Source organism: Carcharhinus amblyrhynchos, chromosome 15 (assembly GCF_965287045.1).
Source record: "Carcharhinus amblyrhynchos chromosome 15, sCarAmb.v2.hapA, whole genome shotgun sequence".
Classification (NCBI taxonomy): Eukaryota; Metazoa; Chordata; class Chondrichthyes; order Carcharhiniformes; family Carcharhinidae; genus Carcharhinus; species Carcharhinus amblyrhynchos.
Window position 1 is genome coordinate 39,770,712 of NC_137338.1, and position 122,044 is coordinate 39,892,755.

The following is a 122,044-nucleotide window of genomic DNA, read 5'->3' on the forward strand; positions in this document are numbered from 1 at the left end:
TCTACGTTGCTATTCTTTGCTTTCAGTGTGACTCAGATGAGGGTGTCTCCATTCATTACCATAGCTGATAGCAAGCTGTTCAACTTGACAAGACTGCACACCACCACCAAAGTGCATGAAGTCCCAGTTTGTGAGTTGTTGTTTTCTGATGATGCCATGCTGGTACCTCATCCCACAGTTAGGGTGACCGACTCCATGGGGAAAAAAATTAAGGGGAAACTTCACCAGATGAGTTGGTGCAGTGGGGTGCACTGGACTGGGGTGTGTGCTGATGGTATCTGAGGAGTGGGACTATGGGGTGCTGATGAGACATGCGGAGCATGGGTGGGGGAGGGGGGTGTCCAATCCAGACTGGTGGAGCCATGATGTAGGGTAGGTGGGGAGCATGGGGGTTTCGTGATTGGGCAATGAGGCAGGGTGGTCTAGTTGCCAAAACCTGAAAGGTTGGGGTGAGTATGAATGAGAATGGCAGAGTCATCTGCTCAGCTCACCACACCACCCTGACTCCCCTTTCACCCTCAGGTCTTCCTGAAAACTCCATCCCAACCAAAGAGTCCAGATTTCACCCCCTCCGTCAGGACTCCCCAGGATTCTTCCCAGTTCGTCCTGAATCCCACTCTTCTCCTCAGGCGGCTGGACATCCACTTCTCCCTCAGAACTTGCCCAATAATTGGACAGCAACAAGAGAACTTGAGCAGTTACAGTCCAGAGAACTCTGGGACAAATGGCATCCCGGCAAGTCCATCCCTGGGCCACTGAACAGGAGGGTTCTCAATCTGACTGAAGTTCACTTGCAGCAACTTGTAGACCTGTTCTTCTTGGCCTGTGAGGAGTTTGGACCAATCTGTGTTAGGAACACCAAAGTTCAGGTTCAGAATGTAGAGGCTCACTGACAAACTCCTCTGGAGGTCATCAATAGCTTCGCATACCTTGGATCTACAATCACCAGCAACCTGTCCTTTCATGCTGAAACCAGGATTGATAAGGCTGCAATTGTTATTTTAAAGTTGAGAAGGCAAATGTGAATGGACAGCAAACTAACCAAAAATACAAAGCTTCTTGTATACCGAGCTTGTATTCTCAACATCTCGCTTTAAGTATCAAAGCAAGGTCAATTTATGCAAGCCATGAAAATGACTCAAAAGCCCCCTCCTTCTCTGCCCCGGCTGAATTTTGGGCATCTCCAGGGCAACTCAGAGTGCAGAACATGAAACCAACATGCAGGGATCCCCAGCATGCTTGCCCTGTTGGATCAGCAGCAGTTTCACTGGCTGGGTCATGTGAACCAATGACCGCATTCCCAAAGGCATGTTCTATGGTGCACTTGCTATCAGCACGAGACCAACAGGTCGCCCATGTGATTGATACAAGCAGGTCTGCAAGGTGACCGGGTTCAGAGCTGATGCATGGGAAAGTCCTTGCTGCTGACTGGAGTACCTGGCGACAAATGGTCAGGAAGGATGTGGGAAAAGAGGAGGACAAAAGAAATGACCAGATGGTGGAAAAGAGAGCCTGGCAGAAGAAAATATCACAGGTTGATCTTGGGCCAACTCTATTGATCTGTGGCAGCTGTGTAAGGGACCGCCATTCACGAGTCAGCTTCCACAGCCACAACAGATAATGTTCAATCCAGAAATTATAAACATCTCAGGAGCAGTCCATCATCTCCAGAGTGGATGGCTGCCTATTTATTAAGTTTTGTAGCATTGTAAAGACAAAAAAAATTACAATATTTATCAAATAAATATAAAGGAGAATTCAAAAACAAAGATACACAATTTGCATTGTTTTTGGAATAAACAACACACAAATAAAGACAATTCATGATTTCAAAAGTAGTTGAGTTAATAAAAGAACATTGGAGGAGCTTGTACTTTCAATAAAGTTGAACAAGACAGGGAGCATTTTAAGAAATCCAATTTGTAGCTATCTTCCGGATTTATACTATCCTCAGCATCGATCAGCAGCGCACCATCTGAACTTTAACAACTAGCTTTGTTGAATAGAATGCTGACATTTATCCTAAACCTTAATGAGCTGCTTCATAGTCTAAAATCTAAACAACATTAAAAGCAGAATTTTAGGATTCCCTACAGGCAGCTTTGCAGGTGGGTGGTGGGGTTATGGCCAAAATTTCTGAGGGTGCCTACAAGCCATCCCAGTCCTGGCCACAATTTAATAGGCAGAGTGCAAGACCACAGGCCACGCCCCCCCCCCCCTTCCTGGATGCAACTTTTCGACTGGAGGAAGTCAGCAAGGGCTGACCTAGAAGGTAAGCCTGCCTTGGGCCTCCAGTGATAAGAAGGGATGCCTTATTCATGTGCTCCCTTTTGCAATTAGAGCACCCGTCACCATCCCCCCTTCCAGGTTTCTTCTGCTGCCCCTCCCACCCCCACCAAACTCATTCCTGAGCATCCAGGCCCCAACTCCTCTGGTGCATCCCACCAAGATCCACCCTCAATTTATCTGTCACCCAGGTGGTGCCTCTCTTTCATCAAAGACTGGTTGTAGTTGCAGTAGTGGCCTTTGCTCTTAATGGCACTTGCTTGGATCAAGAGCTGCCAGTCAAGGATGACTTTTTCAATAGTGGAGCAGGAAACTTTACCACCTTTTGCCCCTAGTGTCCTATCCTCCTCTAGTGGGCCTAGATCACAACGTCATTAAAGATAGAAAAAAACTTGCCAAGTTTCTGCTAAGTAAGTGAAAGGATTTAGCATTCACTGCTTTAGCAAAAGGCATAATTAGCAGTGCTGATTATAAAGGCTGTCATATGATCATTTTATCCTTGGAAAAGAAACTAACAATTCAACAGTTTTCTCACAAAATCCTCCATTATTTGATGATGGTTTGGACATGAGCTTTTCAGATCATTTTAGCTCCTTGTTATCACAATTTTAATTAATGATCACAAATTCAATTGTATTTAATTGGAAATGAAAGTTTTCAGAGAGTGCCAGCCTTTACGAAGATACTGTGCATTTGTACAATTTGGCCAAGTGCAAAGTACACTGCCCATATAGAATAATAGCCTTTGGAAAAGGATAAGCAAATCAATCCTATAGATGGTTGTGCAGAATAAACAGTTATAAAGTGTAATGATACATGCGTCACATAAATCACAGAACAGTGACCCAAAAAAGAGATTGGAAACATCTGTAATTAACAGTCTTTATTAATACAGAATTCACGTAAGCTCACAATGTCACAGTCATGTTGGCATGCTGGCTGGTGGCTGTTCTAAAATGCATTAATTTTAACTACAGCTTATTTCTGAAATGTTCTTTAGACAGACCCATCTTGTTAAATTAACTATTGAGTGGGTTCACCAACTGCTGCATAAGGCAATAAAGAAAACAGGAAATTTAGTGGCTGAATCACAGCCTTCTACATAGATTACAATGTAAATGTTAACATACAATATTCAAACTGACGCAATATTATTTACTATATTCACAAAACAAATAGTACAATTATAACTACATTTTACGCAGGGCAGGGATGCTACATTTAGTGGCATAAGCAGCAATGTGTAATGACACTATAATTAGAAAAGTTGAATTGTAGTTTAGGTTCAGGGAAAACACTATTCCTTTTCCCTTCAAGCACTACTTTTATTTCCCCCCTCCAGCAGTCCACTTGTTTCACTTCTAAGCCCACGTGGCAGAACAATAACAGTGTATGAAACAAATTAAAAACTAGAATATCATATCTATATTAAATAGTTGTCAATACTTATCACTATAAATAAAAGATGTAAGAAATCCCAGTGACACTGCTAAATAGCCTCTACCCCCTTCCCCACCCCCAAAAAACCTCATACGTCACTACATGCAGAGCCACATCAATGCAGTTATGGTACCTGTTGTAATGCAATATGATACCCATTAAATTGACCAAGTAGAGAAATTACTGCAGTCATCAGCATCTTAAAAGCCTTGATGTTCAATGTGAAAAGAAGCTACCCCCTTATTGCACAACAGTATGACAAAAATGGTACACTACCAATAAACAGAAAGGGTAGTGTGTTTGGATTCCTAGGATGTTGGCCTGGTCTTCTACAAATCCTATATTAGAAAGTTTCCAATTGGATCATGCCCTGTAAAAGAAAACAAGCCATCACAAGATTGACCAAGCAAGAGATATTTTTTGAAGACTGTTTTTATAAATATATTGTGAAGACCCCTACCTGACCTTCTTCCCTTATCCATAATTTAAGATAGCCAGTACATAATTTGATGGACAGGAAAAGCACTGATACTTTACCTAGTTTATCATGTAAACCTGGACAGTGAATGTCAGTTTACAATTTCACCACAAGGTTATCATATAAAACACAATCCTGTACCTAACTTCCAGGAGTGTGAACAATCATAGAACAAATTCACTAAAGCCAATTTGCACTAGTTCCAGCTAAAGCTGAAAACCTGGCACAGGCCAAGGATCAAATCCGGCACCTTCCTGATCGTTGCATGAGATTTCATTGTCAAGTTGCATCCTCTCAACCCCGTGATTTTTAAAGAAAACGCGGTACAGCAGCAACAATTGTTGCACCATGTATCAGGACTTTAGAGTTGGGTTTCATAATTACAATTGCTCCCCTCCCGCCCCAGGCTTCCCACGTCACACCTAAGTCTTCACTTGATAGGTTCAGCAGCCCTACATAATATCACTTAAAATGTAACCACGACCAAAAACCACAAACCTGCAGATGCCCTGATTAAAAACAGCTTGATAGGATACCACTGGCTATCTCTCAGAAGACAATTAAGGGCAAGTTCCAGTAAACTGTAGAATTTGATCTGTTCAGAATGACATCTTGATGGAACAATTTCTAAAATGGCTCTTCTGATAATCTGAGCAGAGTTTTTCTCTCCTATTTTGAAATACATTTGGGGACATCCTCATCAGGATAGTTAGACAGTAATAAGGGAATTTTAAGCACTGCCAACTGGAGAAGCTATTTAGTTGGAATTGATCTAGAAAATCCAAATCCATTGTTTCTCCTCTAATACCAAATAAATGTACAGAAATTAATCTATTAAAATGAGAAACACGTTTTTGTCTTTGAGACAGCTCTAGATATGAACGCATGATTCTCTTTTGGTTAGACATCAACTGCTCAACCATAAACTTTTAGCCAATTCAGGAACTATCTTCTGAGAACTTTCTTACATAAATCTTCTGAAATTGGAGTTTGTTCTGTATTTAGTGAAACATCGAAAACAATTTTGTTCACAAGTAGAACCCACCTTCTTCTTTGTATTACACCATTTCATACTGGTTTGCAGTGATGAATCGGGACAAACAACAGGCCAATAGCATTCCAATTAACTATAAAAGTGAAAAAAAATACATATTTGATGAATCATTGTGACAGAGGTGATAGAATTCAGAGCTGGGGAGTAAACTTGTGTGCCATATCCATGTTGAGGACAGCCAGGTCAAATTAGCATGGCTCTGTTTTGAATCTTGTCCTATAGATTGACAATGGATGATACAATAATATTACTACAAGTCTCTATTGTGCTCCGTTCCCAGTTAATAACGCTATTCCCTATCCTGACAGAGGGCACTACTAAAGCAAGGCAGGTAACCAAGACAACAAAAAGTTCTGGCAAATGTTTTTACCACGAATAAAAGTGATGGAGAAGAATGACATTGCGACCATGCTGACTAACACCAAGAACCTGAGGATAATCAGGAAGGATAATGCACTGTGGTTCCATCAAAGAGGATATGAGAAACATAAGGTCAGAAAAGTAATTGAGTGATCAGGAGGAATTGTGTGCAAAGAGAACGTGGATTGGGCCCTTTTGAAGAGATTAAATTGAAGGTGGTAGGTGAAGCCGTGGAGAGAGAAACAGTAGAGGGATAGGGGATCCAACGCTGAATTTGGGGATATGGTGAGTGACACAGGATGCAGAAAAGAGCAAGTGGAGATGATGACAGACAGTTGTTTAAATGGTCCCAATTTTAAAGACAGAAATCCAATGGCTTGTAAAACACCATGATGAAGGGGGCAGTGAGAGAAGTTTGTGGTGCGGTTTGCCATGGAAAAAAGCCTAAATGAAGTAAAAGGCAGATATATCCAAAGAATGTGAGGCAAGGTAACATTTAACAAGGTGGTAGTGACCTGATAATGAAAGACTAAATCAATTATGCATTTGAATTTGCAACCCTGAAACTTAAGGTAATGATAAGAGAAATAGTACTGGAAAAGAGGAGCGAAGTGGAAGATAGTAATTTGGTGGGAACAATGGAGTAAATAAATAAATGTCAGGAAAAGGGCTGGGAGGATGACTGTAATGAAGATTGATCTGAATCTTCACAAAAGATTACACTGAAAGTAGATGATGTGATGTCCCAGTATGTTCTAGGTCAGAATCTGTGACAGTTATAGCGACTTATTTGATAACTCAAGTCTTTGATAAGGTATCACATAGGAGACTACTGGAGAAGATTAAAGTTTATGGAATTATTGGGAGAACAGCAAATTGATCTAAAATATGGTGAGAAGGGAGGGAAAACAGACTGGAGCTGAGGACAGATTCTCAGAGCTGTTAGAAGTGGGTTCTGCACTGGGACTGTAGCAATTCAGCCAAATGCCAGTTTCCTGTCAGCAACACCTTTAATGTGCACCAAAAGCAAGATCCACTCCCGTGGCTTACAGCCAGGTAATCTTCACCTTGGGACCTACATCAATGTTGCTTAAAAACCCCCACTGGCTGCCTCCCATTGGGTGAGCTTCTGCTCATTCAGTAAGGCAGCTCGTAGTCCACAAAGCCCACAACTAGATCTATTGATGATCCCCTGTGGCCCTCGTGGTCTTCATAACATGGATCACTTCAGTTTATTTTGTGTGTTGATGATTTGGATGTTGGGCTAGAGAAGGTGACATCCAAATTTGCAAATGGAACTAGACTAAGAGACGTAGTAAATCATTCTGAAAATCAAAATAGGTTGCAATGGGATATTGATAAGATGGTGGAATGGGCAACAAATGTGGCAGATGGAATTCATTAAGGCGTCAATAAATGTTAGATAGTGTGTTTTGGTGAAAATTTGGAATGGAGGAAGACTCAATAATTTCTAAGATCAGAAGGATTTGGGGTTCAGGTTCACAAAGCATTAAAAGCAGTATGTCAAACCGTAAAAAAGCTAATGGAATATTCAATTTGATGCCAAGATTAAGTGGTGATTTGATAGTAGTGTTTAAAGCTATGAAGGGGCTTAAGTAGATAGAAATTGGTTCATTTCAATGGTTGACATATCATTTCATTCTAGTCTTAAGATCAAATGTATGAAATTTAGGACAGAGAGCAAAATAAGCTTTCTCTTTTACAGAAGTTACAAAATAAATATAGCTTTTCTCGAGGCAAGGGAGAGAGAGAAAAACAAATACATTCTAAAATGAATTAATTAATTCAAATAAACTTTTTACACTTAAGAAAATAATTAATTTGATGTCTGTAAGGAATAAAATATTGAATTTACTTTCCTGGCTCATGCCAGAGTTTTCAAAATGAATCCCAGCAGACAAAGTTCAGTATCAGATCTGCAAAGTCAGAGAAGTATTCCTGTAATGATTGTACCTGTAGGAAGGCAATTCCAAATGCAACCCCAGCAATAATTCCCATGTTTGTCTCCATGAAGCTGGTCACCAATTCATAGCAGCCCTATAAATCAGATCATTGAACAAGTTAGTTACATTTTCTATTTAATTCTTATTAAAATGTTTTTATTCAGTCCTACTTGTCCATAATTACAGGAACTAACTGAATTCTGATCATCATTTTCATCCATGTGATTTTCCTTTCTTTCTAATATTTTCCCCACTAGATGCTGGCAGTTTGTGGAAGATGGTTGCAGTTGTCTTATATTTTGCCCAAGTGATCATACATACGTGAGTCTCAATAATGGAATACCATCAGACTGTAGAAGGTAGTTTGAACATAAACTTGCTGCCACTCAACATTTTCCTCAACTTTGCAAAAGGGCTCTGAGATCAAATGTACTGCTCCAACTGCTATTCATGCTAAGTTCAATCAATCTTGCATACATCAAGAATGGACTAGTACCTTCTGATCTGTGTGGTATACAGTTGCACCAGGATACACTTCTACACACTGGACTATTGAGGGAATTATGATCATTTGCACTCTAATACACTTTCGGTAAAGTCATTTTGAAGTCAAGAATGTGAACTGACTCTTACAATTCCTGAAACATAAAGCACTTCTGACCATTTTCTTCCTTCAAATTTTATAAATGGGCGAAGTGAATAGTAAGAATATATTTGCAGATATAGAGAAGTGCAGAACTGAGGGTAAACCTGACAATTTCATTCCTGACCTGTAAATGTCCCTTCAGATAGATCACTAATCACCAGATATACATTAGGATGCATTCTGTGATGCCACCTGCAGCTATTGCCTATTTGTTAATTGTAGGGGCACACCATGAATACTTCTCAAGAAAGGACTTAGCCTTCAACATAGAACAAAGAGATCCCTCACCCTTCACTGAATTTCATTTTTTCTAAAGACTGAAATAACTAGTGTTATGGCATCTAGCAGACTGTGTGATGGTTTTATACTCATTACAGTCTCAGCGTGATGTTCTTGGGGATTACAGAACATTAACAGGCATTATGACAAAAGGCAGGAAGTAAGAAATCATTGATAACGTTTGTTGCGTACTCTACATTGGGATCCAGTGGGAGCAGGAGGGAGGGCAGCAGTTGCAGCAGGCTTGGGGGAGGGGGTGGTTGGTATTGGTCTGCCTCCCATAGAGGTGGGGGGGGGGGAATGGTCAGGGGGTGTGGGGAATCATTACTGCAGAGGGGAAGAGTTGGAGATCAGGGCGCTCTGGGATGGGGAGAGTTGGGGCTGGCCCACGAATGGACAGGGGGCTGTGATCGGGCTGTGCAAGAGGGTGGAGGGGCAGCTCTGCGGGAGTCCTGGGCTGGCCAGCAAAGTGCAGGCTGACAGTTCAGGGCCACTGCGCATGTGCAGAGGCCCAGAACTATCAGACGCGAGCGTGAATAGTCCCTGTCCCGAGCTTTTAATGATATTTGCAATTGTGATCTCTGCAAAGCACAGAGTGTGGGAGATTCTTGTTTGAACTCCCACTGAAAAACAATCATGATTTACATCAGTTTTCCCGCGAATTCAGAACTTTTTTCGGGGAATCGCCCCTGCGATCTTTCAGAAAATTTAACAGAACTTTCAGGTGTACCGTTTGGTTATAAAGGATTGCCTGTGCATGTTGGATGGGGAAAAGATTGGTGGACAGGATCATTTATATGTATCAAAATTAATGGGTGAGAAAAGCATTGAGTTGACTGTTCAGCTGGCATTTCTCTGTGTCTTGCCCAGCACGATCTTTCTTTCTACCCAAGTACTTTAATAGAAAAAATTGTCTCAAAATGTTAAACTTAGTTTCCATCTGTCTGCTCAGTTCAATGATAATATTTCTGAGTTCAGGATAAGCAAGATGTCTCTCAGTATCTTAACTTTCTTTGCTCAAAAATCATCACCTAAACAGATTAATTTTTCCTTATTAACGTCTATTTGTAGGACAGTGTGTCAGATTGGTCATTGTGTTTGGCTGCATAACAACAGTGAAGACACCTCAAAAGCAATTCATTGGTTGATTTGGGATTTCTCCAGGTGATTGAGCACAATGTAATTCAAAGTTCTTTCTTTACTACTTTTCACATCGATGCATATTCAAAAATAAAGGTGAATTATGTACAAAATCATAATTATTGCTGCAGTAATAATGCTCAAGGTTCACATTTAAGTGGCGTGCCTTATACCTGTTGGTAGACTTTAGTGGCAGCAATAGTCATGTTGCGTAAATCAGCCGGGTTACAGTCACTGCTGTTTATACAGCAACTCTGAGGAAAGCCATGTTCAGGCCAATAGCTGCTGGTGCTCCAATTTGTGTAGTTCTGCACACCACAGCAGTGCAGCTGCAAAAGAAAGACATTTGATTTGCTTAGGTTTGTCATGCTGAAGGCAACAGATGCAGAAAGAAAGAAAAATCAAAGAGAGAGAGAAAGAGAAACAGGAAAAGGTGTAAGGGATGGAAATGAGAAAAATCTGGAAACACAGAACACCAGACTGAACGTTTACTGTTCTCGCAAATAGACTCACAAATGTTCTCTGAAAAGACTTGATTACCTGTTAAGACTCGCATTCCAACCATTATCTTGTAATTGAGTTTGTGTCTATATATGCCCTGTTTGTAAACTGAACTCTTCACTCACCTGATGAAGGAGCACTGCTCCGAAAGCTCGTGCTACCAAATAAGCCTGTTGGACTGTTGGTGTTGTGAGACTTCTTACTCGCAAATAAATATAGACCTCAGATGGAATTTTCACAAAAAGTGACCGAGGCCTGGAATCTCCGACCTTGTCCACAGCTGTGATTCTCCAGTCCCGCTGCAGCGAATGAAGATTTGGCTGAGCACCAAATTCTTTGTTCTCACTGGCAGCGTTGGTGGGGTGCGAACAACTGGAGAATTTTGGCCTAAGTGTCATTTTGGGAAAAAAAACGGAGTGTTTTGCATTGGCAGGCCCAGCACAAACAAGTCGCAATTTTTCCACACTTAGTCATTTTTTTGGAGAGTGGTGAGCTTTTCACCAGTTCTGAGGGGGCGGGGCCTAAATATGTCAGCCAGCCCGCCTTTACAGAGATCAGGTGCCCTTTTTAAATGACTCAGCATTCACCAGCAGTGATGTCATCAGCCAATTATTCTGAACAGTTTTTTTCTGGCATGGCCTTTCCTATCCCTAGCCTGACTGTAAACCTCCATTCTGCAGCCCCAATGCTGTCTCTTCCTCCTACCTCCACACCGCCAATGTGATGCTCAATCAACCTGTTTTCCGGCTGCCTGAGACTGATCCCAACCATCCCTGCTACACCTTCCCTTTTCCCTTTCAACCACAAGCCGCTCACTTGGGGTCTCTGGTTGCTTTTGGCATCTCCTAAGTTCTTCCTTCCTCTACATGTTATCAGCGTCATAACTCACACCGGAAGACATGTTAAAGTTGTTCTGAAAAGTCACACTCTTTGTAAACACAAGTTTTAACTTACCTGCTGAAGTTGACAAGCTGGGAAATAAGTATTGCAGAAAGGGCTGTGACATGACTGCAACAGCACTGGCTTCATGCAGGGAAAATATCTTTCTCCTTAATAAAGCTGCCAATTCAAGTGAGTGAGAAATAAAACTTCATCTACAGCCTTCAACTAACAGGAAGCACACTATGTGCATTATCTTATAATCTGAAGGTCACATTTGTGTTCAAAGAATTGTCCCTTCTCTAAATAAGCAAAATATTTTGGAGGCAGAAAACAGTCTAATGGACGTAAGTTAGTTTTTATTATCATTGAAAAAATTCTACTTGCCAACACGGGAGAGGTAACATCTTCTTTGTGCAGAGTGAATTTCTCTGCTGAATTAAGATAGTTAAAAAAAAACTCTGGGATTAATATAGTATGAGTAATTTTACAGATATTAAGAAAGTGATTTCCTACGCTGTTTGGATGAAGAGTCTCCTCTGGTGCCAAAGTAAATACACAAACTAAAATCTTTTTAAAACATTTATTTGTATTTCTTTCTCTGTAGCTTTTTAAAAAATGTTTTTTTTAAATCTTCCCCAAATTTATTGGTCAACTTTCCTTCCCTCCTTCTGATATTTTGCAGTGGATACCTGTAAGCTTTTGGTACCTTTCCCAAATATCACTACTGATGTGTGACTTTGGATAGTGAGTGTTGTGAAGTTACTTGACAGCAACACACCCCAGCCTGACATGAGAATATAGGCAGAATTTTCCACGTTCTGCAGGCTGAGGCAACAAAACCATCATACAGCTTGCCATCAACAAGGCTGGCTTTATCTCGCCACCTTGTGCAGCACTCTGTGCTGAAAAAATCCGTAGCCATTGCCCATGCTGTCACAGTGGTAGGGCAGTGCCAGGGTAGCCAGGGCAATGCCAGGAAGCAGTGCTGGGGCAGTGCCTGGGAGAAATGCCAAGGTACAGCCCAGCCAAGTTCCTCTCCCCCTGGGGGCTATATTTACCTTTGCACCCCCACAGGTTCTCTCTGCCTGGTTCTTGTTCTTAAAAATATTGTAAAACTTGTCGACATGACGGGGGAATATCGCAATATGGGAGCATGATACTGTGGAGAATCCCTTTAATTACATTATAATCTGTTTAAACAAGATTCCTGATGTATCTGGGAGTAATTTTGTAATTTCATCACATCACCAGCGGGTGGGTGGGGGGGGGGGGTGCGGTGGAGGGGCAAGGAAAATCTGAAAACGAAGTCTTGCCTAGGGCAGCACAGTGGTACAGTAATTAGCACTGCTGCCTCACAGCTTCAGGGACCTAGGTTCAATTCCTGGCTTGGGTCACTCACTGTCTGTGTGGAGTCTGAACATTCTCCCCATGTTTGCATGGATTTCCTCTGGGTGTTTTGGTGTCCTTCCACAGTCTAAAAGGTTAGGTGCATTGGCCATGCTAAATTGTCCCTTTGTGTCCAGGATGTACAGGTTAGAGGAATTAGTGGGGCAAATATGTGGGGTTACAGAGAAAAGGCCCAGTGCAGACTCGATGAGCTGAATGGCCTCCTTCTGCACTGCAGTGTTTCTATGGCAATCACATTCCCATTTTCTGACACTTGCAATATCTTATACCCATATTGCTCTTTGTGCTCACGGTGACTGTGGGTGCAAAAATCACAGTGTATGTATACTTCCAACGGGGGACACTAATAGCTGACGAAAGAGATGAACCCTGAACAACTTCCTTTGTCCAACTTGGGGTACCAACTGAATGCTCTCATTGTCACTTCAGCTGAGATATTTTAACATTTAGTTCTCTGTGACCTGTGTTGTATAAATACAACTTTTTACACCAACTCCTGGACATAGTGATTTATCTTGCATGATGTTTATGTACCAAAACGAATGAGCAATAATGGGCAATGCCAGTACAGAAGACGTAGTCATGTTTTTTAATCTGGTTGCAGTATTTATATGATGTTTGTTTATTGCAGCCAATTTCCTCCTAACGGTCCTCGACAAACCCATTAGAACAGAACTAACTACATTCAACACTGTTGTCATAAATGACTGATCTACTTACACTATTCTGTACATCATCCACTGCATTACTTTGCTCGTCTTTTCCATTGTAATTCTGAACCGCATCCGTGTAAGTCTTGAGAAAGATATCCTTGATCTGCAGTCAGATAAAATGGCATTTATTATTGAGACAAAGCACAAAGATTGTTGCTGATTTTACTGAATAACATGCAATTTTATAGCAGCTTTCACATAGCAAAATATCCCAATGAACTTTCGGGGTGGGTCAGCAGATTTAACAGAAAGGAAGATAGATTAGAAAACACAATCCATAGCCCAGTTAAAAAGGTTTCAAAAAGGATTTTGAATATGAGCAGAGACAGTAAAACAGAAGAATTGAGAGAAAATTCCACAATATAGGTGATGGGGGACGGAATGTAGGGACAGTGTTAGAAGAATGAAGGATCTGTGATTATACACAGTGATTTCACTTCATAAAGATTCCCTTTATAAACAATGGAAAACACAGTTCCCAGACAGTGCTGTTATTTAAACATTGACTACATTTTATTTTAACTAAATAAGTATTATATTTTGCAACGGTGTGCACTGCAGGTCTATTGGTAATTCTGTTGCAGAGCACAATGAAGTGAGAGGTAAGAAACTCACCAGTGCTGATATGATATCTATATTTTATACCTTTTAATGTTTGCCACCTTGCTGACCTTTTAAAATGATTAGTCAGCCAAAAATTAACCTCTCCCTTTACCTCCGTCACCCCCATCCCCCAATTAAAACACCAAGACTCCATGCACAACATGGCTCCACAGAATCCCTACAGTGCAGGAGGAGGTCATTCAGCCCATCGAATCTGCACTAACCACAATCCCACCCACACCTTATCCCCCTAACTACACGTATTTACCCCACGAATCAACCTGGCACCAAGGAACAATTTAGCATGGACAATGAACCTAACCTGCACATCTTTGAAGTTTGGGAGGAAACCCACACAGACACAGGGAGAATGTGCAAACTCCACACAGATAGTGACCCAAGCCTGGAATTGAACCCAGGTCCTTGGAACTGAACCCAGGTCCTTGGAACTATGAGGCAATAGTGCTAACTATTGTGCCACCACAACAACGTTGAGAGTGAAGAGAAGTTTTTGTCTAATAATGAATGAACTAAAACACATTTTGCTGCAATGCAATGGAAGTAATTGAATTGAGTCAATATTTGTATACTATAATCACTGGAGAATTAAACTGAAACACACCCTTTTCTAATTATTAGTTAATACCATTTCTCATGCTTGTTTGAAATAAATACATTGTAAGTAAAGCAAATAAAGTAGATAATATGAATTTTTGCAATATGGACAAAAAACGTAGATTGAAATAAAGGATTTTTTGGGGGACCTTGTGGTACCAATTCAAATAAAATTACATATATACTTACCTCATGTCGAAACACAAACCCAGAAATGCCAGCCACCAACTCTGCCAAGAATACCAGGGAGAGGAACATGGCATACTACAAACAGAGAAGCAATAGTCCAAATGTTAGTGATATTCAGGGTCACTGACCAGATAAACCCAAAGCATGTTGAATGAAATCTCAGTTTCTGCTAAATAACATAGCTGAAAAACCATACATATCATAACATCTCATCCTCGGCCTTTTGGCTAAGATCAAGAGTAGTTTTGTTGTCCTGTACTTCGATGAAGTCATGAGGTTACACTAAGACTTCATTTGAAAAGGCATCTAGGCCTTTTGGCTAAGATGCAATACAAATCATTGGAGGAGGTGTAATGCCTACTGCAATCAGCTTGGATCATGTAGATCAAGTCCAAGACAGGAAATGGTGAGTGTGTCTTGTCAACTTGGATCTGGAAAGTTTCATTTGCTGAGACTTTGAACTGGCCTTTGTTTGGATCAAACTGGATATAAACAAAAAAAATTCAGAGCAAAACAAATAACAGCATAAACACCAAGATTTTGATTTTCCACAGAACAGGTGGCTCTTCTCCTTGCTTTGGAGCTAGTTTACTCTGCGCTCCTTGATTAGCTAATAACTGTGTCTTTCTATATCCCACCCAAGTGGCGATCTAACAATAGCAAACAGCTGGCCATTTTGATGAGTGAATAAAGACTTATACTTATGGTGTGACCTGAGGAGTAGTGGGGTTAGAGAAACTATACACTCCTCCCATCCCAATCATAACAAATGTAAGAGCCTTCCTCAAAGCTCTACAGACATTGAATGACTTGCTTCTAACATTTATTTATTTTATTACAGATGCATTTGAATTTTTAGAAATCGTTTTTAAAAAGTAGTTTTGGATTTAAGTAGATGTTTCCTTTCTTTGCCTCTCCCACAAATAAAGTTCGTGTTCAATAAAACCAAATAATTGATTCTTCAGTATAATGATCCCATCACCTTCCAACCTTTCTGCAGGACTAACTACCAGCAAGAATGTGTGCAAGGCAGTCCGCCACAATTTGCCATTGTACCATGTGCCATCTGATTAACTAAAAAAGAATGCAATAAGGACACAACTCCAGTCTGAATGAACTTACACATATTAAATAAAACCAGGCCCCACCATTTGTCAAGATGCATTTGAATGATTTTACGTTGTTAAATTAGTCAGTTAACAAAATTGCAATATTATTATTAATTACAGCTCCAGTAACTATGAAGATGTTTTTAGATATGACAAATATCTGTGTTTAATGTGTTGAACAGTGCCACTCACTAGTTTCAGCATCCATGGGCTTCCACGACATGTTGCAAAGCAGCCAAAGAGACCGAAAACAACTATGGTGGTGCCAGTCCCAATGAGTACGTATGGGGCATTTGTGGAATTCTCAGCAACAAGTGAGATGTAGGTGCCTAAGGTGAGTTTACCCCATACTCCAACAGCCAATAGGACAACGCCTGTGATCTGCAAAAGAAGAAAACATTCTTCAACAAACATAGATTTTTTAAAAGAGAACTGCTATCCCACCAATGTTTATCATAACATTCAAGGAGATCAGACAAGTGCAGAAAAATGGGATCAGTGTGCCTTTAGTGGCAGTTATTGTTGGTACAGACTCGATGGGCTGAAGTGCCTTCTCTGTGCTGCATGGTTCGAGGACAATGACCTCTTAAGGATGTTAAAATTCCTGGGAGAAAACAGAAAGTCTTTTAAATTGAAACTCCCAATTATACCAGAATGGGACAGTCTTTAGGGAGAGATAAGCAATGATGAAACCCCAGTGCTCCAAGTTATATATCCCTTTGATGACACAATCTGCAGGATTAAACCTCAGCTTTAGAATAGCAAATCCATACAAACATACCTATCAAAGGCAGGATTTGCCTGGGACAACCTGATTAAAGCAGTGAAAAAAAACAGCTTGTATTTCTTGCACTAATAGGACTAACATTTAGTGTTCAGTCAGATGTGTCTCCCTTCTAATGGAAGAGTAGAAAATACTAATTGGAAGTGGGTTATTCCAGCATTCACATTGTAATTGAAAAAGCATTGTGAAACATATACCTTCTTAAAGGTGTTTGATTGCCAAAATGAATTTTAATGATAGGACAGAGCACTGATATTTTGGCTTTTTTCAATTATTACAATGTAAATAATGGGCCGCCAAAATTAGATTTTAACTCTAAAACAATTTTTTGTTGTGACCTTATGTATGGCTGCTTTTTGGATATCTGGAGGTCTTCCTAACAGTGTACAATTACATATTGCCTGTTTTATGTTGAATTTCTTATATTCTTCCCAAGCAAATACTGCAGTGATGTGAAATTTGCAGAATAAAATCAGCATAACTAATGACAAGAATCAGGTGCCTCATAGGAAATATTGCTTAAGGTGTGGGTTGCTATGATACACTGAGATGTACAAATGGATACTGAAGGCAGCTTCAAGGCCATTTACACAGTCAGAAACAAGTGAACCTGATAACAGTCATTCCTTTGTCCTTTTCGTTGATTGATTAGGCCCAAGGTAGAGAAGTGTGCAATCTGCCCTTGCCTCATTTGCCTTCCATGCAGCATTTTGCTTTGTTTACTGAATGAAAAAGTCAATTGCAAGTTGTATATAATATATATATTGACTGGATTCTTGATCAGATCTAATTCACTCTTTCTCTGTCTCACATTGAGCATGTTTTGCATCTATAATTTCAAATCAGCGACGGGAAACTATAGGATGAAAGCATACAGCAGATGATTGATGGTGAAAACACTTAATGGATTTGAGAAATACCAAGTAGCAACTGAACTACCTGAACTTTAGACAAAGAGAACACAAAGAAGTTGTGCCACTGGTGTTGATGTCACAATTGGTAATAATGATGTATCTTGGGACAGAAAGTGAATATTTCTATCTAAGGTAGAAGGACAAAGGCTTTGCTACAAATATTTAGGGAATTTTTTTTCCTGTATCCCCCCAACATGATATTTACCCAATGGTATAACATGTTAAATATTACAAAAAAGTTTAATGGAGACAGCTAATTTGTATATACTATATATACCTTTAAACATAAATAATGTATGTGTGTATGTATGTGTGTGATTTTCACAGAAGAAAAAACATCAAGGGTAGTGACATGGAATGATTATTTCCCTTAAGGGCTGTCAAGACAACTTATGTACCCTCATAATCACCCTGATAATAATGTGAGCCTTCCATCTCTCAAGAAAATGGCTTGCACTGTGGTGGTCAACCTTGTGTGAAGCATCACTTGGTGTGGATCAGTAGCTGCATTCTGGCACGGCAGAATCTGCCTTGTTTACTGAAGAAGACGGCAGTGGATCGAGAAGGTTCATAATTCTCTGGTTTCTGTTTTCTCTGGGTCCTCTTCCTAACCACCTGAACTTACTGTTCTGCTTGCCATTTCCAATGCCTCTCCAAACAATCAGCTTCCATCAGTAACTGTTTTCTAGTTATTAGTGTGAATGTCCACCATTTCACACCATGCTTGCAGATGTCCTTGTAGAAGAGGCATGAGTGCTCAGGAAGTCTTGACCCAGTGGCCAGTTCACTGTATAGTCTTAGATATACAGCCATCATCCATCTGATGAACATGGTTAAGCTAGTGCAGATATTATTGGCTTGGTTATGAGTGTAAGCAAATAGAATTAGCACACTCCAGGACTTGAACTGGTGACCTTCTCCTGCTAATCGTTGCCCAAGATATGTTTGAGACAACAAAGGTAAAAACTGTTCAAACTTTTCTCTTGCCTCAAGGACAGCTTCTTCCTTGCTGCCATCAGACTTGAATGGACCAACCATATATTAAGCTGATCTTTCTCCACACCGTAGCTGTGACTATAATACTATATTCTGGACACTCTCTTTTCCTTCTCCCTTATGTACTCTATGAACAGTATGTTTTGTCTGTATAGTGAGCAACAATCAATACTTTTCACTGTATTCCAATAATAAATGAAATCAAATCAAATCTTCGTAGGATTGTCATGCCACAGTAGAGGAGTGTGCTGAGGATGCAGGTTGGTAGAGATATGGTTTGGTGTTCTCAGAGAGGTTGCTGTTATTCCATGTTCTCTTACTCAGCTTGGATGTAACTGCTGCGCTTTTGAAATCAGTTTGCTGATTTTAGCATCACGTAACAGACTAACCACTACCTGGCAGAGAGCACTTATCTCAGCAATAACCAAAGATCAAACCCAAAAAATTCCAAACTGCATTCAATGCTTTACATTCTTCCAATAACAAACCACAGTGGTATATGGCACTGACTAGTAAGCATTGGTTGCTTCAATGATTTGTTTGTCTTCTGTAAGCGCCTGACTGGTACCACAGGGATACTGGCTCTGTGTGTAACCCAGAAAGTGAAAAAGCAATTACCACTTTCTGATGCTTTCGACCCGAACTCTGACAATGCAGCCTTGATTAAACTTTTCTATGAAAGATTTGCATTGTACCGGAGTAATAAGTTATTCCATCTATTTAAGCTACAATTAAGAATTTTCACATAAATCATATGCACATTTTAAACTAAATAATTCATTGCTTTTGTAAGCGATATTTTGACAATGCTTCTTTATTTGGTATGACCTGTTAATGACCTTGATATGTGTAACTTTAAGAAAAAACAATTAATTCAGAGATTTTAGGGACAGCAAAGCTCTGGTGAATATTTCCTTTTGCTTTTCTAACAGCTGAACATATTGGCCAGGATTCTCCCAAAAAAATTCTAAGAGGCAAATTTGTGTAAAAGCTAGAGTAACTCCCTTTGGTTTTTTCAGTGGGATTTTCAAAATGAATCTCCCAAACGCCAAGCACTGCAGAGTGCACCAGCGTGATTCACAATAAAAATCAGTCGGCCACCACAGGGACCGGCAGCATATTGCTGACTGGACTACTGGACATACGCCAACCTGTCAGAGCGGAGATCGGTGCATACGCAGTAGCCCTGCACTGCCGGTCTCCTGATTACTGGCCAGCCCTGCTACCCTGCAATGCTGCCCCTCCGACCCCCTGGCCTGCCTCAATCTGAATGGAGCCAGGAGATGGACAATTCGCTGCAGAATTTCCAGTCTTTGAACTGTTACCATAGCCATTTATATGGCTGGTCCAGTTCAGTGTCTGGTCAATGGTAAAACCTTAGGATGTTGATAGTGGGGATCTAGCAATGATAATGCCATTGAATGTGAAATGATTTTCTCTTGTTCAGCATGTCTGGCACTTGTGTGCTGCAAATTAATATATGTTGTGACGTTAGTTCCCAAACAAGAAAAGACACTTTCAACTTGAAATATGAAGCTATCAGGCAGGAAATTAGAGACATAAATTGAAAGGAGGTATTCTCGGGGAAATGTACTGAAGTAAGGTGGCAGATTTTCAAAGCATGTTTGTCTGGAGTTCTGCACAAAGAACAAAGAACAACACAGCACGGGAAACAGCCCTTCGGCCCAATGAGCCCGCACTGCCATTTCAACATTGTGAGTCCCCTCTTCCAGCCATGACCCTTGTCTGCGCTTATGGCATTCTGATGAGACAGGGAGGTTATGGTTGGATACAGGAACCGTGGTGCACGTAAGTTGTAATGAATCTAGTCAAAAAGAAAAGAAAAGCGTACAAAAGGTTCAGGGAGCCAGGTAATGTTAGGGATCTAGAGAAGTATACGGCTTGTCGGAAGGAACTTAAGAAGGAAATTAGGAAAGCCAGAAGGGGTCATGAGAAGGTCTTGGCAGGTAAGATTAAGGAAAACCCTGAGGCGTTCTACAAATATGTGAAGGGTAAAAGGATGCGATACGAAGGAATAGGACCTATAAAATGTGATGGTGGGAAGGTTTGTATAGAACCGGTAGAAATAGCAGAGGTGGTCAATGAATACTTTACTTCGTATTCACGGTGGAAAAAGATCTTGGTGGTTGTAGTGCAGGCTTGCAGCGGCCTGAAAAGCTTGAGTGTGTGGACATTAAGAAAGAGGATGTGTTGGAGCTTTTGAATAGCATCAAGATAGATAAGTCGCTGGGACCAGATGGGATGCACCCCAGATTACTGTGGGACAGTGAGGGAAGAGATTGCAGAGCCTCTGGCAATGATCTTTACACCATCGATGGACATGGGAGAGGTTCCAGAGGATTGTGGATGTGATTCCCATATTCAAGAAAGGGAATAGAGGTAGCCCAGGAAATTATCGACCGGTGAGTCTAACCTCAGTGGTTGGTAAGTTGATGGAAAAGATCCTGAGAGACAGGATTTATGAACATTTATAGAAGTATAGTATGATCAAAAGTAGTCAGCATGGCTTTGTTAAAGGCAGACCGTATCTTACGAGCCTGGTTGAGTTTTTTGAAAATGTGACTGAACACATTGATGAAGGAAGAGCGGTGGATGTGGTTTATATGGACTTCAGCAAGGTGTTTGATAACGTCCCCCATGCAAGGCTTATTGAGAAAGTGAGGAGACATGGGATCCAAGGGGACGTTGCTTTGTGGATCCAGAACTGGCTTGCCCGCAGAAGGCAGAAAGTGGTTGTAGATGGGTCTTTTTCTACATGGAGGTTGGTCACCAGTGGAGTGCCCCAAGGATCTGTTCTGGGACCATTACTGTTTGTGAGTTTTATAAATGACCTGGATGAGGAAGCGGAGGGATGGGTTCGTCAGTTTGCTGATGACAGGAAGATCGGAGGTGTTGTGGATATTTTGGAGGGATGTCAGAAGTTGCAGCATGACATAGATAGGATGCAAGACTTGGGCAGAGAAGTGGCAGATGGACTTCAACGCGGATAAATGTGTAGTGGTACATTCTGGCAGGTCAAATGGGATGAAGGAATATAATATTAAGGGTAAGACTCTTAGCAGTGTGGAAGATCAGAAGGATCTTGGGGTCCAGTTTCATAGGACTCTCAAATCGGCTTCGCAGACAGAGGAGGCGGTTAAGAAGGCGTATGGTGTACTGGCCTTCATCAATCGAGGAACTGAGTTTAAGAGTCAGGAGATAATGCTGCAGCTGTATAAGACCCTGGTCAGACCCCACTTGGAGTACTGTGCTCAGGTCTGGTCGCCTCATTACAGGAAGGATGTGGAAGCCATTGAAAGGGTGCAGAGGAGATTTACAAGGATGTTGCCTGGATTGGGTGGCATGCCTTATGAGGATAGGTTGAGAGAGCTCGATCTTTTCTCCTTACAGAGACAAAGGATGAGAGGGGACCTGATAGAGGTGTATAAGATGATGACAGGTATTGATCAGGTAGACTCAGAGGCTTTTTCCCAGGGCTGAAATGGCTGCCACAAGAGGACACAGGTTTAAGGTGCTGGGGAGTAGGTACAGAGGAGATGTCAGGGGTAGGTTTTTCACTCAGAGGCTGGGGGTGAGTGGAATCGGCTGCAGTCAGTGGTGGTGGAGGCAAATTCGATAGGGTCTTTTAAGACACTCCTGGATGAGTACATAGGACTTAATAGGATTGAGGGTTACAGGTAAGCCTAGTAGGTAGAGATAAGATTGGTGCAACTTGTGGGCCGAAGGGCCTGTTTGTGCTGTAGTTTTTCTATGATTCTATGATTCAATTTGAGTCATGTCTTACAGACTGTGCGATTGTAATGAAATAGAATCAACAGCAGTTCCTGAAAGATTCATTTTTGAGTAGTATTAAAATATAAGAGAAGAATACAATGGAGCCCAGGACAATCTTATGTAAAACTTTTACGTATCTACTATTATGGGGAAAAAATGTGGACAGAACTTATGTTTGCCCTCTGGAGTGCTGACAATTTAAAAGGTAATGGGGTTAGATTTTCCACTGGTTTCTCCCCCTGGGCATTAATTGTACTGGACATCTGCAGATTACCCGATATAGCAGTGGAAGTGGGGTCCACAAGGATTTCCACACTGGGTTCATGATCAGAATGCTCTGGAAGATTGATTTGTGCAGAATTTAAGTTCTCCCCTCAGTCCTGTTGGCATCTACTAAACATGGCTTTCTGGTATTGTATTTTACATTAAAACATGCACCAATGGGCAGCATGGTGGCATATTGGTTCGCACTGCTGTCTCACAGCACCAGAGACATGGGTTCCATTCCCGGCTTGGGTCATTGTCTGTGTGGAGTCTGCATGTTTTCCTCATATCTGCGTGGCTTTCCTCCGGATGCTCCGGTTTCCTCCCACCGTCCGAAAGATATACTGCGTATGTGCATTGGCCATGCTAAATTCTCCTTCAGTGTAACCGAACAGGCGCCAGAGTGTGGCGGCTAGGGGTTTTCACAGTAACTTCATTGCAGTGTCAATGTAAGCCTACTTGTTGCACTAATAAATAAACTGTAACTTTAAACTCTAATGCTGGAACATACTTCCACGAAATAGAGCAATCCATTGGACTGAAATTCCTCCTTTGCTGCAGCCATGGGATCACAGACTGCCATGGTGTCATTGTTTAAACTTGTAGATGAATAATGGTTGTTAAGATGTTAGAGAGCTGTTGCCGTTTGGGGACTCATGCACCAAAATAATTTACTGGCTTTTCGCTATGGTAGCTTTATATTTTGGATCATGAGCATTGGAAAGATTTACAGAGTTTAGTTTAAAGATGCATTGGGTCAAAACAGAAAGCATACAATTCCTTTAAGAAATTGGTATTATAAATTTTGAAATTATGTTTATGGCCAGTAAGCAAATGCATGTTTTGGTTCCTTTTCAACAGGGGGCAAGTTGAGTAGAGGAATAGAGGCAGCAAAAAGGAATGGCTTTCTGAGCTGACTGGTGGAGGTGAAACCTTGGAATCATTTACAAAATGCTCGATGCAGCATCTTGTGCTGGCAGGGTGTAGGGTTGTTCTGCATGTAATCAGGTGGATTAAAGACCTTTCCTCAGGCATGAGCATTTTGTAGAAAAGGAAACCGAGAAGTAAATCGCTCACAGTGATTGATTGTGTTGAAGTTTAGTAAATGCAAATTAGTTGCCAACCCAACCATGTCGAAATTCATCCCTCTTTCCCCAATACATAATTTATTTCCAATCTCAGCATCCAGACTTTCAACCCATCCCACACATGGAACAAGAAATAAACTCAACTACTCCCACACAGAAATAAATACTCCAACCTACAGCCTTTTCTTTAAACACTTATCTACCAAACAAAATTATAGCCATCAATTATAAATGCCCCAAATCCCAAACAAATCAAATTTAAAAATATGACATTTCTCAATACATCAACCCATGTGTTTCAGTGATGAAATAAAGCAAATGTTTGTTTTACATAATCTGCTTATTTCAAACAATATTATTGTGGATATTAATTGAAGATTTTGAGGGATTCACCATCTATCTTGGTGAATTTTTTATACTGTGGCACCATCTAATGGAGCTCGTTTGTAAGTATTTTGCATCCACAAATACTTTATCAACACATCTAACTTTTTAAAGTATGGTATTCTTAATTTTAAAATAATGACATACTGATGTGTTTTCTTAGTTCTTAGAAAATAAACCCTGAAATTTTTGATAACTCCATAATAGTAACTCCTCTTTGATGCTGTATAAACAATCAGTCTTTTAACTTTTTTCTTTTACAGGAGTGATGAAGGAACTACCTGCCGATCACTAAGGTGAACAAAGAAAATCGAGAAACTACAAATGGATTGTTGCAATGTTGGATAATAACTGGGTGAATGGATGGGGTTGATCAGGCAGTAGAAAAGGTTCTGCTGCTAATTTGGTGGTGATGGAATCTGCTAGTTTATCCACTATGCGTTGCTTTTTTTTAAGAGAACATAGTTACTGAGCATGCCATAGTTGTGGAAAATGTTATTTTTCACAATAGCATAATATTAAGTCAGAACATTTTGAAACAGTTAGTCTATGTCTGCACTGTTCTGTATGTTTTGGGAAGATAGCTCTACATGGGAAATAGATAAGAAACTGATATCTGTGGCAATAGACAAGATAGGAGACAAATGTCTTGTAATAATGGCAAATGTTTGGAGGATCTGCAACGTTGGGAAGCAGCAGACTCTCAAGGTTGAATAGTTATCAGAAATGGAAAGAAATGTTTTGTTGATGAAGTGCCATGAATTGGAGCTACACATGGATCAGAGGTACAAGGACATAACTGTTAGTTCAGCAAGAAGGGAAGGCTCTGTTTTGATACTTTTATCTTAATCAGGGAGTGGAGAACAGCATAGCTATTGTCATGCTGAAATAAGGATATAAAAATATACGAGCTGCACCTAGGATGAAATCCAGTATAGAAACTTTGTTTATTATAACTATCTGGGCACAGCCAAACCCACTTCCTCAATCTGTGGGGCCTACAGCTGCCTCTCATCTGCAGCAGCCAATAAATTGGCTGTTTCTAGGGGCAGCTGTGAGCCAGTCACACAGCCAGCAGTGCCACCAGACGATCAGGTCACTACTAAAACCGCACCTGGAAGAAGTCGATACAATGGCTAGATGGTAGTGCCATCAGAAGCTAATAAGTGGGATCTTGGGGCTTTGGAGCCAGTCAGGCAAGCCCTGATAATGAAAAGGTGGTTGGGGTTGTTGTGACGGGCATCCTTGGGTCAAAGACTGTCTGAAAAGAAGGGGCCCCTCAGAGGCAGATTTACAATGAAACATACCAAAGCACAGTATACCGAAACTATGGGGGGGGAGGGGGGTGGGGGGAGCTGCAAAAATGAGTGATTAAGTTGCTCACCTTGCCACCTTAGAGCACTATCCACTACCCTGACCCTCTTTTCTCATTTCCTCACCAGCTCTTTAAACTCTTTGGTTATTTCCTGGAACATGTCTTTCCATTGGCTGCTACACTTCTCAGTGAAGTTGTATCATACCCAGTACAGCATTTAATTGGCTGAAGTTGGTGGTTAACCCGACCTCTGATTGGCATGTCTCTCCAACTGTTAGCTTCCCTGGTGTTCTTTCCTATGTGGAAAAACTGTGAATGGAGCCAGAGTTGTGCTGGGGCTCCAACTGCTCTGCACACTGTCACCTAACAGTGGGAATTTGTGGAGAAAGATTATGCAAAGTCAGGCAGAGTTCAGCCCTTTCTGTTCCACTGTTTATTAATTTGAAGCGAAGTGATTAGCATGTATCTATGTATATGCCTGCGTATGAGGGGTTCTCAGAGAGATATGATTATATCTGTAATAAAGTGGTTTTCATAGAATCCCTACAGTACAGAAGGAGTCCATTCAGCCTATTGAGTCTGCACCGACCACAATTTCACTGAGGCCCTATTCCTGTAACCCCACACATTTTATCCTGCGAATCCCCCAGACACTAGGGTCAATTTAGCATGGCCAATCAACCTAACCCACACATCTTTGGACTGTGGGAGGAAACCAGAACACCCAGAGGGAATCCACGCAGACATGGGGAGAATGTGCAACCTCCACACAGACAGTGCCCAAAGCTGGAACTGAACCTGGGTCCCTGGTGCTGTGAGGCAGCAGTGCCAGTCAGCTCAAGACAAAAAAATGCAGTGGTTATTTCAAAATGTGTCACCACCTCACTGAATCAGAATCAAAAGGACCTTTGTCCCTGGTGAGCTCCTGCTAATTTCAGATCTCTTGACCAGGACTGTGTCCGACAGCCCATTGCATTAAACTGCACTGCTCATCTCCCTCTCAGTTCGGCAGAATGCATGGTAATTGTTGGTTCACAATGCTGTTCCTGTTGGTGGGAACTGAACTTCTGCACCAATGGGAGGAAGACTGAAGAGAAAGGTTGCTAAAAGACTAGACTTGCCAAATCCAAACCACTGGGATGTGTGGAAGTGGATCTTGCTGGATCTGTCTGCCTCAGAGCAGTATTTTGCCATCCTGAGAATCTGGGGAGCATCAGCTTCAACAACGTGGAGGGATTAGGGACATCAGGAATTTCTCCTACAAACAGAGAGATTAGGGAGAGATTTAATACAAATGGTCAAAATTATAAGGGATTTTTATGGAGCAGAAGGTCAGTAAATGAACAGAGGGGAATAAGAAGAATGTTTATTATGCAGTGAGCTACGATGATCTGGAATGCTCTCCGCAAAGGGTGATGGAGAAAAATTCAGCAATAACTTTCCAAGAGAATTGGATAAATATTTGAAGGGAATAAATGGAGGGCTATGGAGTACGAGAGTGGGTCTAATTCCATCACTAGAGCTGGCACAGACACAATGGGTGGAATTCTCTGCACCCTCCCCAAGCCATGACATGTTTCTTGTAGCAGGGGGCAGCTAGCCATTGGCTGGTAGAGGGATCTTCTGGTCCTGTCACTGTCAATGAGATTTCCCATTGAATCCACCCCGTACTGCGGGAAACTTACAGCATGGGTGCACCATCAGCAAGACTGGACGATCCCGCAGGTGGGAAAATTCTGCCGAGTGAGTCAGATACCTTTCTTCTGTGCTGTATGATTCTATTTAAATGTAAAGATGTATGTTGATTTCTTCGACAGTGCCTTTCAAACCTGTGATTCCTGCCACCTAGAAGGATAAGGGCAGCAGATGCATGAGAACATCATCACCTGCTAGTTCCCCTCCAAGCCACTCACCATTCTGACTTCCTTATCGCTGGGTCAAAATCTTGGAATTTCCCCCCCACTTCCAGTGGTTTAAGAAGGCAGCTCACCACCACCTTCTTAAGGGCAATTAAGGATGAGCAATAAAAATTCTGGCCTAACTTGTGACACCTATATCCTGTGGAATAATTTATAAAAAGTTAATTTGGTCAAATGCATGTGATGATTTTTGCTATCTTGAACATGATGCATTAAATTTGTAAGATTATTGCACGTAGGTTAATATTTATTAAGTTTTATTATTATTTATTAGTGTCACAAGTAGGCTTACATTAACACTACAATGAATTTACTATGTAGACCCACTGGTCACCACACTGGCATCTGATCTGGTACACTGAGGGAGAATTTAACATTGTCAATACACCTAACCAGCACGTGTTTTGGACTGTGGGAGAAAACCAGAGCACCCAGAGGAAACCCTCACATTCACAGTGAGAACATGCAGACTCCACACAGGCAGTGACCCAAGCCAGAAATTGAACCTGAGTCCCTGCTGTGTGAGGCAGCAGTGCCAACCACTGTGCAACTGTGCCACCCTTAGTTTATTAAGCTCCTTGGTTATGCATCTTTATGAGGACAGAGTGCAGAAAGATTTTGGATTTATTTCAGAAGATTTGTCTATGGGGCCACTATAAGACCATAGCCAGACAAAGCCAATTAAAAAAACATGAAATGGCAAGAGCCAATTTCTTCCCCTTTATTTCTTGAAGTGCTGATTCATGCTAGGATACAGGTATTCTCAAAGATGTCCGCAGTGTACGTATTCCAACTAGAAATCATTAAACAACAATCAAGAACTGGCCTCTAAAACATCTGAAACCAAGACATTGAACGGATCAAACTACTCAAACTAACAAACAGACCAATTTAATGCACACTTCCAGCGCAAAACAATTTTGAACTGAAAGATGCAGGAAAAAGATCTAACAGGCTGTAAAATGCACTGCTCCTGCAAAATTTGCCCTAATATCTTGTCCTTGTATGGTTCAATACCATTCCTGGTAAGGAACATACACTGAGCTGTTGGGAGAGAATGGCATGAGACTTCATACTTCCATTTCATTACTGACAGGACTTTGTTGTCGTCCCAATATGCAAAGAAATTTAAATTTTAAATGATGAAAAACGAACATTTCTGTGGTAGTGGAATCATTGCCTGCTGCTACTCAACAGCTAGATCATTTTCTCTGAAATTAATCTTACATTGCTTGGAGAGCACTGAAGCTGGCAGAAATCTGTTTGTCACAGGTTTCAAAAAATAGAATTACTCATGAACAAAATGGCTTAATTTGTTAAGTTGAAAAGATTGATGGGTTTTGTTGCTAATGACAGGAAATCTTGCTGAGAAGGAAATATATTTACTGAATTACACAATGATCCCTCAGTTAAATAACATGGATCTGTGTTGCTCTGATGAAACACTGGATGATGGCAGTGTGGGTTGCAGACATTTTGTACATAACAGCCCTTGCAAGCATCAGCCATCATGTCATGAATAAGGCGCAGGGGACTGAGGATCATGATTGGAAGATAATGGGTTGATGCCTAATGGGGAAGATCTATACAAATGTATGCTCCCACACTGATTCTATCTAGCAACTATCTTTGAAACATCACAGGCTGCTTTCACGCAAGTCTACTAACACATGTACGCAGACTGTTTCACTGCAATCATTTCCTCCTCAGCTCTTGATTTTTTTGTATAATCTCCTTATTTCCATTATCAATCTAAAGGCTGACCACAGGCCTCAATCTTGTTCCCTCCCTCAGTCTGGTAAGATTCTATTTGTTTTATTGTTTTATTATATTTTATTGTTTTACCAGAACATAGTACTATAGATACTTTATATCAATGTTATGGCAGTGCTGTCACTGGGTTAATTCAGAGCATTGTCCTGGTTGAGACAGGTGAAGATATGTGTGTCAGCCGGTCTATTTCATAATTTTTTTTCCTCTGGTTTTCAAAATGGACAATTGTTGGGCTAATAAAATGGCTCCAGCTGATACATGCTAGCTTCTGGAAGGTTCTCATTAGTTGAAAGCGAACAAAGGCTGACACCTCAATCTTCCTGAAATGTGACACGTCAGCAAGGACAGAACCTGATTTCCATGAAGTTAAATAAATTTTAATAGAATAAAGGGTGTTATGCTGCAGCATCTGCCCACAATGAAAACAGTCAAGATGACCATGCCAGGGGCACAGAGGTGCTTGGAGGCCCCAAGGGTGAGTGGTACCCAGCTGTGCCCTGCCTGGTGGCACTCCCAAGTGAGCAGTGCAGGGGTGGCACATGAAGTAAATAGTCTCACAACACAAGGTTTGAGTCCAACAGGTTTAGTTGGTAGCACGAGCTTTTGGAATGCTGCTCTTTCATCAGAAGCACTCACCTGATGAAGGAGCAGTGTCATGGAGGCTCTGGCAGGGGTGTAACTGAAATCCAATGGGGGGGGGGGGGGGGGGGGGGCGCTCCTCTTCATGTGTGGCCTGAAGGAAGAGGGGATAGTCCCAATGTCAATGGAGGAGGTAGAAGACAAGGGAGGAGCCCCAAATGCCTGTTGGCAGGAGGGGGGATACTTAATAAGCTGTTGGAAGTTATAGCCAGTTACAGTTTGACCCCTGAAGAGACAATAGCTCCAGACATGCAGCCTGCAATGTTTACCATCTTAACCATTAAGTAATGGCAGCGGAAAGAACTCTGGTCCTCATCAAAACTGTGAACTATTGGCACATTGTAATTAAATTTCAAGATAATTACATTCTATGTGCCTTCTCCTCAGTTGAAGTCTTGTTCCTGGAAAGACAGGTCACTTGCTACAGGCAACCACCCTTCTGAAGGAATACTGTATGATTCTAGATACACATAAAACCCTAACTTGTATTTATTGTGGTTGGGCCTGGAACCTCTTTGCTGTCCCTGGTCCCTCTTTACATTGTGAGTGTTTTGTGTTTGTGTGAAATAGTTATGATGTGGAGTTGCTAGCGCTGGACTGGGTGGGCACAGTAAATAGTCTCACAACACAAGGTTTAAGTCCAACAGGTTTAGTTGGTAGCACGAGCATTTGGAATGCTGCTCTTTCATCAGAAGCACTCACCTGATGAAGGAGCAGCGCTTTGAAAGCTCGTGCTACCAAATAAACCTGTTGGACTTAAACCTTGTGTTGTGAGACTACTTAGTGTGAAATAGATCAACCTCTCATTTCATTTTACCATGAGTTTGTTGTGTAAGTTGTTCACAGAGGATTGGAACACTGCAAGTTTAAGGGTTGGGGAAAACACAGTTATAGAAATGGAAATCAATAACACCTTTGTTTACAGATTGGTATGAGAGGAGAAACTGAGGCTGTTTAAATTAATTCCCCTCCTGTCCGTAACAATATTTTAATTAATACACATTGAAAGAATGTAATTTAGTTTTATGTGTTATGCTTCTGGTGTGATTTGCCATGTCAAATTAATCTCACTACAGACAATGCTTCCATCCTGATGTTACATAACTCAAAATGCCCTCCTCAAATCTAACCCAGGTGTAGAAAATTGGCATTTGTAATTATATTGTTGGGTGATTTTTAGTTGAAGTGAACTATCTTTCTTACACAACTATCAGAATTTCAGTTGCACAACAGTACTACGCACAAAAAATCAAATCTATGTATCACAGTCTGCATTTTGCTCAAATTTCCTGGAAACATATGTACTTCCATATAAAAATGAGCCAGTTAGTAAATACTTAATTTATAATTAATCACAGATCCTAAAATCAACCACAAAGCGTTTTTAAATTTCAATGTTGGTTTTAAAAAGAGTAATCTCCCTGGCATCCCCATTTGTCTGTTGTCACCAACCAAAATATAAACAGCAAACGCTACAAGAACTCAGCAGGTCTGATTTGTGAAGACAGAAATGCGATGACTGTAAATATTAACTTTATTTCTCTCTCCATAGATGTTGCCTGACCTGCTGAGTACTTCTGGCATTTTCTGTTTTTATTTCAGATTTCCAACATCAGCAATAGTTTGCTTTTGGATTAATGTAACTAACTGAGCCTTGCAGACCAGATTCTGTTTCTGTCTCTATCAATTTAACTGAAATCAGTCAGAGTGGCCGAAGGTCTACAATAGTCCTCAGAACTTTTAGGATAAAGACACAGCAGGGAAAGCAAAATCACAAGATTGCCATTCCCAATTGCTATTCAGTGACATAAGAACATAAGAAATAGGAGCAGGAGCAGGCCATCTAGCCCTTCGAGCCTGCCCCGCCATTCAATAAGATCATGGCCGATCTGTCGTGGCTCAGTTCCACTTTCCCGCCCTCTCCCCATAACCCTTAATCCCCTCTTTTATCAAGAACCCATCAACCCGCTTCTTAAAAATATTTAGCGAGGCAGCCTCCACCACTTCAACGGGCAGAGAATTCCAGAGATTCACCACCCTTTGAGTGAAGAAGTTCCTCCTCAACTCCGTTCTAAACCGCCTCCCCTTTATCTTGAGGCTGTGCCCCCTAGTCCTACTGTCTTTTTTGAGCGGGAAGACTCTCTCCACCTCTATCCTATCCATCCCATTCATCATCTTATACGTCTCAATGAGATCTCCCCTCATTCTTCTAAACTCTAACGAGTACAAGCCTAGTTTATTCAGCCTCTCCTCATAGCTCAACCCCCTCAACTCCGGTATCAGCCTAGTAAACCTCCTCTGCACTCCCTCCAGGGCCAAAATATCCTTGCGCAGGTGCGGCGCCCAAAACTGCACACAGTACTCCAGCTGCGGCCTCACCAATGCCCTATACAGCTGCAGCAAGACCTCCCTACTTTTATATTCAATCCCCCTCGCTATGAAGGCCAGCATCCCATTCGCCTTCCTGACCACCTGCTGCACCTGCAAGCTGGGTTTTTGCGACTCATGCACAAGGACCCCGAGGTCCCTCTGCACCGTCGCCTGCTGCAGTTTTTCGCCACGTAAGTAATAGTCCTTCCTACCATTCTTCCTACCAAAGTGGACCACCTCACACTTGCCAACATTAAATTCCATTTGCCATTTCCTGGCCCATTCGCCCAGCCTATCTAGATCCTTCTGCAGACTCTCCACACCCTCCGCACAATTTGCCTTTCCCCCAATCTTGGTGTCATCAGCAAATTTCGACACCCTGCACTCGGTTCCCTCCTCCAGATCATCTATATAAATGGTAAATAGCTGAGGCCCCAGCACCGACCCCTGGGGCACCCCACTAGTCACCAACCGCCAATCCGAATAGCACCCATTGACCCCCACTCTCTGCCTCCTATTTGACAACCAATCCTCTATCCACGCTAACACCCTACCCCCAACTCCATGTCCCCTGACCCTTGCTGCAATGCACATTGTAGAGGTGAACTGAGGATTAAGTGAGAATCTTCTAATGCCCCAATACATGCATATCTTTCTGATTTTTCTGGACAACCTACCATTGGAGGATCCTTCCAAACTTACTAAGTGCAAGAAACCGCAGCGATATTAGCACAGGGAATCCATGCAAAAGCCATGTCCCTTTTTATGGCACTAACTAATGTAACATGATAAGAGTTTAAAGCCCAGATTTCACCCTCAGGTTGGGTGGACAGGATTGGGATGTGTCCTTTGAAAATGTCACCCATAGGTCAGATTTTCAGTTCACATGAACAGGCTTAAATTAGAATCGGGATGAGCAACCCTGTAACAAGGGTGGAGGTTACTGGGTGTGGAAGTGGGCTGGGTGAAAGGGCTGCCTCTGTGCACCAGCACTATGTTTAAATCAAGATAAGATTAAAACAAAAAACATCCTTCAATCCCTCACCCCCTCTATACAAAGTCCATCTGTGCCAACCCATGCCCCCACCCACCTCCCATGGCCCTCACACTGCTATGCCAACCTATGATCCCACCCCCATGCCCCCATCACTCTTTGCCCTTACACCCTCAAAGCTAATCAACCAAGTATCATTACACACCAACATACAAATTTGGAGCAGGCCTAGGTCATTCAGTCCCTTGAGCTTGCTCTGCCATTCAGTAAGATCATGGTTGATCTCAATGGGATCTCAACTCCACTTATCCACAATGATTTCTAATATACATACATAAATATTGGACACTTGCTTGACAGCTTTGTCAAGTAGCATGGGCAAAGCACCTAACTGGCACATCTTTCAGACAATGGGAGGAAACTGGAGCACCCAGGGGAAATACACAGACACAGGGAGAACTTGCAACGCCATACAGATAGTAAACCAAGCTGGGAATTGAACCTGGGTCCCTGGAGCTAAGCCTACTTGTGATACTAACAAACAACTTTAAAAGTAAAATATGATAAACTTACTTCCCAGAATAGGTTTTACTGCATATAAAGAAAGGATAGAAATTTATAACTTAAACTCATGAATCAGAAGAAACTGCAGTTTCTTATTCATTATTCATTTGTGGGACACGGACGTCACTGGCTGACCAGCATTTATTGTCCATCCCTAGTTGCCCAAGGGCAGTTGAGAGTCAGCCACACTTCTGTGGCTCTGGAGCCACACATAGGCCAGACTGGGTAAGGATGCAGATTTCCTTCCCTAGTGAACCAGATGGGTTATTTCTACAATGGTTTCATGGTCGTCGTTAGATTCTTAACCAGATATTTTTTATTGAATTCATATTCCACCATCTGTTGTGGTGGGATTCGAACAAGAACATTAACTGGATTAATAGTCTAGTGATAATATTGCTAGGCCACCACCATCCCTTACTCACAAAGAAGTAGCACTGTCAGACTTATTAGGGATATGAAGTAATGTTACTTTGTTAGAAAATGCAGCTTTTTTTTAAAAAGGTAGAGTGGGAAATTCTAGAGCAGAAGTTAAACTAAATTAATGTTAATTAATATTCTACTATTGGTTTCTCTATGCAGACAATCTTTAAACACATTTAGTGTATGCAGTTGTTTTCAATCATCACAAAACCATTGAGAACTCACACCACACTTCTGAGTTTACTTTTAGCAATTTGCTGAATCTGTTCTGACAGCTGCAATAAATTGTACATTGCTGTCATGCTCACATTAAAAACTTTACCATATGCAATAATTTTCTTCCTAGCTCTCCTGAAGGTCCCAACTCTTGCTAGACTAAGGCAATAGATATTGCGTATCCTCTGGTACATTGAATCTTCATGTGAGGCTTGATTCTCATGGCTGTAGGCTACTACTTGGCATCAAAACTAAACCTAACCCCATCTCTACATTGGATCTACACTTACAAAAGGGTCACTGAATTGTAATCAGGTGCAAGAACCCTATCCAATGTCAGCTTCTCTAACGCAAGGGCCTTGGGGCCATTTATAGCTGTCTCTGGCTGATATCAGTTAGCTCAACTCGAGCCTAGTGTTAAACTTTAGTAAGTGAGGATTGTGTTCCTGTCTAACAATGGCACAAACCAGCTCAAGTTATTTGACAAATGACTACCCTACTTGTAACGAAAAGTTGAAAGTATGCTAAGTGCTTCCTTTTGATATTGAGTTTCTTTTGCCAATAAGAAATCAGAGTCCAGTTAAACTGCATCAATTTAATAAACATACCAGAGATATGCCAGTTCACCTACGCCTAAAGAACAAAACAAAGAACAAAATCAGCCCAGGAAACAGGCCCTTCGGCCCAACGAGCCCACGCCGCCATCTCAACACCACCAGTCCACCTCTCTACCCATGACCCCTATCTAATGTTTTATGGCCATCCAGATTGAGGGAAACTGAATTGGGACAATTTATTCCTGCCAATCAGCCTAACAGCACATCTTTGGGGTGTGGGAGGAAACTGGAGCACCCGGAGAAAACCCACGCAAGCACGGGGAGAACGCGCAAACTCCCACAGACACCGGCCCAAATCCATGTGTCTGCACAGCAATCAGCAATAGTCACTGAGCTGTCGTCTTGCCCAGTATCTTGTCCAGTTTAGGCACACACTAACGACATGAAGAACTAGGCCAATCTCGAACAACCAAGAGCAGCCCCAGTACAACCCATAGCATGTATGCCCTTCGTTGGACACGAGGTGGATCAACTTAAAACCTGTGAATGAAATGAGAAAAACGTTATCATCATACTATACCCATTTACATTTCCAGGGACGCCCCAAAGCTAATGACCCTTATTTAAAAGGTTCTCCTATATCCACCCATCTCAACTCAGTCATGTGCCTAAGTTACTCTTAAAGGACTCTAGCGTGTTTGCCTCCACCACCTTACTTGGCAGAGCATTCCATACCCCCACTACCCTCTGTGTGAAAAACCTCCCTCTAATATCTGTGTTGTACTGCTCCCCCTCACCTTAAGTCCATGGCCCCTTGTCCTACGTGTCTCTATCATAGGAAATAGCTTACCTCTGATTACTCTATCTATACCCTTCATAATCTTATATACCTCTATAGATCCCCTCTCAGTCAGTGTCTTTCAAGGGAAAAGAGCCCCAATTTCTTCAATCTTTCCTCATACCCCAGTCCTTCCATACCAGGCAACATCCTGGTAAACCTCCTCTGCACTCTCTCCAGAGTCTCCATGTCCTTCCGGTAGTAAGGCGACCAGAACTGTACACAGTACTCCAAATGCGGCCTAACGAAAGTTCTGTACAACTGCAACATTAGACTCCAGCTCTTATATTCTATACCCCCTTCCTATAAAGGCTAACGTACCATAGGCTTTCTTCACCACACTCTCCACTTGCACTGCCACCTTCAAAGACTTGTGCACTTGCACCCCCAGGTCTCGCTGCGACTCTATACTCCTTACGGGCTTACCCTTTATCATATAACTTCCCCCTACATTATTCTGGCCAAAATGCATCACCTCACATTTATCCGGATTAAACTCCATTTGCCACGTATCTGCCCAATCAACCAGCCTATCAATATCCTGCTGTATTGCCAGACACTGCTCCTCACTGCCCGCCAATCCAGCCATCTTGGTGTCATCAGCAAATTTGCTGATCACACCACCTACTCCCTCTTCCAAATCATTTATATACACTACAAACAGAAGAGGTCCCAGTACCGAGCCCTGCGGCACACCACTAGTGACAGACCTCCAGCTAGAAAAAGACCCCTCCACAACTACTGACTCCTCTTTGCAAGCCAGTTCTCTACCCATCTAGATACCTGACCACATATCCCATGAGCTTTAATCTTCTGTACCAACCTACCATGAGGGACTTTGTCAAACGCCTTACTGAAATCCACGTAGATGACATCAATGGCTCGTCCTTCGTCAACCGTTTTTGTCACCTCCTCAAAGAATTCTACCAGATTCGTAAGGCAAGACTTCCCCTTGACAAAGCCATGCTGCGTATCCTTAATCAGATCGCAACGCTCCAAGTGTGCATACATCCTATCCCTAAGAATCCTCTCCATCAACTTACCTACCACTGACGTTAAGCTCACTGGCCTATAGTTACCTGGGCGATCCCTCCTACCCTTTTTAAACAACGGTACCACGTTTGCTCCAGTCCTCTGGGACCTCACCTGTGTCCAAAGAAGAGACAAAGATTCGCGTCAGAGGCCCAGCAATCTCATCCCTCGCCTCTAAGCAGCCTAGGATAAATGCAATCAGGCCCCGGAGATTTATCGGTTTTACTGCCCTCTAAAATCCCCAGCACTTCTTCCCTTGTAATCAATAGATCTTTCAATTGGTCTATCACTCCCTCGATGACCGTACTAGACATCAAGCCCCTCTCCTTCGTGAATACCGACGCAAAGTATTCATTCAGGATCTCCCCCATTCCCTCTGCCTCTAAGCACAATTCCCCACGTCTGTCCCTGAGAGGACCGATTTTACCCTTAGCCACCCTTTTGATCTTAAGAAAGGAGTAAAACGCCTTTGGATTCTCCTTAACCCTACCTGCCAAAGCCATCTCATGCCCCCTCTTTGCTCTCCTAACTCCCCATTTGAGATCCCTCCTACTCTGTATTCCTCCAACACTCTCTCCGTTCCCAGCTGCTTAGACCTGACATACGCCTCTCATTTCTTCCTAACCAGGTCTTCTATATCTCTAGTAATCCACAGTTCCCTAATCCTACCTTTCCCATCCTTTCTCCTAACCGGCACATGCCTTTCCTGCACCCTTTGCAGTTTTCCCTTGAAAGACTCCCACATGCCTAACGTGTTCTTGCCTTCCAACAGCCTATCCCAGTCTGTATCCCTAAGCTCCTGCCTAATCTGGCTGTATCTGGCCTTCCCCCAATTTAGCACCCACCCCTTAGGACAGCTCTCATCTTTTTCCATTTGTATCCTAAAGTAGACGGAGTTGTGGTCACTATTAGCCACATGTTCGCCTACCGCAACCTCAACCACCTGACTCGGCTCATTTCCCAGAACTAAATCCAGTATCGCCCCCTCTCTAGTCGGGCTATCTACATACTGTTGCAAGGATCCTTCCAATACACATCTTACGAATTCCTCCCCATCAGACCCCCCAGCTCTAGGCACCTTCCAATCCACCCCAGGGAGATTAAAATCTCCCACTACAACAACCCTATTCTTCCTACACTTATCCAAAATGTCCCTACATATACCCTCTTCCACTGCCCGTGGGCTATCGGGCAGCCTATAGTACACTCCTAGCATAGTAATGGCCCCCTTCCTATTCCTCAACTCCACCCACAAAGACTCAATTTCCAACCCCTCCATGTTATCCTCCCTCTGCATTGCTGTGATCTGCTCCCTAACTAAGAGTGCCACTCCCCCTCCTCTTTTCAACCCTCCTCTATCATGCCTAAACCACTTATACCCTGGAACATTTAGCTGCCAGTCCTGCCCCTCCTTTAACCATGTCTCTGTCACTGCCACCACATCTAAATTCCTTGCGAACATCAAAGCCCTAAGTTCATCCAACTTTCCCGTCACACTCCTTGCATTAAAACAGATGCACCTAAGACCCTCAGGCCCTCTTGGATCCTCCTTCTCCTGGGAGATTTTCCTATCAACTAGACTCACCCTGACCTCCAACTCACTCCCAGTGCCTGAGCTGTCTCTCTCCTCCCCACCCCCCCTCCATACTAGTTTAAACCCTGCCTAAACACTCCAGCCAACCTCCCAGCTAAAATATGTGTCCCCTTCCCATTTAAGTGTCCCCTATCCCTCTTATAGAACTGCCCTTCCTTTGCAAAGACTTCCCAATGGTCAACAAAACTAAAACCCTTTGTCCTGCACCAATCCCTCAGCCACGCATTCAGCTCCAGGATCTCATTATTCTTATCCCTGCTATTGCTGGGCACTGGCAGCAGCCCAGAGATTGCCACCCTGGAGGCCCTACACTTCAGCCTGGCTCCCAACTCCCTGAACTGCGTACGTATTTCCCCCCTACTCTTCCTTCCTATGTCTCTCTCTCCTACATGTATAATTACACCTGGGTCCCTTGGCCCTTCAAGATTCCCTCTACCCTCTCCGACACATCCTGTACCCCAGCTCCAGGGAGGCAGACCACCATCCTGGAGTCCCGCTTTTGCCCACAGAACCGCCTATCAATTCCTCTAACCCTCCCGTCCCCCACCACTATCTCACATCCAGCCCCCTTCCTTCCCTCTGAGGCATTTTCCTCTTCCCCTCGTGCCCTTTCCACCTCAGTTGGTGCCTTACCCCTGCTGTCTTGAGAGACTACCCCTGGGGTAGCCTTTGGAACATTACTCCTTTTTCCCCTTCCTAACTGTAACCCACCCATAGAACATAGAACACTACAGCGCAGAACAGGCCCTTCGGCCCACCATGTTGCGCCGACCAGTTAAAAAACAATGACCCTCTAACCTAAACCAATCCCTTTCCATCCATAAACCTATCCACGGATCTCTTAAACGCCCCCAAACTAGGCGCATTTACAACTGCAGCAGGCAGGGCATTCCAATCCCTCACCACCCTCTGGGTAAAGAACATCCATCCTATAACTACCCCCCCTTAATTTAAAGCCATGCCCCCTCGTGCTAGCTTTCTCCATCCAAGGAAAAAGGCTATCACTGTCCATCCTATCCAAACCTCTAATCATCTTATACGTTTCAATAAGATCCCCTCTTAGCCACCTTCTTTCTAACGAAAACAACCCCAAATCCCTCAGTCTTTCCTCATAGGACTTCCCCTCCATACCAGGCAACATCCTGGTAAACCTCCTCTGCACCCTCTCCAAAGCCTCCACATCCTTCCTATAATGTGGAGACCAGAACTGCACACAATACTCCAAGTGCGGCCGCACCAGAGCTGTGTACAGTTGCAACATGATGCTGCGACTCCTAAATTCAATCCCCCTACCCATCCCCCCTCCTTGACTCTGAAATCCCCTCTTGAATCTGGTTCCTATTCATTAATGCCTCATTTTCCCTCACTAAAAATAAATCCTCCAGCCTCAACTCCAGTTGCCTAACCCAGGCCCTCAAACGCTGCAACTCCAGACATTTGGTGCAGATGTGGACGCACCAGAGATACTGTGTCTCCAAGAACTCCCACATATTGCACCATACACAGCTCACACATCTCTCCATGGTCCCTGCCATTTATTTGGCTATCCTCAGACCTATGGACACACTTTGAAAAACTTGACCAGTAACTCACCTTGCCTAACCCTGTCTCACCTAAGGCCTGTGAGCCAAAGTCCTTGCAGTACTCACTCAGCACCCACCTCACTCTGCTGCCCACTCCCAACACTGCCCGCTATCTACTGTGGCCTTGTTTTTATACTCCCTCACTCCCTGCCCAACAGCCCTTGCGCCTAGGACCCTCTATGGAAAGCACAAAGGGAAAAAAACCCCACAACCCAGCAATGCAATTTAAAAAAAACAGTACACTCACAGTTTACACTCACCAGCCACCAGTATACTGCTCCAGAGAACAAAGGCAGGGTTACAATCAGGAAATTACCAATGTGAACATCCTATGTTATAATCTGCTGGGACATCAGACTAAGCACACAATACAAGTTCTTTATATTCTAGAATATTTTGTCTACAGATGGAAGAGGAATACAAATTATAATATTTAACTACTAATCAGTTAATATTTATTTGTTAATCACAACCCTCAATTTTGTTAAATAGAGCATTTACGCTTTGAGCTTTGAACAACACTCGTGGCAACACAAATGCACAGCACAAACAGCACAATAATAGTAGAAATCAGTTGCCAAATAGGTAGGATTTCCTACCTGTACCAATAACCTGCATATGAGTCTAATTTATACCAAAAGTTCCAGACAAGATAGCTTGAAAATCCACAGTCCTATAGAATGAATAGGTTGGTACCATTCACATTTTTGTCAAAGGGAATTGCTAAATTACAGTAAGAACAAATAGGTCAAATGCTACAGCAGGAACCTAGGTAGCACTTGGTTTGATTTGATTTATTATTGTCACATGTATTAGTGTACAATGAAAGATATTGTTTCTTGTGTGCTATACAGACAAAGCATACTGTACATAGAGAAGAAAATGAGGCAGTGCAGAATGTAGTGGCACTGTCATAGCTAGGATGTAGAGAAAGATCAACTTAAGCAAGGTAGGTCCATTGAGAAGTCTGAAGGCAGCAGGGTAGGAGCTGTTCTTGAATTGGTTGGTACATGTCCTCAGACTTTTGTACCTTTTTCCTGATGGAGGAAGATGGAAGAGAGAATGTCCAGAGTGCGTAGCGTCCTTAATTATGCTGGCTGCTCTTCCGAGGTGGCTGGAAGTGTAGACAGTGTCAGTGGGGAGGCTGGTTTGAGTGATGGACTGGTCTTCGTTCACAACCTTTTGTAGTTTCTTGTAGTCTTGGACAGAGCAGGAGCCATACTAAGCTGTGATACAACCAGAAAGAATGCTTTCTATGGTGCATCTGTAAAAGTTGGTGGGAGTCATAGCTGACATACCAAATTTCCTTAGTCGACATGGAGGGACCAGGTCAGGTTATTGGTGACCTGGACACTTAAAAACTGAAAGTGCTTGACCATTTCTACTTTTTCCCATTAATGCAGACAGGGTGTGTTCTCCACTACACTCCCTGAAATTGATGACTATCTCTGTTTTGTTGACTTTTGAGGGAGAGATTATTGTCATTGCATGAGTTCACCAGGTTCTCTATCACTTTCCTGTACTGTGTCTCGTCATTGTTTGAGATCTGACCCACTACTATGGTGTCATCAGCAAACTTGAAAATCGAGTTGGAGGGGAATTTGGCCACAGTCATAGGTGTACAAGTGGTACAGTTAAGGAGAATAGGTTAACAAATTTTACCAGCTGCTTAAAAAACTGTAAGTTACGTTTTGTATCCAATGTCTAAAAATGAATGTGAAATGAATGTGAAGATGGCATTTTTTGTATGCTGTTTGCTTTGCTTTTTGTTTTATTCTGCAGCAAAGAAAATGCTCTTTTACAGTTCATTCTGAATGATTTGCAATTTGAAGAGACTATGTGGGAAATCTCTCCCACACACTTGAAATGATGCCTTTCGAACAGACTCTTCAGTCATCTACGGAAGGTCAGGCTGGATTGAGGTTCAGACACATTTTTCTCAACACAACTACTTGCCAGATGCCATCAATCTGATGTATTGTAGAAGAAAAAAACACAACGCCATAAAACTGTAATATTCTTATTAGCCTGCCAGTATTCCTATAGCCTGCCATATATTTGTTAAACATTCTTGTCCACTTTCTTTTTAACACATCTCTTTATTGCAACTGAACATGCAATAGTCGCACATAGTTCTCAAACTGATCACCGTACTTCACGAAACATAACCAAAAGATAAAGAATACATTGCAACTGTCCAAAGGTCACCACTGACTGACAACCTTGGTACAATATTCTCAAATGGCTTAATGTTCTGAAAACTCATTGACCAGATTAAAGCACCTGGTGCTACCAAGATGGCTAAAGCTTGGCCAATCTTCAGGGTGGGACTTCCCGTCCATTAAGAGTACTAGTACAGTGCATTAGAAACTTAGAAACTGGTGGACAAATGGTAAAGCATTTTTACAATAAGCACTCATCATATCATTTGTATGCCTTCACTACAGATTTTGGTCATAGTTCTTCTGGTTGTTTGCCAGTACAATGATTTATCAATCCTATTTTGTAGTTATGTGATTGCTGAGCTATGAAAGAAAGTGGTGAAGACTTGGGCAGGATTTTGAAATGCTGATGGAAAGATAATCTAATTACAACACATATTTAAATTCTATGGACAGCATAAACAAAGAGTAAATATTCAGAGAGGTTCAGCCTGACTGTAAATTTAATTTTTCATAAAGTTTCTTCCCGGGATGTTAGCGTTTGATTAAAAACTGCAACTGACATATATCTATTCATTGAAAATAGCTGCATATGCAAAATAGTTTGATTCATCCGATTGTTGTAGCTTTGACATTAATAGAGAACATTAGATAATAAAGATAAGTTATTACAACAGAGTCCAAAGGAGGAATTCCAGCTAAAATTGCTCTTGAAGATCCCCTGGATTAAAACCTCATTGCGCTCATTCATTCTGATTAGGACAACACCCAATGTCATGGGACTGAATTTTATGGAGGTTGGGAGTAGGGAGTGTGGTTGGGTACAGACTGTTTTCTCTCCTCTGGAAGGGTAGCCAACACACCTGTAAGAATCCTGTGCTGCAACCTTAATGTGCTGCCAGCAGGCTAAACAAGCTCACAGCGGGACTTGCGCCCAGGAAGTCCCATCCTGAAGATTGGCCAGCACGTTTTGCAGTCCTGGAAGAACCACAACTCAAGCAGTGGGCATTGCCAGAACTGCGAGGAGGAGAACGAAGGAGAGCAATGACTGATGGAGACAGGTAAGAGCTGTGGACCTTTGTGAGGATTTGGGGGTTGTGGGGTGGGATGCGGGAAAATTCTAGAGCTCGGGGGGAGATGTTGGGGTCTGGGTTCTGGAAACCAGGTAGAAAACAGGGCTTAGCAAGCAGGGTCATTCGACACTATCAGAAATTTTACATATAAAGGGACATGGGTAGAACATTGAAACAGCAATTTAGCAATATACTTACAATATTGGTTTCCTTTCTATTTTGGGGGGCCAGAGTGTCAAGATACTTATATAAGTTCTGGGCCAAGAGCTTTGACTGTTCTTTTTGTTTGTCTCACTTTTTGGCTACAACATTTCTATGGGCACCTTATATTTATTGATATTTGGAGGACAAGAGAAAAGGCAGATGTCAGCCAGTTTAAATAACACCAAGGATGGACTGCCTGCACCAGTTGTTAGCCACACATCATATTTCCAGTCAAAGGAACTCATAACTTGCAATTCTGAGAAAAGCTGTCTGCACAATTTGTGCTTCATTCATGAATCAGTGAATTAGTTGTGCAATTTTCTGGAAACTGACCTCCCATCTCCTACCATAGAAACAACACTGCACTTGGCTGTCAAGGAGCACTACATTAAGTGTTCATATCATTGGCCAATTCTGAGCTCCCACAGTGAACATCAGCGACATCAGTCAATATGCAATGTACACACATCAAGAAAATGACTAATACATTGTTAATGGAGAAAGATGTGATTATTTATCCAGACAATTAGCACTAAATGCAAATGCACTGCATGTAAATAAACAATGGCAGAATGCAGAGTCTCACAATAACACCAAGGCCTGAATTTTTGCGATGACAGACAAACTCTCCATCATTGTGAGAATAGCAGGGACTAAATTATGGAAGTCCCAACCATGAACACGGCACTTACCATTTTTGCAAGGGTGCAAATGGACTTAGGTTGGGATTTTCACATGAATGAGGTTTTTTTGAACAAATAACATCTGTATTAGAAACTCAGAACATTAATTTATTTAATCTAACATGGCTCTTGATGTCTGCCCATAGTAAGTAATGGATTAGTTGGCATTTAAGTGTAAGTCAAAGGGTAATGGTGGTCGAGGGGGGTATGAATTGTACAAAGTTGGCATGAGAGTTGTAAAAGGCCACGGAGGTGGCTAGAGTGGGATAGGTTGGCATGGAGAGTGTGGGGATCATGGGGTGGGATAGGTTGGCATGGAGAGTGTGGGGATCATGGGGTGGGATAGGTTGGCATGGAGAGTGTGGGGATCATGCAGTGGGAGGGGGTATGAAGTGGCACATTTGACATGGATGAGGGCTGGGGAGTATGTAGGGGTGCGAGGAATGAGGAATGCTTTTGGTTTCAATGCTTTTTTAAAAAATCATTGCCGAAGTTTCAATGCACCAAGGGAGGCCTTCTGCCCAGCCAACCTCTGCACCCAACAGCCTCTATACTCATTCCAGGATCATGTTGTCCAATTCCTAGTGAATGCTATCATCCCTGAAAAAAAATGTCAACTTCAGGGCACTTTCTCCTGGGTTTGCTGTGCCAGGAAATGTCCCACCACTGCGCTCCATATCCAGGAGCAAAAATTCAGGCCAAATTACCTCCTGCAATATAATTTTGCCAGAGGTATAAACAGATGGAGAAGGAAAGCATTCATCCATATCCAGGAGACAAATAAGAAGAAGAAGATGAGGCAGAAGAGATTCCTGATTGTGATGATTTCAGCCAGGCTAATGGCGTTGGCTTGCTACAGTATTTCCTGATGAGGCCCCCAGATGGTTCCCCCTCCTTTTAGGGAGCTGTCCCTTTTGAATTGTCCCTCAGTTAATTTTGTTTATGTGGTTCTACCCAAAAAGAACTACCTGATGAGTCCTAATTGATGATTAAATCAGGGAGCCTCATGCTCCCTATTTAAAGCAGGTGTGTCAGACTCCCAGCCTGCATTTAGCAGGAAGCAATTGGAGAGCTGGCTGTGTACAGATGTATGGTGTAAATAAAGTAATTTGGTGATGGGACTTCCGCCTCCATGGACTTATTACACTGATCAACTACTTTTACAAAGAAAGAATTTGCATTTATAAAAGGACTTTTGTGCAGTTGACTGGACATCTGGTTTGTGATGCAGAACGATACCAACAGCACAAGTTCAATTCCCGTACTGGATGAGGTAATCATGAAGATCCACATTCTCAAGTTTGCCCCCTTGTCTGAGGTGGGATGATCCTCAGGTTAAATCACCACCTGTTAGCTCTCCCCCTCAAAGGCGGAGCAGCTTCTTGTCACTGGCACTATGGTGACTTTACCTTACATGACCAAAGAACATATCAAAGCACCTCACAGCCAATGAAGTACAGTCACTGTTGCAATGTAGGAAAATATTGGCAGCAATCAGTATCTGGAAGTCTGTCAGGGAAGAAACTCTCATTTAAATGTCCACCCCATCCAAAACATTAATAGCCGTTTCCACAACTATGTCATTCAGCAGCCAAATAGATCTTCCCCAGTATTGACTTTTCCACTAATTGAATTATCATGGATCCTGTCTGCTCAAATTTTATATTACAGCTTGCCAAGAAACTGTCAAAATACAAATGAAAAAAATGCAATCAACTGTACTTCCTTTAAGAGCACTGACAAGTAGCTAGTGTTTCCTTCACTTCATCGTGTTCCTATGATGACAGTTAAAGATATAAGGGCTCTGGAAGCTGATGTCTTTCTAAGTAATCATGTGTCTGGATAATTGAGGTGACTGACTGGTTGGTTGCTGGATCTCAGTGGAGGTTTCCTGGGGTTGAGCACTATTTTCTTGTGCTGGGTCAAGAATGTGCTTCAAATGCTAAGCTGGTCCTGCTCACATGCTGATGCAACAAGTCTTGTGGTTAAGGGAATCTCATGTTCGGCCACCCTTACCTCTGTGCCTACACAGCACATCCTGACAAGCAAATGAGAGCTTTAAACCCTGCATAATAGAATTTAGCAAACCGCAATTGAGAAGAACACTTAATGAGAATTGTATAGGTGGATACTTCCACACTTGGCATTATACATTGCCAGGTGCTGGAAACACTGTATAATGGTTAAAATATGTATGTGTACACATAATGTTCTTTCTTTAAATACAGGTCCTGTATGAGCTAGATCCCATGGTCTCGTAGCTGTGATAGATGCAAGTTTGCCCTCAGGCCAGCAGGTGTTCCTCTGCCACCCATTGCACAATCCTAATGCTCAATGCATCACCTAGTAAACCTCCTCATGGTACCTGTCTTGCACTCCATGCTGGGTTTTGCTATTCATGGTCTAAGTAGAAAACAGATCTTTGAGGCGCTGACTTTGGTCTGCAGACTTTTCCTTGGAAATAGGTGCAGAAACAAATGAGCCACATTATGCAAATGTGGCTTGAAAACATCCTTTTTAGTAGATCTTACCTATCTAAGATTGTGTCTATGGTGATTTATTGAAAGGTTTGTTTCCAATTGGATGTGTGACTGAGCGAGCTGATATGTTATGTCAGGAACTGTAACATGGAAAAGCTGGTAGTGTACTAACTGTGGTCATTTTGGAGACTTAGTGTTTCATACAATAATAAAAACCCTACAGTACATAAAGAGGCCATTCGGCCCATTGAGTCCCTATCCCCACATCCCTACATATTACCCACTAATCTCTCTAACCTACGCATCCTGGGACACTAAGGGGCAATTTAGCATGGCCAATTAACTTAACCCACACATTTTTGGACTGTGGGAGGAAACTGGAGCACCTGGAGGAAACACACGCAGACACAGGAAGAATGTGCAAACTCCACACAGACAGTGACTCAAGCCAGGAATTGAACCCAGGTCCCTGGAGCAGTGAAGCAGCAGTGCTGACCACTGTGCTACTGTGCCACCCAGAAAATGCTGTGTGAGGCAATCTAATTTAGCATAGCAAGCTCTGCTCTTTTTATTACGAGTGGTTTTGCCCTGCTAACAAAGTATTAATAAATTGTTGGAGGAAGACTGAGTACTTACATTCTATGGACATCTTACATTATGGATGAAAGAATTGCTAATCTTGGTTTACATTAGTTCCCGAACGGTTATGCAGTTTTATGTCATTAAAATGTACCCAGCTGCAGTATTGCCATGCTTGTGGAGCTCTGCAGAAGCCATTTAGGATCTGGTCTAAATCAGGAGGTAACTGGATGGTAAGAGGCATGATGATTGGATACATTGTATATCTGCTGGATATATTGTCACTCTATATAGTCTTGATTTGCCAATCTTCCTGAAGGTATTTTTTAAAATGTATTTTCTCCCAATCCTTTGGACGACCATCATTGTACTTACTGCCTTTTGTCTACTGTCTGCGGTGTAGCCAGAATATTTCTTAACATTGCATGTTAATCTAACGTGCCAAAGTGAGCAATTAATTGAATGTTTTTCGGGGATTGTTTCTTAGGACAGCACATTCCAACCAGAAAGCATGCTATACGAGACCTGGTATTGTGCAACAAGAAATGATTAATTAATGACCTCATAGTGAACGTGCTCCTAGGTAGCAACAATCATAATATTATTGAAGTTTTCAGTTTGAGACAGATAGGAGTGGGTCTAAGACTAGTACATTAAACTTAAATAAGGACATTTCTGAGGGCATGAAAGCAGAGATAGTTAAAGTGAACACGCAAATCAGATTGATGTATAGAGATACAAAAGGGGAAAATTCAGAATACACAGAATACATTTCAATAATGAGGAAGAATTCCAAGGGAAGGATAACCATCTGTGATTAACCAAAGAAGTTTATTGATAGTACTAAACTTAAGGAAAAAGCAAAGAATTGCATGAAGGTAAGTGGCAGATCAGAAGATTGGACAGGATATTAAAAAAAAGCAAAAAATGATTAAAAGATAAATAAGAAAGGAAAAATTATAAAGTAGGAGAGAAAGTTGCTAGAAATATAAAGACAGATAGTAACAGTTTTTATAGATACTTAAAAAAGAACGCGGTTAATAAAGTGAGCATTGGTCCTATAGAATGTGAGTCGAGGGAATTAATAATGGAAAACAAGATGACAGATTAATTAACAGATATTTTGCATCAGTCATCACAAAGGTGGATACAAGTAACATCCCAGAAATAGCTCTAAATCAGGAATTGGAAGGAAGGAACTCAAGATTACAATTAATAGGGAAATGGCAATGAGCAATGCATTGGAGCGATGGGTTGACAACTCTTCAGGTCCTGATGAGTTTCATTCTAGAATTTTAAAGGAAGTGGCTAGCGAAATAGGTGATGCCTTGGTTTTAATTTTTGATATTTCCCTGGATTCAATGAAGGTTCCATAGGATGGGAGAGTAATGAATGTAACTCCTTTATTCGAAAAGGGAGGGAGAGACAAAGCAGGAAACTATGGGCCAGTTAAGTCAATGTCTGGCACAGGGGAAATGTTAGAAACTATTACTAAAGATGTAAGAGTGGGGACTTCAATAAATTCAAGTTAATTAGGCAGAATCAACTTAGTTTTGTGAAAGGGAAATCATGTTTAACTGATTTACTAGAGTTCTTTGAAGGAGTCACATGGATATAGTGGAACTGCTGAATGCACTATACTTAGATTTCAAGAAAGCATTTGATAAGATGACATGTCAAAGATTATTGTGTAGAATAAAAGCTCATGGTATAGGAGTAACTTATTGGCAGCACAGTGGTTAGCACTGCTGTTTCACAGTGCCAGATTTGATTCCTGGCTTGGGTCACTGTCTGTATGGAGTTTGCACATTCTCCCCATGCCTGTGTGAGTTTCCTCTGGGTGCTTCAGTTTCCTCCCACTTTCTGAAAGACATGCTGGTTAGGTGCATTGACCCAAACAGGTGCCAGACTGTGGTAACTAGGGGAATTTCACAGTAACCTCACTGTAATGTTAATGTAAGCCTTACTTGTGACTAATAAATAAATTTTACTTTCACTTTGGATAGAACATAAGAACATAAGAAATAGGAGCAGGAGTAGGCCATCTAGCCCTTCGAGCCTGCCCCACCATTCAATAAGATCATGGCTGATCTGTCATGGCTCAGTTCCACTTTCCCGCCCTCTCCCCATAACCCTTAATCCCCTTGCCTATCAAAAACCTATCAACCCGTGTCTTAAAAATATTGAGCGAGGCAGCCTCCACCACTTCAACGGGCAGAGAATTCCAGAGATTCACCACCCTTTGAGTGAAGAAGTTCCTCCTCAACTCCGTTCTAAACCACCCCCCCTTTATCTTGAGGCTGTGCCCCCTACTCCTACTTCCTTTCTGAGTGGGAAGAGTCTCTCCACCTCTATCCTATCCATCCCATTCATCATCTTATACGTCTCAATGAGATCTCCCCTCATTCTTCTAAACTCTAACGAGTACAAGCCTAATTTATTCAGCCTCTCCTCATAGCTCAACCCCCTCAACTCCGGCATCAGCCTAGTAAACCTCCTCTGCACTCCCTCCAAGGCCAAAATATCCTTGCGTGTGCGGTGACCAAAACTGCACACAGTACTCCAGCTGCGGCCTCACCAGTGCCCTATACAGCTGCAGCAAGACCTCCCTACTTTTATATTCAATCCCCCTCGCTATGAAGGCCAGCATCCCATTAGCCTTCCTGACCACCTGCTGCACCTGCAGGCTGGGTTTTTGCGACTCATGCACAAGGACCCCGAGGTCCCTCTGCACCGTCGCCTGCTGCAGTTTTTCGTCACGTAAGTAATAGTCCTTCCTACCATTATTCCTACCAAAGTGGACCAGCTCGCACTTGCCAACATTAAATTCCATTTGCCAGTTCCTGGCCCATTCGCCCAGCCTATCTAGATCCCTCTGCAGACTCTCCACACCCTCCGCGCAATTTGCCGTTCGATCAACCTTGGTGTCATCAGCAAATTTCAACACCATACACTCAGTTCCCTCCTCCAGATCATCTATATAAATGGTAAATAGCTGAGGCCCCAGCACCGACCCCGGGGCACTCCACTAGTCACCAACCGCCAATCCGAATAGCACCCATTGACCCCCACTCTCTGCCTCCTATTTGACAGCCAATCCTCTATCCACGCTAACACCCTACCCGCAACTCCATGCCCCCTTACCTTCTGCAATAATCTCTTGTGAGGTATCTTGTCAAACACCTTCTGAAAATCAAGAAAGACCACATCCACTGGCTCTCCTCTATCCACCGCCCTAGACACATCCTCATAGAACTCCAATAAATTTGTCAGACACGACTTCCCCTTAACGAAACCGTGCTGCGTCTGCTCTATCAAGCAATTCCCCTCATGATGCCTCGCTATTTCCTCCTTGATGACGGATTCTAACATTTTACCTACAACAGATGTTAAACTAACCGGCCTATAATTCCCTGCCTTTTGCCTGTCACCCTTCTTAAACAACGGCGTAACATTAGCCGTTTTCCAATCTTCCGACACTTCCCCAGAATCCAGCGACGTTTGGAAAATAACCACCAAGGCATCCACTATCACCTCCGCCATTTCTTTCAGAACCCTTGGATGCATTCCATCCGGTCCTGGGGACTTGTCCACAATCAGTCCCTCCAGTCTGTCGAGCACTGCCTCTCTAGTAACAATAATGTCATTGAAACCCTCCTGTCCTACCATCGTTCCATGGCTAACACCCGGCAAATTACTCACGTCCTCCTCCGTGAAGACCGAAACAAAAAAGTTATTCAAGGTCTCAGCCATTTCCCCATCCCCTACCACTAAGCCCCCCTTCTCATCCTCTAAGGGTCCAACATTCACCCTAGCCAGCCTCTTCCTTTTTATATATTTATAAAAACTCTTGCTATCCTTTTTGATATTAAGCGCTAGCCCAGCTTCATAGTTTCTCCTACCCTCCTTTATCAACTTCTTTGTCAATCTTCGTTGACTTTTAAACCTCTCCCAATCCTCTTCTCGCCCACTACTCTTAGCTACTCTAAACGCCTCCGCTTTTAACACTTTCCTTCACCTCCTTCATTATCCACGGCTTATTACCTCTCCTACGGTCCTTTTTAACCATCGGAATAAATTTCTGCTGAGCACCAAGAAAGATCTCCTTAAAGATCCTCCACTGCTCCTCAGCAGACCTACCTTCCAACGCGCTCCCCCAGTCAACATTCGCCAATTCTTCTCTCATCCTACCGTACTCCCCTCTGTTCAAACAAAGGACGCGTGTCCGGGAACCCACTTTCTCCTCCTCCATCTGCACCAGAAACTCCACCATACAATGATCACTCTCCCCAAGAGGATCCTTCACCACAAGGTCCCTAATTCTACCCGCCTCATTACATAGCACCAGATCCAAGATAGCTCACTCCCTTGTCGGCTCCAACACACACTGTTCAAGGAAACTATCCCGGCAGCATTCCAAGAACTCCTCGAGCCCACCGTGTCCAACATGGGTCAACCAATCAATATGTAGATTGAAATCTCCCATAATTATTGCCATCCCATTCCTGCACGCCGTACTTATTTGCGCGTTAACAGCCCGCCCCACCTCCAGATCATTATTCGGGGGCCTACAGACGACACCCACCAGCGTCTTCCTCCCTTTGCTGTTCCTAATCTCTACCCAGGACGATTCCACTTTCTGCTCTTTGGTTCCTATATCATCCCTTGCTACCACCCTGATGCTATCCTTAATCAGCAGAGCTATGCCCCCCCCCTTTTTCCTCTCGCCTATCCTTCCTAAACACTTGATAGCCCTGTACATTCAGCTCCCAGTCCCTGTCACCTTGCAGCCACGTCTCTGTAATGGCCACCAGATCATATCCATTTGTGCTGATCTGCGCCACCAGCTCATCCACTTTATTCTGAATGCTTCGTGCATTTAGATAAAGTGCCTTCATCCCAGCCTTCACCTGGACCCTATTTGCCAGAACGCCATCAACCATACTCACGCCCCCTACTCCCTTTATTATTGGGACATCCTCGGCCTCGTCCCTTACCTGTACCCTCTCCTTAACTTTAGACCCCGTAATGTCACCTACCCTCGCACCCTCCCCCCCACAATTAGTTTAAAGCCCTACCTACAGTCCTATTTACACGATACGCCAGGACTCTGGTCCCAGCACGGTTCAGACCAACCCCATCCCACCTGAACAGGTCCCACCTACCCCAATACTGATGCCAATGCCCCATAAATTCAAACCCATTCCTCCCACACCAATCCCTGAGCCACCCATTCACTTCCTTAATCTTAACAACCTTACGCCCGTCTGCACTCGGTTCACACAGTAGTCCAGAGATAACCACCTTGTCAGTTCTACTTTTTAATTCCATTCCCAGCTTTTCATACTCCCTCCCCAGATCCTCAGTTTGCATTTTGCCTACGTCGTTGGCACCCACATGTACTACAATGACCAGATTCTCACCCTCCCACTCCAGGTTCCTCTGCAGCCCAGATGTGACATCCTGGACCCGAGCACCAGGCAGACAACACACCCTTCTGTGCACTTTGTCATTGTGACAAAGGACAGTGTCAATACCCTTAACCCCACTGTCCCCAATTACGACTATGTTCCTTATCACCTTCTCTTTGCCTATATCCTGCGTCTGCATCACTGTACTGTGTGCAGTTTGCTCACCAACCTCACCTCCCTCGTTCTCGTCCACACTGGAAGCAAGAACCTCAAACCTGTTATGCAGATTGAGAGGCTGAGGCATCCGGTCCCCACCCTCCTTCCTCTGGTCCCCACCCTCCTTCCTCCTCTCAGCAGCCCCCTCTTGTTCCTGACCCTTAGAGTTAGCCAGTCCGGGGGGGTGGATGTCTCTTGCACCCCATTGACAATGGCACCCCCTCTCCCCCTGATGAGCCTCAGTGTCTGTAGCTCAGAGGCCAGCTCATCTATCTTGAGCTGGAGCTCCTCCAGCAACCTGCACTTACTGCAGACATGGTCACTGGGAAGGACCCTGGGGTCCACCAGCTCCCACATCATACAGAAACAACACATCACATGCCCCTCCATTATTCACTGTAGTAGTATTGAAAATTTCCACACGAACTTACCTGGCCCTTTTTCTCCCAAGCCCTTTGATCCTAAGCCCTAATAGCTCACTCTGCTTCCGTCTCACTCCTCAGCCCGCTCCGACGCTGCCCGCTGTCTACACCAGGCCTCCTTTTAAACCTGGCGCTGTTTTAAAGCCTGCTCACCCACAACTCCCTGCTATCCACTCCCTTAGAATTCTTAAAGCGGTAAATACAAAAAGCCCGCAAAAATGCTTTTAAATGATTTAAACAGTTCTACAAGGTAAGTTCTTACTACGAAAGTGCTTTAAACTTATTTAAACAGGTTTTTAACAGGTAATTTCTTATCTGACTCTCTGCTCCCTCACTTGTCTGCTCCAGCAAACAATAATAGAGATTGGCTAACTACCAGGAAACAGAGTTGGCATAAAGGAGCTTTTTTCGGTTGACAGGATGTAAAAGGTAGTGTGCCACAGGGATTAGTGCTGGAGCCTCAATTTTTCTACAATTGTGAAGAGGGCATAGTGAGGTTAAAAAGGGATGTAGTTAGGTTAACTGAATGGGCAAAGATCTGCAAATGGAATATAATGTGAAATTTTGGGAGGAAGAATAAAAATGAAGTTTATTATCTAAATGGTGAGAGATTGCAAAGCTCTGAAACACAGAGGGATCGGGATGTCCTAGTGCATGGATTGCAAAAGATTAGTAAGCAGGTATAGCAAGTAATTCGGAAAGATAAGATAATTTTTTTGGTGAGGGGAATTAAAAATAAATGTAGCGAGGTCATTCTTCTATTATATAGGGCATTGGTGAGACCACAGCCGGAATTGTCCGGCCATTCACACCCTGCCACCACTGCAAGCGAGGATGAAGAATGTGGTGCTCAGCCAAATCTCTTCACTGCAGTGAGAGCAGAGAATCCCGCTGGAGCAAACGGCTGGAGAATTCCAGCCCACATCTGTAGTTGTGTGCAATTGGTCTCCTTATTTATGGAAAAATGTGTTGGAAACAGTTCAGAGAACGTTTACTAGACTAAGATCTGGAATTCAAGGGTTGTTTCATGAGTAAAAAGGTTCGACAGGTTAGGCTTATGTCCGCTGGAGTTTAAAGAGTAAGAGATGACTTATTTGAAATATTTCAGATCCCCAGGTACCTAGACAGGGTGAATGTGGAAACAATGTTTTCTCTTGTGGGAGAATCTAGAAAAAGGAGTCACAGTTGAAAAATAAAGAGTCAACCATTTAAGACAGAAATTAGGAGAAGTTGTTTCTCTCAGAGGGTTGCGAGTCTTTAGAACTCTCTTCCTCAAAATGTGGAAATGCTGGTGTTGGACTGGGGTGGGCACAGTAAGAAGTCTCACAACTCCAGGTTAAAGTCCGCCAGATTTATTTGGAATCATGAGTTTTGGGAGCACTGCTCCTTCGTCAGGTGAGTGAGTGAAGTGCAGGAATGTAGAGATTACAATCAGATCAGCCATGATCTTCTGAATGGTGGAACAGGCTGTAAAGGCCACGTGGCCTACTTCTGCTCCTAATCTGTATGTTCGTATGTAACCCTCCATTATCACGTTTCCTGTAAGAAAGTAATCAAGAAATGCAGCATCTATTGGGGCATGTAGCAAATGCCATCCAGGGATAGTTCAATGTTTCTCCTTTCATTCTTTTCCCGTTGTCCAAAAACTGTCCAAAATCTCAACTGCCAATTAAACCCCTTCCACTGTACTAGCCAGATTATTTTCCCACCCTCCACCTATACATTCCACAATCACACATCCCAAGGTCAAAAAGAGAAGGTTAGAAACAAAATAATAAAGATAGAGTCAGAAAACAGGTCACAGGAACAACTCCAATAAAAGACAGAAAATGTAATAGAGCATATAGAGAAGCAAGAAGAAACCCTAGATAGATATCTACAATGGAAAGAAGAAATACCGAAATAAACACAATGATGCGAGAAACACAACTTACAAATCAGAATCTGTAATTTATCAGAAATGCAATACAAAACAATGACTTAAAAAGATTAATCCCATTTATTTATGTTCAAAAAATTTGTCACTGCTTCAGAGTATTTCCTTCCTTGACAAAAATCCAAAAACGGTCATTTCCTTGTCAACCTATATTTCTAGTACCCTCTGACCTACGGTTAGCAACTAGAAAATCCATTAATTTTGTTGGTAATTTTTTGTATGATATGCAATTTATCTTTGACGTCACACATTTATAATAGCCATGGTTGTGTAATGATTATAATACTGGAGATTTCCCACCATGACAAGCTGTGAAATTGAATTTAATTATATCTAGCAATTTGTGACCTAGCACAAAAGGCTTCTCTGTAAGGATGCACCGTTCTGTGCTGTCGGTGTTCAGCCGCTTTTCTCAGGAATATGTGACGGGGACACCTCTCCGGCTAAAGTTGCTGGGTCTATACTTGCTGTACATGGCGCTGAGCAGAGTAACTCAGTTCCTTTACCCTGCTGTTAGTGGCGCTGAGCGGAGTTGCTCAGTTCCTTTACTGCACGCTGCTGGATACCTTTCCCTTCAATTCCTTCCTGTCCATATTCACCACTTGTGTCGGGGGCGTTCGTGCTGGCAACTTGCTTGCAGATACAGATCAACCCTCAAAACAAAGGAGATTTAATTGCATCTCATCTGAGCAAGCAATTGCAGATCTTCTTTTTGCCAGCACCATTCTTCATCTTGTGGTGATGAACTTCATAGATTGAATGTACACATTGTCATGCGGCAGGAATAATGAGGGGAACTGGAACTCATACTGCTGCCGCGATGGATCGGTTTGAACTCTGTTTACACGTTTGTTTCATTCCGCATATATGTACAAAAATGAAAACATCTTTTACAAAGTGAAAATAAACCACGCTGGTTCAGTCGTGTCTTTCAGGAAAGAGATTTGCGTTGGGAAAATAATGGGACCGATTCTTCCAGCCCGCTGCACTGCTTGAGCAGCTCAGCAGGCCGGGAGACATCAGCAGAGGCCGCTTCATAGGCTTCCCAATGGGCACCACAGCCTCAGCGAATATCCCAGCCGAAGATTTCCAGCCTAATCAGCTCCACGCCAGAAATCAGTGTGGAGCTGATTAGCATATGGAAATCTTCATTTCCATTTCATTAACGGATCCAGGACTGAAGTCCAATGATGAAGGGTCATCTAGACTTGAAATGTTGCCTTTATTCTCTCCCCACAGACGCTGTCAGATCTGCTCAGAAAATCATTGCTGCTGTTCTCTGTGAACAATTTCCTGCGGTGCACCAGTAATATTTAACTAGACAAATACTTTTCTTGCTTTAACAAAATATATTTACCTATTTTTCAAAATGATTTGAAAAGAAACGATTGGACTAATTTTAAAAACTGTATTTGGATGAGGCTTGTGTCAAAAGTCTTATTTTAGAATAGAGACTGAATCTGTGATGTCTGCATAACGGGCCAGAAGCACAACAGGCAGCGATAGGACCAGAGCGAAATAAAGTTCAAGTGAGACTGAGAGTGACAGTGAAATAAAGTAAGTGTAGGCAAAGAGAGAAGAATGCATTCATGTGTTGGAGCTCACAATGGATGTGAAAAGCAACGGCAGAAAGTAATAGTACAGACTAGAGCTAAAGATCAGAAGGCAAAGATCTTCAGCATGCAGGAAATATTTCCCTAAAGATGTGCTGTAGTCTAGAGAGAAAGGATACTGGCAATTGGTGACAAGTCCGTGATTCCCTGTCAGTGATAGTGAAAGGGACTCTCATGACTCAGGATGCTTACATAGCTCTTGATGCTGTCTCCTCATCTGACATCCATCAGGTGCTTTGAACATCAATTAAACATCATCTTCTGAACTTTCACCAGATAAGACCTGACCAGATATAGTTACTCAGCAACTTGCTAATGTATGCACGTGTACCAGTTTGGGGAACTGTTGTGGAATAGATCAAATTAGGGTTTATTGTTGGTGTTTAAACAAACATGTCTGTCTTTTTTTCTTTATGTATATACCAAGTGCTTTCTCCTTTCAATAATGTCTCTTCCTTTATGTATTATCTTCTTACATATATATCTTATAATTGCCTTATTATTATAATCAATATTCAATAAAATTGTTGTTTTAAGCACAATACTTGTCATTCATACCTGTTACATCCAGAGTACAGCTTCAAAATTGACAAAGGCTTTGAAAGGGATTCTCATGACTCCTCACATCAGATACCCAATCCCATGTTCTAAATATGCAGGCCTCAAATTTTCCTTGAGGATTGGTGGCATATGTGTGGAGAAGGATAATTGATGGGAATAAGAATTGGAATAGGATCCAGAAAAGAAAATTCTCTGGTAATTTCACCGGGGCTGGGAGTGGGTGATAACTGTCACCTGATGTAAGAAAAATGTGGGTCTGGCCAGTGTAGTGTATTCCAGAATTCCCATTGGTGTGGCCTTTGGTGCTTTCAACATCATGCAATTCAGTCCCCAAAAGAAAGGAATTTACTTATTAAGTCACTGGAAATTAATGACTCTGATCTTATTTCTTAAATAGCAGAAACACCCCTATTATTGTTAACAATACTGGGTGGCACGGTAGCACAGTGGTTAGTGCTGGTGCTTCACAATGCCAGGGACCCAGGTTCGATTCCTGGCTTGCGTCACTATCTGTGTGGAGTTTACACGTTCTCCCCATGCGTTTCCTCCGGGTGCTCCTATTTCCTCCCACATTCTGAAAGATGTGCTGGTTAGGTGCATTGACTCGAACAGGTGCTGGACTGTGTTGACTAGGGGAATTTCGCAATAACTTCATTGCAGTGTTAATGTGACTAATTTAAAACTTTAACTTTATTCATTTATTCACAGGATGTGAATATCACTGGCAAGACAAGTATTCATTACTCATCCCTAATTGTCTGAGAAGATGACGATGAGCTGCCTTCTTGAACCACTGTAGCCCATGCGGTGTACAGTGCTGTAGAAAAACAATTCCAGGATTTGACCCAGCTACAGTAAAGGAATGGAGATCCAAGTCAGGATTCTGTGTGGCTTTCAAGGGGAACTTTCAAGTTCTGGTGTTCCCATGAATCTGCTGCTCTGTCCTTTGAGGTGGATGAGGTTTGCTGTTGAAGGAAGTTTGATGAGTTGCTGCAGTGCATCTTTAGATGGTACATACTGCTGCCACTATGCAATGGTGGTGGGGAGAATGAATTGTTAAGGTGGTGGATGGGATGTCAGTCAAATAGGCTGCTTTGTCCTGGATGGTTATTGAGTGTATTTGGAGCTGCATTCATTCAGGCAAGTGGTGAGTATTCTATCACACTACGAACTGGTGCCTTGTAGATGATGGACAGGCTTGAGGGAGTCAGGAGGTCAGGTAATGCCTTTGAATGTCAAGAGGGAAGTATTAGATTAATTCTTGTCTACACTTGTGTGATGTGAATAATGCTTGCCACTTATCAACCCAAGCCTGAATATTCTTCAGGACTTGCTGCATATGGACACAGACTGTTTCTGTATCTGAGGAACAACAAATGGTGCTGAATATTCCCACCTCTGACTTCTGATGGATGGGAGGTCATTGATGAAGCAGCAACAGATGGTTGGGCTTAGGACACTACCCTGTCGAGACCCTGCAGTGGTGTTCTGGAACTGAAATGACATACCTCAAACTATAAACACCTTTGTGCTGTGTACGACTCGAACCAGTATGAACCTGTGATTCCTGATTTCAAACAACACTCACTCTACTCTTCTCCTGCTCATTCCTCTCTCAAACTCTCCCTCCCCATGGACCCCCAAGCCCATCACAAACTCTCTCTCCCTCCTTCCAAAATGCAGCCTGACCCGCACACATACTCCCTCCCTGCAAGTCTGTAGCCCTGGTTAACCCCGTCACATGTTCACTTCTCCTCCACACCCTCACACTCTTCCCCCCAACCCCCTCATAGTCTCCCCCACTCCTCACACGCTTCCAATCTTCCCCACCTTGCCTGTCTGGGGTCTTCAAGGCAGCCTCCTGCCTCACTCGTTGTCTCCTTGTGCCCAGAGCTTGATTCATGTCACAGTGTGGCTGGCCTGCCCTAGTCAAGTTGCAAACCTGCTTGCCTTGCCTGCTTGGTGGCTGATGTCATCTTGTGACGATATTGGTACCTCACGCCTGCTCTGGATCAAATAACAAAGGTAAAACCTCAGTAGCCTCTGCTTCTCCCTCCTTGCTGAGTTGCCTCTCTTCGTCCCTCTCATGCACGTCTCAATTAACCATTCATACACTTTGGATCACTGTTTTCCTGCTCTTTCAGACCCATCAATCAAAGTCTGATTTTGTTCTGCATTGCCTGCTGATAGTGTGGTTGGAAATGAGCCTGTCAGGGGTACTGTCTTTAAGATGCAGCATTACACCAACGTTCAGTTCTGTCCTTTCAGAGGGACAGAAATGATTTCATGGAACTATTTCAAGGAAGGACAGGGACGGTTATCTTTCTAATGACCCGCCCAATCTTTCTCCGGCAAGCAACATCACTAAAAGCGATTACCTGATCATTAATACATTACAGTTTATAGAGCATGCAAATTAACTGTCACATTTTCTATATTACGACAATCACAACAGTCCAAACACACCTAAAGTGCATTAAGATATTCTGAAGCAATTAAAGGCACCGTGTAAACACAACTCTTTCTTTTGATTGCCAGTTGCATTATTTTATATTTTTTCTTCCTGTCCAAGTAGTATCTGCGATTATTTGAGGATTGCTAAAACAAGGCTTATGGTTACATGATTTTATTCTGGGGCAGAGCCAGGAGGCAAGCCCCAAGTCTGCGGAAGACAGAACAGGGACCGGACCTCACCTTGTTGGTGTTATCCTGCATCATTCTAGCAATCCAGCCAACTGAGTTAACCAACCCCCAAAACTAGAGTTAAATCCGTCAATAAAAGCTATGAAAAAATGTTATTCTTTGAAATTTGAAGGAACTCAATTTACCATTCCAATTGCCCAGAAGTTTATGTCCTTTATGGTCTTGATATTTATTTTCAGTCACATCATCTCTTACACAAGAGGTTTACCAAAGCAGCTGCTTCTATTTACATAAAGCACAAAACCTCACTATGAAGCTTGGAGGACAAACATACAGCAGGAAAATGAAGAATGCCTAATAAATTCTAGCAGACACTTGCATCAGTGTTTCACAGCAGTTCTATGTATTCAATAAATGTTCTTCAAATTTAACCTCTTTTGCCCATTGAAGTCAGAGGTCACCCTCTGTAAATGTTATGACAGGGCTTTATTAAGTCTATGTCAACAGCTTGGGTTCAATTCCTGTACCAGTTGGGGTTATTCATGAAAGCACTCCTTCTCAACCTTGCCCCTTGTTTGAGATGTGGTTAAATCACCACAAGTCAGCCCTCCCCCTCAAAGTGGAGTGCAACCTATGGTTATCTGAGATTATGGTGACTTTTTACAGAATATGTAAGGCACATGGAAAAGCCTGTGTTTATTGCTTGAAAAAAGCAGAAATCCAAATTTTTCTTCCAATTTGATTACCTGTTCCTAAATTGCAGGAACATATAATTCTGAGTATGCAAGTCATTGTACTTGTAATAACAGAAACAGTAATGAATTTTCATTTGAACCAGAATGATGGTTTCGAGCAGTCACTACAGCTGATGTTAGGTTAGCCGATCTAATTGATTTATTCCAATTATAACTTCTCAGATTTTGCACGAGAATGCTTTGATTGTTTTGGGAAAATATACTTTATTTATAAAATATCTGAAAGAACATTTGGAATATTTCAAAATGGCCATCACGCAAAGTGCGAAATATTCAAGATTTCTACAGAGGTCATGTTGCACTGAGGTGCTTCAATACAATCCAAGAAATGTTGCAGATATTTCAAAATGGTTATTACAAAGGGTGTAATGGTATTTAACTTGCCGACAATGATTAAATTGCACTCTGAAGTGCTTCAATACAATTGTGATACACGTAATATTCACCGTATATATTCAATGTGAGTCATGCCACCACGGGGGTTCTATACAAATCCCCTCCACTTGGTGCACTATGGCTGAAAGGTCTTAGAGAGTGACCATTCTCCATTGCACCTCTGCAGCAGCTGCCGCAAACTTTAGTGCATCAGTCAGCACATAGCTCTCGTCTAGGGAGTTATTGGTCACTATGATAAGTGGACATCGCACTGACAAATAGATTGCACTGGACCCAATAGTGCCCAATATCTCTCAGGTTAATCTTGTCCAGTGAACGGCCTGAAGGTGAGATACAGCCGATGAAGCCACTCAATACAGCCCTTGGAGCCAGTTTTAAAAGTGCAGATCAAACAAATAGGTTTGAATGGAGGATCCAGCCAGGAGCAGCTCCTCCAATTACAGGCGCATTCTCTCTTTGTTTGCCTCTGAGCCTCTCAGAAGCAAATGTAAGAAGAAGCAATTTGTGATTGGAAGAGTGGCAAACAGTTGCAGTTGTTGCTTGGGGCCCGGTGAGCATGGTCCAATGTGCAGAGATACTGGTGAGCATGGTCCAATGTGCAGAGATACTGGTGAGCGTAGGTCAGTGTGTGGAGATACTGGTGAGCGTAGGTCAGTGTGCGGAGATACTGGTGAGCGTAGGTCAGTGTGCGGAGATACTGGTGAGTGTAGATCAGTGTGTGGAGATACTGGTGAGTGTAGATCAGTGTGCGGAGATACTGGTGAGCGTAGGTCAGTGCGCGGAGATACTGGTGAGTGTAGATCAGTGTGTGGAGATACTGGTGAGTGTAGATTAGTGTGCGGAGATACTGGTGAGTGTAGATCAGTGTGCGGAGATACTGGTGAGCATGGTCCAATGTGCAGAGATACTGGTGAGCGTAGGTCAGTGTGTGGAGATACTGGTGAGCGTAGGTCAGTGTGCGGAGATACTGGTGAGCGTAGGTCAGTGTGCGGAGATACTGGTGAGTGTAGATCAGTGTGTGGAGATACTGGTGAGTGTAGATCAGTGTGCGGAGATACTGGTGAGCGTAGGTCAGTGTGTGGAGATACTGGTGAGTGTAGATCAGTGTGCGGAGATACTGGTGAGTGTAGATCAGTGTGCGGACATACTGGTGAGTGTAGATCAGTGTGCGGAGATACTGGTGAGCGTAGATCAGTGTGCGGAGATACTGTGAGTGTAGATCAGTGTGCGGAGATACTGGTGAGTGTAGATCAGTGTGCGGAGATACTGGTGAGCGTAGATCAGTGTGCGGAGATACTGGTGAGTGTAGATCAGTGTGCGGAGATACTGGTGAGTGTAGATCAGTGTGTGGAGATACTGGTGAGCGTAGATCAGTGTGCGGAGATACTGGTGAGTGTAGATCAGTGTGCGGAGATACTGGTGAGTGTAGATCAGTGTGTGGAGATACTGGTGAGCGTAGATCAGTGTGTGGAGATACTGGTGAGCGTAGATCAGTGTGCAGAGATACTGGTGAGCGTCGATCAGTGTGCGGAGATACTGGTGAGCGTAGATCAGTGTGCAGAGATACTGGTGAGCGTAGATCAGTGTGCAGAGATACTGATGAGTGTAGATCAGTGTGTGGAGATACTGGTGAGTGTGGCTTGTGGAGTGGCAATACAGGAGTGTGGCCCAGGAACTGGAGATACTGGGTGAATGGGCCTCAGTCATCTAGAGTGGTTCCCTGGTGGGACAGGACTCCTGCTGGGCAGAGCTGTTTGGAGCAGGGTTTAGGATAGCTGAGCCTCCAGAGCAGCCAGGATGGAGTAGAACAAGAAGCAGTGAGAGTGAATCCCACTGCCATCTTAGTAAGTGATTGACTGGAGAATGTGGGAGAGAGATAGTGTGAAGACATGAAGTGGAAGCCAGAGAGAAAAGAGCAAGTCAGAGAGACGGTGAGTGAGGAGGGACGGAGAGAGAGGTTAGGTGAGGAGGGAGAGAGTGAGAAGTTGGGTGAGGAGGGAGAGAGAGAGAGAGATGGTGATTGAGGAGGGGGTGAGTGAGGAGGGGGAGCATTAGGGTGAGGGAAGAGGGGAGGGAATGAGTGAGGCGGAAGAAAGGACAGGGGTGAGTGAGAGGAAAGAAAGTAAGTGGGGAGGGGAAGAGAGAGAGTGAGTGAGAAAGCAGGAGAGAGAGAAAAAGATTGATGAAAAGGGTGAAAAAGTGAGAGAGTAAGGAAGGTAATGAGGAAAAGAGAGGAAGAGGAGGGGGAGAAAGAGAGAAAAAAAATGAGGAGGTAGACAGAGAAGGAGAGAATGAGGAAAAGTCAGAGAGAGTTAGAGGTAAGTTAGAGTAGGGGTAAAAGAAAGAGAGAAGGTGAGAAAAGATCAGCAACGTGTAGTAAGAGAGAGAGAGAAAAAGTGAGTGAGAAAGAGTCAGAAAGAGAGGGATGGGGAGGGGGAAAGAGAGAGGTGAAGGAAGAGTGTGACTACAAGTCTTGCCCACTCTTATCCTCACCCACACACACTACCATTCACTCTCATCCGTTCTCCAGTGGATAAGGGTGAATGTATGACCAATCCAAGGCTGGATTATGAGCTGGTCGGATGCACTCTCATTCTATTATATTCTAATACCCATCTGGTATTTTCATCTGTAAGTTGTTGCTTTTCATACCTCATTTTCATTTTGAAATTCCTGTTTAATGTTGTGCAGTCTTTATCTTTCAAACGTTGAAATGTGTTCCCTGTCTCCACCATGCCAAAAGGTTGGACAAGCCTGTTTTACGTGATAGTGTGAGCCGGGGTAAAACTTCTGGTTACGTGTACTGGCTATGGCAATCTCACATGCATTTCTAATGTCTTTACAAAGAGCAGAACAAAAGCGAATATTGTAAGATGAAGCGTGACTGTAAAACAACAACCTGGTTTAATTTATATAAAATAAATGAATTAAACAGAATACAGTTTCAAAATGAGATTTATTAATTACTCTCACTTTGTGCCACACACAAACAACACAGACAGAATTTGGTCTTAGTCTAGTTCTGGCCCAATTTTACTGATGGATCTTTTTCTGTTACAAGCTGCATGGGTTTAAGTTAACATTGTTGTGACAGAGAGGAAGCACAAGTTCATGAAAGTGATACAAGAGTGGAGAAGGATAGCAAGAGACAGAGAGAAAACAAATAAAAAGAATTTGCATTTTTATAGCAGCATTCACAATCCTAGAGAATTTCACAACCGATTAAATATCTTTGAAGTGTGATCAATGTTATGAGGTTGACAATGCAGCAAATGAACCATGTAATACTGAGAGCTTGCGATTAGCTGAGATGGGGAGTGTGTATTAAGTGAAGCTGTGAATGAGGGAGAGGGGATGTGTGTGAGAGAGAGAGAGACAGACAGAGCAGTGCAAGAGAGATGGGGGCGAGAGAGAGGGAGGGAGTGAAGTTGGCGGTAGTGGGGGAGAGGTAGCAGGAGAGAGCCTAGAGGCAGGGGAAAAGGGAGCATGAGAAAGAAAAGGAGTGATAGAGATAGGAATCAACAAAGAGACAGAAAGAAAGAAATATGTGTATGAGAGAAGGGGCTGAGATGAGAGAAGAGGAGGGAGTGGGTGACAAGAATGCTGGCAAGTGAGGGTGAGAGTCTAAGAGAGAGAGGATATTGAGTGAAGATATGAAAGAAAGGGGCTGAGAGAAGGTGAATGAGAGATGGGAGAAGGGCATGGGTGGAATTGAGAATGAAGTGTGGGGAAGATGTGAGATGGATGGGGCAAGAGAGAAAGGGCAAGGAAAGGAGCATGAGAGAAAGAGTGGTCAAGTACCAGGGGCAACAGAGTGAAAGACAGGAGTGAAACAGAGGGGGTTAAGATGGAGGGCTTGAGAGAAAGAGAGATGCATGTACATCATTCTTGGGCACTTAGTATTAGAAAGAACTCAATCCATCAAAATGGTGTGAAATGCTTACAAGTATATGCAACAATCCTCGCAGTTTACTTCCCACACAATCCTTGTGTATAGAATTTTTTAAATACTTAAAATTAAAGACTGAAAGCTAGGTTTAAAAGACAGTCAAACTGCATCAAATAAACTATGCACTGGTGAAATATTTTCTTCTTATAATCTTAACTGATGTTCTTTAAATCTGACAAAACAAGTTGCAAGTTGCAAGTATGCGCTCCTGACGTATGGCTTACTGGATGGGAGGGCAAATTTTGGATTTTTACACAGTAGGACTGAACCTGCATATCCCAGTCTTGTCCTTTGAGGCTCCATGCCAGAAACCTCACTTTGCGAAATGTGCTCAGCAGATTCTTTACCTTCAGTGCCCTAGACAAAATAATTATAGAACATAGGACATAGAACATAGAACACTACAGCACAAACAGGCCCTTCGGCTCACGAGTTGCGCCGATCACATCAACACCTACCAATCCATAGACCTATCTATAACCCCCAATCCCACTAAATCCCATATACTCATCCAGAAGTCTTTTAAAAGACCCCAGCGAGTTCGCCTCCACCACCACTGACAGCAGCCGATTCCATTCACTCACCACCCTCTGAGTGAAAAACTTACCTCTAACATCACTTCTGTACTTGCCTCCCCGCACCTTCAATCTGTGTCCTCTCATAGCGACCATTTCAACCCGTGGAAATAGCCTCTGAGAATCCACCCTATCTATTCCTCTCAACATTTTATAAACCTCCATCAGGTCACCTCTCAACCTTCGTCTCTCCAGGGAGAAGAGTCCCAGTTCCCTCAACCTATCTTCATAAGGCATGCCTCCCAATCCAGGCAACATCCTTGTAAATCTCCTCTGTACCCTTTCAATAGCTTCTACGTCCTTCCTATAGTGAGGCAACCAGATCTGCGCACAGAACTCCAAATGAGGCCTGACAAGGGTCTTATAAAGTTGCAGCATTACCTCCCGACTCCTAAACTTAATCCCTCGATTAATGAAGGCCAGTACACCATACGCCTTCTTGACCACATCCTCCACCTGCGAGGCCGATTTAAGAGTCCTGTGGATCCGGACCCCAAGATCCTTCTGCTCTTCAACACTACTAAGACTCCTGCCCTTGATAGTGTACTCGTTCATCCCATTGGTCCTGCCAAAATGGACGACTACACATTTATCCGCGTTGAAGTCCATCTGCCACTTCTCCGCCCAGTCCTGCATCCTATTTATGTCCTGCTGCAACTTCTGACATCCTTCCAGACCATCCACAACACCACCGACCTTCGTGTCATCGGCGAACTTACTAACCCATCCCTCCACTTCCTCATCTAGGTCATTTATGAAAATGACAAACAGCAAGGGTCCTAGAACAGATCCCTGGGGCACTCCACTGGTGACCGACCTCCATGCAGAAAAAGACCCATCCACAACCACCCTCTGCCTTCTGCAGGCAAGCCAGTTCTGGATCCACAAGGCCAAAGCCCCTTGGATCCCATGCCCTCTCACCTTCTCAAGAAGACTTGCATGGGGGACCTTATCAAACGCCTTGTTGAAGTCCAAGTACACCACATCCACTGCACTTCTTTATATCAGTTTATATCACTTATATCAGTTTAATTCAATTGTGCCCAAGTCAGAAGGTTGTGGGCTTGAGTTTCCCCCAAGGACTGGATTCAGAATCAAAGCTGATATTTTAATGCAGTATAGGGAATGTTGCAGTGCCAGAAGTATTAGCTTTTGAGACATTAAACCAAAGGCCCATTAATAAATATGGCATTAGTTTAAGAAGAACATGTAGTTCTGATACCATGGCCAGCTTTCCCCTTTACATATCACAAGCACACCAGATTTGCAAGCTACTCTCAAACTCTTCAATTCTATATACAAAAAACTCAACTGCCCCTTTAACATTACCAAAAGGAAACTCAGATGAACCCATTCCTGGTCAGCCAAATATTCCACCTTCTATTGAAGGCAGTGGAGGGGGGGGTGGGGGTGAACTGTCACATTTTCCAGATTGAAAGATAGGAGAACCAAGCTCTTGTGCCCTTCATTCAGCAACTCCACAAGCATTTAGGCAAAACTCTTGCGATGGATTGGACATTGTCTGAATGTCTGAAAAACATCTCCCTGTCAGGTCCTGTTTTTTCAACTTGCAAATGACAAATGCTTCCATCACCCTCATTGGTACTGAGTTCCAGGTCTTTCCAGTTGCAGTGTAAAATAGTTTTTCCTCACATTCCCTCCTACATCTCTTGTCCAAAACCTGTGTGGCCTACTTCTTGTACTAGTAGCTAATGGGAACAATTTTTCTTTGTCATAATATTATATACTTCTGTGAGACCTCTTCTCCATTTCCTTTGCATCAGAAAGAACAATCCTAACTTCTCCAAACTAACCTTCTGGTTAGAATTCCTCATCCCTGGAACCAATCTGGGAAATCCCCTCTGCACTTTCTCAAGGGCACTTCCTAAAGTCTGCTGATCAGAATAGAATGCAATATTTGGTTTAACCAGAGATTGATAGAGGTTCATAAGATTATAAGAAATAGGAGCAGGAGTAGGTCATTTGACCTTTCAAGACTGCTCTGCCATTGAATAAGATCCTGACTGATCTGAATGTGGCCTTATCTCCAGCCCTCCATAATCCTTGACTCCACTGTCAATTAAAAATCTAACTAATTCAGCCTTGAATGTATTCAGAGATCTAGTTTTCAGCATCAGTTCCCTTCTTTTGTGCTTGAATGACGAAATTTGGATGTGCACAGATGAGGAAAGTTCGCCAGTGAGGGTTGGGGATGCTAATGATGGGTTGACTGTGCTTGGTTGTGTCAATGAAAATTGGCTGCAACTGGGGAAGCAAGTGCCCCAGGATCTTCAAGGACAACAACTGGTAAGTTGGTCAATGGACAGTCACTCATACTTTACCTCTGGAATTCAATTTCTTTATTTACATCTGGAACAAGGTGTAATGAGATGAGTAGATAAGCAGTCTGGAAGAACCCAAAGTAAGCGTTCATGAGCAGGTGATTAGTGCATAGGTGCTGCTTGATAGCACTGTATACAACATTTTCCATCATTTAGGTGATCTTTGGAAATTTTAATTAATGTTCCAGTACGGTTTGCTTGTTTCCTCTCCAATTTCTTCATGTTTTCTGGAAGTGCTGTCTTCTTACTCGGGTACGGTTCCACAGCCACAGGTTTGATATTGCACTTGTGGTGGTAATACTTAGTGGTATCCTGGAAGTTGAGCATTGGACAGTTGTGTTATAATGGTCAGCACAATTGTGCCAATCCACTTTCACTGCCATAGTTACTAGGGAGTAAAAAGAAGCAGGGACTTCAACTAAGCTTTCCTCTCCATACTGCAGTGACACTGAGGCCAAATCTATCACCTGTACTGTTAGACTGACAAAGAATAGGCATTAAAACGGCAGCTCTTTTACTGTCCATACCGATGAGTCAATCAGGGATGAATAAGGTGATGTTCCCACAAAGCTCATCTCCAAATTCTGTGGCCAGGGTCTCGGCGCCTCCCTTTGTGTCTGGATCCTGAATTTCCTAACTCACAGACCACAATCAGTAAGAACAGGCAGCAACATCTCCTCCACGATCATCCTCAACATCAGTGCCCCACAAGGCTGTGTTCTCAGTCCCCTGCTATACTCCTTACGCACCTATGACTGCGTGGCCAAATTACCTTCCAATTCGATTTTCAAGTTTGCTGATGACACCACTGTAGTGGGTCGGATCTCAAACAATGATGAGACAGAATACAGGAATGAGATAGAGAATCCGGTGAACTGGCGCGGCAACAATAATCTCTCCCTCAATGTCAACAAAATGAAGGAGATTGTCGTTGACTTCAGGAAACACAAAGGAAAACACGCCCTTGTCTACATCAATGGCGACAAAGTAGAAAGGGTCAAGAGCTTCAGGTTTTCAGGTGTCCAGATCACCAACAACCTGTCCTGGTCCCCGATGTTGATATCATATTTAAGAAAGCCCACCAATGCCTCCACTTTCTCAGAAGACTAAGGAAATTTAACATGTCAGCTACTAGTCTCACCAACTTTTGCAGATGCACTATAGAAAGCTTTTTTTCTGGTTGTATCACAGCTTGGTATGGCTCCTGCTCTGCCCAAGACCGCAAGGAACCACAAAAGGTCATGAATGTAGCCGAATCCATTACACAAACCAGCCTTCCACCCATTGACTCTGTCTACACTTCCTGCTGTCTCGGCAGAACAGCCAGCATAATTAAAGACCTCGAACATTCCCTCTTCTACTTCTTCTGTCAGGAAAAAGATACATAGGTCTGCAGTCAAATGCCAACTGACTCAAGAACAGCTTCTTCCCTGCTGCTGTTAGACTTTTGAATGGACTTACCTTGCATTAAGTTGATCTTTCTCTACACCCCAGCTATATCTGTAACACTACATTCTGTACTCTCTCATTTCCTTCTCTATGAATGGTATGTTTTGTCTGTATAGCACGCAAGAAACAATACTTTTCACTGTATGTTAATACATGTGACAATAATAAATCAAATCAAAATGTGCTCATGATCCCTGTGGTCATTAGGATAGCTACCCAGGAATTATGAACTTCTTCACTACGCGCATTGAATATGAAAGCTGTTTAATCTGTTGATATTAAAACTCTGGACAAGAATTGTGAAACTTGTATTTGTTTACAGCATTTACATTTCTCACCTAAAACGTGTCTCAGTAAGAAACAGGAATTTTAATCTTCCTTTCCAGCTAATTCAGATCTTTTTGATAACAAATATATATTCAGGGCTGACTATTACCTGAGGAACCCCACAGAATGAAATGCTACTTTCAAGGTGGCAGGGGGAAACTTTTAAAAAATGTAAAAATCTAAATTTGCCATTAAAAAAAAACCTTGTTTATAAGAAGTCACACAAACAGACTGTTCGTGGATAGTTGGTCTATTGTGTACTTCTCTGATAGTTCAGTTCTGATTTGGACATAAAAATTCATCTTCAGCTTGTTTCGCTTCCCCACCCCCCACACCTGTTCCATCGTGAATACCAGCCTACTTGCTGAGTGCAGGTACTTATGGAGCTGGTTTCATTATCAAGACTGTGTGAAGGAATTGGTTATAGGCAAGTCAACACACAATCATTCAGGCTCACTCTCACTGAATGCATTCCGAAATGAAACATTCCCTTCTGCTCACATTCCACGGTTCCTATCTAATGAAAACACTTCTATATTTGGATTCATCCCCTGTACCTCAGTGACCCTTAATTCGATATGAATTAAGGGTCATATCTTAATGATCCTTAAGATATCCTCAGGTGGAGCCTGCTTCTTATAAATTATCCTGTGTCTTGTAGATGTGATCACATTAGTTGGGAAAAACTTCCTCAATGTTCATTCCAGCAGACGTAAATAGAAAATGCAAATGTGGAATCTGTGCTGATCTGATTGTTAAATCCCACTCACTGGTAATAACAGGATGGCAAACAGCGTTTGGCTTATTCGGTACAACAACAAACACAAAAACAAATAAGTGACAAATACCACACGACCAGTTTGCATTTTCATCAGTGTTTGCTGAATTCCCCTGTTTTATCTCAGAGTTTAACAGCTGTAGCTCGGTAGAGAATTGATAGGGGCTTTAACAGGAGTGAGAAAATAAGGCCAATAAAAGAGATGGTGGACAAAAAGCACAAGTGGGTAGAATTTCCACTTTGGGCACTACTGGGAAATTGCAGCCCAAACTAATACTGATTAGACTACAGCTCAATTTCTGATAATATTATTTGCAATATTCACAAATGTGAAAACTTTCATGGATCAACACAACTGGGCAACATAATTGGACATAATTACTTTTTTTCTTTCCATTAAAAAGCATTCCTTTATTTATTTCAGAGTGGTAACTTGGTGAAGTTTCATTAATACAACTAACAATGGATTAATTGTGAAAAATAAGGATTCTTAATATGTCCTTCACCAGTGAGTAAACCCATTCAAAACAAGTGAAAATAATTTTTAAAAAACTATACTGAGCCATTTACTACTTTCATTGTTGTACACAAGTCAGTTCTTTGGAAAAGTAAATTTTTTTTTACTTGGAAACATTTCTGAAATGTGCCTGCGCATTGAACATAATTTAAACAGCTTTCCTAAACCAATGCAATCAATCAGTGAATCTTGCATAGTTAATCTGGGGATACTATTGTAGTCATGATGTGGATATGCCAGCGTTGGACTGGGGTAAACACAGTAAAAAGTCTGACAACACCAGGTTTAAGTCCAACCGATTTATTTGATAATACACTCACTAGCTTTCGAGGTTTCGAAGGGGTTAACCTCGAAAGCTAGTGAGTTTACTATCAAATAAATCGGTTGGACTTTAACCTGGTGTTGTCAGACTTTTTACTGTGATAATATTGTAGGCAGAGCGTGAACAGGCAAATATAATCTTATAGCTAAAATAATCCTGGAAAACTCAAACACAACTGGTTTTATGTGAAACTCACCAATGTATAAACTCCCTGCTCTTTTGTGCTGGTTCAACCAATTCCATTTGGTGTGCACTCATACTACCAAGTGTAAAAGGAGCAGAAACTCAAACAAAATTGTTCAAACTTGAGTGGATACACCCTCCCAGTCAGTGGATTTCTGGAAATAGACTATTTCTACATGACAACTTAATTTAGATATTTGCATTCTTTGATATTTTGAACACTTTTTGTTACCCATGCTTAATTGTCCCTGAGAGAGTGGTGGTGAGCTGCCTTCTTGAATCGCTGCAGCTCATGTGGTGTAGGTACATTGATAGTGCTGTCAGGAAGGGAGTTGTAGGACTTTGACCCAGCGACAGTGAAGGAATGGCAATATGTTTCCAAGTCAGGATGGTGGGTGGCTTGAAGACTGTGATAACCCTGACAAGATCCATGGGGAATCATGGATTGGTCTCTCTGTGGGGTTCATTGAGTATGAGTTTCCCTGGTAATAGGCAGTGGCCTGCTCAGCTGGAACTCATTACCGAATCTTTTATTAGGACTGGGCCTGCCGAACCGTAATCCTGGGCAGGGACCAGTGTGCATACACCAGACTATTACTTTGCATTCTGTAATAAACTATGTTCCTTTCCAGGCAGGCCTCCTGAGTCACTACAAAGTGGAACTTTCAGTGGTGATGTTCCCATGTGTCTGCTACCCTTATTCTTCCAGATGGCAGTGGTCGTGGGTTTGGGGAAGGTGCTGTCTAAGGAACCTTGATGGATTCCTGTGGTACATCTCATAGCTGGCACACACTGCAGTCATTGTGTGTTGAGGTTGGAGCAAGTAAATGTTTGTGGATAGGGTGCCAATTAAGCGGACTGCTTCGTCCTGGATGATGTTGAGCTTCTTGAGTGTTGCTGGAACTGTACTCTTCCAGGTATATGGAGAACATTCCATCACTTTCTTGACTTGTACCTAGTAGATGGCTTTGGGGAGTTAGAAAGTGAGTTACTCTCCACAAGATTTCTAGCCTCTGACCTATTTTTGTAGCCACGATATTTATATTGCTGGTCCATTCAGTTTCTGGTCAATAGTAACTTTCAGGATGTTAATAGTAGGAGAGTCAATGATGGTTATGCCATTGAATGTCATGGGGTGGTGGTTAGATTTTCTTTTGTTGGAGATGGTCATTGCCTGGCACTTGTATGGTGTGAATATTACTTGCTACTTGTCAGCATAAACCTAGGTACTGTCTAGGTCATGTTGTATTTGAACATAGACTCCTTCAGTAAATGAAAAATTGTGAGTGGTGCTGAACATTGTGCAATCATCAATGTCCACAACAACCCTATTTCCGAGGCTATGATGGAAGGAAGGTCATTGGTGAAGCAGCTGATGGTGGTTGGGCATAGGACACTACCCTGAGGAACTCTGAGAAACGTTCCAAAATGAAGATGATTAACTTCTGAACACCACAATCATCTTCCTTCATACCAGGTATAACTCCAACCAGCTGGACATTTTCCCCCTGATTCTCACTGAAAAGAATAACAGACTGAACATCTCAGGCTGTGCCTCGTAATCAGCAAGTCAGATGCTAATAGAATGCTCCTCATTGTGTCACTACCTTCATCCTCTCTTCCTGCCAGCAGATGCAAATACCACATTGAGGTCCTACCCAGATGTTTATACTGATTTGCCTGCAGCTGAATATTCAGCATCTTCAAAAGAAGTAGCAGAGGAAAATCTGTCACCACTGATTAAAAAATCTCATTACCACTACAATTACTTAAATCGTTAGAGTGCTTTGTATTGTGAAGAACATCTAGGCCCCATGCATTATGTATATGTAAAGAATAAATAAAAAGTTAAAAAGGAAGAGAGAACATTTTAGCAAAGACTGACGAACAAAGAAAAGTGATGGTAGAAGATAAAAAGGCATAATTGTAAATGTGAGCAACATACAAAATGACTAACTATACTGTTAACTCATACTTTTGTGATACTAGTCAAAGTCTTGAAAATTGACTTTGCATACCTTAGTTAGGGGCGCAATTTCATCCTGACATATAGTGCATTTTGTATCAGTGTTACATTCTCCCCATGCCACATCACACACATACTTAATATTGTTATTGTTTTGTAGGCTACAGTAGAACAAAAATGTAAGGTAGGCAAAATATAGTCCACAGGTCTATCAATTTAACCAAGTTACATATGACATTCAACTAGCGCAAGCTCTGAGAACAAGAGAGGCAAGAAGCAACAATATACCTTCTACGGCATGAAAAACCATAGTGTTCAACATTAACTTCTCTGATATTAAGTAAAATACCATGTTGCTGTCACTGAATCTCAATACAGGAGTTTTATGACCCAGAGTAATATAGCTGCATGTGTTAAGGGCATGGGCTAAGAAAGATTACTTTTTGAACTTAGTGGTGCAATAAGTTTGCTTTGAAGTTGCACTGGCTGAAAGGCTGGGGTGCAAGGAACTGACAGCAGGAAAACAGCAGTACATCAACATAAAACCATCCACTATCACACAAAGTTGAGAAATTGGCATGGGATAAAATGGACATAGCATCGGATTTTGGTTACTGAGGTAGGTTGCTCAAATTTCCTAACTCGCCGGACATACCACAGAAAAACTGACCCGAATTGCAAGATTCTTGCTTCAGGGGAGTGGGTGTTGGTTAAAACCAGGTATGTTGATCCCAGGTGCAGATGGTAGGAGGACATGAGATTGATGAGTACAGAGGTGGGTTACTTAAAAGGTCTACCTCATTTCTCTAGAACTTAGACCCATTTAGTTTAGAAGATTTTAGGCCCTTTAGTTCTTAACTCTTTCACCTGCTTGCCTCCCCGTTCAACCCAATGGTTCATCATACCCTCCATGCCAACTAATTGATCACTCACGCAGTATCCACCATGGGCAGACATCAGGAACCATGTGGAAATGAAATAAAACATCTAAAAAATCTAATACAGTTCTTATTATACAGACTTAATAGTGAAAAAACGCCCATTCCTGAAAGCATCATAGCAGTTATATTTCATCAAATGGTTAACCTTTTATAAAAGCAAACTTCCGTCTGTACCTCTAATCATTTAACAGTCTCTAAGTGATCAAACGAACTGTCAATTCAGAAACCCCTGATGAAATGATTATGGTTTCTGAAATTCAGCCAAGCATTCCAAATGAATAGCCCTTCGGAAAATGATAACAAGAAATGCCGTGGAAACAAATGCTATACTAGTTGGTTAATAATCAAAGCAGTCCAGCAGTTTTGTTTTAAACAATCACTGACAGCTGCAGCCATTTTTTGCAGCTTTTTTTAAGTGAGGGATTTAAAAAAAATTAGACAACAATTAACAAGATCTTATCCACTCTTCAAAAGTCTTTACATCTACTCCATAAATTTGTGACTGCTGCAATGCAGATAAAGACCTTTGAAAAAAGCCAAAATGAGGTCTGCTTGAATTCAACGCTAATTTAAATGGTTCTGCTAAGTTTGAGTCTCCCTTATCTGTTAAATCATGTCCTATCCCCTTTCCCTCCCAGCAAAAATAGAACCTGTGAGAAGTTGAGTTTAGACTTTCACATCAAAGTTCCATGTACCATTTTTAAACATCCACTATGTGAGGGGGGTTCTGCAAAAATCTGGCACAAAAAATGGGTCCCTTTTTTTATCATAAACAAAGAACTAACTTTTCTTGTTGGTTCAGAGACATTTCCCTAACATATTGAAAGCAATCCTTGTGAAGTTTGATTGTTCAAAGGCTTCTTAAAACATAAGATTAAAACATGTAAATTGGGCTGTACACTTCAATGTTGGGGAAAACTGAGTTCTCCCCATGGTATTGTACAGAGAATTTTTTAAAAATAAATGAACATCAAAATAAAGACACAATGGTAAAGGCATCATTCTCTGTGCCATTTGGAGTATTGTGAAGAATCTAATAATACAAGTTCTCAACAAAATCAGTGAGATGTTTTTAACTTGCATGAGAAAATAAACAGGCTAACAGAGTTTTGATTGTAACTTGATGCTTCTGATTTAATGTTTGTTCATTAGCATGTGAGTGTAAGAAATGATCTCTCTTCTCTAACACATCAGGAGGGCAAACACGCTGTAAAATGATTCCATAGATTATATGTAGGGTATCTGTTGACACTCAGCAAACTTAACACCAAGTTGTCAAGAAAATTCTGAAGGGAAAAATTTAAAGTACGTGGAACTGAGGGACTTAACAGCTGACAGACACATGACTAGGTATAAAAATAACAAAAATAATCTTCTATTTTCAAGAACAAGTGAATGTGTGCCTCCTGAGTAGGATAGTTTCAGCAGCCAAAGGGTCTTCACTAAGACTTCTACTTCTGTCATTTCCTCGCAACATGCAGTAAATTGACTTTTCATCCTAATTATTTATTCCTAATGGTGCTGTCAGTTACGGAACCAACCACTGTAAAAGACAACTTTGCTCTTTAATTTTATGTTATCTATCAAGGTAAAGTTGAAATTGTAGTTCTCTCATGTTTATAGGAATTGAAACATTTCACAGCAAAATGACAACCCAGAGAGGAAACACTGGTTAAGAGAGAGGGGCTCAAAAGGCTTTTCATGTTATGGAAGAAAAAGTGCTGAATAGTATAACAGATATTGCTACATAAACAATAAACTTGGAGTGTATTAGAAGATAGTAAAATTTGTGCCTTTGTACAACCAGCTCAGCACAATTTATGATTTGTTATTGCCATATGATATATTATTCCCATACATCTTTTTAACTATTGTGTAAGCTTGGTTGGTTGAAGCACACACAGCTCAGACTCAGCAGCCTGTGGCTTCAAGCTTCACCCGAGAATTTGAGCATAAGAGTGAGGCTGGCACTTGAATGCAATACTGAGAGTGCTGCATCATCAGAGGTGCCTGCTTTAGATGAGATATTAAACTGAGGCCCCATCAACTTGTTCAAGTACATTCAAACCATTCCCAGAATTGGGGGAGCTCTCCTTGTAACTTGACCGACATTTATTCCTTATTGAATATCGACCAGAACAAATTAATGAGCTGTGGGACTCATTTACAATTTGTAGGAAATTGCTGAACGCAGCATAGTTGTGACGTCTGCCCGCAACAACAACTTTATTTATGTAGTATCTTTAATGTAATGAAATGTCTCAAAGCATTTCACAGGATCATTATAAAACAAAGTGTGACACTGAGCCAGATAAGGAGGTATTAGATCAGCTGACATTAAATATAATAAATAGTTAATTCAATTCAGATGAAATAGTGACTTAATTAAATCAAGTTAACATTATGGGCGAGATTTTCTGGCTGTGCTCACCCCAAAACTGGAAAATCCCACCTGAGATCAATGGACCGTTACATGGTTCACACCCCTTCCCTCCACCCTGCTTGCTATGATTCCTGTGGTGGGCAGGATGGAAAACTCCCCCCCTGTAGAGTATTACAAATTACAGCTGAGATTTTCCCACCCTTCCTGCCTACAGGATCTTCTGGTCCCACCATGGGTTTCCTGGCAACGTGGGGTGGATTGAATGGGAAATCCCAATGATAGTGGCAGGACCAAAGGATCCTGCCATCAGCCAATGACGGGCCGTTTCCCACTGCCGAAAAACACACCAGGAAGTTGCGGTAGGGGGGGGGGGGGGGGGGGGGGGTGGCGGCGGGCAGGGGGTGGGTGGGTGGGCACTGGTGGGGGGTTGGGGGGGGGGGGCGGACAGAGAATCCCATCCTATGCATTACACAAATAACTGCCCCTTTTGAAAAAGAACTCCTCCCTTCCTCCATATCCTTTGATAAATAATTCCCAGTCCCCTTTCCACTTATTACTGTTCACAACTTAGGTGTTGCCACATATGATTGTCTTGTCCTGTCATTCACCTGTTCTCATTCTGAGAGTTGGTGGCAATATGAACAATCTTTGTCTATGTATGATTCTGACTATTAAATATACAGGAAATTATTTACTAAAAATTGAACAACTTCTGTGTGTTTATATTAGACTTGTTTGCCTCCTTCTTCTGGGTTTCTACAGAGGCTTAAGTGATAAGTTTGGAAGGTATTATCGAAGGAACCTTAGCGAGTTGTCACGTGCACCTTGTGAATGGTACACTGCTGACACTACATACTGGCAGAGGAGGCAATGAACATTTATGGTGGTGGATAGGTTTAACTAGCTAATTGCTGATGATTTTAGCTATTATGAAATGGGTAAACCTCCATGGCAATCAATAGTTTGTATGGAAAATTACCAGGAATGTTTTTTTCCCTGAGAACACACATATATAGACACACAATAGAAATAGTATGGATATGTAACTTGAGCAGTAATGTTGGCATAAATTTGCAGCATTATGAAATGCAGAAAATAATCCTATGCTGGATGGAAATTAGATATTCCCCATCTTGAACCATAAAGGTTTAAATATACTGGTCACCATTCATCCTTTACTGTCTGTGCAGGATATTTGCAAATCCAAAAACCATCTCCCCCTCCATTACTCTGAAAGACAGGAGAGGAAAAAAAGGAAAAGAAATGGTGATGGAGTATGACATGTGAGTCAATTGGTCAAGTGTTAACTAAAATTTACATTATGACTCATTATATTTGAAGGAGGCTAGTGTTGAAATTGCAGGGGCCCTGGCAGATATATTTAAAATGTTGGTATCCAAGGGTGAGGTGCTGGATGATTGGAGGAAAGCTCATGTTGTTCTGTTATTTAAAAAAGGCTCAAAAAGTAATCCGGGAAATTATAGGCTGGTAAATTTGACGTCAGTAGTAGGTAAATTATTGGAAGGAGTACTAAGAGATAGAATCTACAAATACTTGGATGGACAGGGATTTATTAGGGAGAGTCAACATGGCTTTGTGCACGGTTGGTCATGTTTAACCAATCTATTAGAGTTTTTCAAGGCGGTTACCAGGAAAGTGGATGAAGGAAAGGCAGTGGATGTTGTCTACATGGACTTCACTAAGGCCTTTGACAAGGTCCCACATTGGAGGTTAGTTAGGAAGGTTCAGCCACTGGGTATACATGGAGAGGTAGGAAATTAGATTAGACATTGGCTCAATGGAAGAAGCCAACAAGTGGTAGTGGAGGATTACTTCTCTGAGTGGAGGCCTGTGACTAGTGGTGCGCCGCAGGGATCAGTGCTAGGTCCATTGCTGTTTGTCATCTATATCAATGATCTGGATGATAATGTGGTAAATTGGATCAGCAAATTTGCTGACGATACAGAGGTTGGAGGTGCGGTGGACAGTGAGGAAGGTTTTCAAAGCTTGCAGAAGGATTTGGACCATCTAGAAAAATGGGCTAAAAAATGGCAGATGGAGTTAAATGCAGACAAGTGTGAGGTATTGCACTTTGGAAGGACAAACCAAGGTAGAACATACAAGGTAAATGGTAGGACACTGAAGAGTGTAGTAGAACAGATACATAATTCCCTAAAAGTGGTGTCATAGGTAGTTAGGGTCTAAAGAGTGCTTTTGGAACATCAGCCTTTATAAATCAAAGTATTGAGTATAAGAGTTGGAATGTGATGGTGAGGTTGTATAAGACATTGGTGGGGCCGAATTTAGAGTATTGTGTGCAGTTTTGGTCACCTAATTACAGGAAGTATATTAATAAGGTTAAAGAGTGCAGAGAAGGTTCACAAGGATGTTGCCGGGACTTGAGAAACTGAGTTACAAAGAAAGATTGAATAGGTTAGGACTTTATTCTCTGAAGCGTAGAAAAATGAGGGGAGATTTGATAGAGGTGTATAAAATTATGATGGGTATAGATAGAATGAATGCAAACAGGCTTTTTCCACTGAGGCTCGGGGAGAAAAAAAAAGAGGACATGGGTTAAGGGTGAAGGGGGAAAAGTTTAAAGGTAATGTTAGCGGGGGGTTCTTCACACAGAGAGTGGTGGGAGTGTGGAATGAGCTGCCAGATGAAGCGGTAAATGTGGGCTCACTTTTACCATTTAAGAAAAATTTGGACAGATTCATGATGAGAGGGATGTGGAGGGATATGGTCCAGGTGCAGGTCAGTGGGACTAGGCAGAAAAATGGTTCGGCACAGCCAAGAAGGGCCAAAAAGCCTGCTTCTGTGCAGCAGTGTTCTATGGTTCTATATTAGACCAAGACTAAAAACTTGCAAATTGATAAAATGAATAAGATTGCCTCAGTTCAAATAACTTAGTGGCTCCTTTGCTATATCACATATCAGATTTGCTAAATTGATGTTTTCCAGATACAATAATTATAGCAATCACTTATACCAGGATATTATACCCAAGATTCTTAAAATCAATAGTTCTAGTTATACATCAAGACCAATTATGCCACAATAATACACTAAGGGCTAAATTTTGGCTACTGAGGCAGTTAGCTCCCAACCTGCCAGACTCGTCTTGGTAAAAAGTACCCTGTTAAGCACAATTTTTGCTGTGTGTGTGTGTGTGTGTGTGTGTGTGTGTGTCTGTGTATGTGCGCGAGTGTGCGTGTGTGTGTGTCTGTCTGTGTATGTGCGCGAGTGTGTGTGTGTGTGCGCGCATGCGCGCGCATATGCGTATGTGTGGGGGGGGATGAAGTCAGGCATGCTGACACCAGAAGCAGAGTGTAGGCAGCCATGGGGGTGGATAAATGCCAAATGCTGAGGTGGACTGTTAGAAGGGCAGACTCAGCTCTTTGGGACTACACCCAGTTGTTTCAGAAGTTGTTAGGCCTTCAAGTCCTCACCCCTCACACCAACCTTATCTTCTCACTCAACCACTGACCGTGTTAGCCCCCCCAATGTCACCATGTACCTTCCATGCCAATTCAATGTTAACTAATGTCCCTCACCCATGTGGTCATGATTTCCTCCCCACCCATGACCCCCAATGGCTCCCTCTACCTTCCACGCCTTCTCCACAGGTACTCACGCAGTGTACACCATTATGGGCGGCATGGTAGCATAGTGGTTAGCACTGCTGCTTCACAGCTCCAGGGCCCTGGGTTCGATTCCCGGCTCGGGTCACTGTCTGTGTGGAGTTTGCACATTCTCCTCATGTCTGTGTGGGTTTCCTCCGGGTACTCCGGTTTCCTCCCACAGTCCAAAGATGTGCAGGTTAGGTTGATTGGCCATGCTAAGAAATTGCCCCTTAGTGTCTGGGGATGTGTAGGTTAGAGGGATGTGGGTATAATATGTAAGTATATGGGGGTAGGGCCTGGGTGGAATTGTGTTTGGTGCAGACTCAAAGGGTCTCTTTGTGTACTGTGGGGTTCTATGATTCATTTCTCTGAAAAGACCTCGATAACCTCAACTACAGATCTTTCCTCAGTTACTTTTGACCTTCCTTCCATCAGTCTCACCCATGCACCATCAGCCTTGTTCTGCCTTTGTTGACCTTAGAGTTCACCCTGGAGCTGCCCCACTCAACCCACCGCCATAGATATGCCCCCTGGAACCCTGGACTTTCATTCCATTATTTTTTTATCTACCATCTATCATCATCCAACTTCCCTCCATCGCCCTTGACTTGCCCTGTGTTACCCTCATCTCTCAAGGCCACAACACTGGCCTTCCTTCAATCATTCCAGGTCTTCCCACAACCAAGCTTGACCTTCTGTCTTTAAATATCAATCTTCCCTGTGTAGTCCAACTTCCTCCCTTGGTCCCTGATGAGGTCGCATAGATCCACGATGATCTGCGGAGGTGGTGGCATAATGGGATTGTCACTGGACCATGGGGATTGTGGTGAAATGTGAAGTCAACAAAAAATCTGGAATTAAGAGTTTAATGATGATCATGAAACCATTGTTGATTGTTGTAAAAACCCATTGGGTTCACTAATGTCTGTATGGGAAGAAAATCTGCTGTCCTTACCTGGGCTGGTCTACACGTGACTCCAGGTCCACGGTAATGTTTACATGTGACTTCAGATCCACAGTAATGTGGTTGACTCTTAAATGCCCCTGAAATGACCTAGCAAGCCACTCAGTCCAAGGGCAATTAGGGATGGGCAATAAATGCTAGCCCAGTCAGCAATGTTCACATCCCTTGAATGAATGGGGATAATTCCATTCTCCTTCAGTCAGACAGTCATTTCTGATCCCCTTGCACTGTCCCCACCAAATCTCAATGCATCAATGGCTTCTCTCCCGTGATCTTATGGAGCACCCCTTGAAAGAAAAGCAGCTCCTTCATAGTCCAAATCTACCAGCTTTTCTGCTGCATGCCACTTTTAACCAGTCATGAATATAAAGACATGTGTTTCTTTTCCACTGTATTTAATATGGTGAAATGGTGTTTTAATGAGTATGCATGACATGCTAATACATTATAAAAAGGTTCTTTCCACTTGATCCCAGAAAGCTTGATCCATGTGCAATCTGCCGCAACCTTCATTCCCTACTTTCACCTCGCCATTGGGAAGCTGACATTTCGCCCTCTGCCCCTTCGCTTCCTACTGCTAGCAGCAGCACAAGATTCTGGCTGATGAATGAATGGCCATACATTTCTAACTCAGGTATGTGCATGACTTGGAGATCATTATGTTCCCATCCGCCTAGTGCCCATGTCCTTCTTGGTGGGACAATTCACAGCTCATGAAGAAGCCTTATTACTGCCATGTGGCCATAAGCCTTTAAGCACTGAACACTATTACTGATTCAACAGGCATAAAAGCAGAGAAGAATAGAGAGAACTACAAATATTTACAAGTAATCTAGGTCGAATAATGTTAATTCATGGAAAAAGCCACTTAATGCTGTAAGTTCCACTTTGACGTACTGAACAGTCATATCTATTAAACCTGATTTAGGTTGCAAATCTATAAATACAATTAATGAAACAACTGTATAGTCATCCTACTTCCATGTGTCTAGATAAGAATGATGTACTGCTGGACAGTAATGCTGAATCAGTAATTCTCTCTAAAAATGAACAGCACATAGTCAATGTGAAAATTTGAAACCATCTTCTTCAGCTTGTGTAAACACAGCAAAAAGAAATATCTGGCCCTTTTCAACTTTTTAAAATCTATTTAATGTCAATGATTAATTGAGAAAATCACTTATGATACAATCTGCCCTCTCCTGTACCCTCTTTATTCGTTAAAACTGAAATTCAGCCATTTCCAGTCAGCTAAAAGGAACATTGGAACCTGAATTAGATTTCCAAATGCATGTTTATGAATCATACTGTAATTGCAGCAAAAAAGAATACACTTCATCATAAACAGCTATGGTATATCAAACCAAGGAGATTTCCAAATCACCTTTTCGGGATGACAATTTCATCCCACAACAGTATTGATAATTGTTGAGATGCTACTTACCCAATGGTCTGAAATAGAACATAATAAATTACGGTACTTAGAATATAGTCGTATGCAACTCCACGTTAAATCACTTGCTAATGTTCTGGACACATTTCTATTTCCCTTTCCATTAATATATTGACTCAATTTGCAATGCTTTGAGGACAGGGCTGGCAGAAATCCTGTTGCCACTGGCAACCTTAATGAGTTAGCAGGGCAGATTTTATTTGCGCACAAGCTATTATTTTGATTTAATTATGACATAGACTAGGGCTTACTATAGAGACTCTCCACTGTATGTCACTATAATTAAGCCTCAGTCTTTCATAGTGCTTCACCAATGAACTGGGATGCCCAAATGATTAAGGGATGTTGCTTCCTCCTTTCCAAAAGTGATGAAGAAGCTTACTCTCCTTTTTTTTAAATGACCCACTTAGAGAATGAGGTGTGTGAGCAATTTTAGACAGTTGATATTAGTGCGACATGGTTTCATCAGGAGAAACAGCAAAATAATATCAACCAACCAATCATAACTTAGGTTTAAGTGACTGTAACACATCTCAACTAACTGAAAGGCAAGCAAGCAAGTATATATTGCAGAAACTTAGTGCATTCAGCTGTGGAACATATAATACTTTTGTGAAATGTCAGAATGACAGTAAGGAAACTTATTTTGCTACCAATACTAAGCAGTCTACATAATGAAAGAATTGCGAAGCTTTCAACTGCTCGGGTGCAATTTTTCAAATGGGATTAATAGAAATGAATAACTTATTTTAAAATATATTTTTATATCATAGCATTTTAAATTAGCTCTTTATATCTAATATACATTACCAGTTTCCTTCTTAGTTACATATACAGAATTGATACTGTTCAGCAACCTCTTAAATGATCAAATTATTTACAAAAATAAGGCAATGATGTAAATAATAAATCAGCAAGATGTGTCATCTTACTCTTTCAAAAAATTACCCTCAAAACACTAATAGAATATGCGTAGTGAAGAACTTCCAAATCAAGAATAATGCCTGGATTTTAAAAATACTTCAATACAGTTCTAGTACACCAAGGCATGCCTGCCGCCCAGCCCACCTCCACACCCAGCATCATTTGCACTCAGTTCAGCGTCACCCAGCCTGACTCCCAGGCAATCCTCCCACCCCAGGATGAAAATTCAAACTTCCAGGCCACTTTCCCCCAGGGAGGCTTTGCAGGGTTGGGAAATGTCCAGATTCTGTGCTCCCAACCTGGGAACAAAAATCCATTCTATAAGCGTGGAAAGGCATAAATATATGTAAAAAAAAATCACTGAAAGGTAATAATGTCATGCACTGCTAAATGTGCTTCCATTTTCCAAGATCCCCTTTTTATTTTTAAAAATCCATTCTTGGTTATATTTTTTGCACAAAGGAAACAATTAGCCCAAGCTTATTATGAGCCCTGATGGCTTGAATATGCTGGACTGGGACCTGCTCAGTGAGGGCCCAGTATTACTCCCCAAGGCCAAGAAATGGCTCAAGCAAAGCAGCTTCTTTGGATCATACTTCTTAACCCATGATGTATGATAATTTTCAAACTAATAGTTTTAAGTTTATTTACTGGTGTCACAAGTAGGCTTACATTAACAATGCAATGAATTTACTGTGAAAATCCCCTAGCTGCCACATTCCGGTACCTGTTCAGATACACTGAACAGGGAGAATTCCTGTTCTCCCTGGAATTTAGGGAGGGAGAATTTAGCACAGCCAATGCACCTAAACGACATGGCAACATTTCTCCCACTCCGCTGCACTGTTTCTTGGTACAGAGACCTCTACTGCCGGCAGGTGGAGTGGCAGGGCGGGTTCAAGGCAGGCTGAAAGGGTGGCTGTCAAGGCTGGCCTGGACATGTCCGGGAGTCCAACTATCGGGCCATGGGATGGGCTCAGAGAGCAATTGAGCTGGCCAGCAATCAAGACGCCGGCAGACAGGGGCCACTGTGCACGCGCTGATCTTGGCACTGAGAGATTGGTGCATGCTCAGTGACCCATTCAGCGCAATGCTGCCTAGCCTCTCCAGCGGGAATACGCCCCATCCATTGGTTTCTGGAATGAACTAGCGCACTCGGTGTGTGGGAGATTAATTTTGAAATTCCAGCTGAAAACAACAGCATGACTTACTCTGGTTTTTACATGAATTCAACACTTAGAATTTTTTTGGGAGAATCCCACCCCACGTCTTTCGGACTGCAGGAGGAAACCAGAGCATCCGGAGGAAACTGATGCAGACACAGGAAGAATGTGCAGACTCCGCACAGACAGGGATCCAAGCTGAGAACTGAACCCCTGTCACCGTGAGGCAGCAGTGCTAATCACTGTGCCATCTTGCTGCCCGGAGATGAGCAATCAAAATGTTCAACTGTCAGTTCTGTTTTTAATGCGATATGGAACAGAATTTGCATAATTGTCTCAATTTAACTGTACCAGACTTATATCAGCAGTATCTGACTTCATTGCTTACTCGGCTAGTGTTAGACCTTCACCTGATCAAGGCCCCCAGAGGACAGAAGTCCTAACTCCAAGGCTGGCAGTGCCACAGGAAGGGGTGATTGCTGCCAGGATTGCACTGCCTTTGCCAGTCTTTGTTGCTAGATCTCTGGAGACAGGTGAATGGGGCAGGATGGAGGTCATGGGGAGAGGGTGGGAAACAATCACAGCAAGGTGGCTTTTTGCAGACCACCACCTTTTTCCCAAGCTGTTGTATAGCTGAGATTAATCAATATCTCATAAAATCTTTACTTATTATGTTATAAATACTGGTATAAGTCTGCAAAATGTGATTAGCTTATTTTCTGATAGAAGAACATCAACTTGTTCACTGTATCTCTTCTCTACACTTGCCATCAGACCTCATGAGTGTTTTCCACAAATTTCAGTCTTTACCATTGCTAATTGCCCTCAAGAAAGTAGTGATGAGCTGAGTTCTTATGAACTGCTGCAGTTTGCGCACTAAAGGTATTCCCACAGTGCTGTTACGTAGCAGGTTTCAGGATTTTGAGTCAGCAACAGTGATGGAATGGTGATGTATTACCGAGTCAGAATGATGTGTGATTTGGAGGGGAACTCGGAGATGGTGGTATATCCATTCACCTCTAACCCATGACCCATGTTGAGAAGTTGCAGGTTTGAGGTATTTTGAAGAAGCCTGGCAAATTGCTGCAGGTCACCTTGTGGACTGCAACCACGATGTACTTGTGGTGGACAGAGCGAATGTTCAAGGTGATGAATAGTGTGCTGATTAAGTAGGCTGCTTTACCTCTTTGGTGATGTTGGCACTCCACTGATTCAGGCAAGTGGAGAGTGTCCGATCACATTCCTGACTTGGGCTTTTTAGTGGTAGAAAGGCTTTTGGGAATCAGCATGTGAGTTGCTATCCAGGCTCTGATCAGTACTTATGTGCCTAGTTCAGTTAAGTTTCTAGTCAATGGTGATTTACAGAATGTTGATGGTGAGCAGTTTAACAATGGTAATGCTGTTGAATGTTAAGGACAGATGAGTAGACTCTCTTGTAGGGAATGGTCATTACCTGGCATGAAAATTACTTGCTGCTAATCGGCCCAAGCCTGGATGTATCCAGGTCTTGCTGCATGTAAGCACAGGCTGCTTCATTAACTGAGGAATTGCCAATGATACTGCAAATTGTGCAATCATCAACGAACATCCCTGCTATGACCTTATGTTGGAGGGTAGATCATTGACGAAGTACTTGAAAATGGTTAGGCCTAGGACACTTCCCCTGAGGAACTCTTGCTGTGCTATTCTGGGGCTGGGTTGATGAATAATCAGAACCATCTTCCTTTGTGCTAGTTATGACTTCAGCTTAAATTTTGCGACCAAATTTTCCATTGCTTCACACATTTAATTAACAGACAAAAAACTAAAGCAGCAGTGTAATCAGTACACAATAGTTCTGTAGTTAAAGGGATAATACATCAACCTTTTAACCAGAAGGATGCAGATATCCATTTACCACTGGCAATATTAACAAATTGCTGGACCAAATTTATTTTCCATGTTATCACTTAATAGTAACACCTTGTGTAATCACACCCACTGTATCCCTACAATTAAGCTCTATCTTTTGTACTGTTTCCCAAATTAACAGATATTATTGGTTTTAATTAGCACCTCAGAGTAATTAAAGGTGATACTTTAAAAAAAGTGGTAAAATAGCAATCATTCCTATGTAAACCTCTTGTATCTAGCAGAAGACTTTAAACTTCAGTTGTATATATATATGTATATACATGTCACATATGCAAATTGTTAAAATTTAATATCCAGATAACCACAATAAAATCAGAACTTAACCATCTAAAGTAGCTGAATCTTGTGAGAAAATAAGGAATTATCAAAATATCAATGAGCAGTCAACTAAATTTGCAACTTCAAAATTGAGATCATGAATCAATCAAATCTCTCCAAATATTTTTATCAACCACTATCTTGGGCTTTTTATTAATTATAAATTTAGTACTCAAAAACATTTATAATGTAATAAGTATAAAAAGTTACAGGATATTGATTAATTTCAGCAATACAACAGCCATTTGTATGTTTGCATGTGTTAGAATTGTGCCGAATAATGGATGGGATTCAATGGAGCCTGTCACAGTGAACATGACAATTGAGGGGGTTGTGGGGTGTGGAGAGAGAAAATACCTGCTTCCAATTCCCAGTGTCAGGGAAACTGTACCCAGTTTAGTCTGGTATAGCAAGAGCCGAACACAGATTGTCATTTGGGATTATTAATGAGTCTGTTAATGCCAATTATTCCTGAGCCCACCACAATTTGATGGTGACTCAGAGACTTAATGGGACTCATATGTTTCTCCCATGGTTCCTGAAGGACTCCAGAAATCCCTGTTGGATATTCAAGGTGGACAGTGAGGAATGGGGAGTTCTCATTCACAGGCCTGATTGAGGAACTTGGCGTTGGGAAGGAGGTGGAGATCTGCAAAAAAAGTCACCCTGCTGTGGTTGTATGCCACACCCTTGCACTGACGCCTCCCCATGACCTCCACTCTGCCCCATTCACCTGTCTCCAGGGATCGAGCGATGAAGACAGGAGAAGACAGTGCAACACCGGGAGCATTCACCCATTCCTGTGGCATTGCCAGCCTTGGAGGTAGGATTTCTGTCCTCTGGGGGCATTGATCAGGTGGAGGTCTGACATTGGCCAAGCAAGTGCCTGATTGCACTTCATCTTCAGCTTTGTGCCCTCTCCACCCTGACCCGTGGGTTTCAAGAGGAAGCCGCTCTTGAGGTCCAGGATGCGAGGGAACCACAGCAAGAACATTAGGATCAGGAGGTAGACCCAAACCATAGAGGTGATTTGCTGGATCTAGGGTCTACCGAAAAAGACTCTCCTATTTACAGATGAGTAACAGACAATGCTGTGTACATCTGCTTATCCAGAGCTCTGGTGGATCACATCAGTTACATTCTTCAAGAAAATCTAGCGCCAAGTGGAGTCAGAGGCCATTCCATGCAAGTGGCCTTGTAGGTCACCAGCACAGACTCCCTACAGTGCAGGAAGAGGCCATTCAGCCCATTGAATTGGCACTGACTGTCTGAAAGAGCATTTCATCCTGGCCCTTCCCCTTGCTATAACTCCATAACCCTGCACATTTGATGGCCAATCCATCAAACCTGCAAATTTTAGGACGTTAAGAGGCAATTTAGCATGGCCAATGCATTGAACTCAATTTCTTTGCCTGTGGATTGTTCCAGGGATCCACAGGGGACTTGTGCAGCATTTACAGCCTACCACACATAAATACATCAAGTAGATCCCTTAGACCAAGTCACTTCACTATGTGAGGTTTACCCTCAATGAAGGTAGTACAGCTGCAAGATTCAATGGATTTACAGCTACCTCAGGCTTCCTAAGAGTGCATGGTGCAATATACTGCACCCATGTGGTTTTAAGAGCTCCATAGAAGGAGCCCCCAACATTTATCAACTATAAAGGCCCTTTGAGAACATAATATTGTGATGAGAACTTGATATTGAAGGGAATTGAAGGATGACTTATTCTGGTGGTACAGATGAGGCATCTCACTGCACTGGTTGGCACTGCGGATGCAGTGGCCTGCACACTGATGTCCTTCGCTATAGTCTACCAGGCTGAAGGGGTGAGGCTGATGCGCCTCTTGGAGATGTCCCTGGGATAAAGCTCATCTCTGTGCTGCCACACTCCTCACCTGGATCAAGGCCCCGAAGATGCCAGAGCTAAAGTGGGGTGCAGCTTTCTTCTTCTGGATTCTAGCCTTCTTGGTCTGGTTGCTGGAGATTTCTGTGGGTCTCCTGGAGCCAGTGGGCTGAGGAGACTAAGATGGGTGTGCTCTAGCGCTGTTTAAATATGGTGCCTGGACTTACAGCCACACCAGCTAACATTGGGACAAATGAATCAGTTTCTAACCTGTCAGGTGATTTGGAGAGTTACTCGTATGTGCATAACTAATTTGCTTTACTGTGTGGAATTGGGCCTGATTTCCTACTATCTCAGCAGTAAATGCACTGTGAGACACTGCCATGGCGGTTAGATTTAAAAATGAAAAATTCCATTCCATGGGCACGATTTTCCCAAAATAAATCCATGACCAACGGACAGAAAAACGGGAGATTTTCCTACCCACTTTTTGGGCAAGCTGACTTTTGATAATTTAGGCACTTTGAATAATAAGTTGTCATGCACTCCCCCAGCCTCTCGATCACCGGCCCCAACTCCCCCTGCCCCAATTGCCGGCCTCCCAATGGCCAGCCCCGACATATGATGTCTGGCCCTGGCCTCTGATTGCTGGCCCCACGTCAGCCCCCACCCTCTGATGCAGAGTCTGCATTCCTACCCCCCCTTATCCTGGTCTGGCTTCTCCCCATCTGGCCCTGCCCCTGTGAGGCCCCACCCCTATGAGATCTCACTCCCATGGCATTGCCTGGTGCCCATTGGGCAATGGCATTATGCCAGGTTGACAGTGCCAAGGTACTAGGCTGGCAGTGCCAGGCAGGCACTGCCCAAGGAGCAATGAGCCACTGGTTCCTGACTCATAGGGGGCCTCAATGGCCTCCTGTCCCACCAGCAAGGTCATCACATCAGATTCCAACTGCTGGGGGCCATCAGTAATCCCCGCTGGTGTGGACATCCACCGGTGAGGTCGGAAATCCAAGTGAGCTTGGACAATACTGTCCGGGGCTTGTTAAATGGATTTAAATTAGTCAATGAATGTTTAAATCAGCCTTGCATCATTTTCTGGCACAAGGCTGATCACAACATAAATAATAGCGTGTCAAGCTCATGATCGGTCTCGATTCCCATTATTGGTCTCCCACTGACATTTCCTGCTCTGTTACGCTGCTCAATCAGTGTGGTAAGGTGGGAAAATTGCACCACATGTGGCTCCATGCCAAATTCTCTTCGATAATGTTCCTGTGAAGTGTCTTTTTACTAAGCTCTCTTGATATAGATGACCATTGTTATATAGTGGAAACCCTTAACATGGACGGGGGTGGGGGGGGCGGTGGTGGAGTCTTGTTTCTCCTGTTCAGCTCTATTTCTATTTTACTTTCAAAATATTACAATTTCACAAATTGTGCAATCAGCCAACTAATGCTGATTTGTATCAAGGAACAACCATTTTATCTCAGTAACCAGCTGTAACCAAAAACATAACCTGCATATTAAACACAAATTAGACTCCAAAAGAATATTATAAGAACAATGCATTCTGAAGAAAATAAGAATTTTAGCAGCTTATTTTTAATGCTTTTTAAAATTCATTGACAGGATGTGGGTGTAGTTGGTTAGGCCAGCATTTATTATTGCCCATCCCTAGCTGCCCTTGAGAAGGTGGAGATGATCTATCTTCTTGAACCGCTGCAGTCCCTGAGATTAGATACACAACTTTTGTTAGGGAGAGAATTCCAGGGTTGTGTTCCAGCGACAGTGAAGGAAGAGCGATATATTTCAAAGTCAGCATGCTGAGTGACTTGGGGGGGGGGAGCTTAGTGATGGTGTTCCCAGGCACCTGCTGCTCTTGTCCTTCTAGATATTAATGGTTGTGAGTTTGGAAGGTGCTGCCTAAGAAACCTTGGTGAGTTGGTGCAGTGCATCTTGAGGATTGTACGCACGGTTGCCATTGTTCCTCAGTGGTGGAGGGATTGAATGTTTGTGGATGGAGTAGCAATCAAGCGGGCTGCTTTGTCCTGGATGATGTCAAGCTTTTTGAATGTTGTTGGAGCTGCAGGCAAGTGGAAAGTATTCCATTACACACCTGAATTGTGATTTGTAGCTGGGGGACATGCTTTGGGGAGGTAGGAAGTGAGTTATTCGCTGCAGGATTTCTAGCCTTTGACCTGCTCAGGTAACCATAGTACTTATGTGACGAGTCCAGTTCAGTTTCTGGTCAATCGTAACCCCCAGAGTAATCACACTGAAGCAGAATTTTAACTCACCTCCACTGACTTGCAAGCTTCCTTCCAAACTCATGACCTCTACGACTTAGAAGGACAAAGGCAACTGACACATAGGAACATGACCACCACCTGCAGGTTCCCTCTTAAGTCACACACAATCCTTACTTGAAACTAAACTAAAGCTTGATAGGAAGAAGATCAGCAGGTGAGACCTCCTTCTGGGCAAGTTTATTAATTTCTTTTGTAGGATCAGAAAGAGCAAGAGTGCTCTTCCAGACTGCCCAAGCCGAGTGTAAGCCCTTAGCTCTACAGCCCAGACAATGCATCCTCTTCCCATAGCAGCGATTGGTATGGAACTGCCAGCCCATCCTTTCTTGCCCCCAAGATGCCTGATTTTAATAGCTGGACAGTCGCCCCCATCATTTTCTTCTTTTGGTCAGAAGGTTGGCCAGTGGTATGCTGTAATATTATAATGTGGCCTGGTTATTAAAATCACTACTCTCTCTCACTGCCACTTCAGGACGAACCAGCTGCTGGGGTTAAAATTTCCCCCACAAATAATTACAAACGCTCAGAAACCAACTGTTCATTTTAGGCTTCTCTGCCTGAAGTTGAATAATGGGAGAAAGTAACGTCAGATTAATTCCAACAGGCTCCACGCTACCTTCTCAATGATTTGATTGTTTGGAACCAACCAGTCTCCATTAGCAGTGAAAAAGCTCATGTCAAGCTGACACATGGTTAAAAAGCTTATCGTCAGCTTAAAAAAAACTGATCATTGGCATGCATGTGACCTTTATCCTGTGACCCCTGTGGGAAATGGGTGAATGCAGAAATTAGGCAAAGACAGAATTGTGATCATCTGTGGTATTAACCCTTCGCTGAACCCTACCACTCCTCCACCCCCTCGCCCAACAAATCTAAGTACTTGCCAACACTCAACTGTCAGGGCTCAGACATGAATAATAGCCACTCAGACCAGACAATGCAGGAAGATTCAATGCCTTTGCGAAGACTCGAAATTTGTAGAATAGGTTGCAATTATTGAATGAATTAACAAAATGCTGTTGGCTCCAGATATCCCTGCCTCTAATCAGCCTTAGATACTTACCGAGTTAAAATTTAAGTTCTGCGTTGAAAGCATATGCTTATTTTTAAATAACAGAAGACCTTAGGAAGGAATATATTTAGGTTTTACGAATAGTTATCAACCTTATTGTTAGGAGTGTTCTGCTCAGCATGTAATTAAAAATAAATCTATTTATCTGCCAGCTGACTATGTAAGTGTGCTTTCAGGCTTTTGTTTTATGGTTGTGTTGTATTCTATGCCAAAGCCATTTCTTTCTCTTCATTTCAAACTGTGGACAGTAAGTAGGTAAAAGAGAAATCTAATCCTATCAGGCTATGGCTGGAATTCATCACAAGAGTTTGTTTTTGGGGCTGCGAGAATACAAATGTGGAAAAACAGTGGCTCCATATACTTAGTTTGTATGCTATTATTAGCAATGTTAACTAGAACAGCTTGTTTGCTGCATTGTTGAAAAGAAGAACTGACTGACTCAACTGTTTCCTTTCCAAACGAGTGCATCAGTTGATGCTTATGCGTAAATATTTATTCATAATTTTAAAAATTGAGCAAAAATATCAGAGGCAGGCATCTTGCCATTTTCCCATTAGCCACACTTGTTTGTGAGTTTTTGGTTTCCAGAAGTACATGCTGTCAAGGCTCAGTTAAGGGAAAAGGAGCCAGGCTTTCACCAGCACTCTGAAGATGTTTGTAGGAGGGGTTGGTAAAGTGTTGACAGAAGGCGTGAAGAGCGAAGTCCGATGTCTTCCAGCCACCAAGGGATATTCCCGAAGATGGGATGGAGATCACCCATTGAGTGAAGTGGGTGATCAATTAGTCCGGTTAACAATGTGACATTTTAAAAATCTCTTTAAACAATCCATAATCTCAAGGGATGAGACTTCACACTTATAACAGTTCAATTTCTGGTAAAGAGAGGATGATTAATGGTCATCAGTATTCTATCCCTGCACATTAAACGTGCAACAAGAGTTGTGTATTTTTTTGGTGCATTTCATCAAATGAAAACATTCATTAGAACATAAGAACCAGGAGCAAGAATAGGCCATCTGGCTGCTCCACCATTCAACAAGATCATGGCTGATCTTTTTGTGGACTCAGCTCCACTTACCCACCCGCTCACCATAACCCTTAATTCCTTTACTATTTAAAATTTATCTATCCTTGCCTTAAAAACATTCAATGAGGTAGCCTCAACTGCTTCACTGGGCAGGGATTTCCTCAGATTCACAACCCTTTGTGTGAAGAAGTTCCTCCTCAATTCGGTCCTAAATCTCCTTCCCCTTATTTTGAGGCTATGCCCCCTAGTTCTAGTTTCACCTGCCAGCGGAAACAACTTCCCTGCTTCTATCTTATCTATTTCCTTCAAAATCTTATGTGTTTCTATTAGATCTCCCCTCATTCTTCTGAATTCCAAAGAGTATAGCCCCAGGGTACTCAGTCTCTCCCCATAAGCCAACCCTTTCAACTCCCGAATCAACCTATTGAATCTCCTCTACACCCCTTCCAGTGCCAGTATATGCTTTCTCAAGTAAAGAGACCAAAACTGTACACAGTACTCCAGGTGTGGCCTCACCAGCACCTTATACAGCTGCAACACAATCTCACTGTTTTTAAACTCCATCCCTCTAGCAATGAAGGACAAAATTCCATTTGCCTTCTTAATTACCTGCTGTACCTGCAAACCAACTCCTTGAGATTACTGCACAAGGACACCCAGGTCCTTCTGCACAGCAGCATGCTGCAATATTTTAGCATTTAATTAATAGTCCATTTTGCTGTTATTCCTACCAAAATGGATGAACTCATATCTAGAAACATTGTGCTCCATCTGCCAGATCCTCGCCCACTCACTTAGATTACCTATATCCCTTTGCAGACTTTCAGTGTCCTCTGCACGCTTTGCTCTGCCATCCATCTTAGTGTCATCTGCAAATTTTCACACACTACATTTGGTCCCCAACTCCAAATCATCTATGTAAATCATGTACAATTGCAGTCCCAACGCTGATCCCTGATGCACACCATTAGTCACTGATCGCCAACCAGAAAAACACACATTTACCCCTGCTCTTTGCTGTCTGTTAGTCAACCAATCCTCTATCCATGCTAATACATTATCTGTGACACTATGCATCTTTATCTTATGTAACAGCCTTTGGTGCAGCATCTTGTCAAATGCCTTCTGGAAATCCAGATACACTACATCCACAGGTTCCCCATTGTCTACTGCACATGTAATATTCTCAAAGAATTCCACCAAATTAATCAAACATGACTTTTCCTTCATGAACCCATGCTGCATCTTCCAAGGAGCATTATAAAACAAAGTACTGAAACAGTTCTTATCAAAGTCAGAAATCACATCCTATCCAATGGGTGGGATTTTCCAGCTCGTCCCACCAATGAAATCCTCTAGTTCCACTGAAGGCCGCTCCCCTGATGCAGGTTTCCCCAGTGGCAGGAGGGATGAGCCACACAAAATGCCACAGACATTGGCGGGATCTTCTGATCCCACCAGCAGCCAATGGTGAACTATCTCTGCCACCGGAAGTCACGCTGCGGGGGTGGGAAATCCCACATATGTAACTGTAACAAAGATAAACTTTTCATCTTCATCCTTTTCAATCTGTCTGCAGTCTTTCCATAGTTAACTACGCTCTCCTATTCCAAAGCCTCTTTACTGTCATTTAGCTGCTTGGGCCTGGTCCCACCCACTTCCATTCTTATCTATTGAATCATAGCCAAAGAATTACTTTCAATGGGCTTTCTTTCTGCTCTTGTGGCATTACTTCTCATATCTATCCTTAGTCTCCTCCTTTTTCCTCATCTCCATGCTGCCCTGAATGGAATTATCCAAAACCATAATGATGGTTTTCACATTTGCAGTAATGACACCAAGTTCCACCTCACCACCATGGCTCCATCACTGTTGATAAACTATCAGACTGCAGACATTTCCTCCAATTGAATATTAGAAAGACTGAAACCATTATTTTCATTCCCCGCTCCAAACTGTGTTTCCTAGCTACCAACTCCATTCGTCACCTTGGCAACAGTCTGAGGTTAAGCCAGTTTATTCAAAAATGTGTTGTCACATTTGATGTCGAGATGAGCTACCAACCTCCTATTCATGCTGTCACCAAGACCACACACTTCTACCCTAGTAAGGTGACCCTATTTTACCTTATCACAGCCTATCTGTTCCTGAAGCCCTCATTTGTGCTTTCATTACCTCTCGATGCAACTATCCCAATGCACACCTGGCTGGTCCCTCACATTCTACCCTCTGTAAATTTGGCTTCCAAAACACTGCTGTCCATGTGTTAACTGGCAGCAGGTCCCATTTCTCTGACACCCATGTGTTTGCTGATCTACATGGGCTTTTGAGCAAGCAGCATTTTGATTTTAAAATTCTCACCTCTGATTTCAAATCCCTCCCTGGTCTCACCATTCCCTATCTCTATAATCTCTTCCAGCCCACAACACTCTTGAGATGACTGCACTCATCTAATTCTGGCCTCTCGTTCATCCCGTTTTAATTATTTCACTATTTGAGACCATGCACTTCAGATGTCTAGGCCCCACATTCTGAATACCATCCCTCACCTCTCCGTCTAAACCTTACTTTACACACCTTAAAATCTCCTCAAAATCTACTTCTTTGACCCACCTCTTGGTCTTCTGATGTGACAACTCCTTATGTTGCTTGGTACCACAATTTATTTTATAATGCTCCCATGAAGCACTTTCAGACATTTAAATACATCATAGGTGCCATAAAAATAACAATTGTTTTTGTTGTCATTCAAAATTATCACATAATTGAAACAATACCAGTGCTTATAATTACTCGGCTTAACTTTTTATGGTGAGTTTAACGTGCACTGAATGTGAAAATGTAGCAATTTCATGAAAAGGAAGCTTAAGTGCTATTTGATGTTTTGTAGAGTGCTGCACTGGAAATTGGCAACAAGTTGTAGTGAATCACAATTCATAGAGTATCTCTTCCTCTCTACAAATGACTGTACAGTTTACTTAATAACAGCGTGCATTGCTCAAATTGTATTTTTTACTTTTCTGGTAAAATCTGGCCTATTGTAGCCAATCCTTTGTATTTATTTACATATGGTAAATAATGTTCCTCAAACAAAATAGACTGGCTTGTGCAGACCATAAACCAACCTGTTCCTGTGCTGTATGTTTTATGTAGTAATAGACACCATGCCTATATACACAGGCACAGATTATTATGCATGTTCTAAAGAGTACTTCAGAAGAAGAGAACGCTGAGTAATGTAGCTGACTGTTGTAGCATTCAAGTTGCTGGTCTTGCTGAGGTCATCTAAGCTTACAAAGACTGGGGATCAAAACTGGGACTTTTTTTTGCTCTTTATTCTCTGAATAAATTTGCTGAACTGCTAAAAACTGCTTAATTGCAGTCTTATATAAAATAATTAAGGTTCACTAGAATTTAATTTTTAAGCTTTAAAATATTCTGATTCTAGTAAGCTAAACACCACTAATTTTTAAAAAAGCTCCATAAAAATCCATTTGTTTAACTTTGTGCAGCTAAAACTGAAAATAATTGTGAGCAACAGACTTCCAAAATATATTGTATCTTGCATTAATATTTGAAAGTAATGTAATGTACATTTTAGTAATTTTCTGAAAAATGTAGAAATGTATTTTGTTGTGAAGCCACCAATTCCTGCACTATATATTATGTTAGTAAACATTATTTAAATATTACTGAGGCAAATTCTAAGAATGTATGTCCAGTCAACCTACCCAAACTCCATTATTACACATTCAATACTCTCACTACATGTCACAACTGTGGAGGGATTTCTCTCAAAGCCAACTGTGACAATACTATGTCTTTACAAAATGTATTTTTATTATGTTTCTCTGCAGTTTTTTTCAAACAGGTCCTGGTGTTAACATAAGAACATAAGAAATAGGAGCAGGAGTAGGCCATTTAGCCCTTTGAGCCTGCCCCGCCATTCAATAAGATCATGGCTGATCTGAAGTGGCTCAATTCCACTTTCCCGCCTTCTCCCCATAACCCTTAATCCCCTCGCTTATCAAAAACCTATCTACCCATGTCTTAAATATATTTAGCGAGGCAGCCTCCACCACTTCAACGGGCAGAGAATTCCAGAGATTCACCACCCTTTGAGTGAAGAAGTTCCTCCTCAACTCCGTTCTAAACTGCCCCCCCTTTATCTTGAGGCTGTGCCCTCTAGTCCTACTGTCCTTTCTGAGCGGGAAGAGCCTCTCCACCTCTATCCTATCCATCCCATTCATCATCTTGTACGTCTCAATGAGATCTCCCCTCATCCTTCTAAACTCTAACAAGTACAAACCTAGTTTATTCAGCCTCTCCTCATAGCTCAACCCCCTCAACTCCGGTATCAGCTGAGTGAATCTCCTCTGCACTCCCTCCAAGGCCAAAATATCCTTGCGCAAGTGCGGCGACCAAAACTGCACACAGTACTCCAGCTGCGGCCTCACCAGTGCCCTGTACAGTTGCAGCAAGACCTCCCTACTTTTATATTCAATTCCCCTTGCTATGAAGGCCAGCATCCCATTCGCCTTCCTGACCACCTGCTGCACCTGCAAGCTGGGTTTTTGCGACTCATGCACAAGGACCCCGAGGTCCCTCTGCACCGCAGCATGCTGCAGCTTTTCGCCATGTAAGTAGTAGTCCTTCCTACCATTATTCCTACCAAAGTGGACAACCTCACACTTGCCAACATTAAATTCCATTTGCCAGTTCCTCACCCATTCGCCTAGCCTATCTAGATCCCTCTGCAGACTTTCCACACCCTCCGCACAATTTACCGTTCCACCAATCTTTGTGTCATCAGCAAATTTTGACACCTTACACTCGATTCCCTCCTCCAGATCATCTATATAAATGGTAAATAGCTGAGGCCCCAGCACCGATCCCTGAGGCACTCCACTAGTCACCAACCGCCAATCCGAATAGCACCCATTGACGCCCACTCTCTGCCTCCTATTTGACAGCCAATCCCCTATCCACGCTAACACCCTACCCCCAACTCCATGCCCCCTAACCTTCTGTAACAACCTCTTGTGTTATTGTTGCTGTGATATCTGAGTCAGGGTCCTCTAATTGCTACTGAAGTAATATAGTGGGCATCTTGTTTATATTTAATCTGGGCTAAAGCAGTGTCCTGGAGTTTTATAACCCCTTTGGAACTGTTCAGTGGAGCATGATCGACAGGTCAGATGTTGGCTTTGGAAAGTTCTTCTCCCACAGGAAAAATCCAAGGTTTTAGTTTCATTTTGCCAGAAGCTGTTTGGACTGCAGGTTGAAAGCACTGTTTTCTTGGTTCTCTCCCCATGATGTTGGAATTCCTGCTGTCTATGAGTTGCTAGCAAAAAGAAGAGGCAAGCAGTATCTCTATCTCTCGAGGGGTACTGAAAATTCCAGGACTTGGAAGTCGGTGTTCTAATTCAACATCCAAAGGACTAAATCACAGCAGGTGTTAAAAAGCTACAAAATCCAGCATCACATGAGCATACTTGCTTTCTATGCCAAGTCTAGAATGGGATGTACATTTGGGGAGTTGTTTGATTTGGAAAAGTATACTTAGCTGTTAATGGTTATTCTTTTGAAAAAGTTGTATTGATTTTTCTTATTATAGTTTAACCATGTACTTAAATAAACTTTGTTTGATAAAAGCTTCTTAGTGGGGTCACTCGAATCATACCTGGAGTGAAACATCTTATGCTCATCCATGCCAAATTCAAAGTTCAAAACCTATAGTCTAGGCTGACTTCATAAAACACCTTAGAGCTTCTGGCCTGGGTCATAACAAAAGTGGTCCAGGAGAGGAATGATAAAAGCAAGGAAAATTGTTGTGGTTGAGTAATATAGCAATTTTTCAGTAAAACTGGTTGATCAATTTTTTTGGGGCTTTTATTGCATAAAATTATATTGAGGGAAGTCACATTGACCAATTGTTTGTAAACTTTGATGATTATCACTTAACCAATTTGGTTTTCCACATTTAGCAAGAGCAGATAAATGAGTTACATTTAGGTGAGATGAAATTAATCACTAGACATTAGAGGCTGATCCTAGCAGAATAAAGGTGATATTACTGTAGAATAAAATCAGATTGATACAGACAGATAAATCATATCTAGATAAAATGCCAATCAAAGTACTTTGCCAGGTTTACTAATAAGGTTGCCAAATTGTTACACTAGCAATCACACGTCCATAATATTTTTAACATCAATCAAATAATGGACCAGAATGTTACAAAAGAAGATTTACGCTGAAGCAAACACTGCATACATTCCTGCAAAAATAAAAATGACCCACCCAGATGCTGGCAAGATTTACCCATTCAATAGACTCACTATTAAGAATTTAGACATTCTTTCATTCAGAGGGGATATCCAAGGCAGCACGGTCCTAAATCTGCAGTGACTTCCTGGACTGACACACTAGTTTAGACAAATCTAATATTGATCTTATAAATACACTCTGGCAAACTGGTATCCCAATTGGTTCACATCCATCCTAGCTTTACACTGGAGTATTGACCACAAAATAGGAGTGTCAGCTCTACATCTGAATCCTTTGCAGTTAAACAATATATTGCTGCTGCTGGCTCAGTCACTGCACCCCTTCAACAGCACTTTAAAATTCAACTTGTAGTTTCCAATATCCTGATGAAGGCAAGAAAGGAATAGACATTAAAAAAAGGTAAACATAATAATAATACTACACATGCAAGCTTACTTGTTATTGTTTTTCTTTAAAACTTGCTATTGATTTATTCTTGGGATGTGCCCATATTTATTGCCCACCCAGTTCTACTTTCCCTAAGCAGGTGATGCATTTTGAACACCATTGCAGGTGATTAACAATTCAGTAGGTTGCTGATACCTTCAGGATCAAGAATGTAGGATAGAAATTGAGTCACATGTGGGCTAAATTTGGAAGGTTACCTTCTTTAAAGGTGTTTAGTAAATGCGTTTGTTTTTTTACAACAGCTCACATTAATGTGTTTTTCCCCCTGCTGCCAGACTGCAATTGATCAATTGCATAATTAAATTTCACATTGTGCCACATTGGGATTTTAATTCAAGTTCCATATCTACTCCCTATTCAGTGATTGAGGCTGAGGATATTGCATAAAAAGGATAGCCCAGCTACAGCAAAGTTGAGGCTGCATCAACCACTATTTTACACATAACTAATGGCTTATGATTTGAAACTATCTTACAAATTGAACACTTTCAGAAGATAGTAGCGTATTGAATAATTATTCTGCTGTGATAATAAATGATGCAGAAAGTTCGATCATTATTACAGTGGTTTTCTTCAAGTATCTTCTTTATATGCCACTCTCTTGATCTGCTATGCTCTATGCCTGACCTAAAGGAAATGCAGATGACTTGCTGGGACTCTACCAGAGACACTATGATCGTGGTAGCAGAGAGGTGTGCAAGAAAGGCCAGGAATTACCCTTGCACACTTTCCAGCTACAGTAACCATTGTTTGCCTAATTGAGATCAAATATCTTGGCATAAATCAGAAAAAATCAATCCTGTACTCTTTGGACATCTATGGTTTAATATTATGCTGGCCAGGGTATTTACTTATTAGACTTGAGCTTACAGGGGTGATATTATTGATAACAGAGAATGCATGTCTAGGATAATGAGAATAAAAAAAAAATGCAGTGCTACTTCAAATTATTCTGCTCAACTAAATATAGAAAATTAGCTCTGGGCCTTGTTCCTGTCTGAACTATACAGTATTATAACATGTTTATTGCCAGCGTTGCTTGCTTTATAAGCTGGCCACTTTTTTAATACCGAAATAAGTGAGGAAACTCCCCACTGTAATTTCTGAATATTCTTAAATTCATATGTCATATTATTCATAACATTCATATTAAAACAAACAGTGAATGTACTGGAGGAAGTCAGCATTATAATTGTTACCATATATCACGTTTAAGTACCTTAATCTGATATGCCTTCAAATAATTTCTGTTGGGTCTATTCTACTAAAACACTTTAATATGTAGATTTTTACATTATAGATTTTTGCCTTCTATATGTACATATATATATTTATAAAAGTGCTTAACTTGAAGAAAGCCCCCTAAATTATATGATTCATTCACCCATATGGCAGGCTCAGTTGATGCAAGTGCTATATTTGTTAAACAATACTAATTTGTACTGTTATGGTAAATGGGGTAGAATTTTCATTAAATTGGGCCCAAAATTAGCCAAAGCAGAACAAAATAAAATTCAAGATATTTCAAGCAGAAGTTCCTTAGCACAAATAAGTTTATGTGGTCCTTAGCAATGGTTTAAAAAATATTGTGCTGAAAATTGGTTTCACCCATGGAGTGACCACACCTTCAATCAAATCAGTGACCATGCCGCTGCCAATAATTGGATTGAAGTTTCTTTATTAGTCACAAGTAAGGCTTACTGCAATGAAGTTCCTGTGAAATTCCCTTAGTTGCCACAGTCCAGCACCTTTTCGGGTCTATTCACCTAACCAGCATGCCTTTCAGAATGTGGGAGAAAACTGAAGCACCCAGAAGAAGCCCATGCAGACACGGAGAGAATATGCAAACTCCACACTGACAGTGTCCCAAGCTGGGAGTTAAACCTAAGTCCCTGCAGTGCTAACCACTGTGCTACCATGTCACCCCAGGTATAACAGAAGAAGAGCCCAGCAATCTACCAAATGGGTTGCTCTGAATTCCTGGAGGAGATGGAAGAAGTTTTCCACTAGGGATGACAATTGGACATTAAGTAGAGGTACCTCTTGAAGAAGATAATATAACCTTACTATTCAATAACTGTTATGCAACATCAGAGTCCCAATTTATGGGAACAAAAATTAGGATTGATATGTCAGAGAACCCATTGCTGGCTATTTACACCATGCATTAATATGAGAGCCTAAATGTTATTGTTGTTCTGATTCATACTAATCAGGATGGCTATTGTAAGAGCATTTGATCAGGATGTATTAGAGGTTCTTAAAATTAAGCCTTTTTAGGTCCAGGGGTATGAATGCCCTTTTAGAAGTTTTTGAACATGAAAAAATGTTTAATTTAGTAAGAAATTGCTGACTGTACATCAATTAAACTAATAAATATGTCTATATAGTTTGTTGAGATCTGTTTTCAGTTATTTGTAAACCAGCTACTCACAAAAGGTGACTAAACATTCTTACTAAAAATACCTATTTTTGTGGTAAATCAATTTAATCTTTATTAATAAATCTGCAACAGGTTACTGCTCTTACATACATGAGGAATATTTTATAATGCAAGAAGGAACATTCTACTATTCGGCCTGATTGTGTGGGCTCACAGTCGATTTTGCATTTTTTAAATTATATAGATGAGTTTGAATAATGATTGAATTATTAAAATCAGTTTGGAAAAACAGCACAATTTGTGCCTCAATTGTCAATGATGCCCAAAGCAGAAACTCAGCTTCATATTGTCCACAGCGCAGGTTACATATTTTTGCTCATGGACTCTACAGAATGGTATAAATGAAATGGTGGGAGGAGGGAGAATTGTTACATATTTAAGACAAAATTTTGACTTTGAACTGAATAATTATTGATTGTGTAAAAAGGTTCATCGATGATGATAACCTTAGGAATTTAATTTCCTCTAATTGGAGTTAAACATTTTCCTCACCTAAATGTGAAATTAATTTATAAGATTGAGCGTGCTGTGTTTGGAAACCAGTAAAGCAGATCTGAAGGTTTACACTCTGATGTGAAAAAGCTATTAAAGCTATTACAGTAAATGCAAGGTCATTTATGAAATAGTTAAGAATGGCAAACCTGCTTCTCATTGCATCTAAAAATTTCCAAGCCCTACCTTCTTACTATAACTAGGAACTAAAAAAAAATCCTACTTGGTTAAATTGTTGCCGCTTGTTTTTTTCACTGATCAGACTGGAAACCATCCTGACTATGAAACATATTTGATTTATTTTAGCTTTGCAATCTGGGAGATAATGAAATATCCTTGCAGCGTTCTTCAGCAGGCTGATCAGGTGACAAACTTGATAAACACTTCATGCCAACCTCATTATTAAAAGGAGGTGGCAGTGTTCCAGTTCCTTTATTTTCGTGTTCTTGATGAATGACAGAAAACATACTACAGCCACTATTATGCTTTTACTGTGAATGCAAAACAACCATGACAGAAATGGTATCAGAAGATCTCTGCCCGTTGTGTTAACCCTTCCTAATTCAAAATACTGCAATGAATATAAGGTGTCCAATTTTGCAGAAGAAAGCAAAGAACTGTAAATTATGATAAAGGCCTTCTTGATGAAGTGTATCAACAAACACAACAACAACTTGCATTTATACAGTACATTAGTACATATAATGCACTATTGTAAAACCTTCCAAGGGACTTCAGAGGAACATAAACAGACAAAAACTGGCATCAAGCCAACAGAGGAGATATTAGGACAGATTACCAAGAGCTTGGCCCAAGAGGTCATGAGTGAACATTGCTAGAATGGACAAATTCAGTAATTCAGGTTAAATTATAAATCTTATCATACCTTGGCATCCTATTTGATTCAGATGAGCTTCCAACCTCATATCTACTCCATCACCAGGCTTGCCTATTGCACCTCAATAGCATCACCCATCCTCCAACCCTGTGCCTGCTCATCTGCTGCTGAACCCATCAAAGACTTTGTTACCTGCAAATCCAATTCCAATATGCTCCTGGCTAGCCTACCACCTTGCACCATTTGTAAACTTGAGTTCATCCAAAATTCTGCTGCCGATATCCTTGCTTGGACTAGATCCCATTCATCTATCAACCCTATGTTAGTTCCTGGTCCAGCAGCACCTCAATGTTAAAATCTTCATCCTTATCTTCAAATACCTCTGTGGCCTCACCCTTCCCTACTTCCTAGCCCTACAAACCTCCAGGTTCTTGATGCTCTTCCAATTCTAGCCTAAAGTGTAGTCCTGACTTTAATTTTTGTCCCTGTCCAGTCCCTGGTTTCTGGAATACCCTCCCTAAACCTTTTTGTCTCTTTACCTCTGTCTCCTACTTCAAGACATTCTTGCAACCTGTATGACCAAGCTTTTGGTGATTGGCCCTAATATCTCCTTATGTCAAATTTTGTTTCATAGTGTTCTTGTGAAGTACCTTGGGAGATTTTACAATGTGAAAGGTGCTATGTGGATGCAAGTTGTTGTAATGTGAGGGAACCAAACACTAGTAAGTCGGTCCATTCACAATTTACACAAGTGAAAAACATCTGCAAATCTTTTATTCTAGATGGACATCTAGCTGTAGAATCCTAAACACAGATTTGTTGAAATCAACATCTCTCCCTGCTGTGATCCTTTCATCAGCATTTTCAATTGCCATATAGGTAGCCAACGAATTATGTGGTGAGTGAAACCACTAGCCAAATCAAAGAATAAACTAGGATAACTACAAGACTGCCACGAACTTAGAGTCAGACATAAATTGTTAATCCACTTGCTGTAAACAGTACGTTTATACACGGCTGAAAATAATACATTCGTTATGGGATCACTTGTTAACGTACCAGACATAACTCAAACATCGCAGGCTTTAAATGTATCTGCAACATGTTGTATAGAATAATCACTGGCTTGTCACTATTAACGTATTCAGGTCTGAACCCAAAATTAAACTCGGTTCTTCGGCTTTTCCATGATAAATCCTTACCAACGAACCAAGTGTCGCACCAGTAAAAAAAATTGTTGGGGAAATGAAGTAAGTACATACATCCAATAATTCCTGGTTTGATAAAACCTACCTACAAACGTCACATGCAGGTGGAAAGCACTGCAGTGGAACAATAAGTCACTGTGTCAAATGTTGACTAAATTGTTTTTTAAAAAAAAAACACAAGGAAATTATTCAGCAATGCGGCATGTGTGTGTGGCTAATATTTTCTTTAGAGAGATGGATTGTATAAATATATCCGTGGACCGTAGGTATCAATTTGTATCTTAAGAGGAGGAAAAAATAAGCCTAAGGGAATGCGAAGACGAAGGAAGTTGCTTTGGATGTCCTCAATGGGCTGAGGCGGTGTCAGTGAAAACATTAATTCGCACGTTAAATATTATTTCTCTTAAATGATCGATTTAGTACGCAGGCGAATAATTTAAACAGAGCAAACAAACTTGGGTGGTGGTGGTGGTGGCGGCGGGGGGAGCTTCTGTATGAGACTGATGATCTTTCATGTTTGCTGCAGTACCCGCACATCTCTCTCTCTCTCACACACACACACACACACACACAGCGACCAGTGCGTCAGTATTAAAAACATCCGCATATCACATACAAAAAAAAGCTTTTTTTCTAAACACGCCACTGCCGCACTCAGATCCTGTAAATCTATCTGGCCAACACGCAAATCAAGGGGACGAGGGGGTCAATTCTGGAAAAGTGGGTTCCAGTATCTCACCTTTTTATTGGTGCCAAGCACAACAAAATACTAATTATTTTTTTCCCCTCTTTGTCGCTTCTATTCAGGTGCTAAAGAATAGGAAATAATCAATCGGCCTTACCCAGAAAACGAAGCTGTAGATGATGAGGAGTGTTTTGAGACACGTTATCACCGGTTTAGTCTCCATTCGCCGCGATGCCATAATAATGTATGCGTTCACGCTCCAGTGCCTGTGCTGTAGCCTCCTCCTCCCGGCGCACAGGAGACTGCAGCACTCCTGTCATTCGGCGGCGGCGCTGCGTCAGCGGACCAATCGCCAAACTCCCATTACATCAGCTCCGCAATGAGCCCAAAGGCAGCGGCTCCACGCAGGGGACAGAGAGAGAAAGAGAGAGTCACAGCTTCACCCTGTGGAGGAGCCGGCCCCAGCACTGAGCTCCGCCACCAGACCCAACGTGTTAGAGCTGCGCCAGGCGGAGTCGGTGCAGGTACGGCGGGGAGAGCCTCTCATTGATGCTCTGATTGATGGCAATCCGACAGGTTCCTTCACGGGGGAGAGGGAAGTGGCGCAGCAGCAATGCTGAAAGAGCGAGTTCCAGCAGAAAGGTGCAAGCTAATTTGAGGAAAGCTGTCAGTGAGGAAAGTAGAAATATATTTGTGCCAGGAAATGGAAGCGAGGCGACAAAGATTTAGGGCTGTGAATGCTGCATCCTCACGTTTCTGCAGGCAAGCCATCGCTCAGAATTTGACAGCGCAGAGGCAAACCATTCGGCTGAAGTGGCTGGTGTTTATCCGCAGGAGTCTCCTTCCCCCCTCCTTCACCTCACCCCATCTTCACAACCCTCATCCTTCATTCCTTCCTCATGTCACATTCCAGCTTTTTCTCAAACTGGATTGTGTGTGGAAGTGGAAGAATCGCAATATTTCCAAAATTTACCAAAAACAAAATTAATGTTCAATAAACATGAACGAAAAATTTAGAACTATTACAAAGAAAATATGAAGTGAAAAACATTGAAACCGAAATGTGTGCCATCTACCGAGGTTATTATTCTTAACTGGTTGAGTAATTCTATCGCCTATTTGGTAATGGATGAGACGGATATGGTGAAGAAATGAATGGACTTCTGGATTGTTGCACTCGATTTCATATATACAAGTAAAATTGGAAGGGGCTCAGAACAAGGAGCACTTAAAAATTATGTTAATAAATGTGCAGAGCTCTATTTAGGTAATTCTGAGCGAATACTTAATTCAGAATAATTCAACATGTTGCAACAAATCTTTCAAAACGGTTCTATCTTTGCCTCATTCCTAAATAGTAAGGGCAATTGCATTTTTAAACGTGAATATTCCCTGAAAATTGTCCATGAAAGAATGACAGCTGAAGATTTCTGCCAATGGAAATTTGTATGATTGATGTCTTATCCGACCTGTCCTGGATTAGACAAGGTATTCTTGTTGGGAACAAAAACAGTTTGCCCAATCTTCTTTAACTCCCACAGTTGGCGTCACTGAATGGACACTTCCCGTCCCCCACCACTGATCCCTCACGTTTTCCAAGGTTGGTCAGTTGCAGGACAAATCTTACAAAACAAAGCAATAAACAGTTGGGCAAACTTTAATTTCCACACTCTAAATGTTTGAAATATTCGTCTAATTGGAAAGCAAGTTCTTTGTAGGATCCACTTTTATTTTAATCAGTTTCAATATTTCCACTTATGTGTGTCCATGTCTTTAATTCAAGATGTTTCTGAGGCTGGTCGTGGTATTTTTTTCTGTAGCTTTCCTTTTTCTATGTGTTTTGTAAGATGTTCATATACCTCTGCCCCAGAACATTACCCCCCGCCCCCCCCCCCCAGGTTCTTTTTAACATCTCACCCTCAGTTGAAGCGGTTGAAACCAACATTTACTGTGAAAGGCTTGTCAGCTTGACGTTATCTCTGCAACGAAGCTGTGTTTGCCACACACTGCATGTACCAGCAATATATAAGCTTCTTTGAAGTTTTCACAACGCTGCATTGAGACAACGCTGAAAACATTTCAACTATGTGGATAAAAATATTTTATATTGCTGAATTTGTAAGAATGACTCATTACTGTGTCACGATGAGTCTTCCCCCCCCCCGTGTAAGGAAACAGGTGGAGTCCCCTCGAAAGCTTGTGAGTTTACGATCAAATAAATCGGTTGGACTAAAACCTGGTGTTGTCAGACTTTTTACTGTGTTTACCCCAGTCCAACGCCGGCACATCCACATCATAATTGCGTATGAACTGTGGAATGTTTGATTTCTTTCAGTCAGATGAAAGATCGCCGACCTGAGACTCCATTTCTCTCTTCACAGAATGCTGCCAAAGCTGTTCACTATTTCCAGCGTTTTAATGTTAGATTCCCAGCATCCAAGGCAATTTGTTTTAATTTCTAACGGCATCCGCCCACAGGGATGTATTTGAGACCAGGAGGCCTGCCACACGGGAGATCAAGCCGATATTCTGCAACTCACAAGTCTATGCTATTGTGATGCCCCCCAACTGCTTATCCTCCAGCTGTAAGGGTATTTCACGGTTAGTCTTTGCGAGAAGGTGTTAACTGAAAGAGTCTTCAAAAATGATGTCGCATGCATCAATTCTCGAGAGATTCAATTTATATATTTAGATCCTGACCATTTCAGCAGAAATCTCTGTTCAGGGATTGAAACTGGGCTTGAGTTACTGCACAGAAATCAAAAGGTTATAATCTTCCCGCAAGATTAGTAGATTCCATCGGTCTTAATTGAAGACGGCACTGCCTGATCACCAGAATTCTGTGACAAAAGGAGAAAATTTCCCTTGATTACTATTTATTAACTTTAATCTAGTGTTGTGAGACTTCTTGCTGTGCCCACCCCAGTCCAATGCTGGCATCTTCACATCATATTTATTATTGGGTAGGCAGTTCTGGGAAAAGATTTCGACCTTAAGTGTTATTAGTGACTCTCCACAGAGAGACATGTTGCTGAAATATGAGCGTGTTAACAGCTATACTTACAACTAATTTAAGATAATCAGTCGAACTTCTGTGGCTGGATTCCGCACACCCGCACCTCCCTCCCAGTCATGGGCTGCGATAGTGAGGATGGATGACCATTGGCTGGAGACTGGATCTTCCAGCCCTGCTGCTGTCAACTAGCTTTTCTGTTGTTTATACCCTCTGCTGCCAGGAAACCCATGATTAGGGAGCACCGTTGATAGGACTGGGCGATTTTGTCCGTGGGAACAGCCAAAAAATTCCACTCATAATGTAGCTCATTTACACTTGCTAGGAGGGCCCGTTCTCTGAAAAGAAGAGGAATATATTCAAGTCTTGCATCTTTTCTGAATTATCCCAGAACTTGAAGAACTAATAGAGTCATAGAGTAGCCATCTTTTTTCTCTCCAGGTCAATGCCTCAACTCGACAGAATTGATCTGTCACCCACCCTGTCCTCTTGTGGTGTAAATAATTGTGATTGTTTGAAATTTGACATTCTTGCACTTGTCCTGACAAGTACATGACACAAATCTTCAACATCATATATTGTTTTTCAGCAGTTTTTTTGTTTTTATTTCAGACTTCCAGCATCTGGAGAAGTTTGTTTTGTAATTTTGTGTTTAAGTCTCAGGAAAGGGTCTTGCATCTAAAATCTCTTTTATTTCACGACCATTCGTGGGATGTGGGCTTCTGACTCAGAGGCAAGCATGGCACCTTTATGGACAATGTGTACTCTTATGCTATAGGATCGTGCAGAATTTATTGTAATTCAGAACAGTGCATTTTTTGCAAGGGACAATTTCTTATTATAATAAGATAATGTCCTATGAATGTGACAAAGAAAAAACGCTGTTGAATTAAAACTACTGTTCTTACATTTAAGTCCACTGCTGCATCAGTAAACACTATGTCCTCGACTCCCTGCTTTTTTGTCTCCAATATTTTAGAGACCAAACCTGACCCATGCTCCAAATTTTAATCACCGTTGTCTGTATATGGTTCATATACAAGGCAGGCAGTTAGTGGGTCCTTTCTCTCATTTGATAAACCAGCTATTTACTGTATTTCCAATATAGAAAGGAGCACAGGACAGGTCATCGCAGGCTGTGTGATCAAAGTCCCACGAGGTACCTTGGTGACCACAAGTTGTGATTCCACAACATCCATGGATTTATCAGGAGTTCTTCACTATTGGCTGGTACAGCAAGGAATTAAGCATGCTATGAACCTGAATTTTACAATGATTACTTTAAAACTGCTCATTTTAGCTTGGACAGTTATTTATTTTATACATGCTGCACCATTGTTTGGGGGGGGTGGGGGTTGGAGGCGGGGTAATTGTAAATATTGCTTATTTCCAGAAACCTGAATAGAAAATCATTCACTCTTCTATACAAAACAGGGCAGCCAGCAAATAAATCAGTGTCAAACAGAGATTCAGATCCTACTGTGCAATGGCAAAACACATTTTACATCAACATGCTACACAATCAAAATGTTGAAAACATAATTTCACTCTTTAGAGAAATATAATCCATACACACACAATGACATTCAAGAAGAGTTTGAAATGGACTGACCCATTAGAAGTGACAGAACATTATTGAAACAAGGTTATTGCCATCTACTTATCATTATCAGTTGATCAAAACTATCAAAGTAATCTTGGATTGAAAAGTATGTTGCTAAAAAAGGGATTCTGTTGTCGTGATAAAATAATGTGAAAAGTATTTAAAAAGTACTGTTTTTTTCACAAATGGATATTGTGTAGATATTATTACTGTTAGATTTGGCAGGACACAGTGTAAAGGCTGTGCCTCTAAATAACCCACACCAATGTGCCCCCTTGTGGATTCTAAGCTGTTTCAACAGTCTGTCAAAACATTTTAAGTATGTGTTTTTTTTGGTAATCTTTAAAAGGGCATTAAGCAAAAACCTGATACCGCACTCTGTTTTCAAGTGCAGTGTACTGGCAAACATTCCTGCATCTTTAATATCTTCCCAGGCTCACAAACATTCCCACAGTAATTATACATTCACCGTTTTTATAAACAATAGCTGTTGTCTGGGGGAACGTATGGGAACCTCAGAAGAGTTCACAAAGGCTAAGTGGTTTCTATGGGAACAATTGAACATACAAGCAGTGAAAGTATGTATGTATAAAATCATAATTTTTTAAATTTGTTTTGTATGATCTTCCTCAAGATTATACAAAATTCAATTGTCTTAATAGTTTCTGTTTACAAAAAAGCTAGCAAGAGAAAAATACATGGTGTTTTATAATGCATGTTTTTATATACAATGCCAATGAACATTTCATTGACATTTTACTCTTCCTAAGGTGTGGCATTAACACGTTTATAATTAAATTAAATTTGAAATCAGTGTTGATGATCTAAATGAGTTAAATTTGACATTCTCTATGAAATGAACAGAAATTGGTATAAAAACAAAAAATGTTGGAAACACATCGTAAGTGTCAACACCTTGATTCTTTTTTCACTGTGGATCCTTCATCCGAATTGATCCAGATATATACTGAGATTGCCACAAAAAATATCATCACATATCCAATTCATTGCAATATTACTTCACAGCTGACCGAGGGCTCAAAAGGACCTTGGAATCTCATTGTCAAATCAAGAATATCACAAGTATTGATAGATATTTATAAGGACAGAAATAGATCTGTGCAGCCTAGTTCTTCCATTTATCTTTTCCTGACTCTCATGTTGTTGTAACATGGCATTGTACTCCAATCCATTCTTTTGATTCATCACCTCCTTTCCTCTTTCACAGATGAATAAATGACCCCCATTGATTATTCACCTTATGTTTTCCTTTCTGTCTCCTTGAGAAGACACCTTCTCTATGCATTACACTTGTTTGGCAGCCCAGCAAATGCACTATGAATAGTCACAAAAACAAATTTAGATCCTGCCACTTTATAAGACCATAAGACTTGGGGGAAGAATTATGCCACTCAGCCCATCGAATCTGCTCCGCCATTCAAATCATGGCTGAGACTTTTCTCATCCCCATTCTCCTGCCTTTTCCCATAACCTCTGATCCCCTTTTTAATCAAGAACCTATCTATTTCTGTCTTAAAGACACTCAATGACCTGGCCTCCACAGTCTTCTGTGGCAAAGAGTTCCACAGATTCACCACTCTCTGGCTGAAGAAATTCCTCCTCATCTCTGTGTGAAAGATCACCCCTTTAGCCTGACATTGTGCCCTCTGGTTCTAACTTTTCCTACTAGTGGAAACATCCTCTCCACTTCCACTTTATTCAGGCCTCACAGTAAATTTCAATAAGATCCCCCTTCATCCTTCTAAACTCCAAGTACAGACCCAGAATCCTCAAAAGTTTCTCATATGAGCTCTTCATTCCAGAAATCATTCTTCTGAACCTCCTGTGGACCCTTTCCAAGGCCAGCACATCCTGCCTTAGATGTGGGGCCCAAAACTGCTCACAATATTCCAAATGGGGTCTGACCAGAGCTGTATACAGCCTCAGAAGTACATCTCTGCTCTTGTATTTTAGACCTCTTAACATGAATGCTAACATTGCATTTGCCTTCCTAACTGCTGACTGAACCTGCATGTTAACATTGCTAACATTGCATTTGCCTTCCTAACTGCTGACTGAACCTGCATGTTAACATTAAGGGAATCTTAAACAAGGACTTCCAAGTCTCTTTGTGCTTCTGATTTCCTAAGCATTTTCCCATTTAGAAAATAGTCTATGCCTCCATTCCTCCTTCCAAACTGCATAACCTTACACTTTTCCACATTGTATTCCATCCACTACTTCTTTGCCCTTTCTTCTAATCTATCCAAGTTCTTATGCAGCCCCCCGCTTCCTCAATACCTGTCCCTCTAAATATCTTCGTATCATCTGCAAACGTAGTAACAGTGCCTTCAATTCCTTCTTCCAACTAGTTATTATTGTGAAAAGTTTTGGTCCCAGCATTGACCCATGAGGCACACCACCAGTCACCGGCTGCCATCCTGAAAAAGACCCCTTTATCCCCATTCTCTGCCTTTTGGCAGTTAGCCAATCCTCTATCCATGCCAGGATCTTACCCTGAACACAATGGGCTCTTAAACTTATTTAACAGTCTCCAATGCAGCACCCTGTCAAAGGCCTTCTGGAAATCTAAATAAATCACGTCTACTGGTTCTCCTTCATCTAACTTCCTTGTCATCTCCTCAAAGTACTCTAACAAATTTGTCAGACGTGACCTCCTCTTGATGAAGCTATGCTGAGTCAGTCCTTCTTTATCATGCACTTCCAAGTACTCCGCAATCTCATCTTTAATAATGGACTCTAAAATCTTGCCAATGACTGAAGTCAGGTTAATCAACTTATAATTTTTTGTCTGCTGCCTCCCTCCTTTCTTAAACAGCAGTGTTACATTAGCTACTTTCTAGTCTTCTGGGACTCTCTCTTCCTCCAGTGATTCCTGAAAGATGACCACCAATGCTTCCACAATTTCCTCAGCTATCTCTTTCAGAACCCTGGGGTGTAGTCCATTTGGTCCAGGTGATTTATCCACCATCAGACCTTTCAGTTTCCCCAGAACCTTCTCCTTAGCAATGGCCACTGCACTTACCTGTGCCCCCTGATACTCCTAGAGCTCTGGCATCCCACTGATGTCTTCCACCATGAAGACTGACGCAAAGTAATTATTCAGTTCCTCTGCCATTTCTTTGTTTCCTATTATTACTTTCCCAGCCTCATTTTCCAGTGTCTATTTTTGCCTCTCTTTTACCTTTTATATGTTGAGAAAAGCTCTTCCTATCTTCTTTTATATTACTAGCTAGCTTACACTCATATTTCATCTTCTCCCACCTTATTGCTTTTTTAGTTGTCCTCTGCTTGCTTTTAAAGGCTTCCCAATCCCCTGGCTTCCCACCAATTCCTCCCCCCCCCCACACTTCATATGCTTTTATTTTGTTTTTATGCTGTCCTTGACTTCCCTTGTTAGCCATGGATGCCTTGTCCTCCCCTTAGCATGTTTCCTCCATTTTGGGATGAATTTCTGTTGTGCCTCCCGAATAACCCCCAAAACTCCTGCCATTGCTGTTCCACTGTCTTCCCTGTTAGACTCCCTTTCCAATCAACTCTGGCCAGCTCCTCTCTCATGTATTTATAGTTACCTTGATTTAATTGGTAAAACTGTTACAACTGATTTCAGCTTCTCCCTCTCAAACTGCAGGGTAAATTCTATCATATTGTGGTCACTGCTCCCTAAGGGTTCCTTCACCTTAATTTCCCTAATTATGTCTGTCTCATTACATATCACCAAATCTGTTTCCTAGTAGGCTCTGTCACAAGCTGCTCCAAAAAAAAATCTCTTAGACATTCCACAAATTCCTTTTCTTGGGATTCACTACCTACCTGATTTTCCCAGTCCTCCTGCTGGTGCTGTGTAATGCAGTATCAATGGGCTCCAGCATGAACATGTTGAAAATTGGAACTCAAGATCTGGAGATCTCAAAGTATATATAGAAATTGCAAACCACATTTGTATGTCTACATACTACACCATCAAAATGTTGAAAATTTAATTTGATTAAGAAATACACTATGGTACAAAAAGATATTAAGGAAGAGGTTGAAACAGAGTGATCTGTCAAAAATTATAGAAGATGATTTAAAAGATTGTTACCTAATTGTTATTGTTAGCTGAACTAGAGCACTCTTTAATCTGAAAATCATCAAAGTGAGCTTTGGTTGGAAAGTATGTTGAAATCGACTGGTATTTGTCTATTAAGTGCTATGTCCAGGAAAGATCATTCTACCTGCTAGGTCAATAGGATATGAAAATAAATCCAAAACTGCATGTATCACAACTTTATTGTTTTTAACTACTTATTTTTGATATTAACTTTCTAACCAAAAAGAATGCTGCTACAAGTCACATGACCACAGGAATTAAAGAATCCTTCCCTGATCACCATGGAATCTCACACCTCAATGTAAGGACATTTAATCACAAAACCAGGGGATTTGCAGATCGAAACTCATTATTCCTGCAGAGTTCTTAACAGACTGATCTCATACCTGGGACTGTCAGATCCATTTCAATGGGGGACCATCAAGGGACAATGCATGCTATTTGCATCTTGATAAGCTTACCAAGGACTCCCTTGACAATGGATTCCCGACAGAAGAACCTCAATGTGGATGGTAACTCTTTCAAACAGTAATGCTTGGGACATTCTCAGTCCTGAAACTAAAACCAGACATAGATAAACATCTCTGTTGACGTCATTGTGGAAAGGGTCACATGAACTGATCTCTATATGCCTTTGAGAACTGAGAAATCTCAGACTGTTCTTTTAATACCAACTGAAAACAAATCCAGCAGCTCCCAGCTGAACAATCAGCTGGCAACCATCTCTTAACACCTTGAAACCTGTTTGATTTTAAAAGTCTCCGATCATCACCTGCCAAGTAGTCCACACAACGAAAGACCATGGTGCCGCAGCACCATTTATTTCAAGGATTTTTGTGTTGCTGTCTCCAACCAGAAACTTACCTAGACTGTACTCTGCCATGAAGGAGCCACCCTCTGGTCTAAAACTGCAGAATCTGGAAATCATTTGAACAAAGCATCATTTCTCTGTGTGTTTTCATTGTGGTCGCTGATGGTTGTAAATCGTCCCCTTCCTTATTGTATATAGGGTTTGAATGTGAATAAACTTACCTTTTGTGTTCATCATAATGAGGTTTGGGAGTTATTTGTAAATTAGATCATACAAACTGAGGGTTTGGGAAGACAAGCCACAGCCTACTTGATAGAATGTCTTAATGTCTTTTTGTACACATGATGTATTTCTTAACCAAATTAAATTTTCAACATTTTGATGGCGTAGTATGTTGACATACCAATGTGGTCTGCAATTTTGAGATCTCTAGATCTTGAGTTCCAATTTTCAACATGTAAATGCTGGAGCCCATTGATACCGCATTACACAGCACCAGCATCAGCAGGTGGACTTGGGAAATCAGGTAGGTAGTGGATCCCAAGAAAAGGAATTTGTGGAATATCTAAGATTTTTTTTGGAGCAGCTTGTGACAGAACCTACTAGGAAACAGGCAATTCTGGATTTGGTGATATGTAATGAGACAGACTTGATTAGGGAAATTAAGGTGAAGGAACCCTTAGTGAGCAGTGACAACAATATGATAGAATTTACCCTGCAGTTTGAGAGGGAGAAGCTGGAATCAGATGTAACAGTATTACAATTAAATAAAGGTAACTATAAAGACATGGGAGGAGCTGGCCAGAGTTCATTGGAAAGGAGGCGTAGCAGGGAAGACAGTGGAACAGCAATGGCAGGAGTTTTGGGGGATTATTTGGGAGGCACAACAGAAATTCATCCCAAGGAGGAGGAAACATGCTGAGGGGAGGACAAGGCATCCATGGCTGACAAGGGAAGTCAAGGACAGCATAAAAGCAAAAAAAAAGCATAGAAAGTGGGGGGTGGGGGGGGGCAGAATTAGTGGGAAGCCAGATGATTGGGGGACCTTTAAAAGCGAGAACAGGACAACTAAAAATGATTCAAAAACAACTCTGCTTATGGACGAATGGGGAGAGGATAACGGAATTAAGTTTCTCTCCCTCCTGCCAACAATATAGTCCTTGGTAAACTGACTAGCAGCTATTTGAGAAGGATTAAAGGAATCTAACCCATGAATGGTTATAAATTAGCTCGACTGAAAATAAGAAATAGGAGTGGGCCACTTAGTCCTTCCCCCCTGCTCTGCCATCCAATAAGATCGTGGCTGATCTAACAGTGATTTTGACTCCATGTTCCTACTTACCCTGCACAACCTTCGATTCCCTCCTACATCAAAAACCCATTTAACTCAGCTTTGAATAGTTTCAATGACCCAGCATTCACTGCTGTCTAGTGTAGTGAATTCAAAGCTTAAAGAGCCTCTGAGATCAGACATTCCTCTTCATCTCCATCCTGAAATGAGAATTCCTTTATTTTGAAACAATGTTCCCAGTTCCAGATTCCCTCATGAGGGAAACATCCTCTCGCCATCTACCCCGTGAAGTCCCATCAGAATCTTGTATGTTTTAAGAAGATTACCATTGGTTCTTCTAACCTCTAATGAATATAGGCTCAACCTATAGGCTGGATAATCGATCATCAACAATTTTGCGCAATACCTCAGAACCTCATTATTCTGGTATCAGCTTGCTGGGTCAAATTAATTCTAACCTCCCTTCACTCTGTGGTTTATCTCCAGGGACCATTTCATCTCCCAAGGTGAATTTTCACTAGTTGTTGCAGGGCAACAAGCCTGGGTTTAAATAAACACTCTGGGTTTAACTCCTTGCTAGGCATACTGCAGTAGCAAAAACTCCAGTATAACTCACTCTAAAATATCAGAATTGTATAACCCCCACAGTGCTGAAGGAGGCCATTCAGCCCATTGAACCTGCACCAACAACAATCTCACCCAGGCCTAATTCCCATAATCCCACGTAACTTTTCTTTGTACTGCGGTCATGTTTGCCTCACACCCTTGATTACCTCTGCCTACCATTTTTATATTTTAATCCTTTTACTTTTTATTACAGTCTTGTTTCTCTTTGCCTCATCACCTTGCTTATGTTCACATCCCCCTGCCATTCTAATTTAAACCTTCCCCAATCCCACATATTTACCTTATAACAATAATGGGCAATTTATCATGGCCAATCCACTTAACCAGCACATCTTTGGACTGTGGGAGGAAACCGGAGCACCTGAAGGAAAACCAGGCAGACACAGGGAGAATGTGCAAAGTCCGCGCACCCAGTCACCAAGGCTGGAATTGAACACAGGTCCTTGACACTGTGAGGCAACAGAGCTAACCACTATATCATCATGCTGCCCTGAATGTGAGGGCATATCCAGACTATAACTATTGCTACAGACAAATTTTATATTTCCTTTTCATTGCCCATGATCAATATTTCTAACCAGAGGTTAACAAAAATGCAAGGTCTCATTCATTGGACTCACCCACACTTTCATACACACACATACAAAATTAAATATAAATAAAGATAAAAACAGGAGTTATAAAAATGGAGTTTATCTCAGGGAGCAATCTTGCCAGCTCATCCCATCGGTTGATTGGTGTAGTGAGATGGTAAGATTGGGCAACTGGCAGAAAATTGGGTTCACGTCCAGTTTTTCGGCTTTTGCAATGTTACTGGCACTGATCTGCTGGCGAAATCAAGGGTGTGAAGCCGATTTCAATGTTCATTAGTTCATTTATGTATAATTAGTGAGTCCTGGATGCTGTCATCGAGGCTTCACTTGCTCTTACTTGCTCACTGGTTGAGACCCTCACTAGACAGAGCCTGAAGGGGGCACGGCCTGAAGGAACAGGTCCATGATGAGGAGCAGGGCCATGACAGGGGATGGTGGAGGGTAGCTCCACTGGGAGGGGGAGGGAGGAAAGAGAGTATTCTGCAGAGTGAGGATCGGTTGGGGAAGCGATCATGGATGTCCAGGGCAGCAATCAGGGTGGAGGGCGATATCTGTGCACTGGGAGATCGGGGTGCATGTGCAATGGCACACCTAGAGCTCAGCAGCCTGCTTCCCAACATGAATATTTTCTGCCCCTCCCCCCACTGGTGAGAATCACAACTAGACTTTTTTTAACTAAGTGCCGTACAATAGCAACTGTGAGCTCACCCAAAAAATAAGCATGACTCACTCCTGTTTTCACGTTCATTTAGCATTTTGGTAAGATTACCCCCTCAGCCATTCTTTCTTCACAGGCCAATTGTTTCATATCCATTGGGTTCTGAATATTCTTTTCTCATTGCCATGCATCTGTAGAATCTGGCGCTTTTGCTGTTGCTGCGCCTGCTTTAGGCCGGGTACATTCTTTTACTGAATCTGCACATGTTGGACCAGGACATGTGTGTAATTTGATCTTGGGATGTGTGGCAGCATTACAGATCTGACACAAACTCTCTCCACCTCTACCATTCTTACAGCTCTGACAGCATCCCCACCTTCCCGTCCCCACCCTTACTGGCTTACTACCATGTGATCATGCCAGTTGATCATCCCCTCTTAGGTGATTTTGAAGTTGGAATAGGATACAAGAGGAACTTTCTTTCACTTTCAAGGTTTTGCTTTTGGGTACTTTGGCTGTTTGATTGACTGTAGCAGTCTGATGGTTTTGATGTTGTTTCGTGGATTCTGTGATGTAATTTAGCCGGAAGGTTGCTGCTATACATTTTAAAAGCAGGGAACAAAGATGGCCACCTTAGCCATGTGGCCTCATATCAAGTGCCAAGTTATTGTTCAAATAAGGTATTGGATTAATTTGATAAGCATTCTGGACTGTGGCTCTTCACACCTGTGACTTCAGATGAAGTGTTTTGTGTTTGAAAGGTAGACTATGATATTATAATGTAGTATCAATGGGTTTTGTTTATCTTTTGGTCGGCTCATAAACATCTGTCAATAATGTGCTCTTTTAATCTCTCCGGAAACAGAACAGTTTCAATCCACAAGTGAAGTCTGATGATTTCAGAAAACCATTTCTTCAACCTTTAAAACTGCAGCTTGTAAAATGGGCCGATAATTTGTAATATCTATAGCGCTATATTGGGCCTGACATTTACACAATCATACCCCATTGAACAGCAATTTTACCAGTTAAAGGCCAGGCTGTTCAATGTCAACTGAATCCACATTTGGTAGATATTGAACTCTGCTCTCATATACTTACCTGAAAGGTAATGGGAGCGATTCTCCCAGCCCTCTGCGCTGCTGTAGCAGTAAGAAGTCTCACAACACCAGGTTAAAGTCCAACAGGTTCATTTGGTAGTAAACGCCACTGGCTTTCGGAGCACTGCTTCATCAGGTGAGTGGGGAGTTCTGATTACAAACAGGGCATATAAAGATCCAGTGGCAGGCAGTGTGGGGCTATTCCGCTATGACAGATTAGTGCATGTGCAGTGGCCCCCTCAGCACTATGCTGCTGGCCTCTCCAATGGGAATAAACCCCATTCCCAGGTTTTTCACATGAACCATGCTCGTGCAGTCTGCCATGCACAGGGTGGGGGAGATTCATTTTGAAAATCCCATTGAAAAAAGCAGCAGAATTTACTCCAGTTTTTACGCTAATTCAACGTTGTAATCTTTTTTGGCAGAACCACCCCCCAATGTTGTCTAGCAGCTATTGTCCCAACCTTTAGTTTCTTATTTTGACTGCACCATAGGTGAAAGACCAATAAAGGATAGCTTGTGGTGCACTACAAACTTTCTGGCTGTTTTAGACATCTGAGCCCAATGCTGTGTAATACGTTTATTTATCACCATTCCATTAATCTAGGTCCTCATGTAAGTGTGCACCACAATGGATTCCACTTCAATTGTAGGCCAGAGTCCCCTGATGGTTAAGAACATAAGAAATTGGAGCAGGAGTAGGCCATCTAGCCCTTCGAGCCTGCTCAGTTCCACATTCCCGCCCTCTCCCCATCACCCTTAATCTCCTCTCTTATCAAAAACCCATCAACCCGCATCTTAAAAATATTTAGCAAGGTAGCCTCCACCACTTCAACGGGCAGAGAATTCCAGAGATTCACCACCCTTTGAGTGAAGAAGTTCCTCCTCAACTCCGTTCTAAACCGCCCCCCCTTTATCTTGAGGCTGTGCCCCCTAGTCCTACTGTCCTTTCTGAGCGGGAAGAGCCTCTCCACCTCTATCCTATCCATCCCATTCATCATCTTATACATCTCAATGAGATCTCCCCTCATTCTTCTAAACTCTAACGAGTACAAGCCTAGTTTATTCAGCCTCTCCTCATAGCTCAACCCCCTCAACTCCGGCATCAGCCTAGTAAACCTCCTCTGCACTCCCTCCAAGGCCAAAATATCCTTGCGTAAGTACGGTGCCCAAAACTGCACACAGTACTCCTTAAAGGATAGGTTCTAATAGAGGCTGTTGAAGGTGGAAAGTGAAGTTAGTAGAGAAGGCATATTGGGGGAAGGAAGTGTCATTGATGATGAAGCATAGGAAAGGAGCCTTGAAATTATCCTTGTGTTTAAGGGGCACAGGGCAGGTCTAAGACTCAGCTTGATGTCAGAGAAAACCTTTCCACTGAATGCTGAAAGTGCCAAATCATGGAGATCTCAATGACTTACACAGCAGATGCTTAACCTGCACTTAGAACTTGTTACCTTTGTTGACAATGAAGATTATGTATAACATCCTCCCCTTAGGGAGTCCTGAAGAACTGCATTGCTTCTGCAATCTCCTTCATCCACATGCTCCTGTAAACAACCTGGGCTATTCTGATCCCAGCACATTTTTCATTCCCCATTCCCTCCACTTGTTTACTGCTTCTTCAGCTACTATTACTGCCACCTCCCTCCAAAAACAATAACAGCTTTCAGTGTATAGGTCTTTCCCACGTCCAGCGCTTGGAAATGCTTTTCTGTATGCAAACACGCAAGTCGCTTCAATTGTCATTCAAGCTAAAGTTAGCGAGAAACTCCTCCTATTATATGAATTGAAGTAATCGAGAAGGCATACAGCATGTTTGCCTTCATCAGCTGGGGCATTGAGTATAAAAATTGGCAAGTTATGTTACAGCTGTATAAAACTTTAGTTAGGCACATTTGGAATATTGCATGCAGTTCTGGTCGCTACCAGAAGGATGTGGATGCTTTGGAGAGGGTGCAAAGGAGGTTTACTAGGATATTGCCTGGTCTGGAGGGGTTTAAATATGAGGAGGGTTTGGATAAACTCGGGTTGTTTTCACTGGAAAGATGGAGGCTAAGGGGTGACCTGATAGCAGTCTACAAAATTATGAAGCATAGATAGGGCAGACAGGTTGATTACGAAACGGCACAGCTTTAAAGTGAGAGGTATTATGTTTAGGAGAGACATGTGGGGAAAGTTTTTCACGCAGAGAGTGGTGGGTGTCTGGAAAGCGCTACCATTAGAGGTAGTGGATGCAGGCATGTTAGCAACTTTCAAGGTGTATCTTGATAGACACATGAACAGGAGGCAAACCGAGGGATAGAAACTGTGTATTGGCGAAGGGCCTGTTCCTATGCTGTATTGTTCTTTGTAATTAGCAATTGGAAGAGAAAGCTCTAAGTTCATTCCTATTAATAATTTTGAATTCCTGCCTAGAACCATCATATCAACTTTGAGACACTCACTACCATCAGCCAATTGACTAAAATGGTAAATGAAAGCTTATTCTAACTCCTTCATCCAAAGCAAAGGGGAATACAGTCATGAAAATGATAATGATGAGAGTTTGAATCCCTAAAGATGAATACAAAAGTTTCAGAACAGATAGTCCAGCAGCCAACATCCTAAGTGCAACAACCAGGTCAAATGGGAATGGTG

The 122,044-nt window shown here is 42.0% G+C and overlaps 1 protein-coding gene and 1 pseudogene across 1 annotated transcript; one reads left to right on the top strand and one right to left on the bottom strand.

The window, feature by feature from the left end:
• Nucleotides 1-3,154: 3,154 nt before the first annotated feature.
• On the bottom strand, nt 3,155-105,900 carry tspan7 (tetraspanin 7). Its single transcript, XM_080203864.1, has 8 exons — nt 105,755-105,900; nt 15,859-16,047; nt 14,558-14,632; nt 13,158-13,253; nt 9,821-9,976; nt 7,593-7,676; nt 5,250-5,331; nt 3,155-4,096 (listed from the first exon to the last, which is right to left on the bottom strand). Exons 1-7 carry the CDS (start codon nt 105,833-105,835, stop codon nt 5,263-5,265), a joined length of 750 nt encoding a protein of 249 aa, XP_080059990.1. The 5' UTR covers nt 105,836-105,900; the 3' UTR covers nt 3,155-4,096; nt 5,250-5,262.
• Nucleotides 55,249-55,633, top strand: LOC145353467 (dolichyl-diphosphooligosaccharide--protein glycosyltransferase subunit DAD1 pseudogene; annotated as a pseudogene).
• Nucleotides 105,901-122,044: the final 16,144 nt, after the last annotated feature.

Excerpts from the sequence above, each read along its gene's own strand:
- tspan7 (XM_080203864.1), bottom strand. The coding sequence starts at position 105,835 with ATGGCATCGCGGCGAATGGAGACTAAACCGGTGATAACGTGTCTCAAA. Across the intron at positions 13,254-14,557 it reads GGTTTGTGTTTCGACATGAG|ATCAAGGATATCTTTCTCAA; the intron begins GTAAGTATATAT and ends ATCTGACTGCAG. Across the intron at positions 7,677-9,820 it reads CCACTAAAGTCTACCAACAG|GGCTGCTATGAATTGGTGAC; the intron begins GTATAAGGCACG and ends TCTGATTTATAG.